General features: G+C 37.9%; 2 pseudogenes; both read right to left on the bottom strand.

Moving 5' to 3' along the window:
* Window positions 1–35,677: 35,677 nt before the first annotated feature.
* LOC149224071 (pectinesterase-like) lies at window positions 35,678–104,607 on the bottom strand (annotated as a pseudogene).
* Window positions 104,608–131,741: 27,134 nt separating this feature from the next.
* The window catches only part of LOC149224070 (pectinesterase pseudogene), a 6,285-nt pseudogene continuing 4,026 nt past the window's right edge, over window positions 131,742–134,000 (bottom strand).

The raw sequence follows: 134,000 nt of genomic DNA, 5'->3' as shown, positions 1-134,000 counted from the left end.
GTTAACTGGATGATCACCGAGTTTGACTGAAGTCCCACTGCACAATTGGCCTTCCACTAGTTCCTCAAGCAGTTGGAACTAGTTTAATTGAAAACAACTTGAGATATCTAACTTTGATTGCTACAAATTAGAAATCATACATGCTTAACTGAACTCTAACTCCTCCAACTCGAATTTACTGAGTAAACCAGGTGACACAAGCCATGTCACACAAGTTAACTGCATCCAAGCTGTCTGTTGATGTGGAAATTCAAATTTTCTCAGTTTAATCAAGGAAAAATCAAATTGAGAATTTCTTGCTACACCTTTCAAGACTCCCTCTCTGCAAGAAAGGGATTATCAACCACCCCTATCCTACACCTACGAAATTTGAACTTCCCTCTTGACAAATCTTTTGTCAAAATGTCAACATGTTATTCCTTTATTAGAATGGAGTGTAGCAACATCATCTGCCTCTAGACACAGTCTCATAAATGGTGATATTGGATATCTATATTCTTGGATCGATAGTGAAATATAGGAATCTCAAATAGATTGGTGCAACTCTGATTATCGCAATTGGATCCATCATCTGATCAAATAGTCCAACAAGTATCTTTCTCATCCATATCGCCTCACATGTTTCTTGACTTGCAGCCATGTATTATGCTTCTGTCTAGCTGAGAACCATAGATCTTTGCTTCCTGTCGTATCAAGAAACAACTACAGACCCAACACTAAAAATTACACTTGATGTACTCTTTTGTTCTAATGGACTTCGTGTCCAATCTACATCCGTGAAGCCGCACAACTTCACTCCCTTTGCTCGTCTGTACCATAGTCCAAACTAGGTAGTGCCTGTGAGGTACTGTAAAACATGCTTAGTTCCCTTCCAAAATAGTTTGGTTGACCTAACCATAGCTTGGTTGAGCTCGTTGACTGCACATCACATATCTGGTCATATGTTCACAAGATACATGAGTGGACCCACTAGCTATCGATAAATGGTAGCATCCACTTCACCTGAAGTGGCATCCTCCTTTCTCTAGTTGTTCGTTAGAGGTGTTTCCATGGGTTTACAACTCTCCATGTAGAATCTGTGCAGTATCTCATTTTCATACTTGCCTTGAGAGACAAATAATTCCCCATCAGCTTGTCATACTTCCAACCTGATAAATTAGTGCATGAGACCCATGTCCTTCATTTCAAATTCCCTTGCAAGGTCCTCCTTGTAAGATATGGTCAATGGCTCATCACTACTTAAAATAAAATTATCAACATATAAGACAATTATAAGAAATTTGCCTTCTATCCATATGTGATGAGGTTCACATCTGCTTCACTTATGGTGAAGACCAAACCGGTGAGATAACTATCGATCTTGGTGTACCAAGCACAAGGTGCTTATTTGAGATTGTACAACGCTCACTTGAGTTTGCACACATGAGACTCTTGATCAAATGTCTCAAAACCTTTTTGCTACTCTATGTACACCTCCTCCTTAATAACCCCATTCAGAAATGTTGTTTTTACACCCATATGGTGGATATTCCACCCCATCTACGTAGCCAGACCAATAATTGATTTAATGGACCGGATGTGGGGACCCGATGATTTATGAACGCGGGTTCATTCTTTTTGAAGTCAGGCCATGCTTTTGACTGTGTGTTTTCCCGTGTATTCCTGTGTATTTCCAATAAAGTGTTGTGGTCCCGATTTATAAAGAAAAATCGACTAAGTCGTATGGTCTTGGTTTTTAAAGGCTAAGGCCACGAATAATTCTTCTGATAAGTTTGTGGGCCAAAACCCACAGGTCTCAGGGTTGAATATTGATATGAAAGGGGTTTTGGCCTTACCCCAAAATCATTTTTCATCATTTGGAGACAGTTTTTGGAGACAGTGGGTTCCGGCTGAGGGAAGGACACTGGAGGAAACCACTGTGCATTTTTGAATGGTAAGGGAGGTTGGGATTTCTGCGCATTGCACAGTTCGAACAAGCAACGGAAAAGCTTGAGGGTTACATATGTGAAGTACGTAGTTCAGGAAAGTTGGATGAGGCTAGGTTGCTAAGGAAACTCTGAAATTTAGCTAAGTGTGGGATTAGTGGAACTTATGTGAATAGTGATAAAACTTCACTACGATCACACACTTGAAAACTTATCGATACAACATAGACCATCCAGAACATATAACACATACTTCACTTAATGCAAGAACCTTTGTGGCAGCTTACGGCAAGTGCGGCTTCGATTATAGACTTCGGGAGGATAAAGGTGAAACTTGTGTAAGAGTGTGTAAAATGAGTGTTAAACATGTATCATTCTCATAAATATTTCCCCTTGAAGCAAAACAAACCTCCCTTTGCATGACAAGCAATTACGCCCATGCCCAAAGATGACACATTCTATGTAAAGATAAAAGCATAAACGACTCTTAAGATCGAAAAGGGGAGCTTGAGATCATCAACTTACCAATAAGTGACTAAGGAACGATTGATCACAATATCCATAGTAGGCTCTGAAATTTAAGTGCAGGCCAAAATTTTGGAGGGTGTTGCAGCCTCTACAACAGAGCCTTCACCTTCTTGTTAGCTTCGTTTTCAACTAGTTTCTTGAATTCTACGAACTCAGAGAATGTCTCATCTTTATTCCACGTGAAGAAGATCCAACACTTCGGTGAGAAGTCATCAATAAAAGTGACAAAATATTTGTCTTTGACAGTGTAGGTTGTCAAGAAAGGTCCATAAACATCATAGTGGATCCTTTCTAGGACTGCATGTGCTTTGTTGTCCTGATCATGGAATGTGGATTTTATGTACTTTTGTAATGTACATCCTTTGCATATATCCTATTGCTTAAGTGCTCCTTTAGAGAGGCGAGTGGTTATTTGTTTTATAATATTCGAGGTACCATGATACAAATGACCAAGTATTTTGTGCCAAAGTTCATCGACATCGCGACCTTCACTTTCTCCGCCTTAGTGCTTAATGTAGCACATTCTTCCACATCTAGCTTATACAGGTTCTTCACACGAACCCCGATTTGCTTCACCTGTGCCGTGGCTATGTGTCTCAGGAATGCTTTTCCTTTGTTGAATATCACTTCACAACCATGGTAAACCAACCACTTAGTGAATGCTAGTAGACAGACCGCTAATCCTTTACCTTTACCTTTTTTTACTATCGCGTCATATTGAAATTTTGAAGACAAAATATTTCTTTTCTCTTAAAAAATTGTCTTAAAGTCCCCCCCCGTGTAGTTGGGCCAAATGCAACAATAGACAAGTTGTCTCTAATCGTATCAGCATATATGAAAGGGACATAAGAGGAATTGATGTCCGAGAAATCTTGTCAGTAAAACTTGTCGCATTCTTCTTAGTCGACTACCCCCACAAAACAAAGGGCCCAACAAATTGTTGTCTTTATATAAGATAACGTGAATGGTAAGTAAAATAACAACCTCGGTATAGGCGCAAGACAATATCTGTCTACAAGCTGGCCGAATTAGGGCGCACTGTCACAATCAATTTTTCAGTTGTAATTAGATAATATCATCTTAAATTGATATGTTTGTGTCTTAATTGTTAATTGTATTAAACATAGGTTTTTTTATTTTCTAAGTAGTACTGATCTATTAATATAATAGAAAAAAATTTACAGAGAAACCTAATCTCAGAGATGTTAAGCATCAGTCATCATCACAAAATGCAACTGTTGGTATTGGACTACCCCAACAGAGGGGAAACCAGTCCAAGAAGCTTTGAAGACTGCCCCTGTTATGGGGGAAACCAGCCATTGAACCAGAATAACTATTTCAAAGTAGACCTTGGTTTTCCAAAATGAACAAAGAGGAATGCAATCCTGAACCAAAAAGATAGGGACATAACCAAGTAAAAGTATGCCATTTCCACCTAGCAGAGAGGCAACCAGAGAATTCAAGACACTTGGCGTGAAGACGGAACACATCCAGACCACAAAACCATGAATCATAGAAACATATCCACCTGGAAGTCGGACACCTTTGCGAGAGACCAAAAACCACAAAAAGTGAGACGAATCCACCTGGGAGCTGGAGACCTTTGCATGCGGCCAAATGTTAGGTTGGTGGTTCCTCCAGAGCTGGCTCTTCCTCAATCCGGTAGGCAAACTGATATCAATCGTCATCCTCTTCAGACGCACCGCGACCTTGAACAGTTGGAGAATATACAGTGCCTTCAGCATCCATCTATCGCTTACCAGCGTCCCCAGCTTTCTCTTTGTGATGCAGAGCCTTACTGCTTGTTGTTGATCCCGTGACTACCTGTCTCTTCCCTGTTCTGCTTGTTCCCACGACTGGACAGAGTAGCTTGCGTCGCAGACTCTTCCTTGAAAGAAATTGTGATGGTAGCAGTGATTGTAGGCCTGTTTAGTGAACTGTAGAAATGAAATTGTGTGCTGTGAGGGCCAAAAAGAGGAGGGAGTGGGAGATCCACAGTGTGGACAACATTGTCCCTCCAACCTCTCCCACTTCTGGTATTCGGGTAGCTATGAGTGGGGTTAATGAGCGAGTTGGGAAATTCAGTAGTTGAGTCCGGGGAGTCAGAGGTGGAACTGGTAGAAGCTCACGAGCGGTTAAAACCTCCATGCAAACCTCCACGCCTACTACGCATGCGGTGCCTGAGGCGAGCCATGGCTGAATTGACAGTGGAAGAATTGGAATGAAGGCGACGATGAGCGGGAGCAGGGGTGGGCGAACCACAATCAAGAAGACAATGACAGGGATGCGAAAAATGAAAACCATTACCAAAATTCTGACAAGGGAGAATTAGGTAGCGACTTCCTGTAGCAGTTCTGAAACACGGTTCAGCCACTTGTGGAGGACAAACGCCATGGAGAAGGGGAGGAGTAACAAAGCGGTTTGCAGGGGCCATGGTGTTGAAGGAGGTGAGCTCATCACAGCTTTCGGAGTCAATAAATGTCACCTGCAAGGTGTTTTTAGTCCATCTGCGGTGAGCTCTCAGGACGAAGCACTTAACCAAATGGCTTCTCAACCCGCCAGCGATCTGTCTTGTCATTTAAATTCCATTGTTGACACCCGCATTCGGGTGCGTTTCCTCTGCATTTTCCCTTTCCTTTTTCACTAGATCATTGAAATCCTGCAATTGATGAGTATTGGCTATAGTGCTAAGAGCTCCTACATGAAGAGTCTTACCACTTTCAACGCTAATGTTTGCTAGGAGGTCTGCTACTTTGTTACCATTCCGACGAGTGTGCCTGATGGTAACTGCTCTATGAATGAGTAGCCACTGTTCAATATGTTCCAGCCTTTACGCCAATCTCCAACTGCTACCCACTTTATGTGCTGGAGTTCCCTGTAAGATCTGGTTGATCATGTTAATTAATATCTGAGAGTCCCCTTCAATTATGAGTGGGAAGAATCTATTGTTCTGAGCCAAGAGAAGTCCTTGCCAAATTCCTTCTAATTCGGCTGAGTTGTTTGTATCCCAACCTATTGACCCCATGAATGTTTGGAGAACATTGCCCTTGTGATTTCTAAATATTCCCCCAAATCCTGCTTTACCTGGATTTCCCTTTGATGCTCCATCAAAGTTGAGCAGTACCATGTGTGGTGGGCGTGGAGTCCATTTGTCAGGTATATCTCCAGAGGGAGGGATTTTCCATAGGTGTACCTACTCATGGTTCCACTGAAGGTTCCAGTTCAGCCATATATTTTGTTCCTGTGGTGTGGATGGGAAATCATCATCAAGCCACGTTTGGAGCATCAAGGTTTCTCGTATGTTTTGACATATATTGATCCATAAAACTTCTACGGGAGAGGAATGGTCTTTGAAGATGCGGCTATTTCTCTCTTTCCAGATTGTCCACATGAGGAAACCTGGTATTAGCTTCCATAAGGTGTTTAAGATTTTGCTTTTATAAGGTGAGGTGCCCAAGAACGAATAGTGCTGGTTAAATCCTCCTTATTTCGTACATCTCTTTGACATCTGAAGCTAACCTTCTCCCAAAGTCGGGTTGCTAACAGACATGAGTTTAGGAGATGTTCCTTAGTTCCTTCTGCATGTTTACAATTTGGGCAGATGGAAGGTCTATGAAAACTCCATTTCCTTAGATTATCCCAAGTAAGGATTCTATTTTGGTACAACAACCAGAGAAAGGTGGAGATTTTTGGCCAAATCAAGTGGTTCCCAAACTTTGTGCCAGAGGCTATCCTTGACAGTATGGTCCCTTAGTATTATATGATATGCTTCTCGGGAAGTGAAGGTACCTCTCGTTTCATAACCCCATCTGGTGATGTCTTTCTTATCTGATTGGCGAATTTTCCTGTTTGAGAGTTCCGTATCCAAGCTATCTTTGATGGATTGCATGGCTTGCCCAAGAATGAGGTTCGAGCATAACCATTGCTTATAACCTTGGTTGTGAACTTCCTCCCAAAGTTGATTTACTTTGATCGTCGATTGCTCTACCCAATCCTGAAGCTGGTGGGGCGTGAGTAGGTCCTTCAATTTTAGTCTTTGCTGCTAGGAGTCCTCCCAAAACCTTGCATTATCTCCATTCCTGATTTCCCAAAAACTGTGTTGTTGGATTAGATCTTTATGTTGTTTAGCAGCATTCCAAATTAGAGAGCTTTTGCCAACTTCTTTGAGCCGAATTAAATCATCCACTGGTCTATTATGAGCATACTTAGTTGTCCAGAGGATTTCCTAAGGAGTATATGGGTTCGAGAGTCATCTCCACCAGATGCGCGCTCCCATGACCTTTCTGTTGTGCTGAGGATCCCGTAATCCAGTGCCTCCAGAGGATTTTAGGTAACAAACTGTTTCCCACTTTACCAGAGCCCATTTTCTTTTTTGTTTCGTATTCCCCCATAAAAAATCTCGTTGAAGATTTTTGATTGCTTTAAGAACCCATTTGGGTGCTGCCAGGACCATGAAGAGTTAGAGCGGCATAGATTGTAGCACTGCCTTGATTAGAACTAGGCAACTCGCCATATTGAGAGCTCTGAAGGTCCATGAAGAGATACGGGCTTCCAGTTTTTCTAGGAGAATTTTATAGGATGAGTGCTTTAAGGCAGAGGATGTCATTGGAGCTCCTAGGTATTTGGAGCGCAGAGATGCAATCGAGAAGCCCAAAATTCTTGCCATGGAGGCTTGAGTGATGGGAGGTGTGTGAAAGAAGAAGACTTGAGATTTTGATTTGTTAATGCAGGCGCCAGAGGCATCTGAAAAGTAAGAGAAAATTGATTTCAGCTTACGGGCTTCCTAGACCGAAGGATGACCAAATAACATATTGTCATCCACAAATTGCTGGTGGGTGAAAGCAGGGGTATTCTGGAAAGAAAGGCCATGTAATTGCTAGTTTTGAAGGGCATCTTTGATGTAACATCCAAGACCTTCCACCATAATAACAAATAGAAATGGTGACAGAGGGTCCCCTTGTCAGATACCTCTAGACGGGTGGAAGGGGGTGGAGGGGGTCCCGTTGACAAGAATTGAGAAAAAGGTAGAAGTGATAAGACTCATAATCCATCTTACCCAAGGGGGAGTAAAGCCAAAGGCTAGCAGTATTTTTTGAATATATTTCCAGCTTAAAGTATCGAAAGCTTTTGAGAGGTCGATTTTAGGAGCATACCTGCCTTTTTGGTTTGCTTTAGGGAGTGAATGATTTCATGAGTGAGAATTATGCCATTGGTGATCTGCCTTCCTTCCATGTAACTTGATTGCTCCGGTGATATAAGAAGAGGAAGCAGGGGCTTGAGGCATGTGGCGATCACTTTGGAGACAATTTTATACAATACATTGCATAGTGCAATAGGTCGGAATTTGTTGGAGTCTGGCTGTTCTCCTCCTTAGGGATGAGGGCGATGAAGGTGGCATTCAAGGATGGAAGCATCCATCTGTTAACTCTAGACTCCTCGACTACTTGCAAGACTTCCTCCTTGATTAGATCCCAGAAGTTGTGAAAGAAGTCCGAAGTGAAGAAGTCTAGTCCGGGTGCTTTCCCAACTTTGAGCTGTCGCATAGTTGTCTCCACTTCCTGTAAAGAAATAGGCCTAAGGAGTATTTGATTGTGTTCCTCAGTTACGATCTTAGGAATAATCTTGATGATCTTCTCTATAGCTGGTAGCCGATCAGTCTCCGTTTCCTGATGCACCCTCCGGAAGTGGGTGAGGAGTTCTTGTTCTATATCTTCATGCTTCTCTAGATGTTCCCCTTGTCGATTTTGGAGGAGAGTAATGTTGTTATGCATTCTCCGTTGGATAGTGGTATGGTGGAAGAACTTTGTATTGTGTTCGCCCTCTTTAAGCCATCGGATCCTCGATTTTTGTCTCCAAAGAATCTCTGCCTGTCTTGCTCTTTCTGAGATTTGCATTTGTAGTTTACGTTCCTGTTCTGCTATGGTTTCAGATCTGCCTTCAGCTATGATTCTCTGCGATAATTTTTGCATCTCTTATTCAAGAGTGTTTTGCGCCTAAAAGATATTGCCGAAGGTAAAGCGATTCCACTGTTTTATTTTTTCCTTGATATGTTTTAGCTTTTGTTGGAGCTTGTACATTTTTGCGCCTTCTAGTGGTGTGAAATTTCTCCATGTCTCTGTTATCAGGTTATGAAAATCGGGGTGATTCAGCCAAAAGGCTTCAAAGGGAAAGGGCCTGCGAACATTGTTTCGCGGTCTTTGCCAGTGAAGCCTAATAGGCCAATGGTCCGAGCCAGAGAGTGGAAATATAGAGGCCAAGAGATCCCCGCCAAGATGTATTGCCTTATCAGAGATCAGGAATCTGTCTAACCGAGATGCAATTTGGTGGGCATCTGCATGCTTGTTGTTCCAAGTATAAACACCATTATTGAATTCCATATCTATAAGCCTGTTGTTATGAATGTATTTTTTGAAGTACGTGCTTTCAAAATCCAGCTTGATCCGTCCTCCTCTTTTTTCCTCCAATATTGTAATCATGTTGAAGTCCCCTCCTGTGATCCAAAGTGGGTGGGATCTTTTTGAGTTGATCTGAGTTAGGGTGTTCAATGTGTCTACTTTGTTTGTTGCCTCCTGGGGGAAGTAGACATTAGTTAAGTGTCCATGAACATTTGTCCCTGTTAAATGAAACTTAGCCTGAATAAAGTGCTTACTAGCATGTATGTTGGTAAGTGTTATAGCTTTATCATCCCAAACGATGGCTAGCCCTCCTGAGGCTCCCATGGCTTCCACCGCCACTTCTTTGCTTCCTAGCCATGCTTTAGCAAGGATCTGATCCAACGTTGTGGAATTACACTTAGTCTCCTGCAAGAAGAGAATTTGAGGATTTTCCTGTTGTAGCATGTTCCTTATTAATCGTCCCTTCCCCGGGCTGTTGAGCCCTCTGATGTTCCATGAGATGAGCTTCATGATTCACGATTGGGAAGGGGATTGTCTATAATTCTTATTCTTAGAGTTTGATCCTACCTAACTGTTGTGGCTAGCAACAAACCCCCCCCCCCCCCCCCCCCCTTTTTCATTTAAGTGTTGTCCAAAATACTAAATGAATGGGGACCCTTAGTTAAAGTTTAGGAAAAGCAAGAGTTTCCTTTCTTCAAAATAAGGTTACCATCGTAAACTTAGGAAGATCTTTTGAATATTTTAAAACCTAATTCTATGATAAGGGAAAAATCTTTGAAGCCGCGTTGCAAAAAAGAGGATAGGAAGTGCCTCCATTTCGCTATAATATCGGTATGTACAAGACCCTCATGCTAAGCAATATATCGCATCGCAATAAAGTAACACTCATAACAGAAAAACTTCAAGATTTACCGATCTGCGATAACGCCGATCGCAAGATCGCATATCGCAGAAAATGAGCTGACAAGATTTGGCAAACATAAAACTTCTGCGATCTGCGATGTTGCGATCGCTGCGATGTTATATTCGCAGTGTTTGCGCGATCTGCGATGGTGCGATTTGCGATGGCGCGATCTGCGATGTTACGTAAGCAAATCGTGAAATCACTTCATTACGAATCCTTCGGGCACGCTATTCAGGAAAAGCCACTTACCATAATCTGACTCAAGATCATGCGCTTTTAATGATAGTAAAGGGATTAGTTGTCAGCTATTAAATGAAATGTAGATGCGTGCTTTTGTAAATAATTACTTCACGTAAGGTGGCATATTTGATATATCTGCTGCATTTAAAACTCTCCCATCACCTTTCTTGATCAGTCATTTCCATTTCACTGGTGAGCTGTAGGAACGGAGAGTGAAAGACGATACACAACCATACGCACGAAGAAATGGGAAAGAAAAATAGAGCTCAGGGCTCTGAGGCGAAGGAGCAGATGAAGGAAATGGCGCATTTGTATATAGACACAGCCTGTAACAAAGACGTAGGGATATCGATGCGGGAAAGCATGTACACACTGCTTGAAGAGGAGAATCCTAGAATAATGAAGGTTACTGCTGTCGCGGGCTCACAACTCTCTTCCGAAGCATCCTTAGAAGAGCTAGCATGCTCATTTCTTCATCGGATAGCAGCAAGGCCCAAAATTCTACCATATACGGATATGATCAAGTGGATACTTGACAATGCAGACATGAACAACAAACAATTCAAGATTCAAGGACAAGGGCTCATCGGATCATTCGCTGCACAAGATTTAAAGCTTATGTATCATCTTCCTGAACCACAGGTGACTTACAATGCACAATTCGTTAAGAAATTTGTGGCGGAGAACCCAGACCTATCAAAGACAACCAAAGATTGGTCCAGAAAAGAGGAACCGCTCAAGAAAGACAAAAACGGTATGTACAGCACTGGTTCCCTCACCTCTCCGTATTGTTTTGCTGCGGACATGCTTTGTAGATTATTTGGGATGCCAGATATCAATAAGTTTTCGTCTGAATGGTTACCATTAATAGATGCTGCCACAAATGCCGATATTACGGATTGGGCCAAGATCTTTTCTGATAATCTATACACAGCTATTATCAATTACTGGTCTAAGAGATCCTTGTCTCAAAGGATCTATCCTCCTTTTTATCTATCTGCATATGTTATGGATTCTATTTGTTATGTGCCTAAATTTCCCATTATGGGTTGGAAATGGACTACCCAGGACCCATTACCTATCCATGTTTATCATAAGGTACTGTGGGATTCTCAGTTCATCCCACATTTCTACTAGATTTGTCACGGGCTTATCTTACCCTTGTATAGAATGATGTATGATGAAGACCCCCCGAGGTGCTCACCCGAGGCATAGATAGATATCATCCCCATCGCAAGATGGTTCGGGAAAGAATGGTTCACCTATATTAGAGTATTTGGAAGCACCGTCCCTCCGCATGTCCTACCCTTGTATATTCCTGACAGACTGCTGGCTCGAGAAATTGCTTATCAAACCTGTTCAGAAGGCGGCCTAACTAAGGACCTAAAAGACAAAAAGAAGGCCATATGGCCTCAGTTTCCTGTAGCTTGTGGGGCCTTTTCATTGTTCGATGTAGGTCACGCGTTCACCGAAGTGGAGAATGTGACGTGTCTACAATTATTTAAATTCCCAGCAAGGCCATTTGACCCTAATGAAGTTGCTCAAGATTTCACAACGAATGTCAAAATAAAGGTATTCGTTGGAAAGAAGGATTTATTTGATGATTTATTTCAGAATAAATGCGCACTCCAGGAAATTTTGCGGGAAGCTTAGTCAAAATTGTCTCCAGATGACCTCCAAAAATTCATGGTATACAGGGAAAGAAGACTGGCCAGTGTTCCTTTAGAAAAGCTGCGACTACCTGCCAGAGAACCGACTCCAAGCATTAGCCTCAGTGGGAACTCAAGCACTTCCAGATCTAAATCTAACACTGCGCAAGGAGTACCTGAACATTCTAAAGGGTCTAGAAGCGACCAAGGCAAGAACGAAGAAACAGCTAAGGACAGGGCTCAGTCAAGTGCAATGTCGCAAAAACATGTTATCGCCTCCCCGCTAAGAGATGTCCCCCCTCTCGTCATTAAAACGCCACCCGTCACGACAGAGTTAGACAAAGAATGGGAAACCTTCAACGAGCTGATCAATCTTGAAGGGCAAGCCCCAAGAACGCCTGTGAGCAATACACAGGTAGCACAAGAAGTGGTTTCGACCATAGTCAGCAGTGTCACAAAAACGGAGCACATTCCTATCGCTCCACCTTCTGAGCTTCTACTTAATGTAGAAGAAATTCCTCCACTGGACATATTCTATAGTCCCCAACATAAAGCAGTTGTAAGAAGACAGAGAAAGAAAAGAAAACTAGAAAATACACTGTCACAAGATGCTGAACAATTGGACGTCTTATGGAAAGACCCCAACAATAACCCATCTGAAAATCTCACTAAGTTGTCTCAGATCGCAGGAGCATATGCTTCTGCAACTATTGACAAGGCATCGGAAGTTCAGCAACTATTGAAAGAACAAGAAGATCAAATACAGCTACTACAACGACAATTGCAACAAGCCAATGCTAATATTGAAGCTAACAAACAGCTCGAGAAGTTGCAGAAAGACTTTCAGCAGATGCAGATAGGCTATCAAAGAAGTCTAGACGAGAAAGGAAAACAATTACAAATTTTCCAAGAAATGCATAAAGATGAGCCTAAGCTTACAGAATTTATTTCAGAGTCTATTGGCTTAAATGAACAACTACTGCAGCAACAGGAAGAGTTGGGACGTAAGATATCACAGTGGAGTCATTATTGCGAACTAAGCGATAAAATCACCAATCAAGTAGTAGACTTGCAGAGTGACTATTATCAGAGTGACAAACGAGTGACGGAGTACTTGGCTTGGCAGGATGAAGATGAAGGGAAAAGAGCAAGTGCACCCAGAATAAACGAGAATCATAAAGAATTGCTCTTTGATAAATGGGACGATCAAATCAGGCAGGCGGAACAAGTAGCGGAGACAGCGGCCACGCAAGCAAGCATTCTTATCGACTGTGTAAATGAAGATTTGCATAGAGCAAATTTAATCGAAGAGACCACCCCAGGGTATCTACCAAATAAACTACGACTGGAAGCAGAATGGAAGCAGAAGGCACAGGAGAAGGGAAAAGTGATCCAAGCATTAAACAGGTTAAATTGGGAGTGTTACTGGGCATACTTGGTCAAGCCACATAGTCAATGGATGACTGTGAAATGCATCATAAACGCGGCCGAAAAAGTAGTGCCAGCTCTCATAGATTTTGTTTTCGCAGCCCAGCTCAAAGCAGAAGTCAGCCAGCCGACTCTCCTCAAGCCCATGATGAACACTTGCAGCTTTAAAGATCAGATTCAGAAATAGCCTTATTTAGAATGTTGTTTTTTCTTTTAGAATTAGATTAGAAAAAGGACGGTCATTTGAAAACCGCATCCTAAATTTTGTAAATAAACTATTATTAGAATTAGGAAGTAGTATTTTAACCCTTCTCATTGCATTTGGAGAAGGGTCCAGAAATTTATCAAAAACTTGTCCTCAGAACATGCACTTCTGCACCCTCAGAGGAGGTTTTGATGAATGGATGGATCGAGGTTTATTAATGTTTGCATTTGATGTCTGCTACTGATGTTGCACTTTTGTACTCTTAGTAGATGTTAGAACAACTAGAGATAAATCATTTTTGCTTGAAGCTTATGAGTAGGATCAGTCATAAATGGTACTTTTATCTCTTGGCCATTTCTGCTTATATTCTTAAAGCGATATACAGTTTTAGTTGTTTATATGTTATTGCATGAATGTGTGAGTTACCATTTGGCACTTTTGTACGGTGGAGCCATTTATTTATGTCTGATATATGAATAACTTATTATGCGATATGTTGTTCACAACTGTTTTGCCTAACTTTTTATGCAAAGTAGTTCATCTTAATTGATTTTTATTCTTATGATAGATGAATGATCTTTATTACCAGTTATTGTTTGAAATCTTTTTAGATCGCATAATAGAAGAAATACACCCCGGGTTAGCATAGATTAGATGTGCTGTTTTTCATTAGATTACAATAGCATAGATTTAGTTTAAAAGTTTGAATTAGATTAGCTTTAAGTATTCTTAGATCAGCAACATCCAACTCTGCACAAACACATACCCTTAAATTGGGAAACTGGTCCCATTATCCCCAGTCGGACCCGCTATACCAAACGGATAAGGAGCTGCCAACCAAGGTCCGGACCGGGTGGGTATCCCCCTTGTTGTCGACCCGATTTTCGGGGCTTCAACACTAACTTACATTGAGATATATCACCACCTTCCTGGAGAAAAATGCATATGCCATATCTAAATGTTGGTATTTTTGTATTCAAATGCTCCACCTTATTGTGATATCAGAGATATTATTTTATTTCTTCAAAGATTCACTTAGCTCTCTCGAGACACTCATAACTTATGAGTAACAAGTATACTTAACTACCTTCTTAGAGATTAACATACACCAAGTTGCTTGCCTCTTACATCCAATCCTCCAACACTACTAGGAAGAGGCCCCATAGCTAACTTCAAAGGTTACATAAACAAAATTTCAAAAGCTTAAATTATCCCTTAACATCATGATCATTACACTTTTCTTTATGGCCTTAAATGTTAGAAATTCATCTCTTAAGCAACAGGAATACCTCTTTCTTTTCAAGCTTCATTATCATTACAAATATGTTACCTACTAATATATGCCTAATGATTTTTTCTTCATATTTCTTCTTTTAAATCATTTTTTTCTTTATTTCTAGTGTATTTTAATATTCACATTCTCATCTCCATATATTCATTCTTAATAGTTTTTTTAATATTCACATTCTCATCTCTATATATTCATTCTTAATACTTTTTCAAACCAACAGTAGTTCTTATAAATATTAAATATAAAAGTGGTCATTGTATTCAATATAAAGTTTTGTCTTAAAATATTTTTGTCTCAAAATGCTTTTGTTTTAAATATAAAGTTTTGTCTTAAAATAATTTTGTCTTAAAATAATTTTGTCTTAAACTGTTTTTGTCTTAAAATAATTTTGTCTTAAATATAAAGTTTTGTCTTTAAATTTTTGTCTCAAACTACTTTTGTCTTAAATATAAAGTTTTGTCTTAAAATAATTGTCTTAAACTGTTTTTGTCTTAAAATAATTTTGTCTTAAATATAAAGTTTTGTCTTTAAATTTTTGTCTCAAACTACTTTTGTCTTAAATATAAAGTTTTGTCTCAAAATATTTTCGTCTTAAATTATTTTTGTCTTAAATATAAAGTTTTGTCTTAAAATATTTTTGTCTCAAACTACTTTTGTCTTAAAATATTTTTGTCTTAAAATATTTTTGTCTTAAACTATTTTTGTCTTAAATATAACGTTTTGTCTTAAAATATTTTTGTTTCAACCTATTTTTGTCTTAAAGTTTATATTTAAGACAAATCAATTGATATTAATTTTTAATATAAAATAACTAAAATAAAAAAATGATTTTTTGAGACAAAGGATTTTTTTTGTCTCAAAAAAATGTCAAAAAATTGCCCTTGGTGTAGTAGTGAGAGCCGCGGACCATAGTCAAGTTGTGAGGGCGCTATGTGTGGCTCGTTGTGCTAGAGTCAACCTTTGTGAGCCAAATTAAGAGGTGTTGTGTGATTGTGCACTGGTAATTTAATTTTTGTGTGATCGTGAATCTCGAAAAAGGTGACACATTGCTACATGAAAGCTGACTATGCATGCGGAGATGTCACCGTGATGGTGAGGTGAGCTAAGTTTATGGTGTAATTGAAGAGCCGGGTGTTTGTCTTGACATGCCAAGTGTGTCAGAGTAGCGAGCCTGTGAGCTACGAGAATCATGGAGACTAGAGCTTGGATACACGATGGAGCTTGGATTTGTCAAGATGTCAAGGTTTCTGATTAGTCTTTCAGTCGTTTTTGAGGAGTGTTAGCGCTCTGATGACCGAGTCTCGCGTGTTGAGGAGGCAGAATCTTTGCTTGTTGAAGAGAGCATTCATTGTTCTTGAACCTGTAGCACTGTGATATTGTATGTGTGAGCTCCATGGAGGCGTCGGAGAAGTGTTGAGTTGAAGGTGAAGCCGCTAAATTCCATTGCCATTACCGTTTCCATTTGGAGGAGATTGTGTAAACATGGAGTTGTGAAACACAGAGATCCATCTGTGTGCGGAAGTTCATACGCATATTCAAATCAAGGGTTTGAGCAGGGTGTAGGCTCAGTGGTGTAAAGAGTTAAAGGCTTACTATTCAAAGAACTATTGAAGAATCATTTCTTAGCTTTTGAGTTTGAACATAGTTACCGATCAAATGAGAACTATTATCTCAAAACGGGTACTTGAACCCAAAAACCCCAAAAAATATGAAAAAACAACTCAACAATAAAGTGTTGATTCTACATCACCAATTTTTTTTCGAAGTAAATTTCAATCTTTTTTATAAATAATAGTAAAAAACAATAACAACCATTTTGTTTGGTACAAAAAACACCTTGAAATCAAAAAGTGTTGATGCGAGAATAACGTCTTTTTTTCAGAGTATATCTTCAACATTTTTTAATAATGACATTAAAAATAAAATATCATGATTCTGAAAAACTTTAAACTTCTAACGATTTTCAAGCATGACATTAAAGATAAAATATCATGTCTTTGAAAAGCCTTAAAATTCCACCCACTTTTAAGCATGACATTAAATTTAAAATATCACTTATTTGAAAAACTTTAAAATTTCAACAATTTTTAGACATGTTGCTAAGAAAAAATACTTATAACTGTTTTCAACCATAGCAGTAATGATAAAATATCACGAATTAGAAAAACATTAAAATCTTGACAATTTTTCAACCATGGAATTAAAACAAAAAATTATGACTACAAAACAATTTTAAGTTTTCAAAATATTTCAAGGTTATGGAAAAATTTTATGACTAAAAAAACTTTTAAAATGAACACCTGTTTTTTATGAATGTGAAATGTATAACAATTTTAAAATCTTAGCCTAAGACAACTTGATACGTTGCAAAGAAAAACTAAAAATCAACTACCAAATTGACACACAGTGTAAGTGAATTCAACTCATTGTAATGAACAAGTAAAGACTAATCATGAAATTAACGCATTGTGGGTGCATACTCGATTCATTATAACGAAAATTTTAAAATCAATTATCAAATTGCACATAATGGGATCGAGTTGCTAGATACTTAAGAAAACAAAAATTCAAATATTGAAAAAATAAAAACAATAAAAAAAACAAAAAAAAAAATTAAAAAATAATAACACGTAATAAAACATAAAAAAACATAAAAAAACATGACAAAAATATGAAATATAAGAAATATATAGAAATGACAAAAAAAACTATAAAATAAAAAAACTAACCATACCATGTGAAAAAAAAAAAAAAGAGGGAAAAAAAAAGGGGGAAGAAAAATAAAATATAATAATAGTAAAAGAAAATTAAAAATGTAAAAAAACAAATTCCTTGGCCAACCCTAGGTCCAACCCGCTAGGGGTGGCAAGAGGACGATTCAATTCCTGAAAAAAAATAAATCAAATATAAATAAAAATTAAAAAAAAAAAACAAAACAAAATTAACTTATAAAAATGAAAAATGAAATAAAAAATAAATAAACATGAAATAAAAACAAAAATATAAATTAAAAAAAAAAAAAAAATACCTTTTTTTAAATAAAAATAAAAAATAAAAACCTCATTAAAAAAAAAATTATATAATTAGCAAAAAAAACATTAAAATAAAAAAGGTTAAAAAAAATTCAAAACAATTAAAATCAAAATCAAAAAATATTTGAATTATAAAAAAAAAATTACATAATTAAATTATAAAAATTTTAAAATTAAAATTTTAAATTTTAATTTAAAGATTAAGTTCAAAGAATAAGAAAAAGTTTAGGAAGGAATTAGGAAGAAATACCAAGAAAAGAAAAATGAATGTGAGAGATTAGAGACTGAAGTGGTGTCATTGAAAAAGCAGCGAAAGATGGAGAAGCGCATCATGGCCTTGGATGGCTTTCTTGAGATCGATAGATCACCATTGGATAAATCTAGTCTTTGATTTCAAAATCATTAGTCTAGTTTGTATGGAGGGAAAAACAACAAAGAAGAAGAACCCAAGAAACTTGCAACAAACAATACGAGCAGCAAGAGTACAAACCAAGGAAATAAGAAGCAAAACCAACGATAGATCAGGCAGCAGAACCAACAACAACAAAGAATAAAATCCCAAGGAGATCATACATTCAAAAAATATTTTTCTCCAAGAGAATATCATGACAAATTTGTAAAATTCGAAAGGAACTAAAGTCCCTTTGTTCCTTTTGTGCATAAAGTAGAATGTTACAACTATCACAAATTTGGGCATGTTGTTGCTAATTGCCAGAGAAGAATGTATAGATCAAATTAGTCAAGCTTGTAGTAATTTCAGTAGCCAAGGAGATTGGCCAATAGGTATAATCATGGTTTTTATGGTTATTGTTACTCATGTCACCTGTTTGGACATAAGGAAATAGATTGCAAGTCCAATCGGTGGAGGAGGAGAACATTTAATGCAAGGTATAGACCTGACATGAGTAGCAAGAGATTTGATCTTCTTGCTTCATATCTTAGCCATGTGGAGTGCTACACATGTCATAACTTTGGCCATATGGCAAGAGATTGTTTGTTACCCCGTTATCCCAAACAAAATCAACAAAAGAAACAAAAAAAAGAGGACCTAGTAGTAAACCAATGAAGGAAGCAAATAAGCAGTCAAAGACTATATGGAGAAAGAAGGAGCAACAAATCTTCAAGTAGTGAAGAACATCCCCTCCTGTAGTCCATGATTATTTCTTTTATGCTTATATAGGACTCGAGAGTTTATGAAAGGTTCATAACGTTGCGAGGGGGTGTATGCCAATTATAAAAACAATTATGATGAGTACAGTGTCAACCTGCATATTGGAGGTATATTGAGCTTAGGGGGAGCAATCCATGTTATGGGATTTACTTGAGTTATTTGAGATTTATCTCATGTTTGTCACTCAGTTATTTGTAGTTTCCTCACATATACTTTTTGAGTGAAAGAAGTACATTTTTCAGCCATATATATGTTTTTAGTCTCTAGTGATAGTTGGTTGAAAAGTTGTATAACCATGCATGTAATAAGATACTTGGTACAGGATGCATAGAGATAACTTGAGGCATGGACCAAACATGTATGAGTTGTTACTTATTGTTTCATGATTATGTATCGGTTGAGAGTCTAGTCAATACTATGTTGAGTCAACATGGTGCTAAGCATGTTATGGAGGAGCCTTATGGAGTCATTTTTCAGCCATATGTATGGGATAATGATGATGCAATAATCATAATGTATCATATTTTTGATTCAGTGGTCCATAGGAGATGATCATAACAACAATGAAATTCATTGAAACTCTATGTAATATGCTCATGGAGCTAAGTATATGAATTATACTATCTTTTGGTCTTGTAGTCATGGGTCATAAGGTCATGTAATATTCACGTATGAGGTTTTTATGTCACTGCTACAACCATGCATTTATCAATGTATATGTCACTTGAGTCATGGTCATGTGGAGTCTTAGTCCATATGGTGCTTCTATTTGTTAAAGGGAAGCATTGCTTGCAGCGAAAGCGATTCACTACAGGATGGATTGATGTTGGAGAGGGCATGTGTTTAGGGAGAGAATTTATTTTCTCTTGTTTATTTTAGACATCCATTATTGGCATTATGGTCCGCTTGGAGGAATTCATGATGTGCCTCATATTATGGTTTTATTGTTTGGTTTTGACCTCATGGTATGAGTAGAGAGGTTGATGATGCTCCTATGCAGAGAGTGTTGGTTGGTGACTTATGTGAAAATTGTTGCATATACTTGATGCTGCTCATAGTTGCTATTATGTGATGTTCATTGAGGATGCTTGTGGTTATCTTATGTTTACATATTGTTACTTGCTACTAGAAGTTATTGGTTGGTATTCTCCTCTAGATGATAATTGGTTCATTATGTTGCTTGTTGTTGATATGGAGAGTATCATTATTGATTGATATACATAATTTTTCATCCATGTAAAGATGTATTTCTCTAGTGTTCGTGCTTCAATTCTTGCTACCTTATTAGATGGATTTAACCCTTTTACATTGATCTCAAAGGGGAAGTGATAGAGGATGATGGGCTATAGAGTTTGTGTGGTTTCTGTCAATGCCAAAGGGGGGTATTTTTGGCATTATGGTGTGCATGGTTCCAACTAGCTGATGTTGGCATTGGTTCATGACGGTAGCTATCCCATGTTGCCATTGATGTCAACCCTATGTAGTCTAGTTGATATGTTGATGGCATTCCTTGTAGCATGGTTGCATCTAGTTGCGTTGGCATTGAGTTGGTTATGTTGGCATTGATGTCAACCCTTCATGTCAGTCTTTGATGATGTAGCTTGATGGTAGTATGGTGTTGCGTTGTGTTGCCTTTTGTTGGCTTGATGATGATGTTGTAGAAGTATTACCATGGTACATGTATTCTTGGTATTGGCATTACCATGGTATTGGTACATGTGTGGAGGTTGGCACATGATATTACCTTGGTGCAAATAGTCTTGGTATTGACATAACCATGGTATTGTTTCAGAAATTACCATGGTACAAGAGTCATTGGTATTGACATAATCATGGCATTTTCCCGTTGTATTGGTTTGGAGGATACCATGGTATAGGTGTCCTTGGTATTGACATAACCGAGGCATTTTCCCGTGGTATGGTTTTAGATATTACCATGGTACATGAGTCCTTGGTATTGACATAACCATGGTATTGGTTTGGAGATTACCATGGTACGTGTGTCCTTCGTATTAACATAACCAAGGTATTTTCCCGTGGTATTAGTTTGGAGATTACCATGGTAGAGGTTTCCTTGGTATTGGCATAACCATGGTATTTTCCTTTTGCATTCACTTGGAGATATGTTGAGAATATTTTGGCTTTTACTTATGTGAAAAAAAGAAGTGTTGTTGGTTGCTTTGATGGTGTGTGTATGTGATGAAGAGAAGGTAACATAGTGTGAGTATGCTTCAGAATTAGTTGTGAGAAAAATTGCTTCAATGAGTGAGTGTAAATGGAAGTGAATGAAGCAGATTGTTGAAGAAATACATCAATATTCAGATCAGATTTGAGGTTGATGTAGCAGAGATTATTTTTATAGTTTTTGCATGCTGCTAGAGTATATTTTTTGGTGGCTCTCACATTTGTTTTGCAGGCATTGTTAGTGCATTTGGCACATAGCCATTGTGTTGTATGTTCCCAATTGTAGTATGCAACAATTATATTTTGGTGCGAGCATTTGATATTATGGTTGAATATGAGTTTTATTTCAGTTGCTATTGACAATATTATTCAAATTTGATACATACATTGTGGCCATTATTTTGCTTGTGTGGACAACATATGTTTGGGGTATTTTTATTTGATTGATGAGATTGCCTTACTGCTAGAGATCGTATTACAAAGCTAAATCAAGTTGAGAAAAAAGTCTTGGGATCTAGTTTGAAAATAGATGAAAATATTTATGCATAGAGTAGAGGGGCAGTGACTTCATGGGTATAGTGCAGTGATTACAAAGTTTAAGGGAAATGAATAATTTCTCAATCGAATGATAGTTAGATAGTCCAATTGGAGTTGGGGGAGGATCGATTAATTATGGTCACTTTCAGTGAATGGTAGTCTATAGATCCACGGAGAACATAGTCTTCTGAGTTGATGAGAAGAATCGAGTCGCGAGGTTGATCGAAGTCAGCTGATTGTATATGAGGTCAAGTCTCCTCACTGATGGGAGTCAATCATCTATGTAAAAGACATATTTTGCTTAATAGAAGAATCAAAGAAGTGCAACAATAGAAAGCATGGTTTTCTTCTTCGTGAAAGCTTTTCCACCAGATATCTTGTCTCTTGTGTGGATGGTTTTTGTGGCAATGCTTGATGGGTTTGTTGTGTATTGTTGTTATCATGGTTTTTGATTTAGTTGCTTATATTTTTATATTCATGTGATGATATACTATGTTGCTGGTTATATGCATGATTTAGTAAAAGTTTAAATTAGTAAAATTGTTAAGAAGATCACACTATTAATACACAACCCCGATGCTCAAAGGTTTCCAACATTTAAAAAACAAAACAAGTAACAAGATTATTAACTATAAATATTCACCCCAATTTACTATGGAGATTCATAATTTGTAAATAGTCTTTGTTATAATATCATCAGTCAATAACATGATTCATCAATACCACATGCCAAAAAACCATGACTTATTTGGCGCTTCATATAATTTTCTATATTTTAAATTTGAATTTTATTTTATAACATTTTTATTTAAATTTAAAATTAAAAAGATAATAATTAAATTTAACATAAATCTCAATTCTTTATCTTTACCATTACTAAAAATATTTCTTATATATTCTTTAAAATTTAAATCCCTTCTACTCATTTATTAAGTATTAATAGTTAAATTAATAAACATACCTAAATCTATATATTAATAATCTTAATATATTCATATAAACAACTCTCATGATTGGAAAACGATGTTTAAATTTGAAAAGTTAGTTGGTTATATAATTATTTAAGACAATTGTTACCCTTTTTTGTTTGGTAGGTAATGTGAGTCCTGAATTCATTGACACGCCTAACACATGGCTTGAGTAACCGCGACCCAAGGGCATCTAAGTCATCAAAATCACATGAGGATTGCACTCTTCTTGGGCCACATTAGGAGTGCCTTAATAGAACACCATATTTCCGTCTATTTTATGTCCTATAAGAAGAGTTCTGGTTACCCTATTATCTTAAATTAGGGGTTAAAAAGTAATGATTTTTTATTTATTTATTAATATCAATTATTTAAAATTTGTATTTTAATAATGACATTTATTTAGTTTTTAAAATTAGTGACTTAAAAATTCACACACACATCTAAGTTTTATAGATATGTGTGTATCTAATTTCTCATATATAGTCAATTTCAAATAGGATTACAAAAAATAAGAGAAACCAACAATCTTGGTGGATGATACTCCAAAATAAATATTGCATGCAATACTCACAATTATAAAACACTTAAATGATGCTTTAAAATATGTATAGAATTACTATATTGCTAAGACTTTAAGATATGCGCAAATGTGTTAAAAAAAAATCATCTTTGTCTCCACTAATTTATTTTAGACATCCATTATTGGCATTATGGTCTGCTTGGAGGAATTCATGATGTGCCTCATGTTATGTTTTTATTGTTTGGTTTTGACCTCATGGTATGAGTAGAGAGGTTGATGATGCCCCTATGCGGAGAGTGTTGGTTGGTGACTTATGTGCATATTGTTGCATATACTTGATGCTGCTCATAGTTGCTATTACGTGATGTTCATTGAGGATGCCTGTGGTTATCTTATGTTTACATATTGTTACTTGCTACTAGAAGTTATTGGTTGGTATTCTCCTCTATATGATAACTAGTTCATTATATTGCTTGTTGTTGATATGGAGAGTATCATTATTGATTGATATACATAATTTTTCATCCATGTATAGATATATTTCTCTAGTTTTTGTGCTTCAATTCTTGCTACTTATTAGATGGATTTAACCCTTTTCCATTGATGTCAAAGGGGGAGCGATAGAGGATGATGGGCTAGAGAGTTTGTGTGGTTTCCGTCAATGCCAAATGGGGGTATTTTTGACATTATGGTGTGCATGGTTCCAACTAGCTGATGTTGGCATTGGTTCATGATGGTAGCTAGCCCATGTTGCCATTCATGTCAACCCTATGTAGTCTAGTTGATATGTTGATGGCATTTCTTGTAGCATGGTTGCATCTAGTTGCGTTGGCATTGAGTTGGTTATGTTGGCATTGATGTCAACCCTTCATGTCAATCTTTGATGATGTAGCTTGATGGTAGTATGGTGTTGCGTTGTGTTGCCTTTTGTTGGCTTGATGATGATGTTGTAAAAGTATTACCATGGTACATGTATTCTTGGTATTGGCATTACCATGGTATTGGTACATGTGTGGAGGTTCGAACATGATATTACCTTGGTGCAGATAGTCTTGGTATTGACATAACCATGGTATTGTTTTGGAGATTACCATGGTACAAGAGTCCTGGGTATAGACATAACCATGGCATTTTCCCGTTGTATTGATTTGGAGGATACCATGGTACAGGTGTCCTTGGTATTAACATAACCAAGCATTTTCTTGTGGTATGGTTTTAGATATTACCATGGTGCATGAGTCCTTGGTATTGACATAACCATGGTATTTTCCCATGGTATTGGTTTGGAGATTACCATGGTACATGTGTCCTTGGTATTAACATAACCAAGGTATTTTCCTGTGGTATTGGTTTGGAGATTACCATGGTACAAGTTTCCTTGGTATTGGCACAACCATGGTATTTTCCTATGGTATTCACTTGGAGATATGTTGAGAATATTTTGGCTTTTACTTATGTGAAAAAGAGAATAGTGTTGTTGGTTGCTTTGATGGTGTGTGTATGTGACGAAGAGAAGGCAACATAGTGTGAGTATGCTTCAGAATTAGTTCTGAGAAAAATTGCTTCAGTGAGTGAGTGTAAATGGAAGTGAATGAAGCAGATTGTTGAAGCAATACATCAATATTCAGATCAGATTTGAGGTTGATGCAGCAGAGATTGTTTTTATAATTTTTGCATGCTGCTGGAGTATATTTTTGGTAACTCTCACATTTGTTTTTGCAGGTGTTGTTAGTGCATTTGGCACATAGCCATTGTGTTGTATGTTCCTATGCAACAATAACATTTTGGTGTGAAGCTTTGATATTATGGTTGAATATGAGTTGTATTTCAGTTGCTATTGACATTATTATTCAGATTTGATACATACATTGTGGCCATTATTTTTCTTGTGTGGACAACATATGTTTGGGGTATTTTTATTTGATTGATGAGATTGCCTTAATGCTAGAGATCGTATTACAGAGCTGAATCGAGTTGAGAAAAAAGTATTGGGATCTAATTTGAAAATAGATGAAAATATTTATGCATAGAGTAGAGGGGTAGTGACTTCATGGATATGGAGCAGTGATCACAAAGTTTAATGGAAATGAATAATTTCTCAATCCAATGGTAGTTAGATATTCCAATTGGAGTTGGGGGAGGATCGATTAATTATGGTTGCTTTCAGCGAATGGTAGTCTATAGATCCATGGAGAACATAGTCTTCTAAGTTTATGAGAAGAATCGAGTTGCCAGGTTGATCGGAGTTAGCTGATTGTATATGAGGTTGAGTCTCCTCACTGATGGGAGTCAATCATCTATGTAAAAGACATATTTTGCTTAATAGAAGAATCACTGAAGTGCAACAATAGAAAGCATGGTTTTCTTCTTCGTGAAAGGTTTTCCACCAGATATCTTGTCTCTTGTGTGGATGGTTTTTGTGGCAATGCTTGATAAGTTTGTTGTGTATTGTTGTTATCATGGTTTTTGATTTAGTTGCTTATATTTTTATATTCATGTGATGATATACTACGTTGCTGGTTATATGCATGATTTAGTAAGTGAAGTTTAAATTAGTAAAATTGTTAAGAAGATCGCACTATTGATACACACCCCGGGTGCTCAAAGGTTTCCAACATTTAAAAAACAAAACAAATAACAAGATTATTAACTATAAATATTCACCCCAATTTACTATGGAGATTCATAATTTGTAAATAGTCTTTGTTATAATATCATCGGTCAATAACATGATTCATCAATACCACATGCCAAAAAACCATGACTTATTTGGCGCTTAATATAATTTTCTATATTTTAAATTTAAATTTTATTTTATCACTTTTTTATTTAAATTTAAAATCTAAAAGATAATAATTAAATTTAACATAAATCTCAATTCTTTATCTTTACCATTACTAAAAGTATTTCTTATATATTCTTTAAAATTTAAATCCCTTCTACTCATTTATTAAATATTAATAGTTAAATTAATAAACATACCTAAATCTATATATTAATAATCTTAATATATTCATATAAACAACTCTCATGATTGGAAAACGATGTTTAAATTTGAAAAGTTGGTTGGTTACATAATTATTTAAGACAATTGTTACCCTTTTTTGTTTGGTAGGTAATGTGAGTCCTAAATTCAGTGACACGCCTAACACATGGCTTGAGTAACCACGACCCGAGGGCATCTAAGTCATCAAAATCACGTGAGGATTGCACTCTTCTTGGGCCACATTAGGAGTGCCTTAATAGAACACCATATTTCCGTCTATTTTATGTCCTATAAGAAGAGTTCTGGTTACCCTATTATCTTAGATTAGGGGTTAAAAAGTAATGATTTTTTATTTATTTATTAATATCAATTATTTAAAATTTGTATTTTAATAATGACATTTATTTAGTTTTTAAAATTAGTGACTTAAAAATTCACACAAACATCTAAGTTTTATAGATATGTGTGTATCTAATTTCCCATATATAGTCAATTTCAAATAGGATTACAAAAAATAAGAGAAACCAACAATCTTGGTGGATGATACTCCAAAATAAATATTGCATGATGCAATACTCACAATTATAAAACACTTAAATGATGCTTTAAAATATGTATAGAATTACTATATTGCTAAGACTTTAAGATATGCGCAAATGTGTTAAAAAAATTCATCTTTGTCTCCACTAACATCATGCAATCCTTCACTATGCACACATAAAGCTAGTTCCTAAGGGTAATTCCTAAATCCTGAAGCTTAAAATATGTTAAGACTAGTGTAGCATGCCCATAGCCATGAGCCATTTTACGCTATAGAAAACCCCGACCTATGGATATAGAGTAATCAAATTGAAAGATTTTTTTTGTTGTTAAATACAAATAGTGCAACTAATTTGTCTTGTCTACTTGGTTGAAATGGTGATTTTATATTTGATTTTGATAGTCTTAAGTAAAAAATTTAGTGTTTTTATAATGTTAATAGATCAAAGTTTTATAAAATGGATTCACTTATTAGCATGATTAGAAAATGAATTTATTCAAATTTCAAATATGTGGCTACCATAGTTGTGATGCATTCATACTTAAATTTGAAAGAAATTGAATATGAGCCTTAGTATCAATAGCTTTTTTTCTCGATTTATGGCTTTTCTCAAAGTCTTTCAAGTTTATTTTCATGGTTCTGCATCACCTATTATTATCAACGCCTTTTCCTATAAATAAAATAAAATAAAATAAAATAAAATAAAAAAAAAAAAAACCTTTTTCCCTCTTTTCTCTTTCTTGTCATGAATGAAAATATGGATAATAATAAGTTAATATCATCACTTTCAATTCCAATAAAAAGGGGAAACAAACTCTAAAATCATAAGAGATGATTTCCCAAATTTAAAGAAATTTGCTTTCACTTTCTCATACTTTATTTAATCCATAAGCTTTATGGATCCTATTAAGAACATGATACCTAAATAATTCTAAATATGATATATTTGTTTATAGTAATCATACTTGTGAAGTGTTTGCAATATACGTGCAAGTATGAAGAGGGAAATTAATAGTTGGTCACCCTCATATTGTTCAAAACTAAACTATAACTCCAATTTTAGTTATAAAAGAAAAACATTGAGATGTAAAGTTAACATACTCTAACTACATGAAAAAGAAAAAGAAAAGTAACACACAAAGAATATCTGAAACAATTGTAATTGAAAAGTCAATCATTATAGTTTTGCAGTAACACATAAAATGTTCTTGGTAGCAATCTAAAATTGTGAAATATTAGTTTATACATGGCACTATGACAAGTTACAAAGGATATAGGAAATATAAACACCATAACCTTGTATTACTAAAATGTGCCCTTCATCATCTGAGAAAAACAGTAAAAAGATCTAATACGGAAACGTTAACTTTGTATTTCAACCAATCTTACTTCATTTATACATAGGAAGATAAGAAAGGAAAACAAAGTAATCTATATTATGTGAATATCTACAATATATTGTGTAAACAAAGTAAACTATATTATGAGAATATCTACAATATATTGTGTAGTGTAGTTTCTCTTTTCTCTCTATAGAGGTCAATGTTTCTACTTGTAAGTGTTCCTAATGTTATTTCAAATAAATTTATTAACTATAGTGTATTTGGGAATTAAAGATCTTCCATATACTTCTAACACTAAATGTTGGAATATTTTCAAAATTAGTTCCAAGTATCTATCCTACAGAGTAGGAAACATCTTTTAACTCATACAACATAATTGGATGTTATTCAAAAATAAGACTGCATGTTGAAATAATTCATCCTAAGTTGTATGGATTCCATAAAAATAAGACGGGTCACAATTTTGTAACGACACATCTATAACAAGTGAACTTTTCAATATTACGATATTACGTAATATTTAATTCAACATAATTTTACACTGTAACATGATATTGAATTCAAAATCTTAACATTGAAATATCATAAAATGTTGATCTCAACCTCTTCACATAATAGTGTTACATAACATTAAATTCCACCTTCAAATACCACTCTGTGACATAATATTGAAATCAATCTCTTGATGTGACAATGCTACATAATGTTGACTATAGTAATTTCGAATGGAAACTTACATGAAAGCCATCTCTAGCAATGGATCATAATATTAATGCACATTCTAATAAAACTACAGGGTTCACATTCAACCCGTGCTTCATTCGTTGGGTCAACTGATAAGTTGATCCTAGAACTGTTCATTAATAATTTGAAGTCAAACTATCTAGAAGCATATTAATAAAAACAATTTTGAGCCACACCCTTCATATCATAGGGCACCATATCCCTCCACATCAAAGGGAAATAAATTACATTCTTTCATGAGCCTTAATAAGTGGTTAAAATCACAAATATTATTAGTCCTTCACTAACATAAACAACCAAATTTCTTTTAGAAATTTCATCATCCTTGCAATTATAGTACCTTTCACATTTAAATATCTAACCAATGAAAGAGAGATCAAGAAGACATGCAATTATTCGCTGAGATGTAATTCAATAATTTTCTTTTTGTTTGGTAGGTTATGTGATCACTAGCACAACTAACTTTTCGCTTGAGTAATCATGACCGAGTGTCATCTAATATGTCAAAATAACTTAGGTATTATACTCGGCCTGAGCTACACCATCCCTTAGCATGGCTGGATTTTTTCCCACAATATTTCGAACCAGTGACCTTTTCACCACAAACTGTCTTAACAAAACACCCCGCCATTGTCTACTCTACATCCCATTAGCCATTCCCTAATATTAATATGTGTAATAAAATGTGATATTTACATGAATATAATTTTCATCAACAACATGACAACTATAGTTTAACTTACTCTTCCTCACGACTCCTACTTAATTTTGTAACTACTTCATATTTTGGTGGCTTAGGTTGAAACAAAGCCAACAAGGAAGCCTCTTCTTAATTTTTATCTACTTCTTTATAATTTGGTAGGCTAGATTCATAAAGAATCATTAACAAATTTACTTTCCCATCCACTTGAACAAATTAAGTTAATTTAAATTTTAAATTACTTTTAATCAATATTTTTAATAATGATGAAATATATCCCCTAAAACCTATTGATTAACTCAGTACATCTAAAATAGAATGTGGAATTTTTAATAAAATATTTAGTGATTGAATCTAGGGTTTGATCGACATCTCATTCCATAGCACTTGATCAGGCTTCAATGGTGCCCCCATGGGGCTAGGGGGGATCTTCCAAGATGGTATTAGTAGATTTCCAATCGCAACAACAACCATATAAATTTGCTAACTCGATAGCCACCCAATCTGCTAATGCTTCGCTCATTGCAGGTTCAAGCGAGCAGTAGTGATCTAGTACACCCACATATTAGGTAGCCAAATCAGAGCAAACAACAATCCCTTTCCTCCCGTAAATCCAAGAGACCCCTCCTAAAAAATAGGGCTCTACAGTAGAACGTATGAAGGACCAGAAAATCATTTGCGAATTCATAGGGCCTTGGCCTTCAGAATGACTCCTTATCAACTTTCTACAAAACTTTGGGTAATCAAGGGAGAAGCAAAATTAAAATTGGGATCTAGAGGATTTTTCGATGTGATCTTCAATAAAATTGAAGATTGGGATCATATTCTTTAGTGGGTCTTTACTTCATGAACTTAGGGGGCCTTTCAATGAAACCCTGGGTTCCAAGATTTAACCTAGAAGATGAATATTTCTCATTCCTCCTCATTTGGATCAAATTATAATCCTTGCCTCATGAATATTGGGATCCAAAAACCCTTTCTCACAGTGGTAACAAAATAAGGATATCTTTTATGCTATCAGATATAAAAAAAACAGGTAGATATACTTCGTATTCGAGATTATGTGTGTATATGGATCTCACAAAACCCCAACCTGCAAACGTACACTTGATTTGTGAAGAAATTGTTTGGGAGAAGCAAAAAAATTATGAATATATCCCCTTTAGGTGTCATCACAATCATTCATATGGCCACCTCTTTAGAGACTACACAGCCAAACCACTTCATCTAGCCGAGTGAGGGAATCCATCAACAAACTAGCCCTCTCTAGGAGAATGCTTCACCATAGTGTCATGAAGAAGAAAACTGCCTTGAAGGTGAGGAGAGAACCTTGCTCTGTGGGGAAATTAAGGAACAAATAGGTACATAGTTCTCCAATATTCAGAAGAGGAAAATCAACCGAGGCAGGAAGCACCACCAATAGAAAATGCTCTCGAAGAACCCTCCGAGGGCGATCCGACCAGCACACAACCAGATTTAGCCCAACCATCTCATGAATTGGTGCTTGCAAACAAGACTTCCAATCAAGATCTCCCATCCCCCATGGAGCAAGAATATCTATAAGATATTGAATTCCAAGATATGGATCTACAATAGATTGCAAAAGAATGAGAAAACAAGGATCTTGCGCCCATTCCTAAAGATCAAATTCAAATAATTGTAAGAGAATATCTTTTCCATCAAGACGTTCTCCTCCGTTGAGGAAATGCATCAAGTACCATACCTTCTCCATCCACTTATATTTCTTCACAAGGAATTAAAAAAAATGTCCCCCAAGACTATCCCATCTTAGACAAAGAGCCTAAGAAAAAAGGTAAAAAGAACAGCAACAACCTTCTTTAATATTTAGGCGAATTCCTAGTTAATTCGGGAAGAGTTTCTGCCATTACCTCGCTATTCCCTCTCTTCTCCAAATATCAATGATCAAAGTCATTTCTTGGAATGTTAGGGGTTTGAACAAAAAATCCAAATGCCAAATCCTGAACAACCAGACATCTTGTTGCTCCAAGAGATGAAATGTTCTCACCATAACCTCAATCAAATGATTAATACATTTTGGAAAAAATGTGATCTGATCACCCACTATGCAACAAGTGCTTCTGGTGGTCTAGCAATACTTTGGAATTCATCCACTGTCACTCTCAAGCACTCATTTTCTCTACACAAAATTCTAACAACATGCTTTCAACCCATAGTCTCCTTACAATTTGGCTTCATTTCCAATGTTTATGGTCCCACCATCTCTCAGGATTAAAGATTCTTCATATCAAATCTCTCCATTGTTTCTCGTCTTATCCATCCTGAGAAATGGATCCTGGTGGGGATTTTAATTTGATTAGATCATTGCATGAAAAAAAGGGAGGTGTTCGAAGGTTTGACGAGGAATATTTAATCTTCAACTCCTTCATAGATAAATGTAAGATGATAGATATTTAGACCTCCACTGGAATCTATACATGGAACAATAAAAGATGGGGATTACATCAAGTGAATTCAAGTCTAGATCTGTTTGTATTCTCTAAATCTATTCTCCTAACAAGTATCAGCTTCGAATCTTCAATTCTCCCAAGCTATGGATCTCATCACTAGTCGATTGAACTGCAGCTTCAATGGTATTCTTCGCCATGTAAAATACCTATCTGCTTTGAGGAATTATGGTTGCTCCATCCAAAATTCCTTTTTAAGACGGAAACCTGGTGGAAAGAATCTGCCATTATCCCTGGGCACATATTGTATCAATTTTATCAATGATTAAAATCCATTAATAAAAATGAAAAGGGTGGAACATTGAAGAATTTGGAAACATCTTTCAAGAAAATCTCAACTTAGAGGAAGAAATGAAAATGATTAAACAAACCATAATCACAGAGGTTGGAACAAAAGAATTAAAGGAAGTTGAAGGGGGCCTGTGACATCAATTAAAAGAAATATTGGCTCAAGAGGAGACCTACACAAGAAAAAATACATGGTAAAATTTATTAAAGAAGGAGATCACAACACAAAGTTATTCCATAAATCCATGCTTAACTACAGGAAACAAAATCAAATCAACCTCCTTTGCAAGAATCACAATTAGTATGTGGAGGACCATGAAGATATTTCATAAGTCCTTTCTCAACACATTAGCACTCTCCTTATAGAGCCAAGCCCTTATAGGAGGAACAATATTCAAATGATTACTAAACATATCACAAAGTTTCTCTCAATGGTCAAGGAAACAACCTACCGAGAGGTGGAAGAAGTGGTGATGAGTATTCCAAGTGAGAAGGTGACAGGTCATGATGGCTTTATAGAAAATATCCTCCACACCTATTGGGCCATTCTCGGAAGATATGATTCGCAAGTGATTGAAGCTCTCGATGCTCTACCTCCCTTCTCTCTGCCTTTGACGCAGCTTTATCTCTTTATTTCCCAAATCCACTAAAGGCTTTCCTCCTTCTGACTTTCATCCTATAGCACTCTACAATGTCATCTATAAAATAATTTCAAAAACCATTACAAATAGACTTAAAATGCTTCTCCCCACTCTCATCTTCCCTACGAAAATTAGATACATAGAAGGAAGACAAATTCTTGACAGTATAATCCTCGTTCAAGATCATATCCACTCACTTCATTCCTTCAACCAACTTGGTATGATATTAAAACTTGATATGTCAAAATCCTTTGACAAAGTTAGTTGGTAGTTCATTTATCATATTCTGAAGGCCTACAGATTTCAAGAGAAATGGTTACCTTAGGTGATGACTCTCATCTCGAAAGAATTTTTTTCAATCTTAATCAATCGCTTTCCCTTGCCTACCTTTTCCCCTTCCAGGGGCATCTAGCAAGGAGAACCAATCTATCCTTATACCTTCTTGCTTGTTTCTAAAAGTCTAAGCCAATCCATTAAGCATGCGCTTCTCTGTCAATGCCTTTGAGGTCTCCCCGTTAGCTCTTCCCAACATTGTTCAGCACACCAACAATGTGTGGATGACATCCTCCTTATTGCGTATCCTTTTATCCAGGAGGCATGGGAATTCAAAAGAAACATTAGATACCTTTTTTGTATCCTCAAGCATAGATATAAATAAAGGCAAGTCTCAATTTTTCTTCTTTAATACTCCACATGCCATTCAACTTCATATCACTCATTTTATGGGTTTCAAGAAGAGCTTCCTTTCCTGAAAATACTTAAGGCCCACTCTCACTGCCAATCCTCTCTGCATATCGGTATGAGAAGAGATACTTATTAAATTTGAGACAAAACTCTCAAGTTGTGCCCTCATGGCCTTGAATTTTGTTGAACGGTTTATTCTTCTAAAATTGATCATGCAATCTATGCCCACCTATAGTCTCTCAGCATTTGTTGCTCCAAAATCCATTATTAACAAAGCTTCACAGCATGAAACACTGCTTCCTATAGGGGGCACCCATCTGGAGAAAAAATGGGCCTTAGTCACTTGGGACAAGTTGTTCCTTCCCAAAGTTGTAGGGGGTCTAGCATTACGCGATCCAAGGGCCTTAAGCCAACCACTAAGTGCAAAAACATGGTCGAATTGGTTAAAGAACTCCTTAGTACTATGGTGCAAAATATAGACTAATAAATATGTTTAGGGCCTCCTCTCTTCTCAACTCGTTCGAATTTCATAAGGCTCTCAGATATGGAATGCAACTTGGAATAACAAATCTCTAATTCAAGACCATTTCTTCTAGGAAGTGCGTAATGGAATGAAAACCTTATTCTGGGATGATTCCGAGAATCAATGGCCTAAAATCTCCTCTTTTCCCAACTCTCTCCTAATATGAGATAGTCCCCATCAAGGAGGCCTTTCACTGGTGACTCATTATTGGGATTCATATTCCCCCAACTCTCATTGGTGCTCTTAGAAGATCCAATTCCCAAACTATGCAAGAACTCATTGTAATGATAAAGACCTTTTTTAATAGGTACTAACCACTTAAAATATCGTAGTGAAAATGGATGATGGAATTCTATGATGTGGGTATGGTCCGTCAGGGGTTTTCAATCTAAAAGAGGTCTGCCTAATCTTAACACAAGCACAACTGTAGGAACTTAATCCTACTTGGAATCCAACTTATGGTCTGGTTTCCGTTCGGGCAAAATAGTAGCACACGACAACCTCTTACGTATTGCCTTCTTTGAATAATAAGTAACCGAAAAAAAAAAAAAAAAAAACAAAACAAAACAAAACAAACAATATTTTTTAATAAATATAAAAAAATGATTATTTTTATAATTATTGTAAAATTTTAACTTATACATTTGACAATTTTCTTTTGAAAATACAAAATATATTTATGTATAAAAATGTATGTAATATCTTTATTTCAACATTTACAAAAAAGGATTGTGATATCAAAAAGTGAGAAAATTTTCATATTTTATGTTATTATTAACCAATGATATAAATTATATTACTAGTAAATATTAATATACATTAAAAAAAAATTACATCATACATCTCAAATTACCAAAATTATAAAAATTATAAAAAAATAACTAAATTATAAATAAACTATGACTTTATTATTATTATTAATCATGAAAATATTTAATATCTGAGTTAAATAGATATACAATTGAAAAAACATGTAAAGCGATTCTTAACTATGGAGATTTAAATCCACTTTTTCATGGAGATTCATGTAATAGGATTCGTTATAATACCAAAAAATCAAAACTTATTCCATACTCAGATTATTTTATATAGATTTTATTTTTATTTAATTTTATAATACTTTTTTAATTAAATAGAAAAACAAAAAAAATAACTACTTTTAAAATAATTTTCAACATTTTATCTATAACTATAACTAAAAATATTCCATAAATATTTTATATAAATTAAATCTTTACCATCTATCTATTTATTAGATATTGATAATTAAATTAAGATTATAAAAACCTTATTTAAAAATAAACATTTCTAATGATATAATTCTAAATTTTGATCAGTTAGTTGTATTTATTTGAAATGGCAAGCAAATGATTTAATGATTTAATTGGATAAAAGTAATAAATAAGTTCTCCATTTCATATTTTATAAAGATAATTAATATAATAATAAAAAAATGAATCACACGACATCCTTAACCCATCATTCAATTAAATTTAAATTAATAGAAATAAAAATGAAGCGAATAGATTATAACTGACATTTAATTATTGCTATAATGGAATCCTTCGCATAATTCTGGAGAAAGTAACACATAAAATGGCATAGAAAGTTATGTGTGCTACACTATTTTCTTTACTACTTTTCCACGGGCGGAATTATTATGCACGTCCTATAGCATACAGACTAGAACATTGGACATAGAAAGGGTCACTTAATCATAGCATTTAAATGAATATCAGATATCTGGTTTTGTAATATTCATCATATCAATCCAAGGGTAAAGGGAATTCTTGCAGTAGGAATCCAGAAATTACCAAAAATGAATTGGCCAACTATGAATCTAGCCGCTTCAGTGGTGCTTTTGATAACATGAAATCCATGCCAATGGACACGTCTTGATGTTACTGCACCGACGCCTTTTTTCATATACTTGCCATAGTACAATGTTTGAAGCGCAAAGCTTCCTTGCCATTCATACCAACCGGCGGGATCGATCAAATCGTCCAGAATAGATTGCATGACACTGTGCGAGAGTATTACTTCCACGGTCTTCCGGGGTATGTTTGGATGGACTTTTTAACAGCTTGCAGATCGGGAGTTGGGCTTACCCTGCAATTATGAATGGAAATTCCGGTGTTTTGATTGGGATCAGTTCTTCCTTGAGCTGTAATTGTGTTCTTTCGTTGTCTCATAGTGTAAGGACTTGCAGTCCTTGAACGAGTTTCGGCTTGAAGTCCGAGCTCGACCTAGGCGTGTGAAGGTGTTATGGTGTAATACAAGTGCATGGAAGGTTGGGCGAGTTATTTATATGTGAGTGGGAGCATGGAGGAGCACCCACACGCCGACCAACAAACGAAGTAAGGCCGACCTTCCTTGGGAGCGTTTGGAGGATGGCCGACTTGAGTTTGGAGAAGAATTGCGATGGCGTTGAGGGTGTTGGCAGGTCGGTTACGCAGCCACGACCTCGCCGTGCCACTCATATATATTGGCATTGCGTTGGAGTCATTTGGCACCATCGCTCAAGGATCATCGCTCAACATGTGAAGAAGAAGTGTGCATATCTAAGGGGTGGACGCAGCAAGAGGTGAAGGCGCAGAACTTGGGTGATGCGCCCGTTCTTGGGCAAGGCCGCACGGAGGTAGCACACGACTTGGATTTGGGCGAGGGCGCGGGCAGAGGTCGCCCGCCAGTTGGAGAAGGGCGTGCACGGATGTGGCGCCCGGGTTGTGCGAAGGAGTGCCCAACGGTGAAACGAAGGCGTGGGCGCTCGGTTTGTGCGACGACTTGGCACGGGTTCTTGGGTGACTCGGGTGAGCGCCCGCCCATTGTGCAAGTGTGCACAGTGTGACTTTTGGTGAAGTGTTGAGATTGTGAACGGAGGTGCGACTCGTGCAGAGGCGCCCGTGTGTGGCGACTTGGTTACGACGAGGTGCACCCAAGTTGGGCAAACAACACAATCGTGCGGCAAGGTGAACAAAGGGTTAGTGAGTCGTGTAGCGACTATGCAGAGGCGCCGACGAGCTAGGCAACTGAGTTTTGCCGAAGGTTGTAAATTTGGCTAACTATGAAACTTGGTGTTTCCCAAGTATACTTGTAAAGCTTTGTAACATTGAAGATTATATAATATATTATCGGGCAGACTCATTGTTCAGGGAGTTGCCCCTCCCTTTATACTGTGCAATTGTGTTCTTCATGTATAATTGTTGTTGTTAATGAATGTGTATGGGTGTTCATTGGTATAAAGGAAAAATTAATAATACTTGGCTTCAAAACACAAACTAAGTAGGATAAGTGGTTGGGCGTAGTCCACAAACATAAGTATTGGTGAAAAGAAAGTGTTTGGTGGTGCTGCACCTCACCTAGAGCGATTGAAAGACTACCGCAAGCTTGGGGGTGTGACAGAGGTCGGTTGGAGCTAGTGAGTAGGGTTGCTTGTGACGAAGTGCAGGTGTGGATACACTTGGAAATTGAAGATAGTGAAGCAGGTACTTGCAGGTGAAGGAAGCTGTTCCACATACAAGTGGAACAAGGGCTAGTTCAGGTTGCAGGCATCTTGTTGAAGCTATTGGATGGTCGAAACTAGATTGCAAAGAAGAAGGAAGTTGTTAGAAATGGTAGCTGAATCTCAGGCTGGGTCTAGTCACGGTGCGAACGATGCTACTATGGCATTCATTGAAAAAGTGTTGGAGAAGATGGAGGACTTGGAAGCTTTCTGGACTAAGAAGATGGACTTGATCGAGAGAGATCAAGAGGCCAATTCAAAGATGAAGTAAGAGCTCAAGGAACTCCGAACTCAACACGAGTACACTGATCTTATGTGTACACAACGTGAAGTAAGGCTCAAGGAGGTTGAAGAGGCAAGAGACCAAGGTCTTGCAGAGATCGTGGGCTTGCGAAAATCTCTTGATGAAGCCAGAGATGAGATCGCGGTGTTGAAGAAGGTCGTGAGGCATAACTCCAGTGGAGGAGTGCCTCGTGTGAAAGTCAAAGAACTGGAATCTTACGATGGTACAAGGAGTGCAAAGACTCTTGGTAACTTTCTATGGGACATGGAGCAATAATTGGAACGCTTGGGTCTATCCGATGATGAGACGAAGGTTAAGGTAGCTGCTCAGCTCTTGACAAAGGATGCTAAGATGTGGTGGCAAAAGAGGATAAATCAGATTGCCAATGGCAGTGCCGGTGACATTACTTCGTGGGATGAGATGAAGAAAGCTTTGTGTTATAGGGAAAAGTGTCTATGCAGAACTGCTGATCCCACTAAGGTGTGGTAGCTACCTTAGAAACAAACAAAGTAAAACTACTTTCGTTTTCCTTTATGAAATATAGATGAGAGAAGAATAAAGGAGACCAACCTCTGTCTTGCGCTTAGTTCCTTGCTCGATTCCTCTCTCTTCTGATAGTCTTTTGCTACTTGCTTCCTTGTACACCCAGCTTCACAGAGTACCTGTAGAATCAAAGCAGCATAACACTATACAAGAACATGGATCTATTATCATAAACAATCTAGGATCATATGTAAATTGACCATACAAATGCATGAAACATAAATGACACAAGAGTATGGAGGAAAACTTGAATAGCTTTATTGATAATCAAGAAAGAGCCAAGAGAGTTACAATCAGTTATTCTGACCCAGCATCATCCTCTCAGCAAGTAAGCTCTTCTTCACCTCATGCAAAGCTTAGATCACCCAACACTATGATGTTGCCTCAAGAAACCAACAACAATTCCTTACAAGATGCAAAATTCCAGCCTCTGGATCTCTGGGATGAGGGATCCATATATAGATATCTGTAAGGGAGATGAGTCAGCTTGTGATTTGATTAGTGTCTTCCCTCTAATAGTTCTTGCTTCCACTTGGAGATTGATGATCTCTTACTCATCCTTGGTCGAATTCAGAGAGGCAAGTGTCACAGGAGAAGTTTCTGGAAGATTCCATGCCTCTCCACCTTGCGGATTGGCACTGCCATTTGTCACTTCTCGCCCATCGCACCCCATAGAAGGGATTTTTGAAATGCAACGCACCCACTGAGTGTACTTAGGTGAGATGCAACGCACTTTGCCTATGGAGCAGGTGAAATGATCCTGTTTTGACCAGTTCTATGTGGTTTTTCATGGAGAACTTCTGAGAGAAGCTGTAATCAGTTGACCTTGTTCTTTTAGGGGTTGGAACAACACTTTTAAGGACTTAGGAGCCCTTGGTTTATGGACATTTTATGCTTGGGGTTGCAGTGCCCAAAAATGTCTATAACAGTTGCCCCCTAAAGCATGAGGTCGTTAATCTTTTTGATGTCGGGTGAAATGCTTTATCATGAGGATCCGAAGTTCTTTCAAGATGGAAGGATAGTTGTAATAAGATACAATACAATACATTATCTTCATAATATTTTCATGATCTAGCTGAGGCAAGCATTCCCATGCTCAGCTTTATAAATTCATTTTCATGTACATAGGACAGACAATCGTCTGAGTGTAGACTGATGATTCTGATAGAGCCATCATCCCTTTGATTGGATGATAATCTGTGCAGCAATGATGTACATTTGATGTCTTTATTTTCCTGAATATATATCGCAGCCCGGATGGATGAAACTAGATCTGGGGTCTTCAATCTCGTTTGATCTTCACTCAAAGTACAAGTCGATCAATGTGAGAGATGTTCTGGATTCAAACATGGAAAGACATCGCCTGATTACTAGCCAATGATGTAAGTTGTTAACAGGCGCGAGAGGAATCACCGATAATGATAATGACCCTCAAGGTACTGCAGTACAATTCACGTGGTGTGAATAAAGGACTTGGCGTCGAACACCACGCAAAATCTTTCGGTCGAAGGCCATTGATGTAAACCTGTCGTCGGAAGTGAGAAACTTTCCATTGAGGCATGCAAGCTTCAAAGTACTGAAATGGGTGTTCCTAGATCGACTTCTTGGATAATGAGCTGATGTCGATAAGAAGCGATCCGTCATAGGAGGGACTTAATGAATCCCACATCAATGACATGGAATGGAGAAAATGATTTTAATGGAGGTGAAAACGATCTGGTGATATAAGGTTCAGGGTGGCGGTCATGAAAGAATGGAGCGTAAATGTATTGCAGCGGGTGAGACACAGGTGAATTCTCTGAGTGACTTCTCTTGAACATATCGGCGACACTGACATGATGGATTGGTAGCATTAACCCCAAATGTGGATGGTGTTATGGGACCATGGTGATGTGACCGGTGAATGAAACAACCCAACCTGACTTGGATGCGGAGTGAAAGTGTCATGTTCAAGAGCGACTTGCTACCAATAAAGTTTCTTCAAGTTTTCTTCCCAATTTTTCCCCAGTCATTGCTGACCAGTACCTCTTTATTTTTTTCAAACTTGAGGAGGATAACATATGATTGTTCTATAATTTGCCCTTCGGGCAAACCCATCGCTATGTTTTAACGAGCCTAGCGATAGTGAAACTCGTTCTTGTCTGCTATGGACAAGTTTGTCGCTATTAGGTTTTAACGAGTTTAACGACAAAGATAACTCGGTCCTTTTCAATTTTAGAGAGTCTGAAAAGGGATGTAAAGGAATCTCCAAAAATCCTTTTTCGTCATCTAATCCCTTAAGTCCAAAAAAGTATAAAACAAAACAGAAGGGATGAATTTTCGATACTTTTAACGAGCCGAACAAAATAAGCGCTCGATCTTTTTGTGTAATAATCCCTCAGTTCCAAAAATATTAAAATCTAAAGGAGGGATAGCACTTCCGATCCCTTTAACGAGCTGGAGAGGCCAATGGCTCAGCAATATTTTCATATTTTACGAGTCAGTTGAAAAGAGCTTCAAGGAGACTCGTCTTTGAGGAACGAGTGATAAAATTGGGTAGCAGCTGATTCCAGGTAAGGTTTGGAATTTTCCAATCACGGCAGTGTTACAAGGATGGCTAATAGGATCACTCTTCGCAGCTGTTCCTCAAAAGGGATAAACAATCAAATGGAGGTGAATGATCGGCCAATACAGAGTGTAGGTGATGATGGGAACATGACCAAGGCTTTAAAGGCTAAAGTACTACATTCACGATGATTATTTACCGAGAATTGGTTCATTTTTTATTGAGCTTAAACGCTGGGGGAAACATTTGCTCATGACTTATGTTTATTTTTTAACGAGCTTGAACTATGTGCTAAAACTGCTCGAATAATCTAGTCGTATAATAAGGATGTCTCATATATAAAAATGGCAATTTTTCAAATCTTTGCCCCACATCCTTTCTTTATGCAAGTTAGGAAACGACCAATCCTACGAGTTTAAAGGGTTAGAGGACCTACAAATTTAAAAAATAAATGGTCGCTCTTCGCTTGCACGCCAAAAGGTTTGCATGCCCCCAGGTATAAAATAGAGTTTCAAGGTCACCTCTCAATCTACTGACAAAACATTTGTTTCATCGGGAAAGGCTTACCACTTTCAGGTTACCAAAGATTGTTTTATCTGCACCGCAAAAAAAACACTTCTTCGACGATGTCTACCGAAATAGACAAAGGCGAGTGGCGCAGACGCCTCTACTCACATAACTTTGACAAGGGAATCTTATTCCAGTCTAACCCCCTTTTCCAATCACGGACGGGAGTGTCAGACTAGTCATATATCTCTCGTGGAAACCTACCCCATACATGAAGTTTTCCTGCCGAAGCAGACCAGGATGCATGCCCCTTGGGTTTCAGTCATGTCCCCTGAATCACTCGCGCTCATCAAGTGGACAGACTGGGGATTAATGAGACATTCCTTGCGTAAAAAGACCATTCAGGGATGGTATATGACTATTTGCCATGTGTGAACCGGGAAATGAAAGCTGGTCTACGAGCTTGACCACTCTTCCTTCGTGTGGAAAACACATTACTCTAAAGAGTGAGGAGACAATTGCTCCCATGCAATAAATATAGTCTCGTCCAAGGAGTAGATTATAATCCAGGGGTCCTTGGACTACCATTACGTTCATTTGAACGGTTTTCCCTCTCAACGTTATCGGCACACTGGGAAGGATCTCTAACGGTCGACTGGTTCCTTTGTCAAAGCCTGTTAGATTTCTCATCTCAGGCAAAAGCAATGGCGAACCAAGCGCTTTCCAAGCAGTCAAGGAAAGGATACTCACAGAATCCCCTTCATCTATGATGGTACCAGCCATAACCATTCTATATATTTGAACAATGATTCGGAATGGTATACTGGCCGGTAAACGGGGTCTGCCTAGTTGATTCTAGTCGAAGGAAACAACTAGGTTGCTTAGAGGTGGGACCGAATAGACGGCCGGGTACGACTCTGACGAACTTCCTTCCTGCGGTAAAGGAATGGGTAAACTGCCCCCATGTTCATTGGAGTCTGTGTTTACGAAAAGAATTTGGCGTGTCATCCTTGTTCTCTTCGGTGACTGTATCATCTGAAGATGGAACCTCTGAAGGCAAGACCGGGTCAACTGCCGCCTCGACCTTTTGACTTTCGTCTAGTATGGGTTCAGATGGTCTATCTTCAATGATAGATGTTTCGGCTGACCACCTGGGCGGGTCAGCCGGATTTTCAACTAGCGATGGACTCAGCAAGAGTTTCTTATATCCAGGAGGAATTCGTAACGGTGAAACCGGACGATCGTCCAAAACTCTTTTAGCCTCTTCTAAGAAGGGACAACAGTGGATGGCATGATCGCCTTCACACAGTTTACAAGGAAATTTGCACTTTCCTTTTTGTCTAGGGGCTTCACTTTCACTAGTTGACGGTGTGTTTTCAACATGATCATCAGAGGTTGACGACACCGGGTTGTGCAAACGAGGAGACCAGTCCCTTAAGATCCAAGGGATGCATGGACAATCTCTATGATAGTGGTCTCCTTTGCAAATGACACATGGCGATTTAGGCCTGGTCGGTGCAGTGTGTGGATTTTCGCTAGATGACGCTTGGTTGCCCCCTTTCGCCTTTGGCTCCTTCTTCTTCTTCTCTTTCTTCTTCTTTTCCTTCTTCTTCTCAGATACTTGATTTTTGGCTTTATCAGCCCTATCAAGTGAAGAGGAAGGAGGAGAGGAAGAATTGGACGAAGTAGAGGGTTGGGGGGTAACTCTGGAATTGTCTAGTTGCTGACTTGATTGTTCAGGAATCACGGTGCTCTGAACGACGAAGGTTGAGAAAAGCCATACGGGCAAGCCAATCGTTAATCCTGGAAGTGACAATGTGGCCATGTGGGGTGCACCAACATCTCCCCAAGAGGAGAAGGGACTAGGATTCCCTCCAAGGGGAACTCCTTGGTTGGTGGACTCCATTCTCTCAACCCAAGACCAACGTAGGAAAGGTGACGATTATTCCGTTTAAAATAAATTTTAGACACTTTGACACAACTTGTTTTTTCAATTTTAAAGAGTCAAGAAAAAACAAAAGATGACTCTAGTCGCCTTTGATTTTTAATGAGCCTGAAGTGACAAGTGCTCAGATGGACCTTTTCCATTAAGGAGTCTGAAAAGGAACGAAAGGGACTACTCTGGAAATCTAGGCAGAGGGATTACCAAACCAATCGCAAAACTGCAGAATACTTTTTACGGTACGACAGTCAATCTTCCCGAATGTTGTGTTCAGTGCATTGCGATCGATAGGGCGGCAGACACGGCTTCCTATGGATAAAGGATTAAGCCTATTGTGGTCTCCCAAAATATACTCAACGGTACGTGGGAGCACAAGTCCGTACTGGCACTTATCGTCTCAAAGTGGAGGAATCACCCAACCAACAGTGAGAACAACAGTTACCAGGCTTTACGACACCGGAATACATCTCTAGCCTAGACTTCTAGATGTTGTGCGCTAGGTTCCAAAGCGTTGTTAGATTGATTAAATTTATTTTATAGTTGATCTTGCTTAAGAAATTTTCCTTTTAGGTTCACCGCGTGATGTAGATGTACAATTCCTAAAATGAAATCTAAGATGATAAACAGTCTTTTATCTTCTTTGTGCAATGAAAATCCTAGCTACTAAAGAAAGAAAGACAGAATTCTTTCAACAAAGAGCAAAGAGCACACACTATATGCACTGTCCTAAATCAAACCAATCAAACAGTCTAAATGCAAATGCACATGCATGTATTTTTTTCAACCTTCTTAATATGTGAATGATAAAAAGAAAGCTAATGCGCAAATCTGAATTACTTTTCAAGCGACAATTACTAACAAGTTTCTTTTCAAATTCAAAATGAAGACAATGACAACACTTTGCGATTTGGAAATGAAGACTTGCTTTCGACACTAGAAAAACTACTAATTCAGATCAAATACAACAGTAACAGGGTAATCGACTATCAAGAGCAATCAGACTCTCTTCTATGACTGAAAACGACACTTGTGACACTTTCAAATCAAGAAACGACAGTACAATTACGTTACTTTTTTGCAAAGGAGAACTGAAAATGACTCAACAAATACACAAAAACATTTACAGTTCTTTGCACAATGGAGGCGGAATAACAGCAAGGAAAGGGGTTTCAAACAGAGGTATACTGACTACAGGCAGCAAAATTCTTGAATAGATCTGAAAAGAGTGAACAGAAACCAACATTCAGGAACAATGCCTAGTCTGATCAGCGCACCTGTAACACAGTGAATTTGAAATGCAGCGCACCTACTACACTCGGGAAGTGCGCTGAATTTCAGATTCACAAAACAGAGACTGCGTTGGGCCAGGGACGAGACTTTGCTTGGGTTCCGGGTCACAGTTTGCAGTTCAGTTCAGGGATTTTGGCCGAGCAAGTGGTAATCAGTAAATCAACAACAGGGGTAGATCTAAGGAGGTTACTAGAGCCACCACAAGGGCAATTAGAGAGTTTGTAAATCAGTTGTTTAATTCATAAACAAAACCCGGAGATTGACTGAAGCGGAATTTATCTACTATGCAAATGCAGTTCGAAAGCTACCTGGCTCAACTTCAGGCTCCGTCTGTAAGTTTATAAAATAAACAAATGTAGATAAACAAACAACCTAGTCGCTCCCCAGTGGAGTCGCCATTTTGTTACAGGGAAAAGTGTCTATGCAGAACTGTGAATCCCACTAAGATGTGGTAGCTACCTTAGAAACAAACAATGTAAAACTACTTTCGTTTTCCTTTATGAAAGATAGATGAGAGAAGAATAAAGGAGACCAATCTCTGTCTTGCGCTTGGTTCCTTGCTCGATTCCTCTCTCTTCTGATAGTCTTTTGCTACTTGCTTCCTTGTACACCCAGCTTCACAGAGTACCTGTAGAATCAAAGTAGCATAACACTATACAAGAACATGGATCTATTATCATAAAAAATCTAGGATCAGATGTAAATTGACCATACAAATGCATGAAACATAAATGACACAAGAGTATGGAGGAAAACTTGAATAGCTTTATTGATAATCAAGAAAGAGCCAAGAGAGTTACAACCAGTTGTTCTGACCCAGCATCATCCTCTCAGCAAGTAAGCCCTTCTTCACCTCATGCAAAGCTTAGATCACCCAACACTATGATGTTGCCTCAAGAAACCAACAACAATTCCTTACAAGATGCAAAATTCCAGCCTCTGGATCTCTGGGATGAGGGATCCATTATAGATACCTGTAAGGGAGATGAGTCAGCTTGTGATTTGATTAGTGTCTTCCCTCTGATAGTTCTTGCTTCCACTTGGAGATTGATGATCTCTTACTCATCCTTGGTCGAATTCAGAATGGCAAGTGTCACGAGAGAAGTTTCTGGAAGATTCCATACTTCTCCACCTTGCGGATTGACACTGCCATTTGTCTCTTCTCGCCCATCGCACCCCATAGAAGGGCTTTTTAAAATGCAATGCACCCACTGAGTGTACTTAGGTGAGATGCAACGCACTTTGCCTATGGAGCAGGTGAAATGATCCTGTTTTGACCAGTTTTGAGTGGTTTTTCATGGAGAACTTCTGGGAGAAGCTGTAATCAGTTGACCTTGTTCTTTTAGGGGTTGGAACAACACTTTTAGGGACTTAGGAGCCCTTGGTTTATGTACATTTTATGCTTGGGGTTGCAGTGCCCAAAAATGTCTATAACACTTTGCAGACCCATTTCAGTCCTCAGGATGAAACGTGAGAAGCAAGGATGAAAATTAAGTTCATAAAGGAGACCGGGAACCTTCAGACATATCAGCGGGAGTTTGCAAATGCGGTTATGGAACTTCCTGACATGGCGAAAGAGACAAGGTGTTCAATTTCATTATTGGGTTGAAGCCTTGGGCACGCAATGAAGTGAAGAGGCAGAGGATTAGAACACTTGAGGAAGCTTTTGCTGCTGTGGACAGGTTGGTGGAGCATTATCATGAGACTTCTGATGACAGGAAGAAGAAGTCCGATAAGTCGAAAGATAAGAAGAAGGATGATGCTTTGAAATCGGATGATAATTTGAAGACGAAGAAAGCCTTGAAGTGTTGGATATGTGCTGGACCACATATGGTGAAGAATTGTCCTTCTAGACCGAAAGTGGCTGCGATTGCATAGTCTAATACGAAGAATGAAGAAGCTTATATGGGGATGATGCAGATACTTGGTGCTGTTGCTGCTACATAGGTGGTCTCTCGGAGGGATCCTGAGAGGAACAGGTTGGAGTATGTTTGGATGAAGGTTGGAGGTGATGATATACTCATTATGGTGGATAGTGGGGCCTCTCACAACTTCATGGGAGAAGATACTACGAGAAGGATTGGGCTGAAGTTTGTACCGACGAAGGCACAAATGAAGACAGTCAATTCTCCTCCTGATAGTATTCTTGGTGTAGCTGAAAAGGTGGACACAACAAGAGGTGAATGGACAGGGAAGGTCGACTTCACTATAGTGCGGATTGATGACTACGAAGCTGTGCTCGGAATGGAATTCTTGAAACAATTCAATGCTATGATTGTTCCACATTTGAAGAGGCTGTACATTTACGATGGAAGGGAAGATGTACCCATTGGTGTACCAACCATTGGAGTGACAAAGCCTGATTGTAAGTTGGCAGTAATGCAAATGGAGGATGAAATGTGCATGGAAGACATGACTAAGCAGTTGTCTATGGTTGAGACAAAGCTTACCGAGCAGGCATTGGTCATCAGGACACTTTCGGATAGTATCTTGGATTTGTCAAGAAGGCCAGAAGTGGTTGAGGATGATGATGATGATGATGAGGCTTATGTGAGGCCAAATGTCTGGGAGGAGGATCAGGTCACTTATCTACAGAGGATGGAGATAGAAGATCCTGACAGATGGATTGAGATGATTAATGAGGGTGAGCCTTCAGGCTCTACTCCCTCCACATATTCTTAGATGACAAAGAAGATCAGGCTCATTGTTAACTACTCATGGCAGTGAGTCCTTAAAACAGGTTGAGTAGGTATGATAGATGGTGCAGGGATGGCTTGGCATCAAGCATCATGACATGTTGCAGATAGGATGGAGTTTCCATGGACCTGAGCATGGGTGAGATTCTTGGTGAGTCCGAGATGTGGTAGAATCCGAGATAGACTATTGAAGGCATAAGGATGTTCACTCTCATGGCTTGAGCGTGACAGTTGGATTAGCTACCCAACTAGTTCAAACATGGGGTCTGGAAGTGCACAGAGAAATTTTGGCATCAGGCAGGCGAGGAGGACAATTCACAAGATGAGGACGACACATGATGGAGATGGGATTTCTACATATGTTGCAGGGATGTTTGTAGTATGTGGAGGAGTTGACATCATGGCCGAAGGATGAGACAGATATTGATGATGATCTTGGTGGATGACTACCAGGATGGTATGTTGTCGAGGATGACAATGACTTTAGGTGGAGGAGGATGTAAGGACCTGCAGTCCTTGAACACGTTCTGGCTTGAAGTGCGAGCTCGACCTAGGTGTGCAAAGGTGTTATGGCATAATACAAGTGCGTGGAAGGTTGGGCGAGTTATTTATATGTGCGTGGGACCGTGGAGGAACACCCACGGGCCGACCAACAAATGAGGTAAGGCTGACCTTACTTGGGAGCATTTGGAGGATGGCTGACTTGAGTTTGGAGAAGAATTGCGATGGCGTTGAGGGAGTGGGCAGGTCGACTGGGCAGCCACGACCTCGCCTTGCCACTCATATATATTGGCATTGCGTTGGAGTCATTTGGCACCATCGCTCAAGGATCATTGCTCAACATGTGCAGAAGAAGTGTGCATATCTAAGGGGTGGACGCGGTAAGAGGTGAAGGCACAGAACTTGGGTGATACGCCCGTTCTTGGGCAAGGCTGCACGGAGGTAGCACACGACTTAGATTTCGGTGAGGGCGTAGGTAGAGGTCGCTCGCCGGTTGGAGAAGGGCGTGCACGGGTGTGGTGCCCAGGTTGTGCGAAGGAGCACCCGACGGTGAAACGAAGGCGTGGGCACCCAGTTTGTGCGACGACTTGCCACGAGTTCTTGGGTGACTTGGGTGAGCACCCGCCTGTCGTGCAAATGTGCACGATGTGAATTTTTGTGAAGTGTTGAGATTATGAACGGAGGTGCGACTCATGCAAATGCGCCCGTGTGTGGCGACTTGGTTACGATGAGGTGCACCCAAGTTGGGCAAACAACACGATTGTGCGACGAGGTGAACGAAGGGTTGGTGAGTCGTGCGGCGATCGCGCAGAGGCGCCGACGAGCTAGGCAACCGACTTTTGCCGAAGGTTGTAAATTTGGCTAAGTATGAAACTTGGTGTTTCCCAAGTATGCTTGTAAAGCTTTGTAACATTGAAGATTGTATAATATATTATCGGGCAGACTGATTGTTTAGGGAGTTGCCGCTCCCTTTATACTGTGCAATTGTGTTCTTCATGTATAATTGCTGATGTTAATGAATGTGTATGGGTGTTCATTGGTATAAAGAAAAAATTAATAATACTTGGTTGTGAAACACAAACTAAGTAGGATAAGTGGTTAGGCGTAGTCTACGAACATAATTATTGGTGAAAAGAAAGTGTTCGGTGGTGCCGCACCTTGCCTAGAGCGGTTGAAAGACTACCGCAAGCTTGGGGGCGTGACACATAGGCCTTCTAACCAAGATATTGCTACTTTGGATTACCACGGCTGCGTTGCCAAAGATAAAATCAACCGTTCCATAGATGTGTACTTCTCTGTAAAATTGGTGAAGGGAGTAGACATATAAAGTGTCATGGTATCCTTTTATGCTACAACGATATACCACCGAGAAGTCGGTGCCTACTCGAAGTGCTACGGCCTGGTGATTTTGAGGTGCAGCGGTGTTCTCAAACGTCATGTCTCTCGTAATGAACCCTCTTCCAGAAACAGCTATCGCACAAAAGACAATTTGTCGTTTAATATGGGAAAGCCAAGAACCGTTAATACATTTGAGAAGTTATACATTAGATCCTGATTCAGAAACAACTATCGCACAAAGGCTAAATACATTTGACAAGTTATACATTAGAACCTCATTTAGAAACAATTATTGCACACAGGCAGTTTGTCATTGCACACAGAACAAACAAAACAACCAGAACAAACACTACCTAAATTTATGAATTTATTAATTGTTTAGATTCTAAGTAAAATTAACGACATCAAATCTTTTTTAAAATGCAATTATATAAATTAAAGAGAAATCGTGTGTGTTATTACACTGATATTATATCATGTTTAATATGCAAATTTTATAACGGTACTTAATTGATATATTTGGATTAATATCATCTTTTACATCACAATTTAAAGGTTTAAAAGATAAAATATAAAGTAATTAATATTTGATATTTTGTGTATGGATGTAAATATGCTAATGTTCGAATATAATTATAAAAACCAACTTTAAATTCTTACCCAAAGTGGCAGACTTGAACGTAGTTGAACCATCTAGAACATTCTTGCTTCCGATGAGGATGGTTCGGTCCTTGCCATCGCCAATTAACATCAAATTGGTTTTCGTCTTCAATATGTCGACATTCTCCTAGTAAACTCCGGCTTTGACTTGGATGATATGTCTCCTCTTCGACTTGGAAGGGGCCGCGTTTACTACTTCGGTGATAGTAAGGTAATTGCCAGAACCATCTTTGGTACCAACGACGTGCGCTTGTCTAGAGGATTGTAAGTGCCTGTTTCATTCATCATATCACTGTCTAGACTCATGGACAATTCGTAAGCATGTTGTGCCTGTTCCATGCTCTCGGTCAAGGCTAAACTTATCAAAATATCGGGTGATGCTGTCTCGAAGCCACGATATGATGCCAAAGACGACACACATCGGTGGGGAAATCTTGTCTGGCTACAGACCGACTTTACTAAATTAGACAACACTTTCCTACCTTGGGAGTCGTTGTGGACTCCACTGGAAGTAACCGGAGTTCCCATTGACACACCAACGATGTCAAGGAGCAGCATAATTGAAGTCACCGCAGCAAGGATGGACCATTTTTCCGAGTTTTGAGCCTTCCAATTTAAGTTTGGCTGCATGCATTAAATGATTGAAAATGTTCCAATGGTATACACACTTTAAGTTTGGCTGCATGCATTAAATGATTGAAAATGTTCCAATGGTATTTAATATTAGATAATGACACACTTTTGTTGGTCAAGTGTGGCATGAAATAGAAAGCTGAAACGAGAAATATAATATAGGAGGATGAAAAAAGCGATGTGAGTGGACATTTCATTAGAAGATTTCTTTTTAATTTTTTTATTTATTATATTATCAATTATAGTTTTCCGAATTATAAATATTAGGGAAAAAGTGTTTATATTTAAAAATATTTAATTCTTAGCCAAAAATAAATTTACCATAATTACATTATATGGTTTGTTTTAATCACAATCATTATATAATATTTTTCAATAATATATGTTTACATATATATATTATATTATTGCAGTTCTTTTTTCTTACCGTTATGATTATTTTATTCATATACTTTACTTTATTTTAAATTTCATTTTAATTAATTTTATTTTGTTATTTTACAATTTTAATATAATTTTTTTTATTTGCATATTATTTTATTTGAATTTTTGGTGTGAAAGAGATTGTAATCTTATATTATTTAAATTTTTTGACAAAGTCAAATTAGATATTAAAAAATAATAATAATTAAAAATTAGGTTTACACGTTGAAAGATTTGATCCCTCTAAATGTTTAATAGATTTGGAGTTAGGATGGATCTAAGCCAGTTTATCTTCATTTACATTTTGTTTTAGATATAATTTTTTATTTTAGAATATAATAATATTGGCCTTGTCACATAACTCAAGCAAAAACACAACTATGAAAAGAAAATTGGAACTCAACTATAGCTTAAATTTTTTTAATAACACAAATAATTATAAATTTTCATTTATAATTTACAACTAACTTAATAATAATTTTTCATAAACAATAACAATAATTTTTTTTATTAAATATAAAAAATACACATAATATTTTTAATAAAAAATAAAAAATTTAAAACCTCTTTTCTTAAAATCAAATTTTAAATTATTTTATACTATATTATTGAAAGTTAATTATCATTTAATTAGAATTAATATTAGTAGATTAATATTTTTGTGTTATATTCATTATATAATATATATAAACTAAGAAAAATAAAATAAAAATTAAATCCTCTTTTCTTAAAATCAAATTTTAAATTTTTTTACACTATACCATTAAAAATAATTAGTTATCGTTTAATTAAAATTAATATTAATATTTTAATATTTTGTGTTATATTCATTATATAATATATATAAACTAAGAAAACTAACCTAAATTGCCTCCCCGCTCTCCGAAAGGCTGTTTTCAAAGATTTAGCTGAATCGAGTAAGTATATTCGCGCGTCGTTTTCAGAAAGGTCATTAATCATTTCCGGTACAAGATCTCTGATATATGGACAATTCTCAAAGAAATGTACGAGATCATGAACAACAGTTGAACTTTGTACCTCAGGAAGAAGATTCTCTCCATCAAGATGGAGGAGAATGAGTCTGTTTCTTCATTCATATCCCGGATAAAGGAGATTAAAGGTAAACTAACTGAGATCGGTCAAAGTGTGGTGAATGATGATCTGGTGATGATTACCATGAACGACATGACGGATGATTATCAAATGTTTATAATGGGATTGAATGCAAGAGAAAAACCTCCACGCTTTGAAGAGCTTACCAGGATCTTGCTACAAGAAGAAGAAAGGAGGTTGTCCCTCAAACCTCAAAATCCAGATCTTGCATTGATGACCAAGTTCAAGTCGAAAGGGAAACTAGTGGTTGATTAGAGGAAAGAAAACGCATCACGAAAAAGGACACCAAAAGGTATGACCTCGGATAAGCATGACTCTGCTCCTAAATGTTTTTATTGTGGTAAGATAGACCATATTGCTAAATTTTGTCATAAGAAAAAGGCAGATGGGGAGAGGTACAAGCAGAGAAGACATGTAGGTCATATGGCTTATGCAAATCAAAACCAGGGTGTCATATTATTTATGGTTGAAACTGCACTAGCCACTAAGGAGGATGAATCATATATTTGGTTCGTAGATTCTAGAGCCTCCTCACATATGATAGGTAAAAAGAAATGGTTTAGAAATTTTAGAGAATCCAACACCGGAGTAAAAGTATACCTTGGAGATAATAGAGGGTACGAGATCAAGGGACATGGAGATGTCCTTGTCACTCTACCTGATGGAAACATCAAGAATATATCTGATGCGTGGTATGTCCTTGGTATTAAGAAGAACCTGATTTCTATATCAAAGATTACAGATCAGGATCTCAAGGTAGAATTTTTTAAATATTATTGTATCATTAAAGACTTGTTGGACCAGATGAAGCCTATTGCTATAGGTGTTCATATAGGAGGACTCTACAAACTGGATGTGAAGAGTACACCACAAGCATTGATGTCATCGGATAAGTCTGCTGAAAACTTGTGGCATCAACGACTTGGGCACATCAATTTCAATGATCTTCTTCTGTTGCAGAACAAAGGTATGGTGAATGGTCTTCCTGTTTTGAAAAAGTTGCATATTGATTGTGAAGCATGTGCATTCGGTAAACAGCATAGAGATGAATTTCCTGTTGTTAAAGATAAGAAACAGAGGGATACACTCGAACTTGTACACACTGATTTATGTGGGCCTATGCAGACAAGATTGTTAGGTGGGGCCTACTATTTTCTAATCTTTGTTGATGATTATACAAAATTCACATGGGTGTATTTTCTTAGACTGAAGAGTCATGTCTTTGAGTGTTTCAAGCAGTTCAGGAACATGATCGAAAAACAGAAAAGAAAGTTCATTAGGTTTCTTCGATCAAATCAAGGCGGAGAATTCGAGAAAGGGGATTTCATCAAATACTACAAAGAGCATGGGATAAAGCAGAAATTTACAACACCTTACACTCCTCAGCAAAATGGAGTAGCTAAGAGGAAAAACAGAACATTGGTGGAGTGTGCTCATAGTATGTTGAAAGGTAAGAATCTAACTAATGGTTTTTAGGCAGAAGCTGTCAATACTGTAGTGTACTTGAAGAATAGGAGTCTCACTAAAAGTCCTGATTATAAAACTCCTTTTGAAGCATTGTTTGGCTTCAAGCATACAGTAAGTCATCTTAGAGTATTTGGTTGTAAAGATTTTGCGCATGTTCCCAAAGAAAACAGGAAGAAGTTAGATTCAAAGGCCATTAAATGTACCTTCATTGGATACTGTAGTGAGTATAAGGCTTACAAATTGTTTGATCCTTCTACTCACAAGGTGTTTGTTAGTAGAGACGTAGTATTCCATGAACAAGTTGATGATGGAAATCTTGTTCAAGATAATGAAGTATGGCATGTACCATTACTTTCAGATGAGGATGTTGAAACAGGGATCGAATACAACAACAAAAGCAACAACATCAAGATAAAGAGGAGGAAATTGAGTTGAGTCCACAAAGAGAAGAACAAAGCAAAATAGTTGACGCCCCACCACTCAAGATATCTAGCAGGCCGAAATAGTTACCAGCTTGGTATAGGGATTGTACACTCATGTTGGGCAGCGGATCCCCTGCGTAACGGTTTTGGCGCTTGAAGCCCACATTTTTGGGTCTTGTACTGCAAAAGCTCCACAAAGTGCACAGATCACGAATTGTAATGGGTCAAGTCCAAGGGTAGTCCGCCCAAAAATATTATAAGTTAATCCAGAATGTGTCGGCCTACCCATGGTCCGTGGACCATGGGAATGTATAAATAAAAGAAAGGCTCCAAGTTTAGGGTAGCATTTTAGTAATAGAAGTAATATGGGTGTCTGAACGTGATAGTAGATCTGAGTCTGTGAAGTACAAGTTTGGGTTGTAATAGGAGATAGAGGCTCAGTAGCTGTGTGCGCGGAGGCCTGGTTAGTGTTTGCAATTGTGTGCGCGAACCTCTGGAGCTGTGTGCGCAGGGCAGGAAGTTGATTGTAACAGGATAAACAGCATTAATAAAGTTAAGTTGATTCTGAAATATCGTGTATCTGTTCTCGATTTTGGTTTATGCATCTGTTCCATGATTTATGATTACACGCATATCTATTTATGTTGAATAATAACTGGAAGTGTTATAACTTCGTAATTGACCAAAGATCTATAATAATAAGCACAGAAAATGGTAAACTACATTCATGCTTAACTAAGGTAGTTGCCCTGAGAAGACAACTGCGCAGAAGCGACACAACGCGTAGGATTGCTCCGCACAAATCCAGACCACATCAAGACATCCCTAGGGTGCGGAAACCTAGTTCTAGCACCATCCCATACTACCTCGAGTGAGACTTCAGTCCGCGCTCCACGGACTATTGCCGAAAGGGCCGGTAGTGTTGGGATTTGTTTGGCTAAACATTTCTGATCCTGGGTCAGGCCCCATTAAGCCAACAGCTCATGAATGGTATGTTAAACATTGCAAAACCTTCTGATTTTCATGAAGCTAGTAAGATTTCTGAATGGAAGGAAGCAATGAAGGAGGAATATGAATCTATTATTAAGAATAATACTTGGGATCTAGTAAATCTTCCTCATCGTAGACAACCCATAGGTTACAGATGGTTATTTAAGTTGAAATTTAAAGCAAATGGGTCTATTGATAAGTATAAAGCAAGGTTGGCTACAAAGGGGTATTCCTAGAAAGAAGGTATTGACTTTGAGGAAACATTTGCCCCTATTGCAAAATTAAATACTATTAGAGTGATTATTGCTTTAGCCACTAGGTATCATTGGAAAATACATCAATTAGATGTTAAATCCGCTTTCTTAAATGGTGATTTAAAAGAAGAAGTATACTTAGTGCAGCCCAAAGGGTTTGTTAAGAAGGGAGAAGATAATTTAGTCTATAGACTAAAGAAATGTTTATATGGTTTAAAACAGGCTCCTATATCCTGGTACGAAAAAATTGATTCATTTTTCCTCATGGATGGTTATAAACGGAGTAAAAATGATCCTAATTTGTATACTATGTTTAATGATGAAGGGAAGATAGTGTTGATTTCTTTATATGTAGATGATTTGATCATGACAAGAAGTGCAGACAATCTCATTGAAGAAATCAAGCAACAATTATCACAGAAATTTGAGATGAAGGACATTGGAGAAATGCATTATTGTTTGGGTCTAGAAGTTTGGAGAGATTCAAGTCAAACTTTCCACTCCCAGGGTAAGTATGCTAAGAGTTTGCTAACTAAATTCAAAATGGATGAGTGCAAGGCTGCATTTGTGCCTTTACAATAGAACAACAAACTTCATGTGAATGATGGTTCAAAATATGCAGATGCAACATTGTACAGATAGTTGTTGGTAGTCTTATCTATTTGACTACAACAAGACCAGATCTCGCTTATGCAATGAGTGTTTTGAGTCAGTTCATGACTCAACCTCATGAGAACCATTGGCTTGTAGTGAAAGGAGTACTGAGTGAAAGGAGTACTGAGGCTTCGTCGTGGGCTGATTCTAATCATTATGCGGTATGAGATTGCATCGCATCGCAATCGGGTATGAGTCGGGGGTCAATTCTTCTGTACTTGTACACCTTTGATATGAGATTTACAGGGGCCAATGGAAACCTGCAACTTGGCGCCTCTTGGTTCGCTAGGACCTTTGCCATGTCATCCAGTCAACCCTAAAATTTGACTTGCTCTAACTTCTGCATATGAGCTCTGATTTGAGTGTCATTCACACCGTTGCATTCAGAATGACGAGATATTTGATATGAAACTAAGTTTATCAAGATTCTAAAATTGTTATTTTTTGGCAAATTTTGAGCTCCTGATCACTCTTTCCCATTGAAAAAATTTTGGTCTCCAAAAGATTAAATAATATGCAACTGCTCTATACTTTGTCTGCACCCTAATTTTCCTACAGGTAATCCATCCTTCTCCTTCACCTTTTTTCTTCAGAGCCATAAGCGATGAGCTGACACCTATTCATGTCACTATGGCGATCTATAACAACATCCTTCCCAAGAAGAATTCCAAGAAGATGATCACCTTGGAATTGCTTATCTCCAAAATCATTATCAAGCATAAGATGATAAAAGACTTTGCCAAATGAACCCAAACAAGCTTCACATAGTGAATACTTGTATAACTTGAGTGTTACACACATTTGGAACATACTAAATGTGCTGCAACTACTCATACAACAATTTTAAAATGCTTTTTTTTTATACAAAATAGAATAAACTTGACTCCCAAATTTTCCATTCAAATTGACTATCAACAAGCCAAACTAGCATTGTAATTGCTTAAAGAAATCATTGTTTCATATAAGTGATTTATTTATGAACATCACTTTTATAGATTACCCAACTATGGGGATATGCAACTAGTGCAAAACAGAAACTTATAGACTTCGGCTGGACAAATAGTCCATCCATTTCTTACCCAACTAGGTAAATGAACCCTCTATTTGAACTTTCTCTTCTTCTGAAGCTACTTCAGGGATGATTGCATCTTGTGCCACTTTTTCTTTTGTTTCTTCCTCTTCTGGTGCTTGCATGATTTGGTTGCCCTTACCAAGATGAAGTTGTGGAAACAATTTCCAACACTTCTTGACCTAATTCCCACTCATATTGCAATGAGTACATAAGTTGTTTTGAGGTCCTCTTGGCTCAATTGCCTTTATCCTTGGATGATATTTTCTCCTTTCAGTCTCAAATCCAATAGACATAAACATATTCCTGATGATTTCTCTCCTTTTATCGCACTTACTTACACAATGGTTAGATGAAGGACAAAAGGTGCATGGAAATATTTTCCTCAACATGTTATTCAAATCTGCATGTTGTTTTCCGTCATGAACAACATTCTAATTAATAGAAAGGTTATGCCTATGTTTGTTGTCCTTTGGCTTACGCTTCTTGCATGACAAAATTGCGTGGCAAGTAGAACTTGGCTTTCCTTCTTCTTTAGATTTTACATCTCACTTTGGAGACATTTTTAACTTTGAGTCCTCCTTACACTTGAGGAACCAAGCGGGAACCATTTCTGGATGCAACTCCCAACATCTTGCCTCCTCGTCTCCTCCCTTATGGAAAAAGGAACACGATATCCATGAACTGTTGCTAGAAACCACTCTTGTTTTGAAACATAGCCTAATCCTTCATATTTAGGTCTCTCCTTGGCTACAATTGGATTTTTAATGCCTTGCTGGTTTATGCCAAGGCCTCCTCACTTGTAACCCATCTTGGTCAAGAGCTTGTATCCAATGCCTTTACTGTGCTTTTCAAAGGCTACAAATGAATTTACCTCAATACTTTCACATAAGGAAGAAGCATGTAAATTCTTACCATTTGCTTCATCTTTTAACTGACACACGAAGATGTTTTCAAATTCCATTTTGATTCGATATGTGTCCACTTGGACTCTTCGGCTCTCTTCTTTCAGTTCCTCGGATTTGGGTGTTAATAGAAACTCATCTTCCACATCATGTGCACAAAAGGTACAAACTTGTCCATGTACCTTCTCATAGGTACTTTCTACACTAGCATCTTGCATAATAACTGTAGAAAAACATGAATATTGTGGAGAAGATGTTGGTTTATCACCATCCTTCTTACCTTCTTCCCTTGGATAACATTCTCCTCTTGGAGGTCTAGAGCTTTCACCTTGAAATTTGGTATTCCTCTCTTCATAGAGGACTTTGACCATTTCTACCATGTCTAAGAAAGCCTTTCTAAAAGCCTTCATATCCTCTAACATTCTTGTAGGCTCTCCTCCTTGGGACGTGTTTTTCTTGACGCTTCTATTGTAATTTGAGGTAGAACTTGGTGGTAGAGATTGTAACAATCTTTCTCTTCTTTCCAAAACCTTCTTGTAAATGAGATTCAAAACACATTCACTTACAAAAAACAGTCAATTCCTCCTTGCAGAAATCAAACCATACCTCTCATACCAACTTGATCTGAATTGGAGCAGGTTAGTAATGTTGTGCTAACTCCCCTCATCAGAATGTAAAAATGTGTTTGAGGTTTGACTCCAAAATAGCAAGTAACAACATGAATTTTATGTGTTTTTACTTAAGTTAGTTTCATGAAGAAAACTTAAAACATGAAACCAAAACACTAAATGGAAGCATGCATCAAAAAAATAATACATCATCCATTGATAAAGGAGTTCACCCCTCCTGGGCTACATCTCCTTGGATCAGCTCTAAAGGCATGACCCCTTCTCATTATGCTCAAAATAATTCAATGGTAAAAAGTACATAAATGTGCTGACAAAAAGAGTGGCTAGTTTCCCCTTCAAGGAAACATTCTTCTATAAAGAATTATCACTCTAAACATATGAAAACCTACAGTTAGTCATGAAACAATCAACAAGCTTAGGGCTCTCAAATCAAGGCCCCATACTCCAACTACCAAAAGAATAAACAAGTACAAAAATCCACTTGAAGTACTTAAACAAGTCTCTTTCTCCCTACACATATAAAGAAAAGAATAAATAAAGCTACAAAACTGTTGTAATGGTTGTTGAAGAAAGAACATGGAGGCTGGAAGACCCTTGTAAGGTCATCTCCATCTTCAAAATCCTGCATAAACTAAATCAACACTCTGGTTGACCAGGGCACCCATAGGCTTCACGTTACAAAAATCCTATCCAGAAGTGCTCTTTTGATACTGAAACCTGTTCCAATGGGTTCAGAATGCCTAAAAATGGCAATCTAGCCTCTTTTGCAAGTCCTTTACTCTGCGAAAGCAGTGAACCCATGGGGGTTATAAAATACAATGTATAACAATATCAGGTCTAAAAGTCCCCCCATCACAAATCGTAATCATTTTCTGAATAGGCTTTTTGTAAAGTGAAGCCTATGGGTTCCCTGGTCAACCAGAGTGTTGATTCAGTTTATGCAGGAGTTTGATGATGGAGATGACCTTGCAGGGGTCTTCTAGCCTCCATGTGCTTTCTGCACTAGCCATTGCAGTAGTGCTGTAGCTTTATTTCTTCTTTGCTCTATAAGAAAGAGAGTTGTTTAAGTACTTCAAGTGGATTGTTGAAATTTTTTATGCTCTTGGTAGTTGGAGTATGGGGTATTTATTTGAGATCTGTTAGCTTGCTGACTATTTCATGACTAACTGTAGGTTTTCATATGTTTAAAGTGAGAATTCTTTATAGAAGAATGCTTCCTTGAAGGGGAAACTAGCCACTCTTTTTGTCAGCACATTTATGTAAGTCTCTTTACCATTAAATAATTTTGAGCATAATATGAAGGGGTCATGCCTTTAGAGCTGATCCAAGAAGATGTAGCCCAAGAGGAGTGAACTCTTTTATCAATGGCTAGTGTATTATTGTTTTGATGCATGCTTCCATGTAGTTTTTGGTTTCATGTTTTAAATTTTCTTCATGAAACTAACTTAAGTAAAAACACATAAAATTCATTTTGTTACTTGATATTTTGGAGTCAAACCTCAAGCACATTTTTATATTATGAAGAGGGGAATTAGCACAACATTACTAATATGCTCCAATTCAAATCAAGTGGTCTGGCAGTTAAGGCTACGGTTCCACAGCCCTATCAGATATTTCAATCTCAATCGACACTTGAACCTTTGGCATATGAACCCATCTTGCGTTGTGCGATAACACAGACCGACTGGGATTATAAATCTCAATTCATAACACATCGCATCTGACAGTCCTGTCGCAATCTGCACATTCTCTTGGCAGATATCAAAGTCCATACTCTGCGATAGCATCAGACCTGTCAGGGTTATAAAATACAACATATAACAATACCAGGCCTAAAAGGCCCCCCATCGCAAATCGCACTTGGCTATCGGTGGAGAGATGGACGTCAACACTCCTTCAAAAATTAGATCGTCGATCTAGCGGACCTGGCGAGTAATAAATTAAAACTCTAAAAACATATCATGTCTGGGACTTATCGTAATCGGAATTCATTGGATTTTACTATTGGCGATAACTATTGGAACCATATCTCAAATCGCAATCTTTCTCTGATTGCAATATGCGATAAATCACATTGTAGCTGGGCTTTGTCGATGGCCAATTTTAATCATTACGCGATATGCGATTGCGATCGCATCGCATCGCAACCTGCTCTGCACCGAGGGATGATTCTTTAGTACTTTTCCACCTCTTATATGTGATTTTTTGGGGCCAATGGAAACCTGCCACTTGGTGCCTCCTAATTTGTCGGGGCATTTGCCATGTCATCCAATTAACCCTAAACTTTGACTTCCTCTAACTTCTGCATACGAGCTTGGATTGGAGTGCCATTCGCACCATTGGATTCAGGATGACAAGATATTCAATATGAATCTAAGCTTACCAAGAGTCTAATACTTTGAATTTTTGGCAATTTTTGAGCTCCTGCTCAGCTGTGTATTTGAAACGTTTGAAGACAACACTGCTTGATTAGTTTTTTGAAGCTGACTATCAGCTCTATAGACTTGAGAGAGTTGAGAGTTGATCTGTGACCAGGAGACTGAAAATAAGGAACCACGATGACACTGCTTAGGTTGTCCCTTCGATGTCTTGTTTTTGGAGATTTGTGGGTAGAACAAATGTACGATTATGGGAGGTCTGTCCCTATTTGTAAATGTTGGTGTGAAGACTGGTGTCAAGCGTACTGAGGAGTCATCTGTGGCCTGGATGTTGAGAATGGTGTGTGGATTGGAGAGCCATTCTTATTCATTGATTAAAGAAGCACATTTGACATGTCCGTGAGAAGACGACAGTCTACTGAGGAAAGCTAAGGGAGAGCTGCTCAACGGTGAGAGGATACCTATGTTTTCTATGTGTTGTTTTTATGTGAATTAAGGGATCTAATCATGGCTTTAGTTGTTGTTGCGATCCGCATTGGTGTGGCCGCGTTGTGCTACCATAAAGTGGCCCTTTGAAGTTTCCCGCTGTTGTGTGGAGTTGATGTCAAAGTGGAGTTGAAGCTTGAGAACGTTGTGCCGAGCTTGAAGGTATGTGTGAATTTTCACCTTTGGTGAAGTCTGCATCTTTGATCGTTGTTGATAGCACACTCGGTTATCCGTAAAGAGGAGTCTACATCGCGATTTGAAGCTTGACCGAAGGAGCGCACCATCTCTGTTAGGTGGAGCCATATTGAGTGCTCTCGGGCTACCGAATAAGAGATCTCATTCAAGAAAAGGTTGCATCATTATACTTTAGCAAAAAGGCAAAAACGAAAGCCCTGTTATCAAATTTTTTATGTACTGTTGTATGCCTTAGCTGAGACTAAGAACAAGAGGCATGTTAAAGTTTAGGTCATGATTAAGGGGAGGTGTTAGAGTTTTAATCATGACATCGTCCATGACTGTTCATGTGACGAAAAACCCTGTTCATATGACGACAAGTTTAGTATTAGTCGGTTAGGTAATTAATATCCCGTGGAGATCATAGTTCATTCTATGGCTCATGGATGTATAAATAAGGGTGATCACGTTGTGAGGCTTCAAGTTCTAATACAAATTAATAAGTAGACTTCATTGATATCTAAAATTGAAATTTCATTATTTTTGTTGCGTTATGTCTCATCCAAGCAATAACTATACATAAAATAATAGGTAGAATTCACATGTATAAATTAATAAGTAGACTTTAGGATTTAATGTAACATACTTTTGTGTTTTATTAACATCAAATAATTCATAGTCAAATCACTTTCCTTGAAAGAAATATGTTGACTATTTTGAACCAATGAGAAATGTGTAGACTTGTGTTGGTTTCTTCAAGGATTAGGTAACTTGTTTCTAGTAAGGGTGTGTTGTTTGATTCTAAGGGATTTGGATTCCATGTTCCTAGAATAAATCATATGTACCAAATCTAGAGCGTAGTATGCCCTAGTTTAATGAATTTTCCTTTTAAACTTTCTAAATATTTTTGTGGAATTGGGAAATTCAATCAGAAGGGTGTTGTTTTTTTAGTTGGGTGTGTTTTAAACTTTATGTTTTAAATATTTCGGTAGAATTGGAAAATTTTATTTAAAATGGTTAAAAATATTTTTCTAAAAGATTATTATTGGATATCTTAGGATTATAGATTTCAAGAATATTCTGAATCGGAAATACAACAGTGAGGTTGGTAAGATTTTGGGATATCCCAAGAATTTATAATCTCATGCCTAGAAATTACAGGTTCAAATCTAGAGAGTGGTAAAATAAGTATACTTTGTGAATTTTAATAGCCAAATCCGTGTATAGAGTCCCATAGGATATCATACACTATTTTGGTGTCTCGCTAACATCTATGTCTTATATTCAAATGTAAATATTTTGGAAAACAATTTTTGAAAAGATTGTGATTTCTTATTATCAGTCCTTGCCAAGACGGGACTCTAGTAATAGATTTTTCCAGTTGATAACACAATGTAAATTATAATGTTTAATTTTAAAAAATAAATATTTAATTTTCAATATATTAAAAAAATCAAACATTTAATTATACCATACCTTAAAGGTCTTATTGCAACCTTTGCACAATATAATGCCATGTGGATCACTGCCTCAGATATTTTATTTTATAATTTATGGATATAGTTGCAATATTCATGCATGGTTTTTAGATACTTGTGTAGTTGTTTTTTATTCTTAAAGCTTGGTGGGAAAACCATCCAAAAATAAATTCCTTGAAAAGAGTTTATTTACCATCCATTACTTCCCACAATAATTTAACTAAGTCTTTGTATAAAAATATTGATAAGTATAAGATGTAAATAAATATATTTACGAGTTATTTGCCATCATTATTTATGTTTTCCACACTCACATAGGAGTAAAATTGTAAAAGTGTAGATTTACTAATGATTACTATCCACCAAACATTTTTTCTCAAATCATAATTTCTAAATTGAGTGGGAGGGAGTAATTTGCCAAGAAATACTTGTTTAAAATGAGCTTTTAAATGGGAAAATAATTCAACATTGTGAAAATATTTAAACCCCTTAAATTTGGCAAACTACATAACTCAGACTTATTATTCCAACAAATTCCTATTAACCAAACAAAATATTTAAAAATTGAATTTATGAACAAAGAAACCACATGATATTAGTAAAACCTAACGTTATTCTCGATCGTAAAAGGAGTATAAAAACTAAAGAAAGGATTTTTGTAACCCATGGAAAGCCCAACACATCATTTTAATTTTTAATAATTAATTTACTAAGGCACATCATTAGTGTAAGGTCCACATTTCATCCTTATTCGAGAATGATTTCAACTTTCATAATATGTTGTTATTACTATCTTTGCACACCACACATCTTCCTTCACTTCCATACAACTATTTATGTACAACTAGCCATTTCGGTATTCATTTGTTATTAATCGCTAACCGTTTTGCCTCTCGTTCATGATTATTAGTTGTTTTAATTAAGATGCTTAATATGAAGTGTGAAGCATCTACACCTCTTTGAATCTCCACAAAATGAGTCATCCTTTGAATTGTTTTCCTCCACATTTTTCATATGATTTCACACTAAAAACTCTGCACCTAGATATATATATGTTTTTTGGAACAACTATAGGAGTGAAAACTTTTTTTTGACCTCGACAAAGAAGAACACATGAGATGATACTCATTTTCTCCATTGTCATACACAGATTCTCCGACCGCAAGTTTTTGCTTTCTGAATCCACTAAAATTTGATAAGCAGAGGATTAATGCCTCAAGAAGGAGTCGATGACTTTCAATGATATTTCTTTGCATATCATAGCGCCATGGAAATGTTCTCCATCAGGCCATCTCACAATTCTAATTTGTTAGGTCCCTATAATACTAGTGTATTCCCTCATTGTTATTATGAGTGTATCACCCTTATTATTATTGTTGCGCCCATGTAGTCCCCATATTGCTATTATTGTGCCCCATAGAAACCCACTGTTGTTGTCGTTGTGCCCTTACATTATTATTGTTATGTCGAATCTGACTATATTGTGACCCCTTAGACTCTTATATATAGAAAGGAGGTTTTGTCTTTTTAATCATCCAAGAATTTTTCATTTATGTAATCTGAAGGAGGTTCCCCCCTTGAAGATGATAATTTTTAAGCTATTGATCTATCTATTTGTGAGTTGGTTGCATAACATTTGGTATTAGAACTTTGGATTCTTGGGTTTCACTTCTTCAAGCATGTCATCTTGGAATTTTCTCTATAAATTTTCTCTATGAGGCTTCAGAAGCTAAACATTTTACCACGTGGAGCCGAAATCTCAGAGAACTTCGTGCAAACATTTCAGAGTTTTTTCCCTATATTTTCGGAGATATTCTGTGAGGAAATTTGGGTTGTTGTGGGCTCCATAATTCTGTCTCAAACAGGTGAGTTGGGGAAATTGTCATAACTTTTGTTTTAGGCATCGGATTTAAATTCTATAATAAGTGTTTGAAAGTGCACATACTGTTATTTTATGTGTAGCAATTTTAGGGAAAAGGTTGAAACAGTGACATGTGACATACCGTACAACTTCGCTCGACTAAACTAGTAAATAATCAGGTCATCGTGGGAGATTTGGCATAACTCTTTCTTGAAGAATCCAATCTCAATCAAACTTGTGGGGTTGGAAAGAGGACTTAGAGAGCTACCACATGAAGAAATTTTAGAACTTGGAGATCTGAAATGACATATTTACAATCATTTCAATATCAAGCTCCTAAAAGAAAGAAAAATATGTGCTTTTGTTTTTTAAATTGCATTACTTTTGTTTGAAAAATCAGTTTGAAGTGATTCAAAGGGCATAATGAAGCATAGATATCATTGTTTGATTTAAAAATGACTTGAATAAGGAAAATGAAAAAACCTAATAAGCAACCATAAATCTCTACTATTATGCATGAATAAGAGGAAGAAATGCAACATGATATATCGAAATTACGAGACCAAGTGCAACAAATTTCGCTCTCACAAATAGTAACCAAAAATGAAATGGAAGTTAAGATGTATGGTTTGAAGAATAGTTTAAAATCAGACATGGAAGGTTTGAAGGATGACATATAAGAAAAAATGAAAGGTAACATGGAAGATTTGAGGAATGAGACCCCCATGCTCAGTTCTCTTGTTAAGACCTATAGATTTCATATTTGTGATATGTTTGACGAAATGAATTTCATGGCTAATAGGTGTCCAGTCTAGTCCTTGTTTCTGGGCAGTGACTTGGGCTTTGGGCCTGAAAAAGTGGCACAATTCCAAGAGTCACAGGCACAACACTGGAAAAAAAATCGTCGGAAACACCCTTGTTGTCGGCCGGATAAGTCGTTTTTGCGGACAAGACCGACCTCCCTAGTAGCTAATGATATATAGCGACAAGCAAACCAAACAAATTCTATCTTTCTCTAAATATGCAATTTATAAGTAAAGGCAAACAAGTGTTTTAGGCCTACCTTGGGTCCAGTGCAATTTTGTGGAAGCCACACTCCGTTGATCCAAATGAGCTTCCTTGTAAAGAATCTGCAAACACAAACAAGCACACACATTAAATAGCACCTGAAAAGCCAATATAATAAAGCATATTTATCATGATGATCAAAGAATTCATGAAACAAACTATATAAGACAATTTGTTGAGAAAAATGAATCTGATTGTATTAACTTTAACCAAAGAAGAACTTTACAACCTTGGTGCCTTGATGTTGTACAAGTTCCTCCCAGGGTCCAGCAAGAATCTCCTCTACTTTGACAAGTTTCACTCTCTTCCCAATGAAGCCAAAAGGTATGTAATCTCTCCTCTCAAGCTTAACTAGGAAGTCTCAATTCCAACAACATTTACCCTAAAAAATGTTCAACTTCTAATCTCTCTAGCAACCAGCCCAATGCCTTAATTTATAGTGCAATGGAGGGAAGTTACTAGGTTCACCTTCAAAGTGATAAAGCCCTCCTTCAAAGGGATAAGCTCCTCTCATCAAGGGATTAGCTCCTTTAGTTTTGGGATGCATGAACCACCTAGGAGCGAACCATCCACGTCAAGATTCCTTCTAGAATCATCCAGAATTAACCACAAGTGAGTTTTTAAGAATAAACTTGTGCCTTTTTGACTTTCACAGGGGTCGGCACCCACTCCTTTAGAGATAGAGCGGGCAGGTCCATAGATAACATGAACAAGGTGTGCGGGACCGCAGGTAACAGTAAGAGAAAGTGTGGAACCAGAGCTTTATTGATTTTCAAAGTCTTTCTCTCATTTTCAAAGCTTGACATGAAGAGCTGAGGTTTGAGACTTACTAAGGAGGACAGTATGAATGATGATAGACCCATACTGACTGCAAATAGTCATGGTGGCAATATTTTGTGTAACAGATTGCCCCCTAAAGTGCGAAGTCTGTAGTAGATGAGGATTTCATTTATAATCTAAGAAGAGTGAAATACTTTATCATTTCGAGGATCATCTTGTGGAGAGCCCGGTTGGAACCTGTAAAAACATTCAATACAAATATATATATGAGATCATATCATCGCTGAGGTAGGCATTCACATACTCAGATCAAAACTGACTAGAAAACTAACTACTGCTCTGATATAGGAATGATCTTGTAATACATCACAAGTATAGACACATGTAGACACAATATGGATGCAGCCATCTGCTTATGAATGGTCTACTATATAATGAATACAAAATTCCTCACAGCCTGGATCGGGAAACTAGATCCAGGGTCTTGATTTCTACTTCCCGAAATAGTATGATTCTATCCATGTGAATGAATGTGTCGAAGTCGAACATGGTAGAAACCACTTGATTACCAGTCAATGATGTAAACTGTTAACAAGTGTGAGAGAAACCACCAGTAATGTCAATGGCTCTCAAAGTACTCAGTACAATCCATGAGATGTGAATAGATGTGTTGATGTCGAACATGTCACGGAATCCTTTGATCGAAGGTCAATGATGCAACCTATCGTCGAAGGTGAGAAACCTACCATTGAAGCATGCAGATCCCAAGGTACTGACGATTTATAGATCATCTTTCTAGATAATGAGCTGAAGTCGATAGAAAGCGATCCGTCGTAGGCAAGCCCACAACACGAAATCATAGATCAAGTTTGAAGAAATATAGTTGCAAGGACTGACTCAGGGATGGTCAAGATGGATGACAGATATTTTGCAGATGAACGGTTTATTTGCACTGACCTCTTGAACACATAACGACACAGCAGATTGTTTGATGACAATTGACCCAAAGTTAATACCCAGAAACTGGCTGAAGACTTTCAATATGGTTTGATCAACTGTTAGGCAAAGGATTTCCCAACCCAGGTGAATAAAAGGTGTCATGTTCAAGAGTGGTTAAATGTTTTTCTGAGACATAAAGTATGACAAACAAGTTCATTTTTCTCTCTTTTCCCCCACCATTTCTGGCAAGTACCTCTTTATTTTTAACGAGCTTGAGGAGGATAACATTTGCTTGATTATAAGCTCATCCTTCGGATGAGTCCAACTTAGTTTAAATTCGAACCCTAGGAAGGAGTGTTCCGTTCCTGTTTGTAATTGAACAGGTCCTTTACTGTTAAATTTTAGTGAGTCCAGTATAGGAGAAACTCAACGTTTTTCAGTTTTAGAGAGTCTAAAAAATTTAAGAAAACTCCATGGTTGTCCTTTTTCGTAAATTTGTGTCTCCCAAGCCCGAAAAAGTATAAAATAATACTTGAGAGAACCGCTTGATCATTACGACCAAGGAGTAATTTTCATAATTAGTGCCTCTGATCCGAAAAAGTAAAAAAGTGACCAATGACACGTCGTTTTATAACCAATATCGAATTTGAAATGACAAAAATCCGGCAATCTTTTCATGTTTTTACGGTCAGAAAAGGGCTGTAAGTGGACCGTCCTTTTAGTTCCATTTTAACGAGCTTAAAAAGAAAAACTCGGCAATCTTTTCATATTTTAGGAGTTAGAAAAGAGCTTAAAGGTGACTCTAATGTTTTTTGTCAAAAATGACCAATTTTGCCTGAAAAATCCGTTATCCTGCACAAAAACTCAAACATTACTCATACCTGTTTAAAATGGATAAAAACGCTTCAAAAGTTACCTCTTTAAAGTGAAAAATAAACAAATTAAAAACTAATTTATTCAAAAAAACTTATAAAAAGGGCTTTTGTAAGTTCATTTTTACCGTTTGACTTCAGAGTGATAAAAGAGAGCTTTTGGTCAGAAACTTCCCGTGAAGATTGCAGAAAATCCGTCTGTTGGAATCGAATGCCATATCCTCTAGGTAATCCACATCATCATACTCTTTCATTTCATTTGTTTGAAAATTGTTTTTAGGGCTTTATTTTGTTTTTCTAGGAAATTTCTAGGTTAAAAACCCGCGCGCGGGGGTCCGCAGGCATAGCATAGGAAACCTGCAGACCCTGACTTTTTAGTAAAAGGAAAAAAGTTAGGGGTCCGCACCTGCCGTAAATGCAAAGTGCGGACCCATGCACTGTCTCTAACAGAGAGGGTGCAGTCCCCGCAACAAAGGTTTTTAAACCTAAATTTTTCAAACTCCACCTAAAAATTTCGATTTTAAATATTCTAATCCGCCTTTTAATTGAATGTAGGGTATACATCATGCTTGATTGGCGGGAACAGGAGCACAAGGATGTAGATCTCGCCGCGATTAATCATCAACCTTCAATAGATGCATTGAAGGCATGCGGTTTATACAAATTCTGGGCCATACCTGGCATGAGGACCCAGGTGGACTTTTTGCAGTGGCTGGTAGACAAGTGGAATATACAGGACCAGTGCTTCTTTATTGGTGGCCACTAGCTCGAAATGGAGCCGAAAGACATTTACTTTTTGACTAGTTTGCCTAAGAGAGGTGAACATTTGACTTTATTCGGGACTAGGCCAGGTGGCCAGTCTATCAATAGCCTCCGTCTAGAGTTTTGTAACGACCAAACTAGAGACAAAGGGATAGAAATCAAAACCATAGCCTGTCCTGAGCTCAAAGTGATTGCGTTTACTGTTACCAGGCTCTGCAGAAGTGCAACACTACATGTAGCCACTGGATCCTAAATGAGGATGGCAGTAGACTGCTTTTGAGGCACCATCTTCAACTGGTGCGAGGCTGTGTTGGCTAATATAAAAGGCCAACTGACTAGAGCAAAGAACGGACAACTGAAGACGTTTGGATATGGTGCTTTAGTTGTGAGCTTTGGTTTGGAGAGGGTCCCAATGTTGGTCCCACAGCATCTTATCGTTGGAGCTGAACTTCCCCGAGAGCCCAAACTGATGCATTGGGTTGCAGTTATGGCCCGTCATCCTGAGGAGGGAACAGAAGTTGTTCGATTCACTCCTGAGTACTTTCATTGTTTGGAGAACCAGGTATTTGTCATTCAGGATTTTCCTTATGCTAGGGTAGATTATCGTGGTGACCCAGACATGGCACTTCCACCAGGAGAGCAATGGGATGACTCAGGTAAAATCATTTTCAACATTTTCTAATTTTATTTTATTTTTTGTTTTTATTTTGTCCCAAAATTGATAGTAAAAGTTTCAAATGCAGATGTAGGTCCATGGCGACCAACCACTCTCTGGCCCTATGAGAGGAAATAGCCAGCTGCAGCAGCATCAGCCCCATAGGACGAATCTACAGAGACCTTGGCCGAATTGGAGAGTCATCTAGAGCGTTTGACAGCAGACATTCCAGAGACCAGCATAGATGACATTCCTCTTAGGCTACAACGCTATGTGATTGGGGTCCTAGGACCTTTCAGGAGGTTCCTTTGTAGGGTGGCCCATACAGTGGTTTCTTATCGTGATCATCACCAGTGATAGAATGATCGCCTGTTGTAGACTCATATGAAATTTTTTGCTTTTTGTACTATCATTTTTGCCGATCATAAAGTGTTTTTCAACCTATGATCGAAGACGATGTATATTTGACACACCTCTATGCTATACTATATCACTATTACCGGCTTATCTTGTAAAACATGTTATGGAATGTTTTTAAATTTACTTGTATGATTATTCTAAATGTCTACTTAACATTCGAGAAGCAATTACATCTGCTAATGTATTTAAATATCTTGGAATATGCTGATATTCAATATAGTCAAATTCACGTTCCAAGAGACGAACTCTCAAAAATAATCTCAATAACACTGGATTTCTAATGGCATATTCTCTATTGAGCTGTAATACAACGAGTTCAGAATCTAACCTCACTATCAAACTTCGAATCCCAAATGAGATAGATTCAGATAATAACTCAATCACTGCACTATACTCGGCAATGTTGTTTGTTGTTTGACCGAGGCTTACCCCATGCATAGATACCAACTCATCAGAGGGTGAATAGATAACCCAAGATGTGGAAGAAATGTTCCATGTATTACGACAAACACCATCAGCAAAACCAATGTATGTTTGGAGAGGCGTCGATATTTGCAATATCAAGAGTAAAATCAAGATAAGCAAGAATAATGACAAAAAACACTTTCTAAGCTAAGCACACTTTTTAATCTAAAACACACCAGCTAGAAAGAAAACTAACCTAACTAAAAATATCCACACCCAGATTTAAGCATAATACCTCTTCAGGTAAAGACCATTTCTGGGTTTACCTAAAGAGACCCCGTCAAAGTCTACCAATTCATAGGCCCCTTTTGCCAGCTTTCGCTTAACAACGTAAGGACCATGCCACATGGGTACGAATTTCCCAGTGCCTAATTTATCATTTGCTTGATCGTACAATAAGACTAGGTCTCCTTCCAAAAATTTACGAGGGGTAACATTTCGATCATACTGAGCTTTAATACGTTTGGCATGAGTTTCGATTGCTAATGCAGCATCTAGTCGATTCTCATCTAGCTGAGCCAAGTACAACAAATGTTTTTCCTCTTCGGAAGTGGCTGGAAGTAATTCTATGGCCATTTGCAATGACGGGATTTTGCATTCAATGGGTAACACAACTTCCAAACCATAAACTAGTTGGAAAGGAGTGAAATCGGTTGATGTTTTTACTGAGGTTCGATATGCCCAAAGTGCTAAAAATAGCATGTTATGCCAATTCGACCTATGAATCCCAATGATTCGTCGGATCATGATGACTAGAACTTTGTTGATGGCTTCAACTAGACCATTAGCCTGTGGATAATATGGAGTTGAACTATTGTGACGCAAGCCAAGTTGGTCTGTAAGTTCAGTCATCATAATTCGAAAATGACGCCCATGATCAGTCATAATCGCTTGTGGAACACCAAACTTAGAAATTATATGATTGAACACGAAAATCGCAACAGTTTTGCCGTCTGCCTCAAATGTAGGCATCGCCTCGGCCCACTTGGTAAAATAATCTACCGCAAGGATGATATACGCATGCCCCTCGGCCGTGTGAGGGTTACATGTAATAAAATCGATACCCCATTTTGCAAAAGGACTGACGAAAATTATAGGGTGGAGAGGATTAGGTGTAGTGCGCATCTTTCGATCAAAAATTTGGCAGTTGTGGCATTTTCGGACCGCGTTAATACAATCTTTAAACAAAGATGGCCAGAAATAGCTAGCATGCAATATCTTTTGGGTTGTGGCAAACCCAGAGATATGACCGCCACACGCTCCAGAGTGACAATCATTTAGAACCCTTTCAGCTTCCTCATGAGTTAAACAACATCAGGAAACAGAGTCCGCCCCATGACGATAAAGTGTATCTCCAATAATTTTGAATTGTTGCGACTGGAATCATATTTTTCGACGTTTTGATCTTGAAATTTATAGCCAAAAGGATTGGGTTTGGAGATAAACTATGATATCCCCATACCATGGATCTAAAGTGCTGATTAGAAACAAGGATTCGTCCGCAAAGGGCTCCTCCACCACCGTTTTCGTGTCAGCACGCGGGAAGTCACACATCAACTCCGCAACAACTAAATATTTCTTTGACTCAGACTTTTCAAATTCTAAGTCAAACTCCTGTAGGATCACAATCCATTTGGAGTACTTGCCCCCTAGCAATTGTTTGGTCAAAATATAGATCATAGGGTTGCAATCGGAAATTACTGTAGTTTTGCGTAGTAAAATGTATGATGAAAACGTTGGACAACTTGAACAGTTGCCAATGCCAATTTCTCCACATGTGAATATTTTAGCTCAGTTGGATTTGAAGTTTGACTAAGGTAATATATCACATGTTCACTACCGAATTCATCTTCCTGAACTAACACCATTCCAATGGTGGAATGCGAGGCGGCGAGATATAAGAAGTAGTCCTAGTTGTAGTTGGGAGGATGCAGTAACGGTGCATGGGTCAACGCGTGTTTTAGTGCATCAAATGATTTGTCAGCTATTTCATCCCAAAATAATGGAGTATTCTGTTTCAACAACCGGGTAAAACCCTTTGTGATCTCGGCGTAGTTAGGAATGAATCGACGTAAAAGTTCTGCTTTCCCTTGCAAACTTTGGAGTTGGTGAAGACTCAAAGGAGGAGGCAATTTGACAATAGCTTCAACCTTCGAGGGATCAACGCGAATGCCGGCTTTCGAAACAACAAACCCGAGTAACCGACCCGTTTCTATACAGAAAACACACTTGTGTGGATTCAACCTAATTCGATAATTCCTACACCTCATAAAAATTGCTCGTAAATGGATGAGATGATCAGCTCGATGTAATGAATGAGCAGGTAAATCATCGAGATAGGGTTGCACAATGTGCTTGATATCATGAAACGCGTAAGACATGGCTCTTTGAAAAGTTGCCCCGGCGTTCTTGATCCCAAAAGGTAATTTGCAATAAGCAAATGTCCCCCATGGACAAATGAAAGCCGTTTTTGGTTGATCAGCAGGTAGAATATTTATTTCATTGTATCCGAAAAACCCATCCATGAAGGAGAATATTTCACTGCCGGCACAATCATCAATGATTTGATCGATATAGCGAGTTGGGTAATTGTCTTTTGGACAGGCTTGATTAATATCCCTATAATCGATACATATTCTTATTGTTCCTTGCTTTTTGTTAACCGGAACAATATTCGATACACAATTTGTTAACGGAATTGGATAAATGAAACCTGCTTTCAGTAATTTTTCAACTTCTGCTTTAATGGTAGCAGCTTTTCGCGGGTGGATCTGACGCAAACGTTGCCGGACGGGTTTAGCATCCGGGTAAGTTTTGATTTCATGAACAATAATTTTTGGGTCAATTCCTGGCATTTCCTCATATGACCAGGCAAACATGTCGTAGATTTCTTGAAATAGGGCCTTATATGTTTGAATTTCATTTTCCATACAAGAGGAACCTATATGAATATTTTCAACAATTCCAGGCTTAACCAAAATGTCAATAGGAATATTTCGAGAAATATTTCCCAAATTTAACTCAGAATCAAGATTTTTCATTGGATTCTGAGGTTCCTTGACATAATCAGTCGTAAAAATAGATGAAAAATCATTTTCAAAGTGATCAATCTCAGGTAAAAACGAAGATCTATGATGAAGATCTTCCCATGGTAAATCATCAACACACAGGATTTCACGAATTTGCTCATCGATGTCAACAATGTCGGAAAACGTTGTTGAGTCTGAGTTTGATGTCGAAAGTGATTCTTCATGGACCACATTCATTAAGTCAATTTCGGTTGAAGAAGAGTTGGAAAATGACTGCACGGCCTGATAGGCAATTTCATATGGACTCAAAGGCATAACATCACCAAATGAATCTATCTCAGATTCGGAAGGTACGATCCAAGGATCATCATAAAAAATAGTGTCTGATGAAATCATATGAATGGTTGCAGTAGAAGAAGATGCGTTGATAGGAGGAAAAGGAAAAGTTCCTAGTAAACCAGAATCTTTAACTAATCCTACTCCAACATCCTTATACAGGATAGTTGTTTTGCCGACATGCTGAATACTTTCAGAAGAGGCTGGGTCGGATGAAAAGTAAGTTAGCTATTCTATAGCTACGATCTTTCCATTATGAGGGAAATGTATAAGCCGAAGGACCGATGAAACAACAACTGTCATAGCGTAAGACCAACTACGACCCAAGAGAAGGTTTTAATCTAGAGGGGCATCAACCACCTCCACATCTACATTAACAGTTTTTCCTTCAACTCCTATAGGTAAATCCTGTAGAATGCCAAAAGGATGGAACCCACGGCCATCAAAGGCCTTTAGAATCGTCGGGGATTGATTAAGTGTAGGAGAACCAAGCAATCTCCAACACTGGATCGACATAATACACGTTGAGGCTCCCTCATCAATCACAGTCCTATAACAAGGTTTGCTTTTTACTAACACTGGAATCTGGAAAGCCATTTGATGAGGTAAGCGAGGTGTACTATTTTCTAGATCGAAAATTATAAGGTTCGAGTCCTGAATGTCAATAGCTCCTATAGCCGACAATAGCAATTTACATTGTGCTAGACATGATTGCAGCACCTCCAAAGCCGACATTGTTGAAGGTGAAATAGCCAAATCTTCAACAATGTTATAGTTCTGAGCCGCTCTCGCATGTGGATTGAAAGCTGACTTTCGAAGTATACCCTTGGCGGGCGGTTTGATTACTAAGTCTGGGTTAGGTTTCTCGATCTGTAGTGGATCGGAACCGGGGGTTGAAGTTGATGGATTCGAATTAGAAGATTCTACTTCCTTACCACCAACAGGACTTTTACTTCCATAATCTTGCGATCGAGTCACAATCCTAACATGGGACATCATCATTATGGGTTCTTCGGATGCATTTGAGGAAGAACATATCATCTTACTGTCTTGACTAGGAAAAGGATCCTTCAAAACATTAGGCATTTGCGAACCTTTGACGATTTGCGCAACCTCAGCGCGATGAGGGCAGTCTCTTGTAAAATGCTCTTCGTCACAAATGAGACAAGGATAACGAGGTTTGCGTTTCTCATCAGTTGATTCAGTTTTTTCTGGTTTCTCTTTCGAATTTTTATCTGTTTTATTTTTCTTCTTCCCTTTCTTTTTACCACCGGATTTTGATTTGGCTGTAGATGACTCTACAACATGAATATCGGCGGAAATTTCCGTGGAAGAATCTCCTGTCGGTGAATTTGGTAAATTTATGATAGGAGAAGAGTTCTTGGAATATTTCTTCTTACTTTTGGTATTAACCGTACCAATCATACCATCAGTGGCATGAGACCCTGAAGGAGCTGCAGTTATTTGATTTTGTTTAGGAAGGTCAGGGATTTTCTTGTGTAACGTACCTGACTGCGTATAAACTAAGTTAAGGTACTAAGCTTCAGCAATTACTTGCTCTTCAGTAACGACTCCTGCCTTAGCTACATCCTCAGTGATTTTCGGTAATAAAGATTTGACAAACCATTCAGCTAAGATCTGATCCGGAATAAAAACTTTCACTAAACGCCATCGACGTCTCCATTCATGAATGTGATCTGAAATGTAAGTGGACATTGACTGTTTTAATGAAGTTAATAATTTTGTGCCATTGTCATATCTGACTGGCAACTGAAAATGAGTTAAAAATGAAGTAGCTAACTGACTAAAGTTATAAAAAGTGGCTCGCGGTAACTCAATGTACCACTTGGCCACAAGACCAATTAGAATGTGTTGGAAAAGCCTTAAACGGATTGAATCATCTGAAATGGAGTTAGACGCACACCAGAGGTGATAAGTCGTCACATGGTTCGACGGTTCCTCTCCTAATTTGCCTTCAAACTTAGGAATATCACTAGGAAACTTATTCGGCATTGGCAGCCAAAACGGAAGATAGTTAATTGGATCATTCGTAAGGCGCAACAAGTCAGGCAAGTCCAAAGTTGCAATGAACAGTAACTGACGATTAGGGTCCGTGAAACCCTGGGTCATGAGACCAGCCCCAGGAGGAGGATATCCAGGATAACTAGGAATTGGAATTGCATTTGGGATATTATATCCTCCCGGAAAACCAGGATTAACTAGACCGTACTGGGGTTGTTGAGGTTGTTGATATGTATATCTAGGGTACGGTTGATATTGATAGACTGGCTTCTGCACAGCAGGACCGAATTGGTACTGTCCCTGGTACGGTTGATAAGTAAACTGAGGCTGACTTGTGACAACTGTACTTGGACTAGGTTGTTCTACAGGCATTTGAACCGAGGTGTGAATTGTGGATCCAGACTGAGGTAAAGATGCTTGAGGAGTTGATAAAGGAACAGTAGAAACCGGAGCTGTCGATACTCCAGAAGTAGGTGGGGTAGATTGAACGGATGTTGCAGCAGTTGCAACAATCGTTTGAGGTGGAGTACGAGGCGTGCTAGGCCCAGGCTGAGATACAGAAGGTGCAGAAGTTTGAATAGTAGACTGGACAGGTTGCTGGGTTGAACCAGAAACCAAAGGTTGTCCAGATTGAGATGACAACTGCACATTCGGTTGCAAGATCTATTGAGATTGAGATGGATCCCACACTAAGTTCATTCCAGGGTACGGACCCATAGCAGGTTGAGAATATTGAGGACCATAACCGGGTTGAGGGTAGGGTTGATAATTCAAAGGTACATTTCCAGCTCCTTGGACAAATGATTGACCGGAAGGTGGTTGGAAACCTTGGGTTGGGTACTGACCTTGAGGTTGATAACCTTGAGGCACGTACTGATACTGGGGTTGACCTTGAGGTACATATTGATATTGGGGTTGACCTTGAGGTACATACTAAGTTTGGGGTTGACCTTGAGGAATGTACTGTCCCGTAGGTATGTACTGTCCTTGAGGTTTCCCCCCAGGCGGTAATTGGGTACCTTGAGGTTGCCCCCCAGGCGATAACTGGCCACCTTGAAGTTGCAGATTAGGAATAGTACCTGACATCATAAGAATATCTTCTACACTCAATGGCTTAGTTCCGTTATTACCAGTTAATAACCCTTATTCAATAGGTTGAGGAGATGCTCTCGAAAAAGTACCAGTAAGTGACTGATACCCAGAGGGAACAGAAGGACCGCCATATAAAAAGGTTTCTGGAGATTGAGAAAACATGGACGACTGTCTTGACATATTTAACGGAGGATAATAACCCCTAGGTGTTGGGTGAAAAGGAATGCGAGCTGGTGAAAAAATTACTCCCGGGTTTTCCAAAAAATTGGTCAATGAAAGATACCAAGCGTCCCTCTTAGGTGGACTGTAAAAGATCGATTCACGCTCCCTAAGTTCTATAGCTGGTTGATTTTCAGGGATAGGGATACCTTCTTCTAGAGTAACAAGTTCTTCAATAGCTATAAGTCCAGAAGGAAGATTTTGGGTAATTACTCTTTCTACCCTCGGTGAACCAAGACCACTAGAAGTTGGAGAGGCAAATCCTTATGTTGGAGTAGCAGCAGGTTCAGTTTCAGGTTCAGATATTTCAGGTTCCTCAGCTAAATCACTAGTAGATGAAAAACTACCAGTAACTTTGGAAAATGAAATAGATTGTGGATTATAATCTGCTACTAGAGCTTGATAATCATGATGTACAACCAATGAAGACTCTCCTTCTTCAGGTGACCCAACTCTACTGTCACTAGTAGTTACAAGGGCTCGAAGCCCTTCGAGTTGGCTCGGTGAAAACTCAGGAGGTTGGCCCCGAAGTCTACGGGACTTCCTCGGTAATTCAGCCATGATTAAATATTTTAACCACTTCACACGCAAACAAAGAAAAATCTCAATGAAAACCACCTAAAGTCTCTAAAGAACCAAACAATATTGAATCACATGCCTAAAGAATCTAGGAGATCAAACCACACACAAACAATAACTTTCCATACCGAAAACACTATTTGGTGATGAAATCCAACGTCGCAGAATTCAATACAGAAATGGCGGTTGGAACAGTTACCCCGACAACCTGCTTAATGAATAGACTGGCACAAGTTTCTCCACTGAACCGTCTCGAGTGAAGAGAACCCCCCAGAAAATCCAAGTGAGTCTAGCCAACGTCTTCTCCAGACACAGTGAGATCTTCCCTCCACCATCACCTTAGGAAAGAATCCTATATAATATGGTCACTATGGTTACCAATGGAAACAAATATACCTGGGGGAACAGTCTATGATCTGATACACACGCAAGGGCAGAGTAGCAAGCTCAATCCCTTTGAAGGCTCCTTGACATAGTCCAAGGTTTACCAACAAGTGACCCCAGGCTCCTCGACAATGGTTAATCCGAGGTTTACCATTTTTAATATGTGTATATCTAGTATCCTTCCCAATGAGGAAGGATTGATTACCCCACTGGTTCGGACATGATATCATGCTTAACTCCTATAAGAGGAGCTTCCCAGAGCATAGATTTAACAATTGGAATTTATCTCCTACCGCACGATATAGCTACTTGTTTTTTTTTACTATCTTGGAGAGTTAATTACTCCCTACTCCAAGATACTAGCCTAAGCTATGTTGGTGGTAAAGAGCCCTAGAAATAAAAATATTACTAGATAGATTTTACTTTAAGCGTTATTTTTTATTGGTTTTTTCTTAAGTCAAAAGGTGTGGAGATGAAACTTATGGTGTGAAGACTCGACTCCAAATCACTAAAAAATGCACTTAAGATGAAAAACAATCCTTTTTCTTCAATGAATTCCTAGCTAGAGAAAGAGTTGAGAATGCAAATGCTTGTAAAAACAAATCTTTCCTTAACAATCAAATCAAAAGAAGAGCTTTTTGTCTTTTCCAATACACTAAAAAATGAGACAACTAGTTATGTTCACGAAAATGTCCATTTTCTTTCAAACACTCAAATACTACAAAACAAACTTTTTCAAAAGATTTATTTTAATTTTTATTTTTATAAAACACTCAAAACTATGGAAAAATCTAATCTTGAGATCTATAAATTCTAAAAAACTATTTGAAGTAAAAGCTTACAAGATTTCTTTTCAAGGATGTTTTACTTAGTTATAAGCAAACTAAGGACCAATTTGTCCAGAATCACAAATCAGTCAAAAAACAACCAATTTTTGTTTTCTTTTCTAAAAATGAAATCCAAAACTTTCAACACAAGTCCTTTCGAAGTTTCGCAAAGAGAAAAATAAGATGGATTCCTCAACAAAGGCAGATTTTGCAAATGGTCAGACTCATAAGAAGGCCAAAAAAAACCAAGGTGATCTGAGGTTTCTAAGGCTTCTAAGCTCTGAGTTACTACAAGACCAAAATGAAAATCAAGCCCGGCAACCAAAACTTCTAGGAATTTCACCTAAAACCCTAATGCCAATGGAATTAACCTAAGAAAAGTTCCTGACAAGTCACGTGTAGATCTGGGCAGAGGCTAAAAACACATTAACAAATCCTAAGCTGATTGAAAGAGAAAATCTTAAGTTTTTCAAAATTTTGACAGGGTCCGCAGGCCCTCGGTTCACCCAGGTGTGGTACCGCTCTGTGTGTAAAGAAAAAGTGCGGGTATGTCCGCACTATGTTACAAGTAGAGGGTGCGGTCCTCTCCCAAAAGTATGAAAAACAAAAAATAATTCAAGATCTACTAAACCTACCGAATCCCACACACATCAAGCCAAAAATAGAAACCAAGACACAGTTTCTCAAGTCAAAGTAAAAGCAAAGGAAAAATAAAAAACTCAAGTCCCCAGTGGAGTCGCCATTTTGTCAGTCGGATAAGTCGTTCTTGCGAACAAGACCGACCTCCCTAGTATCTAATGATATCTAGCGACAAGCAAACCAAAAAAATTATTTCTCTAAATATGCAATTTATAAGTAAAGGCAAACAAGTGTTTTAGGCCTACCTTGGGTCCAGTGCAAGTTTGTGGAAGCCACGCTCCGTTGATCCAAATGAGCTCCCTTGTAAAGAATCTGTAAACACAAACAAGCACACACATTAAATAGCACCTGAAAAGCCAATATAATAAAGCATATTTATCATGATGATCAAGGAATTCATGAAACAAACAATATAAGACAATTTGTTGAGAAAAATGAATCTGATTGTATTAACTTTAATCAAAGAAGAACTTTACAACCTTGGTTCCTTGATGCTGTACAAGCTCCTCCCAAGGTCCAGCAAGAATCTCCTCTACTTTGACAAGTTTCATTCTCTTCCCAATGAAGCCAAAAGGTATGTAATCTCTCCTCTCAAGCTTAAATAGGAAGTCTCAATTCCAACAGCATTTACCCTAAAAAATGTTCAGCTTCTAACCTCTCTAGCAACCAGCCCAATGCCTTAATTTATAGTAAAATGGAGGGAAGTTACTAGGTCCACCTTCAAAGCGATAAAGCCCTCCTTCAAAGGGATAAGCTCCTCTCATCAAGGGATTAGCTCCTTTAGTTTTGGGATGCATGAACCACCTAGGAGCGAACCATCCACATCAAGATTCTTTCTAGAATCATCCAGAATTAACCACAAGTGAGTTTTTAAGAATAAACTTGCGTCTTTTTGACTTTCACACGGGTCCGCACGCACTCCTTTAGAGACAGAGCGCGCAGGTCCGCAGGTAACATGAACAAGGGGTGCGGGACTGCAGGTAACAGTAAGAGAAAGTGCGGAATCAGAGCTTTATTGATTTTCAAAGTCTTTCTCTCATTTTCAAAGATTGACATGAAGAGCTGAGGTTTCAGACTTGCTAAGGAGGACAGTATGAATGATGATAGACCCATACTGACTGTAAATAGTCATGGTAACAATGTTTTGTGTAACACTTGCCCTTGCTATGGAATATTCTAGAGCCTCTGAGATGTACCCTTGACCATATTAAGGGAGCGTCTAGGGGTTTGATGCACTAAAAATTCAGTTGGTCTCAGGGGCTGGTTACCTGAGTGGTTGGGATGGCTCCCAAGAGTTCTATTGCTGATGTGGAAGGTTTGTGTGATGTTTTTCGTTGATTCTACTTTCTTAACTAACACATAGGGATTTGAATCATATCATAGTAACTTCTTGTCACATGTTTACACTAGCTGGTCGGTTACTTGGGTGGGTATGGGAGGATGGCATTACATGCACATTTTGTACTATTATCTCAAATAGAGCCCAAAAGCTTGAATGACACTACATAAGATAAATTTTGGGTCGTAGCAATGAATAAAGAATTATATCAAATTGAGAAGAACAATACTTGGGAGCTTGTGCCAAGCCCAAAGGACAAAAACATTATTGGAACCAAGTGAGTGTTCAAGAACAAGATAGATGAAGAAGGTAAAGTTGTAAGGAGCAAAGAAATACTTGTGTGCAAATGGTATATATAGGTAGAAGGTATTGATTTTTATGAAAATTTTGTACCTGTAGCTAAATTAGATGCTACAAGAATGTTTTTAGCCTTTGCATGCTGCAATAAAATTAGTGTTTATCAAATGGATGTAAAATCATGTTTCTTGAATGGTGATCTAGAAGAGGAAGTTTATATAGAGTAGCTTGAAGGTTTCTTATTGGGTGATGATGAGAACCTAGTGTGCAGGTTGAGAAAGGCTCTTTATGGCTTGAAACAAGCTCCAAGAGAATGGTATGCAAAGCCAGAATTGAAGTTTGCTTCAAAGATTATTCTTCAGTAGTGCTTCATATTTGTGAGCAAATATTGAAGATTCGTTTGAAGAATGTGTGTGGAGAGAATTGTTCTCTCATTTGGAGTGTGAAATTATGTTGCATGAGTGTGCTCATTTGTTTCTATTCTTATTTATGCAATTGTATTTTTTAGTTTTGAATCATATTTTCTTGTAGGAGACTTTTTTTACCTTGAGTGGGGGCTTCAAGCTAAGTGCATGTTGATTGTCTATTGTAGGAGTGGGTGCTGTAAGTTGGTTGTGGCTAGAATTTATCATTTCAGTCAATGGGTGGGTTCTCCATTGCTACTGGTGGCTAGCTGATGAAATGTAAATGAGAATATTTTGAAGAAGTAGATAATAAGAAGAAACAACAAACAATTTGGTGGATTTTTTCCCTAGAGGGGGGTTTTTCCACCTAAAATACAAGTTTCTATATGTGATGTTTTCTTTTGTTTTTCATGTGCATGTTATTGTTAAATTTGTTGAAGTGAATTTTTGAATAAGTTTTTAATTGATTTTTTTAATAATATTCTCATAATACTGACTCATCCCCCTCCCCCTCTCAGTATTACTTTTATCTAACATAAATAATTGTACATCATGAATTACTACCATAGATAATGGAATAATGAGTTTAATTTCCTCATGATCAATGAAAATTATACTAGAAGTGAATATAATCATTCCTTGTACCTCAACAATTTGAATTTTATACTCATTATCCTGGTGTTAAATGATGACATTATGTATGTTGCAAGCAAAATAATGGATGAGATCAATATTTTAGAGCCTTTGATGGATAGGACCTTTGATATCAAGGATATAGGAGCAACAAAAAAAATCTTGTGCATTAATATACACAAAAACAAAAGAAATGGTAAGCTCAAGTTTTCAAAAGGGAAGTATATTGAGAAAATACTTGTAAAATTTGTGATAAATAACGTGAAACCTATGAATATCAATTTTTCATCCCATTTTAATTTTTCTTCATGTTTATGTTGTATTAGTGTTGAAGAAAAGGATTATATGTGTAGAAATTTTGAATAATTTGACACATATTCACAGAGATTATCCTGATCATACAATTATAAGCGGAACATGTATAATACATAATCTCCTCTACGTTGATCATCAATTTACAGAAGCAGAAACATTCACAGGCACACATAGAAGCATCAATCAAACTCATTAACACAGTATGTATCCCGGGGAAAACATCTCGCTAAAAACCCCACACTATCTGTATATTATATTGATTGAATCATGTAACATTACAAAGTACAATGCTTATCACAAGAAATCCAGTACCAGCTCCACCTGTTACACACAATACAGCTCAGATCTGATCTCCAAATCTATTCCACTACTTGCCTGCCTCTTCAGCTCAATACCTGCTCAAGAACTGATGAGAATGGCTTCCCAAACTCGTATTTCACCTCAAAATAATCACTCACACTTTGTTGGACGTGAGCAAAGGCTACAATACTGGGCAAATACGTGAGAAAACTCATTGGCATACTCAATCCCTTGATTTTGCAAGATCTGGTGCACAACTATAGTCACAACTGATAGCAATCTGATTCTCTACCACTTGTCCCTGTTGAACTGAACATGCACTGACATGCAACTGAGTTAACTGATGTATTCTATAGTTGCATTATGAGTTAATAACTTGTGAATTAATTAATAACTAATTCACCCAACTCATCTCTAGTCTATTGATCAGTTAGACTAAATACAACTAGTTTAACAAAGCTAAACTGAACACAACTCCATCAACTGCACAATCAACTCCACCAAACTCAACTGATTGAGTTCTAACTGAAGTCATGCATGCAACAACTCAACTGACTCATAAGAAAAGCGTATTTCCTTCTGACAGCTGCATGTGCCACCTCTGTAGCTCAAACTGAAGTGCTCCAAGAGAATAAGATCAAGTTTATAGTCCAAATATTATTATGAGACAATAATATTTGACTTTTCTATTTCTGACAACCAGTGTAAAAATAGACTTTGATCACTCACACTGTGACCACTCACACTTTGATCAAAAATAGAAGTCCATCTATTTTTCCCAACTTGACCAATCATCCATAAACAGCAACCTGCAATCCATAGACATGATCCATATGTCTAAAAATAGACATAGTCTAAAAATAGACTTGCGCCAAAAATAGCCTGCGAGCCCACTTAGTGAAGGCGACTCTTTTCACTAAGCTCCATCATCTTGTTGCACTCTCAACAAGCATTTCTTGTTGCACACTTTTCAACACTCCCTCTCAACAAGAAAGGCTTCCTCTCAAACCCGATCCTGTAACTCTAGAATGTTCTCCATGCAACACATCTGGCCGGTCCACTTGCTCTGTCATCAAAGTCTCTGACTGCTATTGGGTCTGTCGACTGAAACTTTGCATCTCTGTGCTGTTCAGTATCTGACTGCTCTAGCCTCTGTCACTTTGATCTCTGACTGCATCCGCGCTACTGCTGGTTCTATCTCCCAGCATTGCATCCGCACTGCACCTCCCAACTAACCTCCCTGTTGGGATAGAAACATCCTCTGATGCTGAAGCTCTACCTGCTGCTGACAAGTGCTCCCTCTCTGACATCTGCGCTACTGCAACATCTCCATGCATCTTGCACCATTGCACACCTCTCTGTGCCACCTAGCACTGTGCAAAACACTTGTGCCTCTCGCATTGCTACAGCCTGCTAGCTATGCGCTGTCCTGGGATTCCCTGCACCGTCGCTCTCTCTGCCGCTCCATCCGCATCTGTCTCTACCCAATCAGTCAGTTCCTGCTACTACACATCGGGGCTCCCGTAGCAAGGTCTCATCCAAGAGGTTGGGTACCTCAAGGATCCTGCCCCTCCTCCTTGGGACAATCAATCCACATCACCCCACCTCCTACCTGGAGGTATGGCTGCATGTGATCCCTCAGCCTACCTGGCTCAAAGTTTCCCCCTACTGGAGGTCTCTGGATGAGTAGATGTCTCTACTCGATCTCCTCTCAGCTTCCCTTGTTGTGGCTGATCCACAACCTCCTGAAGCTGCTGCACCAATCGTGGCTCCTCCACAATCGTCTGAGACTTCTTCTGGCCCTGCATGTTGAGAGGTAATATACGCTCCCTCTCAACCACCAAGTCTCCATCAGTTGCCTCGCTGTTCAAGGCTTTGCATGCAACCTGAACCTCAAGAGCATATAGGTTCTTGACCCGTGAACCAATCTGCTTCACCTGTCTAGTGATGATGTGTCTAAGGAAAACCTTTCCCTTACTAAAGACCACATCATAGCCTCTGTCTTCCAACATCGCGATCGACACAAAGTTTATCTTCAGTCCTGGTACATACTCGACATCAGTCAAGGTAAGGCGAGCTCCATGCTCCCTCTGAAAAATAACCGTGCCTACACCTGAGACACTATACTTCTCATGATTACCCATCCCTATGAGTATCTGGAGATCTTTCTCCTCCAAAGTACTGAACAAACTTTTTTCACTGGTCATGTGGAAAGAAGCTCCACTGTCAAGAAACCAACCACTTCCCACCATGGATGAAACCATGCATGCGAAGAGTGTGAAGTCCAACTCAAATTGTGAAGCAAGTGAGGCTGCCTCACCTTCAGATCCTTCCTCGGATCCCTTCTTGGACTTCTTCTTTGGGCAATTAGTAGCATAATGACCCAACTCATGACAACGAAAGCATCTCACCTTCGCCTTGTCAACCTTCTTCCCATCATTGGAAGAACTGGATTTGGAAAGAGAAACCTTCCCCTTCCCCTCCTTCACCTTACTCGCTAAGGCACAGTTCTCCTCATCATGCATAGATGAAGAACTGTCTCTGGTGCTCCGTCTAATCTCCTCCTGCATCAAATCCGACCATACTCGTTCCCAATTTGGCAGTTTCTCCCTTCCATTCATCGAGTCCTGGTAGCTATGCCAACTCTTAGGAAGGTCAAGGAGTGCTAGACTCACCATCCTCATCCGACAGTCATCCCCACACTTCCCAGCTCATCCCGGCATTGGGTGAACTTCATGAGATACTGGGGCATACTGTCACCATTCTCACACTAAATGTTTCTGAGTTTTGCTCTTGCTTTGGAATTAAATTCGAATTCCACTAGCTCAAAACTCAACCGCTTCCGATCTAGAATTCGTGAGAACAAAGTATTTCTCGTACAGAGATTGACTGTATGGGCTTTTACCGGATATCTCACCTTCCAAAAGAAGGATGAATCCAGAGGCTCCCTGGTCCACTTACAGACTCTTCCTGAAGAAATAAAATGTAAACACTTTCTGAATAATAGATCCGATGATCAATCCTCGCTTGATATCCTGTAAAAATCTCTTCTACAAATCAAGCAGCTTCGATACCATGTAGAAACTTTTTCTGCAAATCATCTAGCTCTGATACCATGCAGAAATTTTAAATAATTTGACACATATTCACAGAGATTATCCTGATCATACAATTATAAGCAGAACATGTATAATACATAATCTCCTCTACGTTGATCATCAATTTACAGAAGCAGAAACATTCACAGGCGCACATAGAAGCATCAATCAAACTCATTAACACAGTATGTATCCCGGGGAAAGCATCTCGCTAAAAACCCCACACTATCTGTATATTATATTGATTGAATCATGTAACATTACAAAGTACAATGCTTATCACAAGCAATCCAGTACCAACTCCACCTGTTACACACAATACAGCTCAGATCTGATCTCCAAATCTATTCCACTGCTTGCCTGCCTCTCTAGCTCAATACCTGCTCAAGAACTGATGAGAATGGCTTCCCAAACTCGTATTTCACCTCAAAATAATCACTCACACTTTGTTGGACGTGAGCAAAGGCTACAATACTGGGCAAATACGTGAGCAAACTCATTGGCATACTCAATCCCTTGATTGTGCAAGATCTGGTGCACAACTATAGTCACAACTGATAGCAATCTGATTCTCTACCACTTGTCCCTGTTGAACTGAACATGCACTGACATGCAACTGAGTTAACTGATGTATTCTATAGTTGCATTATGAGTTAATAACTTGTGAATTAATTAATAACTAATTCACCCAACTCATCTCTAGTCTATTGATCAGTTAGACTAAATACAACTAGTTTAACAAAGCTAAACTGAACACAACTCCATCAACTGCACAATCAACTCCACCAAACTCAACTGGTTGAGTTCTAACTGAAGTCATGCATGCAACAACTCAACTGACTCATAAGAAAAGCGTATTTCCTTCTGACAGCTGCATGTGCCACCTCTGTAGCTCAAACTGAAGTGCTCCAAGAGAATAAGATCAAGTTTATAGTCCAAATATTATTATGAGACAATAATATTTGACTTTTCTATTTTTGACAACCAATCTAAAAATAGACTTTGATCACTCACACTGTGATCACTCACACTTTGATCAAAAATAGAAGTCCATCTATTTTTCCCAACTTGACCAATCATCCATAAACAACAACCTGCAATCCATAGACATGATCCATATGTCTAAAAATAGACATAGTCTAAAAATAGACTTGCGCCAAAAATAGCCTGCGAGCCCACTTAGTGAAGGCGACTCTTTTCACTAAGCTCCATCATCTTGTTGCACTCTCAACAAGCATTTCTTGTTGCACACTTTTCAACAATATGACTTATGTACCATATGAAAATGCCACAGTATGTACTAGAACAAATATTTCACATGTAACAGATGTTGTTAATAGTTGAATGGAAAAACTAGGAAGACACAAGTGATTATTGCATTACCTTTAATGGTAGTATTGATCTATATGTGGTTATGTTTATCCATATTTTATACACGTTTTGGACAAGAGGATATCTACTTCAAGTTACTTAAATTTAAAATATTTAGGAAATAATTTCATTATCCACTACAGAAGAAGAGTATATTGTGGTCTCACATGGTTAAAAAGAGGCAATTTCTTAGAAGCACCTTTTGGCTAAGATTGGAGGAGCACAAAATATTTTAAGTGTGTTTTATGACTGTTAGAGTGTTATTCATTTGACTACAAATTCTTCTTATCTTAGAATGAGTAAGCACATTAATATTAAGTATCATTTTGTAAGATAGGTCATTGATTAAGGTTGATTAAAACTTGAAAAGGACGACATTCAGGAAAAATTTGCAAATATGTTCACAAAGCCAATGTTATTAGATAATTAGTGATGGTGTTTGGATCCTATTGGCTTATTGAAGAGGTGATGAATGGACTTGGGCAAGGTATCAACTAAACTTTTCTTAGGGTGAAGAATGTTAGAATGTGACAACATTTAGTTAAATAAAAATATAAAATGTAAATTTACTTAAGAAAAACAAAATTTAGGACTTGATAGAACTTCCTAAAGATATAAAAGTTGTTGGATCTAAACTGTTACACAAATTGAAAGAAGATGTTGGTACCAATGTTGAAATGTGTAAATATAGAATAATTGCAAAAGGTTACTCTCAGATGGAAGATATTTTTGGCAGTTGTTAAACTTGCATCTATTTTTAATATGTTGGATCTAGTTTTTTGCTTCATTTGGACATAGAGACATTAGATGTTAAAACAAATTTCTTACATGAAAATTTAGATGAAGAGATACATGGAATACCCATAATGTTTTTTGCAACATCAAGAGAATAAGTTAGTTTGTAAGTTGAATAAATCAATGTACATCATCATGTACTTCCATAGAGAATGGCGTAAGAATTTTATTTTTGTAATAGCCCTCATGAAAATTCCATGTAATAAAAGTAAATAAGGGAAAAATAATAACCACCGATGATGGAACACTTATTCCAAGCTGAACATTGGGTAGAATCCTAGTGATGGGGATCACTTGTAATTGTTTATGGCTAAGGAAATTGGCAAACACAATGGCTAAGGCTTTGGAAAAGAAAAATGGCATTTTTGGCACAATTATTTATGAAAATAATGGAAATTAGGAGAAAAGGGAGGTGAAAGGTCACAGGTTGCATGTGAGGAGGAAAATGAAGGAAAATAATGGAAAATGAAGAAAATAGAGGCTCACCCATAAAAACGCTTCTGAGGGTCAGTTGGTAACCTTTTGTTAGTTTAGTTTTGGAGCTTTCTCATTATTATCTATGTTAGGTCCCTATACTACTAGTGTAATCCATTATTGTTATTAGTACAGCCCCCTTATTATATTGTTTTTCCCATGTAGTACCAATATTGTTATTATTGTTCCCCATAGAAGCCCACTATTGTTATTATTGTGCCCTTACATTATTATTGTTATGTCAGCTCTGATTATATTATGACCCCTTAGACTCCTATATATAGAAAGGAGGTCTTGTCATTTGTATCATCCAACAATTGTTCATTTGTGTAAAAGGAGGTTTCCCCCTCGAAGAGGCTGAATTCTAAGGTGTTGATCTATCTTTTCTATCTTTTTGTGAGCTCGTTTCATAACATTTGGTATCAGAGCTTTGGATTCTAGTGTTTCGATGCTCCTAACAGACCATCCTAGAATTTTTGCTATAACTATTTCGCTACGAAGTTTTAGAAGCTAAAAAAAAACCATTTTAGAAGAGATAGGTCTAAACCTCGGGTCCGAATTTCAGATCTTGTCTCGCTATATTTTCGTAGATATGATCTAAGGAAGTTAGGGTTTTTGCAAGCTCCAGAATTTCATCTAAAACAGGCCATCGTGGAAGTTTCGCTATAACTTGTTCGCTACGAAGTTTCAGAAGCTAAAAAAAAACCCATTTGAGAAGAAAGCGGTCTAAACCTTAGGTCTGAATTTCAAATCTTGTCTTGCTATATTTTCAGATATATGATCTGAGGAAGTTAGATTTTTTGCAGACTCCTGAATTACATCTTAAACAGGTGACCTTGGGAAAATTGTCACAACTTTCTTTATGCACAACATACTGAAAGTTCGTAAGAAGTTACAGAAAAAGGATGGACTATAGTTTTCTGTGTATATTTTTTAGATCCGAAGGTCAAAACAGTGAAACGTGGCTCTTCATACAAGTTCACTCTTCTTAAAAGGTATATAATTAGGTCATCTTGGGAGATTGTGCATAACTCTTTCTTGGAAAATCTAATTTCGATCGGACTAGTGGCATTGGAAAGAGGATGCAGAGGGCTACTGCAGGTCGTGATTTCACAACTGGAATATCCAAAATTAAAGAGTTACAGTCGTTTCAAGATCCGGTAAATTGGATACTACAGATGGAGCAATATTTTGATCTACATCAGGTGTAACTATTACAAAAGGTACGTATTGCATCTTCATATTTAGAACCAGATCAATTTTAATGGTATAAAGGGCTTTGTTCTCGTAAACCACTTGTTACCTGGTCAATTTTCATGGAGGAAATGATATCACATTATGAGGATACAAAAAGAAACATCTTCTTTAGCCAATTGATAAATCTCAAACAAAAGTGTTCAATGGCAGAGCACATTGAGGACTTTCAAAAATTGAATATAAGGGAAAATGATATTCCAGAGAAGCATAGGATTGATGTCTCCATAAGGACTTTAAAGGATAACATTCAACATGAGATTTGTCTTTGGGAACTTGATTCATTGGAGAAGGCATTCAGGTTGGCAAGAAAAGTGGAAAGAAAAATTAAGGCAACAAGAAATTCTACCCCTCACAACTATAAAGATGGAAGTGTTGTTTCTCCTAGCGTTCCACAACCTACAAGGTTGACACCACAAAAATTGGAAGAAAAAAGAGAAAAAGGACTTTGTTACAATTGTGATAACAAACACATTAAAGGTCACAAGTGTGCTGAGAAAAAAATATTTTACATTGATTGTGAAGAGGAGGAAGAAAACAATCAAGAAACATCAAAAGAAGAGGATATACACCAGGAACCAATCCCAGAGAAAGAAGAAATGAATCTGACCATATCTTGTAAAGCATTGGCAAGAATTACCACTCCTCAAACTCTCAAGATAGAAGGACATATCAAGAAGAAAAAGGTTCAAGAAGTGAAAGATGACATTGAGAAAGAAGAAATGAATCCAACCATATCTTGTAATGCATTGGCCGGAATTACCACTCAAACCATCAAAATAGAAGGACATATCAAGAAGTGAAAGTTCACATTGAGCATCAAGAAATGAATCCGACCATATCTTGTAATGCATTAGAAGAAATTACCACTCCTCAAACTCTCAAGATAGAAGGACATATCAATAAGAAAACGATTCAAGCAGTGAAAGATCACATCGAGTATCAACAACAAGTTCTCCAACTTTTAAATGATAACGCCACTTTCGTACAGAATAGAATGAAACAACAGGCAGATCAACATCGCAATGAAAGAAGTTTTGATGTAGGTGATTGGGTATTTTTATGGCTACATCTCAAGCAAGCTATTTATGAGAAGGAAATGTTGGCAATACTACATGCACTTAAGAAATGGTGACCTTACCTAATGGGAAGATACTTCAAGGTAAAAATGGATCATGATAGTATTAAATACTTTTTAGAACAAAGATTATCTTTAGAAGAATGGAGAAAATGGATCACAAATATGCTGGGTTATGACTTTGAAATCATCTACAAAAAAGGGAAGAAAAATGTTGTTGTAGATGCACTCTCAAGAAAGGATGAAGATGTGGAAGCATTGTTTTGTGCTATTTCTATTATCCAACCAGATTAGATAAACGAAGCAAGAGATGAATGGAAGAAGGATGAATAAGTGTGGCCAGTTATTCAAAAGTTGTAGAAGGTCCCAATTCAAACAATATTGCTAGAACTTGACGAGGAAGGAAAAATAATATTGGAACCTAGAGCAGTCACAAAAACAAGAACCCGACAACTACGAAATCGATCAATTTTAGAGTATCTCATCAAGTGGAAGAACTTACCCGCTGAAGTTTCCACGTGGGAGGACAATAATTTTATACAAGAGCATCAAGAACTACTCAAGCGTTGAGGACAACACTTTTTGAAGGAGAGGGGCATGTTAGGTCCCTATACTACTAGTGTAACCCATTATTGTTATTAGTACAACCCCCTTATTATATTGTTTTTCCCATGCAGTCCGCATATTGTTATTATTGTGCCCCATAGAAGCCCACTATTGTTATTATTGTGCCCTTACATTATTATTGTTATGTCGGCTCTGATTATACTATGACCCCTTAGACTCCTAAATATTGAAAATAGGTCTTGTCATTTGTATCATCCAACAATTGTTCATTTGTGTAATGTAAAGGAGGTTGCCCCCTCCAAGAGGCTAAATTATAAGGCGTTGATCTATCTTTTCTATCACTTTGTGAGTTGGTTTCATACTTGGATTCGTGAAGAAAGAAGGCAAAGTAAGAGAAGGAATGTGCAAGAAGGCATCATGATCAACAACTAAATTAGATTTTCTTGAAGGTACCAAGTTGCATGTATGTTTCCTTAACTAGTTTTGGCATGCATGGCACATGCATGTGGTTTCTTGGTTGTGATTTGTCATTGGCAAGGGGGATTGCCTGGATTGGTAGTGGATTGCCTAGCCTTGGAATTTAATGGATGGCCATGGTTATTATGGGTTTACTTTCATTGTATGTGTTTTGTTAGTTCTCATGTTTCCTTAGCTTGGGTTAAGTTATTAGTTCTTGGAAGCCCTCATTGGACAAACGCTCTAGAAGCCTTGTAATAGCTTGGGTTGAGTTACTAGTCCTGGAAGCCTTGGTTGGACAAACGATTTGGAAGCCCTTGGTGGGTTGAATTACTAGTCCTCGAAGCCTTGGTTGGTAGCTGTGGGTTGAGTTACTAGTCTTTGAAGCCTTCGTTAGAACAAATGCTCTTGAAGCCCTAGAAGGCTTGGATGGAGACCAGTCTAGTGATGGTTTTTTTATGTCTGGTCATGAGGTTGAATCACTGTTCGATGGGTTGAGGTGGATGGCCTCTGTAAGCCCTGGATGGTTTTTTATTGATGTGCTCTATGGGATCCCATGATCATGCTTGGAATATGGCATGAGAGTGAATGGTTGAAGAGATATTTGGCTTAGCCATTCTACGGTTGGGTAGAAAGTGGAAGTCCCATCCCAAGTTTGGATTTTGCATCATTAAGGAAAAGTTATTTCTCCTTGTATTGCTATGAGAATTTTGATGGATTATATGTGGTCTATATGACAGTACTTTCATGAGTATTTTTTGTTGTTATTATGCTGGTTGTGTATGTGTTTTATGACAGCAGCCATGTGTCGCTCTCATCATGTTTTTACTTGTAAATGAATGATTAATGTATCTATGAAATAATGGATGGAATGGTAGTTGATGAGTTGAGGCATCAATGGTTCTTAACAATTCTTAGCTGAGTATGAGACACCTATGCTCAGAATTGTTAATTACACATGTAGATTACACATTTGCAATATGTTTGATGAAATGCCTATCGTGGCTAGTAGGGGTTCATTCAAGGTCTTAAACAAGTATTTTCTTTAGTACTGTCATTTCCATGTTATTTTACTGATCTGAAGAGATGTTTCAATTCTAGGCTTTGGGCCTAAAAAAGTGGCCCAAATCCTGGAGTCACTACCATAGCACTGACAGTTTTGGTCTCTGGTCATGGGCAACCGAGCTTGTTAGAGCAAATTTAGGTTTTTGGTCGCCCTCATGCCCATAGCATGGAAGTGACTAAGGCTGAAATTGTCCAAAAGTTTAGTGGGACCCCAACATAAGTTTTCTAAAGTATTAGATTGGTTCCCAAGGGTCCTCTAGTTGATGATTAATGTCTATATGGTGTGTTTCTATCGGTCCCACTTCCTTTACATGAATTAGGAGGTCGAATCACATCATAGTGGCCTCTTGGTGCATGTTTACCCCAGCTGGTCGATTGCTTGGGTAGATGTGGGAGGAGGGTGTTCTAGAGTGGTATTAGAGCATGTGTTGGGTCCCTATAATACTAGTGATTACCCCATTACTATTGTAGTTGTACCCCTTATTAATATTGCTATGCCACTATTATCCCCATATTGTTATTACTGTGACCCATAGAATCCCTCTATTGTTACTTTTGTGGCTTATTATTATTATTGTTAGGTCGGCTGGGTTATATTGTGACTCCTTATACTCCTATATATAGAAAGGAGGTTTTGTCATTTGAATCATCCAAGAATTGTTCATTTATGTAATGTAAAGGAGGTTTCCCCCTCGAAGAGGCTGAATTCTAAGGTGTTGATCTATCTTTTCTATCTTTTTCATGAGATGGTTTCATAACATTTGGTATCAAAGCTTTGGATTCTAGGGTTTCACTGCTCCAAACAGGTCATCATGGCATTTTCACTAGAACATTTTTCTACGACGTTTCAGAAGCTAAAAAAAAACCCATTTGAGAAGACATCGCGCTAAATCTCGGGTCCGAATTTCAGAGCTTTTCGTGCTATATTTGTGGAAATATGATCTGAGGAAGTTGGTCTTTTTGCAGACTCCTCAATTACATTCCAAACAGGTGACCTGGTGAAAATCGTCATAACTTTCTCTCTGAGAATCGGACTGAAATTTCGTAAGAAGCTACAGAAAGAGGACAGACTGTAGTTTCTTGTATATATTTTTCAGATCCAAAGGTCGAAACAGGGACTCGTGGTACGTCATACAATTTTGCTATACTGAACTAGTCTATAATCCGGTCACTGTGGGAGATTTCACATAACTCTTCCTTGGAGAATCTAATTGGGATCAGACTGGTGGCATTGGAAAGAGGACACAGAGGGATACTACAGGTCATAATTTTAGAACTGGATGATCAGAAATTACAAAGATACATCAGAAGCAATATCGAGCTCCTACAAAGTGAAAAAAAGGTGTGTAGATTTTTTAAATTTTTTGCTTAAGATTGGTTTGAAAAATTATTTTGAAGGAATTTAAAGGGCATTGTAGAGCATTGTTATCCGTAACTGATGCCCAGAGGAAAGAAAATGCAAACACCTAGTAAGCAACCTGAAAGCAGTAGCATGACTCATGAAGAAGAGGAAGAAATGCTACATGATATATCAAAATTACAAGAATCAGTATCACAAAAGCTAACAGAAGCTAAGATAAATGGAATGGAATCTAAGATAAAGGGCATGGAAGCTAAGATGAATGGCATGGAAGCTAATATGGACAATTGGAAGACAAATTTGAAGATAGACATGGAAGAATTGAAGATAAATATGAATAAGTTGCTACAAGAAATGGTCCCTAATGGTGAAAGGGTAGTAAAGGAAACTCATGATGAGAACAAAAGAAATGTTAATCATGATTCTATAGACCCTAATGTTGGATCGAAGACCCACCATATTCCAAAAATAGATATGAGGAAGTTTGATGGCAAGGATCCCGCAACATGGATATTATAGATTGAGCACTTTTTTGATCTCAATAATGTGTAAAACACACAAAACGTACGTATTACAACTTTATATTTGGAACCAAATCAGTTTGTATGGTATCAATGGTTTTGCTCTCGTAAGCAAATTATAACTTGGGCAATTTTTATGGAATAATTGACAGCACATTATGAGGATACAAAAAGCAACACTTTTTTTAGCCAATTGATAAGTCTCAAACAAAAGGGTTCAATAATGGAGCACATTGAGGAGTTCCAAAAATTAAACATAAGGGTAAAAAATATTCCAGAGGAGCATAGGATTGATGTGTTCATAGGGACTTTAAAGGATAATATCCAACATGATGTTCACCTTTGGGAACCTGATTCATTAGAGAAGGCATTCAGGTTAGCAAGAAAAATGGAAAGCAAAATTATGGCAACCAGGAAGCACACCACTCACAACTATAAAGATGGAAGTGTTGTTTCCCCTAGTCTTCCACAACCTAGAAGGTTGATAGCAAAAAAATTGGAAGAAAAAAGAGCAAAATGGCTTTTTTATAGTTGTGATAGCAAATACACTAAAGGTCATAAGTGTGCTGAGAAGAAATTATTCTACATAGATTGTGAAGATGAAGAAGAAAAGGAGAAGGAAAGGTCAAAAGAAGAGGATATACTCCAAGAACAAAGCCTAGATAAATAAGAAATTAATCCGACCATATCTTGTAATGCATTGGCGGGAATTAACACTCTTCAAACCATCAAGATAGAAGGACAAATAGAGAAGAAAAAGGTAATAGTGTTGATTGATTCAGGAAGTACCCACAATTTTATTCATTGTAAGGTAGCAAAATAATTGAATTGCTTCTTATATCCAGCACCAGAGTGTCAAGTGATGGTTGCAAATGGAGGAACAATAAATTTCTCGGGAAAGTGCCATTCAAGCTATCCATGGGAGAATATGTATTGACTAGCCCAATGATTTCCATTCCAATGGGAGGTGATGATGTTGTACTAGGAGTCCAATGGCTACAATCCTTGGGTACAATAGCTTTTAATTTTCAAGAACTTTTCATGAAATTTTCTGTGGAAAGAAAGGAAGTTGAATTAAGGGGTATTTCAGGGAAACCGGGAAAGATAATCAGCTCTAATGGTATGACAAAGCTTATAGAAAAGGAACAAAGAGGTGTAATTGCACAATTATGTTCGCTAGATGTTTCCACATTGGAATCATCTATTTCTCCAGATCTCCAAAAAGTCTTGGACAATCATTCCAAGTTATTTGAGACTCCCAAAGGTCTCCCACCTATTCGTGATCATGATCATGCTATTCATCTGATTCCAGGAAGTGTTTCTCCAAACATCAGGCCGTACAGATATCCCTATGCCCAAAAGAGTGAAATTGAACGTATGGTTGTAGAAATTCTAGAGGCTGGTATAATTCAACCGAGTCAAAGTTCTTTCTCTGCTCCAGTAGTATTGGTGCATAAGAAGGATGGATCATGGCGCATGTGTCTGGATTATAGGGAGCTCAACAAGCTCACTATTAAAGATAAGTTTCCCATTCCTGTCATTGATGAATTACTGGATGAATTGCATGGATCAATTTACTTCACCAAGTTGGATCTTCGTTCAGGATATCATCAAATCAAAATGAATACTGAAGACATTCCAAAAACAACATTTAGAACTCATGAGGGTCATTATGAATTTTTGGTCATGCCTTTTGGCCTTACCAATGCACCTTCAACATTTCAACATTTGATGAATTCAATTTTCAAACCATTCCTTAGAAAATTTGTGTTAGTATTTTTTGATGATATATTAATCTACAGCAAGTCTTGGAAGGATCATGTTGAACATGTTGACAGGGTTCTACAACTATTGGAGGAGAAACAATTATATGCGAAAAGATCAAAATGTTTCTTTGGAGTACAAGAGGTGGAATATCTGGGTCATATTGTATCTCATGAAGGAGTTAAGGTAGACCCTAGCAAAATTAAAGCCATTAAGGAATGGAAAATTCCCACATCCATAAAGCATCTGCGAGGATTTCTCGGGTTGACAGGGTATTATCGCAAGTTTGTTAAGAATTATGGAAGAATAGCAGCACCTCTAACAACATTATTGAAGAAATATGAATTTCATGGACTCCAGAAGCAACAAAGGAATTCGAGCATATTAAAGAGGCAATGTGCCAAGCACCGGTCTTAGCTACACCGAACTTCACAAAAACCTTTATTGTGGAATGTGATGCTTCAGGAAATGGAATTGGTGTTGTTTTAATTCAAGATGAAAGACCCATTGCTTTTGAAAGTCGTCCAATCAAGGGAAATTGTTTACACAAAGCTATTTATGAGAAGGAAATGTTGGCAATACTCCATGCACTTAAGAAATGGTGAACCTACCTAATGGGAAGTCACTTCAAGGTAAAAACGGATCATGATAGCCTTAAAAACTTTTTAGAACAAAGATTATCCTTTGAAGAGCAACAAAAGTGGGTCACAAAGATGTTGGGTTATGACTTTGAAATCATCTACAAAAAGGGGAAGCAAAATGTGGTGGCAGATGCACTCTCAAGAAAGGATGAGGATGTGGAAGCATTGTTGTGCGCAATTTCTATTATCCAACCAGATTGGATAAACAAAGCGAGGGAGGAATGGAAGAATGACGAAGAAGTGTGGGCACTTATTCGAAAGTTACAACAAGATTCCAGTATGTCTGATACATTTAGCTGGAAAAATGATTCGTTATGGTTCGCTTATACCTCTAAGAATTCCCAACTAAAACAAAATATTTTTATGGAATTGCACACTTCTCCCTTAGGAGGGCACTCAGGATTTTTAAAAACTTACCACAGGGTTAAGAAGGAATTTTTTTGGGATGGCCTTAAATCAGATATTCAAAAGTTTGTGGCAGAATGTTTGGTTTGCCAACAAAATAAAGTTGAAACAATTAAGACATCGGGTCTATTACAACGTTTATCCATTCCAAGCCAACGTTGGGAGGAGGTTTCAATGGATTTTATCACAGGTTTACCCAAGTCTGAGGGAAAGAGTGTCATCATGGTGGTAGTTGACAGACTTACCAAGTATGCACATTTTTGTGCATTATCACATCCATTTAAAGCCAATACAGTTTCTACTACATTTATGGAAACAATTCAAAAGCTACATGGAAACCCAAAGATTATTGTAAGTGACAGAGATCCCATTTTCACTGGAAATTTTTGGACAAAATTATTTTCTTGTCTTGGTACTCAGCTAGCTCATAGCTCATCTTATCATCCTCAATCTGATGGGCAAACTGAGATAGTAAACAAATATTTGGAAGGATATCTTCGTTGCTTTGTATCTGATAAACAGACACAATGGGTCAAATGGTTGCCTCTGGTTGAATGGTGGTATAACACTTCCTTTCATACAACAACAAAAATGACCCCATTTATGGCACTTTATGGGTATCAGCCACCATCCATCACATCATATTTAAGAGAAAATTCTAAGGTTCAAGCAATGGAACATCACATCGAACATCAACAACAAGTCCTCCAACTCTTAAAGGATAACCTCGTGTTGGCATAAAATAGAATGAAACAACAGGCAGATCAACATCGTAGCGAAAGAAGTTTTGATGTAGGTGATTGGGTATTCCTACGGTTACAACCATATAAGCAAATGTCCCTCAAGCAAGCTAAAACAATGTAAACTTTGAAACGGGAACTATAAACTCAAAACAGGAACTCTGGCAAAAAAACCCCAAAAAAACATCAAAAACAGTGCTAAAAACGAAAAGTGTGTATATTGGAACGATGTTTTTATTTTTTAGGCGTCAATTTTAAACATGTTTTAAAAGTCGCAGTGATTACAAAATTTACTATGAAATTTTCATGCAAAATATAGCTTCAAAATGAAAGTGATGATACTAGAACAATGATTTTTTTTTAGGGTCAATTCTCAAAAATTTAAAAAAATGCTAATAAAACCAAATTTTTATGTGTCAAACAAAGTTGTTTATGAGGGAAAAAACACATTAATGTTTTTAGTAGAACATCATTTTTCTTTCCTAGGTATAAATTTAACATGTTTTCAACCATAACATGCTACATACAAAAATAATTGAAATTTTTTCAACTATAAAATTAAAAAACCATGACATTATGAACAAATTACATCACTAAATGAATTCAAAAGTCATTATTTGTATATTGAATAAAACATACATTATATCTCTAATTTAATATTACATTGAAGATATTTTAAACAATAAAATTTATCATAATTAAGACATATAATCCAACAACATAAAATGCCTCATAACTTCCCATTTAACACCATATGGAAAACATTAATTTTATTTGAAGATACGATGCATACATCAGTTATATAAACTGTCTTAAACAATTATTCAAAATCACTCATATTTTCTTTCACACCATCAGAATTCACATCTTCAGATGAGTGACTGGATGCTGACGAAGATGTTCCATATTCTTCTCTTTCATCAACTAGTGCCCCATCTGAGTCCACATGCATGCCCAACATTTCAGGGTTCAAAATTCTTCTAGATCTACGACTGGTTTCAGCTGACTCCCATGTCAACACCATTCCTTATGATAACAACCTTTTCAGAATCTCTATCGTCTTGAAGCGAAGAGTTCCTCTCTTTGTTAAATTGAAGTCATAAAAAAGTATGTCAACATCCTCCAATTTTAATATGTCTGTGCGGCGGTGATTTATATTTGTACCCTTTCTTTTTCTTTTTCCGCCATTTTTTTTGTCAACTACCATCTCTGTCTTATACACACCATTGAATGGGTGTGTATTTGTGGCATACCAATGTACTTCAACACTTGTAACATCCTCATTTTCTGTAAAGACCTTTATAACTTTAGCAACCCAAAATGGATAGCCATTGGGATCTCCATCTGCTAGCACTGCAATCATGCAACCCTCCTTAATATCTCGTACTGAACCCCTATAAAGGTCTTCCATGGCTTCACGTTGTGCATGAGATCTTCTCGAACCAATATACATCTCTCTTTCTGCTGCCTGTGAAGAATTAATAATACCTTGAGATTGTTGTTGTTCAACAATGTTTACTTCCTCATGTTCATTTGACACATTTTGTGGCCAAATAAATGGATTTTTCAAAGGTATATCTTCATTTGTTGTTGTCGAAATGATATCACTTTGATTATTGAAAAATGACTCCCACCAAACTGAATCAGCAATGTCAAAGTACTCATATGTATATCTAATACATTTTTTAATTTCTTCTAGGCAATAAGAATAATTTATATCTCTGTTATGTCTGCGTGCATTCTGAACTTCACCAACTAATTGTAATAACAATATTTTTGATGCAAATATTGGATGATCTGGAATGAACTTCAAAAATTTCAAACCTGATGACGGTGCCCATTCGGTAGTAGTTGAATACTTCTTGCCCCATATTAGTGTTTTCCCATCAAATTTTTTGATACGAAATTGATGTTGGAAGCTAATGTCATTAAGTTGTTCAATGCATTTCCCCTCACCATATGATCCCAGAATAAATCTTCGATGTCAACAGTTTCTTCCAACACATAAAAAGTAGGCTCTGGCATGTATAATTTCTTAATACATTCAATTAGTGATGGCAAGCTCCCAACTTCCTTCCTCCTCAATGTGACTGAAAAACGACTGAACATCTGATCAATATTGTCATGAGTGTGCCCAACAAGAAGGAAACCAACCTTTACCTTCTGAAAAATTCTCAATTCAACAAGCATGTTTAGATATCCAAAAACAACCTTATTTTTGTTTTCACGGCAAGTGTTGTCCAATTGTAGATACAAAACTTTAGGAAGATTACTAGACCAATGAGAAATCACAACATGAATTATGGTTATGGTCAGATTTGCATCATTATGAATATTTGGAGCTGTGAAGTACACCCTTGGCAACATTTTCCAATTGAAGACCATACAACCGACCAAGTGAAATTGAATAAAATTTTCCTCCTGTAAATTTTTGGGTGTGCGAACAAAATGTGGTAAAAGTGTTTTCTTCTGGTCCATACCATCAATTATCAAACCCAAATATTTATTCGGATTATCATAACACTTCTTTCAATTCTTATACAACTTCTTCCTTTCATTTGTTTGTTGTTCGCGATGCTCCTGAAGTTTTTTGACAATTAAATCTACACAACATAAAAGAAATTCATTAAGAAATATGTTTTCATAGTTGATGACTATACAATTTTAAAAGTTAAAGTTATGAATGCTTACCTCTTTCTGAGCCTTCACATTTGTCCCTTTTTTATTTAAGAGAAGCACATGTACTGCAAATCCCCATCCTTGTCTTCTTAGGAATACGGACATTGTTGAATTATTTCTTCCATACCCTCACAAAATATTGATATGTAATAAACTGGCCATGTCCCTCAGCACCTTCTACATATTCTTTGTAGAAGTTGTAGATTTCTCGTCTTGAAAAATTATCTGGAATATGTATTGTCTCTCTATTTGGCATACACTCTCCATGCTTTGAAAACAAATCTTTCATCCATGACATTGCAGTATTTGATAATGGCCCAAACTGTCTTTTATGACATACTTTTGAATAAAATGTGGGATCCTTTTCCAAATTTTCTTGAATTCTCGAGAGACGAAAATTCCCAATCGAATGAAACATTTTGAAACCTTTTCTACAGATAAAAAAAGTCCCAATATGATAATCATAACCTGACAATGTAGATTGCATGCACCCAACTAAATATGAATTTTGCATGCTTTTATTCATTGAAAAATATATCTTCCTACTTTCTAATGCAAATTTGAAATCCATATGTTTCAAGCAATCTTTTTGGCAACATTCACTTGAAATGAGAGCACTGATAGAACTTCTTCTCGTTAGATATTCTGCTCTACCCCTTGTATAACTAGAACAACTTGCATTGATACGAAAAGGTCTGCTCCTACTCCTCGATACAATATTTCTTAGCAACATCTCCATCATTGGATCATCATTTGTATAAGGCTTTTCATCATCATTAAGAGGAATGTTATCCACACTATGATCAGCTCTGCTTTTCAAATATTGACTTGGAGGATATTCTTCATCTTCCGCTTCTTCAGTGCTACTATCGTAGTCCTTAGAATTCAGACTGAATGGAAAATCTGACTCGATGTTTAATGGATATTCTTCCTCATATGCATTGTCAGTGCTACTCTCATAGTCCATAGAATTAGGACTACGTTGAAAATGTGACTGTTTACTTATTGAAGATGCTACATCCCATCCTTTGTCACTGCTACCTTTATACTCATTAGAATTAGGACTAAGTGCATCATCCTGTCCTTCATCACTGCTACTCTCATAGTCCTTAGAATTAGGACTAAGAGGACACAGTGACACTCCATTCTTTTGAAATTCATCATCACGCTCTTCATAACTATTTCTCTCATAGTCTGCAGAATTAGGACTAAGTGGACACTGTGGCACTCCAATCTTTTGAAATTCATCATCCCACTCTTCATCACTGCTGCTCTCATAGTCCTTAGAACTAGGACTAACTAGACACCATGACACTCCATACTTTTGAAAATCAACATCATGCTTTTCGTCACTACTGCTCTCATAGTCCTTAGAATTAGGACTAAGTGGACACTTTGACACTCCATACTTTTGAAAATCAACATCATGCTTTTCATCACTACTGCTCTCATAGTCCTTAGAATTAGGACTAAGTGGACACTTTGACACTCCATTCTTGTGAAATTCGTTGTCACGCTCTTCATCACTGTTGCTCTCATAGTCCTCAGAATTAGGACTAAGTGGACACCGTGACACTCCATTCTTTTGAAATTTTCCATCATGCTCTTCAAAACTGCTACTCTCATAGTACTTAGAATTAGGACTAAGTGGACACCGTGACACTCCATTCTTTTGAACTTCACCATCATGCTCTTCAAAACCACTGCTCTCATAGTCCTCAGAATTAGGACTAAGTGGACACCGTGACACTCCATTCTTTTGAGCTTCACCATCATGCTCTTCAAAACTGTTGCTCTCATAGTCCTCAGAATTAGGACTAAGTGGACATCGTGGCACTCTGTTCTTTTGAACTTCACCATCATGCTCTTCATCACTGCGGCTTTCATAGTCCTTAGAAGTAGGACTAAGTGGAATCTGTGACTCTTTATTTATTTGAAATTCTCCATCCCCTCTTTCATCAGTGCTGCTCTCATAGTCCTTAGAATCAGGACTAAGTGGAAGAATTGACTTTCTATTCATAGTCGAAAAATTCCCGCTATATTCATCAATATGAATAGAGTTGTTACGCGATGAAGAAGTTGATGGTGTGTAAATCGAAACTTCACTTTCAGAACAATCCAACCCTTTCAAATAGAAGATGTTGAATGATACAAATGGAGAGTCTCCTAAAGATATTATATAGCTTAAAGAATAAAATTTTCCCTCCAAAAAGTCTGTTAAATTTATTTACCTTCATTATTTTGTTCTACAATTTATTGAAAAATGTAAACTAATTTTTTTTATGAAATAAAACATTAAAATTAAAATTGCACACTACAACTTCTACATTAATTATTTTAATAGTTAAACTATATAATATTCGCTTTACAATTCTACAATATTCGCTTTATAATATTTTAAAACAAATTATCCCACATTCAACCCATTGTAAAACAAATCTATAATATTCGCTTTATAATATCTTAAAACAAATTATCCCATATTAACCGTACAGTAAAACATCTCTGTAATTTCACTTATATATTAAAATTTCATTATCACTATTACTCACATCACATCCAGGCTTTCTGAAAATCGTTGAAAGACTCGTGAATTTGTGGAGCAGCTAAATCGCTATCAACAACATATTCAACGGAGAATTTTCGCAATTGAAAGGTAAGTTAAATTTTTTTCCTTGAAAACTTTTGTATTAAATTAGTTTAATGAAAAAGATTTTTTTTTTTAAATTAATAATTTTCCTGAGCCAAAATAACAATTACATCCACTGTGAGCATGGTGGGCCCGATCAAACTCAATCGCTTAATACCCATGCGTGGACCGCCGTGGTGTCGCAGGGTGAGAGGGGAGGTCAGGCGGGGTGTGAGGGCATGGGGGAGCGGTAGGGGGTGTGGGGGCGGCCCAGTGGCTCGCCCGCTTGTCATGGGGTTGGGCCCCTGCCCCCTTAACCCCCTTAATGCCACCCTCATCCCTTACCATCAGCCCCCCAGAGCCCTCAGCTTCCCTGGCCAGCTCCCTTGCCCATCCCTCCCTCACACCCCTCTCTCACCTCCCCGCACCACACTAGGCGCCCTCACCCCTCCCTCAGCCCCACCGGCACTCTACCCATCCCACCCCCACGACCGCCTAACCACAACCCCCGGCCCCCACCTCAACCCCCAAGGGCGCCCCGCAGCACCCCACGTACCCGACCCCCGAGTGCGCCCGACACTCCCCTCCCCCTTTTGCCCGAGCGCCCCTTGCCCCTCCACAACACACCTCCCCCCGGGCGTGCCGCGCCCCGCTCCACCGGCCCGCCCTCCCCATCGCCCGCCCCCCCTCCCCCCCGGGGCGCGCCCCTCTCCACCCCTCCCCCCGCCCGGGCGCGGCACCCCGCCCCCACCCTACCCTACCCCCCGCCCCCACTCCTACCTCCCCCTCCCTGGCACCCCGCGCCCTAACCCCCGAGCGCCCCCACCCCGCGCCCCCACCCTACCCTACCCTACCATACCCCCCGCCCCAACCCCCTCGGGCCGCCCCTCCCTCCCCCTCCCTGGCGCCCGCCCCCCAAACCCTCGGGCGCCGCCCGCCCCAAACCCCCTCTGCCTTGGCACCCCCCGCCGCAACCCCCCTCCCCCCGGGTGCACCCTGCCCACCCTCCCTCGGCCCCACCACCCGTGCCGCCTGGCAGGCGGTAGGGCGATTCCCGGAATCGCCCTGTCGCCTGCCGAGCGGGGGCACGGGCAGCCCGGGTGTGCGGCCTCGGCAAGCGCCACCTAGGCTGCCCGCCCCCTCGCCCGGCAGGTGGCAAGGTGATTCTTGGAATCGCCCTGCCGCCTGCTGGGCGGGGGCACGGGCGACCCGGGTGGCGGGGCCGAGGGAGGGTGCGCGGGGCATGCCCGGGGGCAAGGGGGTTGGGCAGGGGGGTGCTCGGGTGGAGAGGGGTTGGAGTGGGGGGCGCCCGTGGGGGAGGGGGCGCGGGCGCTAAGGAGGGGGAGGGGTGTGCGGCCTGGGGGGAAGGGGGTTGGGTCGGGGGGTGCCCGGGTCGAGGGGGGTTGGGGCGGGGGGCACCCCGCGGGGTGGGGAGGGGGGGGCTGTCGCCCGAGGGGGAAGGGGAAGGGGGGTTGCCCGGTGGGGTTGGGGTGGCGGGCGGAGGGAGGGTGGGGTGGGGAGCGCCTGGGCGGGGGGAGGTGGGGGGCGGCCCTGCAGGGTTGGGGCGGGGGGCGGAGGAAGGGTGGGGGGTGAGCGCCCAGGGGGAGGTGGGGGGCATGCGCTGGGGAGGCGAGGGCGGCTCGGTGGAGTTGGGAGGGCGCCCGGGCAGGGGTTGGGGAAGCGGGTGGGGCACGGCTAGTGGGAGGGCGTGCCTGGGGGGGTTGGGAGGGGGCGCCCGCCCGGGGGTTGGGAGGGTTTGGGCGTACGGGGTGGTAGGGCGCCCAGGCAAGGGGTGGGTGAGGGCAAGGGCGCGGGGGTTGGGAGGGCGCCCGCCTGGGGGTGGTGGTGGGTGGAGGTGCACTGGTGGGGGTTGGGGTGGAGAGAGGGTTGGGTGGGTTGGGGCGAGGGGGTCGGTTGGGGCGCCCGCCCGGGGTGAGGGGGTGGGTTTGTGGAAAGGTTGGGGCACGGAGGGTGGAAGGGCGCCCGGGCGGGGGGTGCGAGGCATGGGCACCCGTGGGGGCGGGGGGGTTGGGTTGGGGCACCCAGGGGAGTGGTTGGTGCGGTCAAGCGCCTGGGCGAGGGGTTGAGAGGGCACGCCCAGGGGGCAGCAGGGGGGTTGGGGCGCGAGGGAGGGGGGCCGCTGGTGGGTGGCTTGGGTGGTTGGGGGAGGGCGCTCCAGAGGGGGGACACGGTGGGTGGGTGGAGTGGAGTTTGGCAAGCGCCTAGAGGGGTTGGGTGGAGAGGAGGAGGGCGCTCGTGGGTGGAGTGGAGTGTGGCAAGCGCCCGGGGGGTTGGGCGGAGAGAGGGAGGGCGCTCGTGGGTGAGGGGGAATGGCGGTGGGGGCGCCCGGGGCAGGCAGATGGTGTAGAGCGTCGGTGGGTGTGGTGGGGCACCATTACATATATATATTTTTTGTACTTATTAAAAAAATAGACATTTCATATAATATATATATAGTTAATTTTCGAATGTTTTATTCGTGATTTAATTTGTTTACACTAGAATGTTAATGCATGCCCTTTTAGAATGTGAGGGGCAGTGGGTGGGGTGATTGTTGATCATACAAATAAAAAATTTATGATTTATTTTCGTTGTTAATTTAAGTTAATATGTTTTTATTATTAACTGATTTATGTGTTTCTATTTTTCAGGAAAATGGCATCAAAGAAAATTTCAGTGAATCTTTCTGGACCAAAGACTCTTAAAGGTGCATCTAAAAGAAACATTGGTGAACGAACTCCACCTCAGCTCATGACTACAAATCTTTCAGCTCATGACTACAAATCTTTCAAGTGCCTCAAGTGATAAGAAGATGATTTCAGACTGGAAGAATTTGAAAGAGGTGAAATTTCCATCAAGAATCTGGTATGTGAAGGAAAGAGAAAGCAAAAATGTGAATATATATCTATATATCGATATACCGAATGATAATGGAATTTTTGAGGTGATGGGAAGAGTCGTAGATATGTGTTCGGTACCGGACACTGAAGTTGTTTACATACTTACAAAAGCTCCCAAGTCACATGAAAGGGTTAAATACCAACTATCATATTCATTGTATGACACGAGAGAGGTATCTACAAAGTTGTGTAATCAAATCGTAAATGAGATGACACAAAACATCGTAAGTATTGTTATTTATATTTGTATTTTGCGTTCTTGAAAGTGTCTCGCTATATTTTTTAACTTTGTTTTTTATTGACATATGATATTTTGTTTGGCAGAATTTCGTTGAAAGTTGTTCAATTAGGTTGGAAGGCATTCATTTCATAGAGCATGATATCATGAAAGTTGTCAGCAGTTTTTACTCGGTGTCAGAAGAAGATATGGAAAATAAGCAAAATGTAGTAATTGATAATGCTACAAAGCTACATCCAAAGAATAAAAAAAAAAGGCCTCTGGTGGATAAATCTAGCAAGGGTAAACAAGTTACTTTTGAGAATGATGAAGTTGAAATTGACAATGAAGCATATGTTGCCATTACTGAAGATGACATTGGAACTGAGAAGAGCCATAAAAAACCAAAAGTAACAATGCGCAAGAATAACTCTGTTGGGAATGTTATGACCAAGAAAGGTAAAGTTGAATATTTTGAAGAAGTCATTACCAACGGTCAAGAACCTAGTGAAACTTCAAAAGAAAGCAAAGAAAACATTACACTAGGAGCTAATTTAGAGAATGGAATTATCAAAACAAAACAAAATGTCATTCGAGAGAATTTGACAAAGAGAAACTTAATTGATGGTGGTCGCACATTTCAGCTTAATGTCAGGCAAACCTATAAAGCAAGTGAATGACAATGTCAATATCAAGTTAGAAAGCCACATCATCTGCATGTTCACAACTTGAAGACATTGATGAGGTACAATCCATATGCTCATGTGGTTAGTTATGTGCTTCTTGTTAATCCACTTCAAGTTCCCAACAAAGAAGCATTTGATAAGTCAAAATGTTTTGAATACAATTATTATGTGCTTGGGGGGAACCATTCTGTAGAAGCTCAAAGATAATTGATGGAGGAATATCCTAATAACCCACGTTTTGAAACAATGAAATCTATCATTTACGCTGGTTTATCAGATACAGAAGAAAAGTTAGTGGCATGGGATCATAATTCAAATAATGAATATAAGATGTGTTTTGAATACAATTATTATGTGCTTGGGGGGAATCAGTTTGTAGAAGCTCAAAGATAATTGATGGAGGAATATCCTAATAACCCACGTTTTGAAACAATGAAATGTATCATTTACGTTGGTTTATCAGATACAGAAGCAAATTTAGTGGCATGGGATCATAATTCAAATAATGAATATAGGATGTTTATGACTTTCATCCAAAGGGTTAGAATTATTCATAGTGAATTTAAAAAAAAATGTGGTGGGGATAGGATAAATGTTACTGCAAATTTTCGAAAGGAATGTTGTATGGAAATAGGATATCAAATTGAAGAGAAAAAAAATTCAAAAGGTGGAAAAGGAAACAAACATAGTTATTTATTCAGAGGTGTTGATAACATTTTCCAATTGGCATTTAGAACTGGAGATGTTTGGAGGTTGATTGATGAGATTTTTAGCATGTGGGAAGACATTGCCATTAAAAACCAGAAGGTCAAAAAGTCTAAGCCATTGATATGTGGCAACAGTAAATTAGCTTCTGAAATGAAGCATCTTCCAGACAATATGACTATCACACCTTGGAGGGCGATGCAAGGAGTGAAAGATGAAAAAATTGTCAAAACAATATTATCTCGTGTGAGGTCAGGGGAATTATCATTAGAGGAAATGTCTGAAAAATTTCAAAAGTAAGTTTGTTGAAATATTTTTATTTATTTCTAGATTATAATTATATTTTAAATAAAACATGTTGTTCTTGGTAGTATTTGTTATACATATCATTATATTAATTTTTTGTTACTTTATCTATGCAGTCACAAAGTTTATATGAAAATTCAAGAACAAATGGTTAGATTGTGAATGAAGATAGTTGGGATGATGTTGTACGCAACTATCCAGATTCAAGTTCTATATCAACATTAAAAGCTTTTTAACTTGCATTTAAAAAGGTATCTTGATTTATACATTCATTTTTATTCACCTGTGTACTATTTTTAATTTATAACTTACACATATATTTGTTTATTTTATAAAAGATGAGGAAGGATGATAATGGAGCGCTAGATAGTTTCAAAACCTTTATTTAAAAAATAAAGATCGAAAGACTGAGGAAGCAACGTATTAAGAATTTTCAACTTGATCCAACTCTTAATCATTTCATTTGGAATGGGCTAGACACTTTTCAATATCAAGTAATACAAGGCGACTATGAAGACATTGCTAAACTCACACCTAAAAGGGATTATGCCCTAGTCATTGCAGATATTCCCCATGGTTTCAATATTCCAAACATTGACTATGATAGTGACCCTTATATTTATCAAGCTCTTATTAAATTGGTTGCGGGATTTGTAGAAGTCACGTCATCACCATTATGGAGATTTGTGACATTTCATTCAGACATACAATTGGAAATGATATTGTCAAGCTTCAAGGGGAAAACAAATTCAAGGATGCAGCTTACCTGGTAACACGTTTAAAATGTATATTTGATTAATGTTGAAAAATTTATTTATGTACAAGTCAATTGAACTTTTACTATTTCATGTTATAGGAAAAAGTCAAATCTTCTTAACAATGAAGATCAACAATTTATAAATGATTGTGAGTTCATTCATATTGATAGTTGGGCAAAAGATGATAGCCATATGTCTATGATTTTTAATCGGGTAGACAGAAAGAGTCATAGCCAAATATTGACTTATGATGCTGTTGTGAGAAAACTAACATATGAAGACAAAGAAGAAAAAGGATAGATAGTTAACATTTATCAAAAACCACAATTATTGATTAACTATCTTATAGACATTTGTTCAAATGAAGGAGATTGGGTTCTGGATTTATTTTCTGGCTCAAGTAAGTTTTATTATATGGAATTGAATTTCAATATGTTATTTTTTTAATTAATATGTCATTTTACTAATTTAGTTCATTATTTCTTTTGTGCTTGATAATTAGGTACAACACTAGCATGTTGCCTTCAAAAAGGAAGAAATTGCATTGCAATTGAAAAAGATCTAGTACAGTGCAATTTCATTCAGCAAAGAATTAATGCTCTTCAATTTCTTCCAGATGCAATGCAAGAAATTGGGTTGAATAAAGGGGACTTTAGTGAATCACGTGTGGCAAAAAAGGCAAAGGAACCCCAACCACCATTACATGGAATGTTTGGAAATACATACATTGGGAGATTTGTAGACATTAAAGACCCATTAGAAGAGGAAAATGATCAAAAGGAAACATAAAATATTGTGGAAGAAGACAATGATGAAACTCTAGAGGACAAAGAGTTTGGATTACGTGACATTGTTGATTAAATTTAAGTTATGCTTGTAAATCAAGCTTTGCAATGTTTTGACTCTGACATTTTATGAGAAGAATAAACACTCAATTAGGGTTGTTATATGTTCAATATTTGCAATATGTGATTTTTGCATTGATTTTTAAGTTAATCATAATTTTTTGAAAAAAAAGTGCTTATTATTATTTTTTTGACATGAAATTCATAAAAAAAAGTTATTGTTTAACCATTTTTAGTTAAAATTATCGTATAAAAATTGTGATTTTGACATATCAATTCTAGCAAAAAATTATCAAAATGCGTAGTTTTTTAGTTATATTTATGTTAAAAATGGTTATTTTTATGTCCATTGTTAAAAAATATTGTTTTTTAGAAACAATTATTTCATGTGGATTGAAAAATTAATTAAGGATGTATAAATATGTAGAATATCGAAAATTCTAAATATCGACCTTCTAATTTAAAAATGCAAAACAATAAAAACCTCACGAAAAAATAAATTAAAATTAAAATAAAAAACAAGAAAATGTGAAGAAAACGACCACTTCAAAAATTATCAAATTTACAAAATAATTATTTACATTTTATACATTAAAAAATTTAAAGCCAAAAAACAGGGCTTTTAAAAAAAGGGTGTGATGCAGAATACTCACTTTTTTAAATCAGCATGAAAATCACTACCATTCTAAAACATGATGTACATAAAAAAAATTAAAGTGCCAAAAACTATGCTATAAAAAAAGCATGTGCGTTCTGCATCACCCCTTTTCAAAATCAGGTCACTTTTTTGCTATCTCTACGAAACGGGTAACAGTATCAGTTCCCATTTGAAAGTTTACATTGTTCTAAGAAGGATAATAAATTATCACCAAAGTATTATGGTCCATACAAGGTGTTGCAAAAGATTGGTACTATGGCATACAAATTGGAGCTTCCTGCAGCTTCTCGATTGCACCTAGTTTTCCATGTTTCATGTTTAAGGAAGGTTATAAGCAACAAGCTCCCAGTTCAAACAATATTGCCAGAACTTGACAAGGAAGGAAAAATTATATTGGAACCGGAAGCAATCACAGAAACAAGAACTCAATAGCTACGAAATCGATCAATTTCGGAGTATCTTATCAAGTGGAAGAACTTATCTGCTAAAGATTCCACATGGGAGGATGAGAATTTTATACAGAAGCATTCAAAACTTCTCAAGCGTTGAGGACAACACTTTTTTAAATGAGAGAGGCATTTTGGGTCCCTATAATACTAGTGATTACCCCATTACTATTGTAGTTGTACCCCTTATTAATATTGTTGTGCCCCTATTATCCCCATATTGTTATTACTGTGGCCCATAGAATCCCTCTATTGTTATTTTTGTGGCTTTATATTATTATTGTTAGGTCGGCAGGGTTATATTGTGACTCCTTATACTCCTATATATAGAAAGGAGGTTTTGTCATTTGAATCATCCAAGAATTGTTCATTTATGTAATGTAAAGGAGGTTGCCCCCTCGAAGAGGTTGAATTCTAAGGTGTTGATCTATCTTTTCTATCTTTTTCTTGAGCTAGTTTCATAACAGCATGGTTCACCCCTTGGACTGAATGAGCTATGTGTTGGTCATGTATGCATGTCAGGTTGATGTGTGTCTCTCACACTTTCATTCCATGTGCTTGTTGCATTTGACTGATGTTGTTCATGCTTGTAGTGATGTCGTCATGTGAAACTTGTGGTTATTCTGGTGGAATGCAATGTGAGTGTATGATTGGTTACATGTTGATTTATCTTGCTTACATGTATTGTTGTAGTATGCTTGGTTACATTCTTTCTTGATTGGTTACATTCTTGTGTGCTTGGTTGCATGTACCATTCTTGTAGGTTTGATTTCAAGTATTGTTCATCCATGCTTGATCATACATTTTTATGCATATGTGTGGATGGTTATTCATCACTTATGCATGTTCATGGTTGCATTTGGTCAAGTGTATAGTGACGTAATGATGTTTGTTTTCATGCATGAGGTCGTGGCGTGTGTTGTTATTGAGGTCATGCATTGATGACTGGACCCTAACTAGAATGATAGTTGCATGGTCATATGCTTATGTTTAATGTTTCTATATGCTATCATGATTATGTTATACATGTATCATGTTGATTTGATGATCTTGCAGACAAGGTATCGTCCCCAAGCTATACTAAGCTACGTTGGTTTATTGTAATTTGGTTTAGCTGTAATGATACACCTTGTAATAAGAAATATAAAATGACTAGCAAGATGGTTGACTACAAAGACTCTCCCTATGAACCCAAAGAGTAGTATGGTGTTGGGAACTCTTCTGATTTCATAATTACAATGAGAATATTAAAGGAAGAAATAAGGAGTTGTAAGGCAACTAATGATAGAATCATGCAGGCGCATGAGAAACAAGCAGAGGTAAATGAAGTAATACTTTAGAGTTTCTCAGATTTGTAGCGACAGGGACCACATCAGATCAACTGTGAGGAGTATAGAACTAATGGGGTAAATGGAATTTGGTCGCATGGTGGTCACATATCAGATAGAGATGACACAATTAGAGACATAATATTGTTGGACACTCCGAATAGGGGAGGTGATAGGCATAGGTATTATTCTAGTTTTGATTCAGATAGGCATCACGATTGTCATTGTTATCATCCTTACAGGAGGAGTGATAGGGGATATTTACCAGATGATTTTAATAAAGCAAAGCCGCCAACATTTTATGGATATATGAAGAAACCATAGGATTCAGAGGCATGTTTGCTTGGCATGAGAAAATTCTTCAAGTTGCATGACTATTCAGAGAACATGAAGGCTAGAGTGGCTACCTTCAGTCTCAAAGGTAAAACACACATTTGGTGGCATGATGTGAAGAATGTCAGAAGTATTCATGAGGAGGATTTGACTTGGAGTGAGTTTGAGAGGCTATTCGAGAAGAATTACTTGTCAGGGAGATACTTTGATAACAAAGCAAAAGAATTTTATGAACTAAAGATGGGTTCCATGACAGATGATGAGTACACTAACAAGTTCTTGGAGTTGTTGAGGTATGTCCCTTATCTTGTAGAGGAAAAGGCCAAGATTCAGAGGTTCATTAGTGAATTATGGGTTGCATCTAAAGATAGAATTGAGTTCGACGATCCTAGATCATTTTAGGAGGCCATTCGGAAGCTAAGGAATTTCTATGAAAAATTGAAGCGCAGAACCAAGACTAATCCAGGCTGGAGAGGTAATGCAAAGAACAAAGGAAAATGGGATAAAACAAGAGAAAGGTCATAGGATACAGGTAATAAGGAGAATGGTGCACCACCTAAGAGGTTCAATGCACCAGACAGAGTATAGGGACACTGATCTGAGGAACATAATAAGGAGCTCGTGCGATGTCCAACTTGTGGAGGAGATCATAACATGAGAGATTGTCCACTATACTAGAGTGGTAGGCTTATGATATACAATGCGCAGGAGGCACAAATTGTTGGAGATGTTGGTTAGAGTATTCCATGTATCTATGCAACATTGGATAACAAACAGGTAGAGCATCAGGCATTAATCATTGAAATGGATGGTAAGATTTGTGATCAAGTTATTTCTATTTTGATTGACCCAAGATCTAATTATAGCTATATTAGTCTTGATTTGGTGGATAAGTTTGGTTTGAGTAGGGAATTGCATGAAGAGTCTTGGTTAGTATAGTTGGCTACGTGTACAAAGAAATGAGTTCATCATTGGTTATGAGCTTGTGCATTTGATTTGAATGGTATGCCTACCACAACACATTTGAATGTATTACCTTGGGTTCATACAACATGATGTTGGGCATGGATTGGTTGTATCTTCATAGAACCAGGTTAGAATGCTATGATAAATCCATTGAGTGTGTTGATGAAAATGGAGAACTAAGAGTCTTGAAGGGTAAGAATAAATCTACATTAGCTAGGATGGTGACAACTATGCAAGCAAAGCATAGTCACAGGAAAGGGTGTAAGTTATTTGCAGTGCACATTTCTAGTGGTGAGGGTAAGGAAGTTGAGGATATAGATGTGTTGAGTAGATACCTAGTTTTACACTAGTTCAAGGATGTATTTCCTGAGGACATTATAGAGTTACCACCTCACAGGGAGGTATAATTTTCTATTGAGTTAGTTTCAGGGGCAGCTCGAGCATGAAAAGCACCTTATAGGATGAGCACAACTAAGTTGGTTGAGTTGAAATTGCAGCTAAAAGAAATCTTGGACAAGGGATACATTAGGCCAAGTCTATCACCATGGGGCGCACCAGTATTGTTCATAAAGAAGAAATATGGGACACTCAGATTATGCATTGATTACATCAGTTGAACGAAGTGACTATCAAGAACAGGTACCATTTGTTGAGGATTGATGACGTGTTCGATCAGCTTAAGGGAGAAATAGTGTTCTTGAAGATCGACTTAATATCTGGATATCGTCAGGTACGCATCAAAGAGGAGGACATTTACAAGACCGCATTCAGGACTAGGTATGGGACTTATGAGTTTGTTGTTGTTCCATTTGGGTTAAATAATGCTCGAACTACATTCATGTGCTTGATGAATAGTGTGTTGCGTCCATATTTGGATAAGTTTGTTAATGTGTTCATTGATTATATAGTGGTATATTCTAAAAGCAAGGAAGAACACGCTAAGCATTTAGCAATAGTGTTGAGGTTGTTGAGAGATCATTAGTTGAATTCTAAGCCCATAAAGTGTAGCGTTTTTCAGACTGAGGTACACTACTTGGGGTATGTTGTCTCCAAGGAGGAAATTACAGTAGATCCAGAGAAGATAAGGGCCATCATGGAGTGGGTAGCCCCTAAGAATGTGGATGAGATGAGATATTTCATGGGTTTGACAACCTATTATAGGAGGTTCATTAGGAACTTCTTGCAAATTACTTATGCTATCACATCATTACAAAGGAAAGGTAACAAGTTTGAATGGACTGAGGAGTGTGAGGCTAGCTTTGAGAAACTCAAGTAGTTGTTGACACATACACCAGTGCTATAGATCGTATATCCGAACAAATAATTTATAGTATGCACAAATTCTTTTGAGAGAGGACTTGGTGGATTCCTTATGCAGGATGGACAGGTGGTATGCTATGAGACCTAGAAACTAAACAATCACAAACATAACTACCCCACACATGATTTGGAGTTAGCACCGATCATACATGCATTGAAGACATGGAGACATTATCTTCCTAGCAGAAGGTTTGTACTTATGAGTGATCACATTGGGTTGAGGTATTTGTTTGACCAACCAAATAGGAACACCAAGAAGGCTATATGGTTGGCCATGCTCAACGATTTCCATTTCGAGATTAGGTACATCAAAGGTAAAGAGAATAGGGTGGAAGATGCTCTCAGCAGAGGTAAATCACTCAACACCTATGAACTCGTATGGGATAGACTTATAGGATAGGATCTTTCAGGTAGGTCAGCAGGATGTCAGGTATACGAAGATTGTGAACATGTTGCAACACGATTCTAGTACAGGTAGTGGGACAGGTACACGTGTCAATACAGGTACAGGTATAGGTACATGTGCAGGTGCACAGGGTATTGGTTTTTGTCTTACAACAGATGGGATGGTCAGGTTTCGAGACGTGATATATGTACTGATAACAGTGAGCTGAAGAAGGTGATCTTGAGGGAGTTTCATGCAAAACCTTATTCAAGTCACCTAGGTTATCAAAACACATTAACCGCACTGAAGAGATTTTACTATTAGTCGATCTGAATTGAGATGTAGCAGACTTCGTGGCTAAATGTTTTGATTGTCAGTGAGTGAAAGCAAAATGTAAACATCCAGGTGGACTACTACAGCGGATTGTGATTCCAGAGTGGAAATGGGAAGTTATTTCCATGGACTTCATCACAGGGTTCTCGAAGAATGTGAGACAACATGATTTCAATATGGTTATTGTGGACAGGTTGATGAAGGTTGCACATTTCATTGTACTGAAGTATATATTTTCAGCTAGCGATGTTGCACTAATATTCATCCAAGATGTGGTCAGATTGCATGTTGTTCTGAAGAATATTGTGTCAGATAGGGATGCGAAGTTCACTTCCAAGTTTTGGAAGGAGTTATTTGCAGGTTTGGGCACAGAGTTTGCCTTCAATATGGCTTATCATCCGCAGACAGATGGATGGATAGAGAGGCTCAACAGGATATTGGAGGACATGTTGAGGATGTATGTGATGCATCAACAACAAAAGTGGGAAGCGTACATTCCATTGGTAGAGTTCACATACAACAATGGGTATCAATAATCTTTGAGAATGAGTCCTTTTGAGGCATTATATGGGTGAAGTTGCAACACTCCCATTAGTTGGAGTCATCAAGTTAATAGGGTATTGATTGGACTAGATATGTTGGAGGACATGGAACAGGAAATGCAGGTGATCAAGAAGAATTTAAAGAAAACATAGGATAGGAAAAAAATCTATGCAGATCAAAGAAGGTTGTTCAAGGAGTTCTAGGTTGGGGAACATGTGTACTTGTGCATCAAACCGAAGAAGAGATCCTTACAGTTTAGATCATGTTTGAAGCTGACACCGCGATTTTATGGACCCTTCAGTATCATTGAGAGGTTTGGGACAGTATCCTATCAACCTACACTGCCTCCAACAGTGAAAGTCCATGATGTTTTCCATGTATCATTTCTTAAGAAGTATGTTAAGGATGTTGGTCATGTGATTGATTGGTTTGTATTGCAGAGGGAACCAAATGGAGAATTCCAACTAGAGCCTCAATGTATATTACAGAAAAATGTGCTCATGCTTCGAAACTGAGCAATCGAGCAAGTTAAGGTGCAGTAGAAGAACTTTGGTTCCAATGAAGCTACATGTGAGATGGTGAATCAGATGCAGGTCATGTATCCTTCCTTGTTTTTCAGTTGAGGCAAAGCAATTTTGGCTTGGTGTTTTGGTATATGCTTTGGTATATGTTTTGATATATGTTTTGATGATGTTTGTTTATGTACATATATATATGGATGTAAATACCGCCACGAGATGTTTTATAAAGCTCCACTATTCAGTATGTTATTATGATGTCATGTTATTATGTTGGGTTTCTTTCAACGGGGTGATCATTGTAAACATTGCATTGAGCTAAGTTATAAAGCTCCATTAGAAATATATTTTGCTTACAACAGTTTTGTGGTTATAGGTGTTGTTAAACATCGAGGATGGTGTTCGCTCAAGGGGGAGGTTTTTGTAGAACCCTAGTGAAAATTCCATGTAATAAAAGTACATAAAGGCAAAATAATAACCACGGATGATGGGACACTTATTCCAAGCTAAATGTTGGGCAGAATCCTAGTGATGGGGATCATGTTTGATTGTTTATGGCTAAGGAAATTGGCAAAGGCAATGGGTAAGGTTTTGTAAAGGAAAAATGGAAATTTTGGCATAATTATTTATGAAAATAATGGAAATTAGGAGAAAAGGGAGGTGAAAGGTCACAAGTTTCTTGGGAGTAGGAAAATGAAGGAAAGTAATGGCAAATGAAGAAAATAGAGGCCTCACTCATTAAAAGGTTTATGAGGATCAGTTGGTAGCCTTTTGTCATTTCATTTTTGGAGCTCTCTCATTATTCTCTCTCTCTCATACACTTTGAGACTTAGAGTTTTCTTGGAGCACTCTTGGATGGTGTGGCATACTTGGATTCTTACAACAAGAAGGAAAAGGAAGAGCAGGAAAGCACAAGAAGGCGTCAGGATCAACAGCTAAATCAAATTTGATTGCAGGTACTGAGTTGCATGCATGTTTCCTTCGCTAGTTTTGGCATGCATGGCACATGGATGTGGTTTCTTGGTTGTGATCTATCATTAACATGGAGGATTGCCTAGATTGACAGTGGATTTCCTAGCCTTGCCATTTCCTGGATAGCCATGGTGATTGTGGGTTTAATTTCATTGTTTGTTTTTGGTTGTTTCTCATGTTTCCTTAGCTTGGGTTGAGTTATTAGTTCTTGGAAGCCCTGGTTGGACAAACGATTTAGAAGCCTTGTAACAACTTGGGTTGAGTTACTAGTCCTGGAAGACTTGGTTGGAAAAATGCTTTGGAAGCCCTTGGTGGGTTGATTTACTAGCCCTGGAAGCCTTGGTTGGACAAACACTCTGGAAACCTGGTAGCAACTATGGGTTGAGTTAGTAGTTCTAAAAGCCTTGGTTTGAACAAACGCTCTCGAAGCCATGGAAGGCTTCGATGGAGACCAATCTGATGATGGTTTTGGGATTTCCGACCATGAGATGGAATCATTGTTTGATGGGTTGAGGTGGATGGCCTCTGGAAGCCCTAGATGGTTCTTTAATGATGTGTTCTATGAGATCCCACATTCATGCTTAGAATATGGCATGGGGGTGAAAGGCTGAAGAGATATTTGGTTCAACCATTCTACGGTTGGGTGGAACGTGGAAGTCCCATCCCAGGTTTTGATTTTGCATCATTAATGAAAGGTGTTTTCTCCTTGTATTTATTTGAGAATTTTGATGGATTATATGTGGTCTATATGACTGTACTTCCATGATTATTTTTTTCTACTATTATGTTGGTTATGTATGTGTTTTATGACAACAACCATGTGTGGCTCTCATCATGTTTTTACTTGTAATTGAATAGTCAATGTATGTATGACCTAATGGATGGAATAGTAGTTAATGCGTTGAGGAATTAATGGTTTTTAACGATTCTCAGCTAAGTATGAGACCCCTATGCTCAGAACTGTTAATTACACATGTAGATTACATAATTGCAATATGTTTAACGAAATTCCTATTGTGGCTAATAGGGGTCCAATGAAGGTCTTGAATAACAATTTTCTTTAGTACTGTCATTTCCATGTTATTTTACTGATATGAGGAGATGGTTCAATTCTAGGCAGTGACCTAGGCTCTAGGCTTGAAAAAGTAGCCCAAATCTTGATGTCGCTGGCATAACAATGACATTTTTTGTCTCTGGTCACTGACAGGCAAGCCTATGAGAGTGAATTTGGGTTTCTAAAGTATTGGACTAGTTCATGACTATCTTGTAGTCAATGTTAATGTTTGTATGGTGTGTTTACATCGGTTCCACTCCTTAACATGACTTAGAAGGTCAAATCATATCATAGTGGCCTCTCGTCGCATGCTTACCCTAACTGGTCGGTTGCTTAGGTATATGTGGGAGGAGGGTGTTAGAATTTCTTCATGATCACTCAAAATTATACTAGAAGTGAATACGACCTTTTTGTTTACCTCAACAATTTGAATGGTATTTTCATTATCTTGGTGTTACATGATGACACCATGCATGTTTCAAGAAAAATAATTGATGAGATTAGCATGTTGGAGCCTTTCATGGCTAATACATTTGATATCAAGGATCTAGGAGTAGAAACACAAACATTATGCATTAATATACACAAAAACAGAAAAAATGGTAACCTCAAGTTTTCCAAAAAAAAAAAGTATATTGAGAAAATAGTTGTAAAATTTGGGATAAATAATATGAAACCTATGTATATCTATTTTGCATCCCATTTTAATATTTTTTCATGCTTATGTCCAAGTATTGTGGAATAAAGTGATCATATGTCTCATGTACCATATGCCAGACCATAGGAAGGTTGTTGTATGCCATGGTATGTACTAGAAAAAATATTTCACATGAAACAAGTATTGGTGATAGGTGCATGGAAAAACTAGGAAGAGATATTGGAATGCAATGAAACGGTTATTTTGGTATCTGAGAGACACAATTGATTATTGTATCACTTTTTATGATATTAGTGATTCTATATGTGGTTATGTTTATTTGTATTTTATATGAGACTTGGACAAGAGGAGATCTACATTGAGTTAATTAGATTTCAAAGTTTTAGGAAATAATTTATTTATCCACTATAAGATAAGAGTATATTACTATCGCACATGCTTAAAAATAGGAAATTTGGTTGAACTTCGTTTTTGCTAAGCTTGGAAGAGCACAAATAGTGTAAATGCATTTTTTGATTGTTAGATTGCTATTCATTTCACTAGAAATCCTACTTATCTTAGCATTAGAAAGCACAATGATATTAAGTATCATTTGTAAGACAAGTGTTGGAAATAATACTGAGAGGGGGGGTGAATCAGTATTATCAGATCAATCAATCTTTTTCAATGCTCAAAAACATATACGCTACTTCAATTAAGTGAACCCGCGTGTACACGCTACTGTGTCTAATGAAACTCGCGTATATCCAGAGATCTTATAATTCAGTTAGCTTAATCTTCAGTAAATGCATCAGATCATTATTAAGCATATTAACAGTAAACAGGTGCAGTATAACAGAACAGATCATCACACAAAAGCCACACACATGAACACAAAGATATAAGGTGGAAACCCAATGTGGGTGAAAACCACCTGCTGCAAGTCATCTCAATCTTCTTCTTAATAAGAAAATCCTTTTACAATATTTGTACTGGTGCAGTCTTATACCAGTACGGGAGCTACAACCCCCTTTGCTCTTGTACTAGCCGATCCATTTACTAGTACGCAGGCTACTACCTGCTACAATGCTCCAAAGATCTCCTTTAGCTTTTGTACTAGCTTAGATACTAGTACGTAGGTGCTTGCCTACAATCTTCTCACCTCCAGGTACCACGTTTCATCAATTTTCATACTGGATACACTGAAGCACAACCCATAATCTGAAAGGCCACGTTTCATCCAATTTTCATACTGGACCCATAACTATCATTGAAGATAAAAACAATCATCAAACTCTGAATCACTGAAACCCTGTTAACAACAGTCACCAGAACACAGAGCAGACACAGAACTCTGTAATAACCATCAGATCCATCTGCAACTTCAAATATTAAGATTTACAATGTATACGCTACTTTGATGAATCAAACCCGCGTGTATACGCGCTTTTTTCAAAGCCAACCCGCGTACAGATCTAAAAATAATTTCTCATAACTTGCAGCTGTACCAGACATCAGTCATACTCATAACACTTATAGAACAATACATGCGTCAGTATGTAGATCTAGAATAAGCATCATAAAGATAGTTCATTTCAAACCATTTGATCCCGATCTCTCCTTAGATCTTGCTCTCCATCAACCTATGAGATCTCTCCTTAGCTCAGATCAAGCAATGCATCATCAACCCATAACCCTGCATACTGGATCTAATGCTTCATCAGATATTCAAGACATTTCAGATGCACTTGCCTAATGATTTCCTTCTCCTTATATAGCCTTAGGCCTTGTTCAATACCAAGAGCCAAAACCATAGAAATCCAATACCATCAACTTCAAAACTAGGGATCGACATGCCCGTCGAGACACAATGGTCCGAAACCATAGGCACAACTTCCAAGGACTAACCGCCATGGACCAAAGGTACTTTTCCACATACACGCGCTTTATATGAAGCCAACCTGCGTGTACACGCGACTTGGGCTTAACAAACCTGCGTGTATGAACTTTCTCTTCTTCTTATAGTCTGATCATCAATTCCTTGCTGCTGACCTTCTATACTATGATTTGTCATCAGTGAGGTTTGCCATCAAGGACAATACTTATCTCATAATGCCAACAATCTCCCCCTTTGGACTTGATGGCAACAACACCAAATCACTCTCCCCCTTTGACATCAAGGGCAAAGGGTGGACCAAGAAATTCTCTTCCTTTGCTGAATCATTCCACTGTCCATACTCCCCCTGAGTACCTGCTGAAATCTCTGAATAGTCTCCCCCTTTGTATATGCCAAGGTGTACCAATCTGTCCATGCTCCCCCTGAGTACATGCTGAATCTCTGTTCTTGCTGAAGTGTGCTGATCATGCTCTCCCTGACTGTAAGCAAGGTCTACAAAAGATGTTCTTCAAGAAGAACATGACTCTATACATCATAAAGGACCTTCCTATCACTTAGGACTCATACATACATCCATCTCTCAACTAAGTGAGGATATACAAAAATTGACTCATCCACCCAACCAAGTGGGAATACATCAAAATTTTACATATGACAACCAATCATATTGCATCAATCATCCCAGGCATAGTGGGGAAACCAAAATAGGCCGTTACATGACCTTGACACCATAAAAGAGATATCACAAATGACATAGCGACAATAGATCTAGACCAAGACTTATGAAAGTCACAAATAACTGATATCGCCAGCATCTTGTCAATCAGCATTCAGATCAGCAACCAAGAGATCCTTTTGTTCTTCCTCTAACTTTGATTCACCTGAAATCAACAACAACTTGTGAACTAGATCCAAAGGCTTCTAAGATAATGCCAACAATGCATCATTGGAAGATTATCTGCTCCCCCTGAACCTGTGCCAGATGATCTCTGTCAGACCTATATCAGACTTTCTGCAACCAACATCTGTCCCTGCTGATTTCCTTCAAATCTCCATATACGCGTCTGTATACACATAAACAAGCGTATATACGCAGATATCCCTTACGCAATACGCGTACACCATATACGCGACTAACCCCTTGTAAAACGACGTATGCACGCGGATATCCTTTAAACAACACGCGTACACAAATTTCCATATCAGCAACCTGTAAATGTCCTGTAGAGAATAGGTCATCAACCTATAACAAGGTATGTCTGTATCAATTCATCCCTTTGAACAGAATTCAGAGTCATTCACATTGTATCATGTGTGAAACCACCATAGCCATTTCATCAAGCTCTACATGATCCAAGTATCATTACTTGGGGACATCTGCATCAATTAACATATGTAAGTATAAACCTATCATCATATAGATAAGAACTCATCACCATGTCTCCAATAAAGCAACTTTGAGTAGTCATCCATGTATCAGCATTATGTATCTTCAGCTCAAGCTTATTTGACAAAACTTCTTGATATCATCAACAGCAACAATCCTTATCCACAAGAGTGCCTGCATCATAACTGTATGATTTTTATGCATATGACAACAGCAGTATATGAGTGACCCATCATCAAGTGAGGAAGATGTATATTCAAGCTTTGTACTTCTCCTTGTCCTTATGAAGATCACCATGTAAGCACCATATATGCATCATCAAAGAGTCATCCATAAATCTGATCTGAACATCAACTATGTAACCCCAAGAATCATATGAGATTTTATCATAGACAACTCACAAACACATCATAGCAAGATATATCATTTAGCCATATAAGAATCATCACCAAGGATTATTAACCATAATGCCAACAATGAATTACTAAAGGCATATGCTCCCCCTCAACCAGTGCCATCTGTTAGATCTGATCATGTATATATCAGCAATAAGCATCAAAACATCATCATCCTCAAGTTAGGATCAAAAGCACTTCTAGACATCATACAAGTAACAAAACATTTCCACACATCCTCAGCAGACTGTAACCAATAGAGCAAATAATAGACTGAATCATATCAGATCCTTTTTCTGATCCTGTCCCCACTGCTTTTCCTCAGACTGACATATACGCGACTTTGCAGTGTCTAACTCGCGTATATACGCGACTTCCCTTTAAGGAACTTGCGTATGAGATTCAGAACACTGAAGTTTTACACTTTCAGCTCCCCCTGAGTCTGATATGTCTGTGCTGTGTTGTGTCTCAGTACATTGTGCTGACTGTACTTCCTTCTTCCTCCATATCTTCAAGTGTGATGAGGTTTTCTCCTTTTGGTGTGATGTCCATCCTTTGTTCCTGCATTCCTTTGCTATATGTCCAAGCTTGTTACATGCATAACATCTAACATGTTTCATGTTCCTCCTGTAGCAATCAGCAGCTTTGTGACCAAACGTATTGCAAGCAAAACAATATCCATTAAAGTACCTTGAATGTGATGATCTTTCTACATGATGGTCTTGAACCCTTCTTCTTCCACATCTAGCTGCAACATGTCCAAGATTATGACATACATAACATTCAACATTATTCATAGGAGGAGTAAAAGATTTTCTTTGAGGAGTCTCTTTCCTTGATTGTTGATGGGGTTGACCTTTCATCTCCTTGTTGATCATTTTAAATTTCTCTTTAGAGTTCCTTGCCTCACCTTGTGAGCTAGATTCACCTTCAACAGATTCATGAAAACCAAGACCAGTCTTGATAGCAGGAGACCTTTGACTACTAAGAATATCATCCAAGGCTTTAGTACTATCTTGAAATCTCAAAAGTTTATCCTTTTCTTCTAATTTACTTTTCAAGATATTTACCTCAACTTGAAGTTGTTCCTCCTTTTCTAGACATTGCTTCTTCATGTCTTCTCCATCTTTCCTTCCTTCTTCCAACTGATGCCTTAGTTTGAGAATCTCCTTTTCTTGTTCTTCATTCAGATCTTGCTGCATTTGACGAACTCGGAAGGCACATTCTAGTTGAGATTTTAAGCTGGTGACTTCGTTTTCTTGTTTTGCAATAGCTTGGAGTAGATCTGTATTCTGCTTCTTTGATTCTTCAAGATCTCCTTTTAGTGAGGGGATTGTAGCTTCAAGATTTTCATAGTAGCTGGATCTATCTTTGAGTTTCTTGATGGTTGTGCTTCTTTCGTTGATTTCTTTTCTTAATGATGTCACTTCATGCTGCAATTTTTGACATTGGTCTTCCTTGTCCTTGAGTAGCTTTCTTACCTTGTTTCCTTCTTCTATTTGGGCCTTTAGTTTGGTAACTTCTTCTTTGAAAGCACATTCCCTTTTGTTCAATAGATCTTGTTGATCTTTAACTTTGTCTGCAAGCCTTCTAAACATTGCCTCTATTTGACACTTTTCTTGCTCACCCATAAAAGCATGTTCAGTAGTTTCACTATCACTTCCATCACTTTCACAAGGAAATATAGCAGGAACATCAGAGGATAACACATTCATACCTGATAACGATTCTGAATCTAATTCTGAATCTGATTCTGAATCTGAAGAACTTCTTATACCTAATCCCCAATCGACTCTCCCACTGTCATAGATCTTCTGAGATGTCTTCTTCTTCTTATGAGCTTTCTTCTTAAGCTTCTTTCCCATTGTTGCACGGATCTCCTTCAAGCGATCAAGCTTCTACCAAAGGACCTGCTCTGATACCAATTGTTGGAAATAATACTGAGAGGGGGGGGTGAATCAGTATTATCAGATCAATCAATCTTTTTCAATGCTCAAAAACATATACGCTACTTCAATTAAGTGAACCCGCGTGTACACGCTACTGTGTCTAATGAAACTCGCGTATATCCAGAGATCTTATAATTCAGTTAGCTTAATCTTCAGTAAATGCATCAGATCATTATTAAGCATATTAACAGTAAACAGGTGCAGTATAACAGAACAGATCATCACACAAAAGCCACACACATGAACACAAAGATATAAGGTGGAAACCCAATGTGGGTGAAAACCACCTGCTGCAAGTCATCTCAATCTTCTTCTTAATAAGAAAATCCTTTTACAATATTTGTACTGGTGCAGTCTTATACCAGTACGGGAGCTACAACCCCCTTTGCTCTTGTACTAGCCGATCCATTTACTAGTACGCAGGCTACTACCTGCTACAATGCTCCAAAGATCTCCTTTAGCTTTTGTACTAGCTTAGATACTAGTACGTAGGTGCTTGCCTACAATCTTCTCACCTCCAGGTACCACGTTTCATCAATTTTCATACTGGATACACTGAAGCACAACCCATAATCTGAAAGGCCACGTTTCATCCAATTTTCATACTGGACCCATAACTATCATTGAAGATAAAAACAATCATCAAACTCTGAATCACTGAAACCCTGTTAACAACAGTCACCAGAACACAGAGCAGACACAGAACTCTGTAATAACCATCAGATCCATCTGCAACTTCAAATATTAAGATTTACAATGTATACGCTACTTCGATGAATCAAACCCGCGTGTATACGCGCTTTTTTCAAAGCCAACCCGCGTACAGATCTAAAAATAATTTCTCATAACTTGCAGCTGTACCAGACATCAGTCATACTCATAACACTTATAGAACAATACATGCGTCAGTATGTAGATCTAGAATAAGCATCATAAAGATAGTTCATTTCAAACCATTTGATCCCGATCTCTCCTTAGATCTTGCTCTCCATCAACCTATGAGATCTCTCCTTAGCTCAGATCAAGCAATGCATCATCAACCCATAACCCTGCATACTGGATCTAATGCTTCATCAGATATTCAAGACATTTCAGATGCACTTGCCTAATGATTTCCTTCTCCTTATATAGCCTTAGGCCTTGTTCAATACCAAGAGCCAAAACCATAGAAATCAAATACCATCAACTTCAAAACTAGGGATCGACACGCCCGTCGAGACACAATGGTCCGAAACCATAGGCACAACTTCCAAGGACTAACCGCCATGGACCAAAGGTACTTTTCCACATACACGCGCTTTATATGAAGCCAACCTGCGTGTACACGCGACTTGGGCTTAACAAACCCGAGTGTATGAACTTTCTCTTCTTCTTATAGTCTGATCATCAATTCCTTGCTGCTGACCTTCTGTACTATGATTTGTCATCAGTGAGGTTTGCCATCAAGGACAATACTTATCTCATAATGGCAACAACAAGTCATTGACTAAGGTTGAGTAGATCTAAAAAGGTTGACACTCAAGAAAAAATTACAAATAAGTTTATGAAACCAATGTTATTAGAGAATTCTTTATGGTGTTTGGGTTCTCTTTGCTTATAGAAGAGATGACGAATGGGCTCGAGAAAGGTATCAAATAAATTCTCTTAGGGTGAAGCTTGGTAGAATGTGACAACAATTAGTTAAATAAAAATATAAAAAATTAAATTTAATTAAGAAAAACAAACATAGGACCTGGTAGAACATCCTGAGGGAAGAAAGCTTGTTAGATATAAATGGTTGTACAAATTGGAAAAATATTTTGATATCAACGTTGAAAGGTATAAATCTATAATACTTTTGAAAGGTTACTCTCGGATGGAAGATGGACGATACCTTTGTTGTAGCCTCAAGCATAAATATAAATAAAGGCAAGTCTCAAATTTTCTTCTTTAATGCACCACATGGCATTCAACTTCATATCTCTTTTTTTATGGGTTTCAAGAAGAGATTCCTTTCCTCAAAATATTTAAGCCCCCCTCTCACTGCCAATCCTCTCTACATATCGGTATGAGAAGAGCTACTTCTTAAATTTGAGACAAAACTGTCAAGTTGTACCTTTAGGGCCTTGAATTTTGTGGAACGGTTTATTCTTCTAAAATTGATCATGCAATCTATGCCCACAAACATTCTCTCAACCTTAGTTGCTCCAAGATTGATTATTAACAAGATTTGTAGACTACAACACTCCTTCCTATAAGGGGATGCCCATCTGGAGAAAAAATGGGCCTTAGTCACTTGGGACAAGTTGTTCCTTCCCAAAGTTGCAGAGGGTCTAGCATTACATAGTGCAAGTCCCTTGAGCCAACCTCTAAGTGCAAAAATATGGTGGAACTGGTTAAATAACCCCTCAGTAATATGGTGCAAAATATGGACTAATAAATATGTTCAAGTACTGCTATCTTCTCAACTTGTTCGAATTTGAGAAGGCTCACGCGAATCTCAGATATGGACTACAACTTGGAATAACAAATCTCTAATCCAAGACCATTTTTTCTAGGAAGCGCGTAATGGAATGAAAACCTTATTCTGGGATGATTCCGAGAATCAATGGCCTAAAATCTCCTCTTTTCCCAACTCCTCTCCTAATATGAGATAGTCCCCATCAAGGAAGCCTTTCATTGGTGACTCATTATTGGGATTCATATTCCCCCAAATCTCATTGGTGCTCTTAGAAGATCCAATTCCCAACCTATGTAAGAACTCATTGTAATGATAAATACCTTCTTTAATAGGCACTGACCACTTAAAATATTGTAGTGAAAATGGATGATGTCATTCTATGATGTGGGTATGATCCATCAGGGGTTTTCAATCTGAAAGAGGTCTGCCTAATCTTAACACAAGCACAACTAGAGGCACTTAATCCTACATGGAAGAATCTTTGGAGACTCAAGCATTGGCCCAAGATTACCTTTTTCCTATGGCTACTCTTAAGAAACAAAACTCTAACCTAGGATAAACTTCGAAGATGTGGCTTTCTAGGTCCCTCAATTTGCAAGTTTGTTAAGCTTAGGAAGAGGATCTGAATCACATTTTCCTTTCCTTCTCTTTCTCCTCAGTGCTATGGGATCAATTGTTAAGCACATTATGAATATCTATTCGTATAGCCCAACCCATCTCGACCTCATTAGAGAACTCGAGATGCTCACCCTTCTCAACTCCCATCCTCAATAGAGCTTGGTTGTTAATTCCAAGATTCATAACCTAGAACATTTGGAAGGAGAGGAATGATCATATCTTCAAAAGTGTCTCCTCCTTAGCGAAGGATGTCTAACATTTCATCCTCTTGCAGCTCCAGCAGACAATCGCCTCTATGAAATAGGCCTCTCAAGATTGTGATTGTTCCCTAGCAAAACAAATTATCATGACCCTTCTTGGGATCAGATCTCAATCTTGCATCTCCGTAAGTTCCTTTTGCACTCCTAAGCTTATTAATCCTTTGATCAAGTCTCCCCCCTATAGGCTTCATAAATCTTAATTTTTATGGAGCATATTGTGACAATCCAGGTCCAGCTAGTTATGGCAGAGTCTTCAAGAACAACTTAGGACCAATCCTCAATATTTATGCAAGTAAGCTTGACACCACCACCGACAATGAAGCAAAACTATGGGGGCTTAAAAAAGGTTTGATTATTGCTTTGAAGAAAAATTATCATCAGCTCCTAATAGAAGGAGATTCTTTGCTCATCATTTCCATTTTGAAAAACCTCCAATGTGGCTCGCCTCTCTCCAAAATCTTAGGATTTTTGCTCATTTAATTTCATATCACTAAAGTTGCCTCACTTATTACGTGAGTCCGTGCTCCTTTTCTCTCACATGTTCGTCGTTTAGGAAACGAGTTAGCATATCATCTTTTTAATCATGTTGTTGATTCAGATGGCCCTTCACTTGATCCTCAGTGTTCCCAAGCTCTTCTAGATTAGTTGAAAAACTCTTTTATCACCATTTCTCTGCAATAATTCTCCCACATAGCGAGTGATGATTCTATTAATATGTCATTACCATGATGGGATAATCTGGAATCATAGGACATCTATCTTGCTAAACATTTTCATTTGAGCTAGTGTACAAGTTTTCAAATTCTCGTTTGACACGAGCATTTACAGACTGAAGGTGGTTGTACTATTCGCCTTGCAAAATATTGATGGTAGTGAATTATGATTCACAATGCCTTCTTGCATGGATGAAAGTGCTCAACATCACTCGGCGGTGGAGCTCTCTCTTAGATGTGTTTGTGTTTGTAGGAAGAAGTATTGTCAATCTTTCTTTGTGTCTACACATGTAGTTATGAGGTAACCATGTTAATAATTTACATTGCTGATATGCACCCCAGTGTCAGTCCAACTATGGGTATCTATTGATTCCCTTGGGCTTGGAAAATTTAGGTTACGTTGAATTTTTCTTTGGGCCTTCTATCTCCCCCACAATTCACTTGGTTTCTTTTTGGCTCACCTTATGCTAATAATCCATCTAACAAATTGCTTCTCCTACAAAATCTCAATTCATAAACTGCTTTGATGGGTCCTCTTCCCATTTGTACCTTCGTTTGTAGCTTTGGCCCAAGCTTCATTGACCCAAGGAATAACTATAAGGTGTTCCATAACCCTGGGATAATAGCATTTTAAGGGTCTATCGTCCTGCTCCATAATCAGTTAGTTATTCTACTCAGGCTTCAGAGAAATGGGAGTAACACAGGCAATGGAAACGAGCACATAATTCTACCTTTATTTTTTCTTGGTGAAAATTCAGAGTCTCACTGGGCTGGGTGGCAGTTCGTGGTCTTTTGTAGGTGACTTGTAGTGGCTCCTAACTCCAATGTTCATGGCTCATGGTTCGTGGTACCCAATCTCGTGGCTCGTGTTTTCGCTCATGGTTTAATTGTTGGTGCGTGAGTTGGTCTTCACAGGTTGCTCAACATGCATGGTTCCACATATATTGAGGCATCTTGGCCTGGCCTTATTCATGAAAATCCTTTCAACCTACTTGTGCTCTTGCAATGTCCCTCTTTTACATTATGAATATTCTTTGTTATCTTAGATTTTGTTTTAAAAAGCAAGGCCTATGTGTCTGCTGCTGCCTCTCAACATCTTCTGTAAACATGTGGAATGTTTTCATACTGTCAAATGTCTTATTTAAGTAGGGACAATGTAACCTCAAGATATTAAACTTATGCTATTTGTCTGGTTTCCCTTCGGGCAGAATAGTAGCACACACGACAACCTCTTATGTATTGCCTTCTTTGAATAATAAGTAACCGAACAATAACTAAATTATAATAAATTATGACTTTATTATTATTATTATCGTGAAAATATTTAATATCTCATTTAAATAGATATACATTTAAAAAAACATGTAACACGATTCTTAACTATGGAGATTTAAATCCACTTTATCATGGAGATTCATGTAATAAGCTTTGTTATAATACCAAAAAATAAAACTTATTCCATACTCAGATTATTTTATATAGATTTTATTTTTATTTAATTTTATAATACTTTTTTAATTATATAGGAAAACAAAAAATAACTACCTTTAAAATAATTTTCAGCTTTTTATCTATAACATCTAAAAATATTCCATAAATATTTTATATAAGTTAAATCCTTACCATCTATTTATTACTTATTGATAATTAAATTAAAATTATAAAAACTTTATTTAAAAATAAAAATTTCTATTAATATAATTCTAAATTTTCATGGGTTGCTTGTATTTATTTGAAACGACAAGGAAATGATTTAATTCGATAAAAGTAATACATAAGTTCTCCATTTCATATTTTATAAAGATAATTAATATAATAATAATAAAAATGAATTATACGACATCCTTAACACATCATTCAATTATATTTAAATATAAAAATGAAGCGAATAGATTATAACTGACATTTAATTATTGTCATAGTGGAATCCTCCGCATCATTCTGAGAAAGTAACACATAAAATGGCATAGAAAGTTATGTGTACTACACTAATTTCTTTACTACAATGTCATAATGAAATCCTCCGCATCATTCTGAGAAAGTAACACATAAAATGGCATAGAAAGTTATGTGTACTACACTAATTTCTTTACTACTTTTCCACGGGCAGAATTATTATGCACGTCCTATAGCATACATGAGCAATGCAATGGGTGTACAGACTGGAACATTGGGCATAGAAAGGGTCGCTTAATGATAGCATTTAAATGAATATCAGATACCTGGTTTTGTGATATTCATCATATCAATCCAAGGGTAAAGGGAATTCTTGCAGCAGGAATCCACAAATTACCAAAAATGAATTTGCCAACTGTGAATCTAGCCGCTGCAGTAGCGCTTTTGATAACATGAAATCCATGCCAACGGACACGTCTTGATGTTACTGCACCGACGCCTCTGTTCATATACTCGCCATAGTACAATGTTTGAAGCGCAAAGCTTCCTTTCCATTCGGACCAACCGGCGGGATCGATCAAATCGTCCAGAATGGATTGCATGAACACTGTGCGAGAGTATTGCTTCCACGGTCTTCCTAGGTACGTTTGGATGGACTTTTTAACAACTTGCAGATCGGGAGCTGGGCTTACCCTACAATTATGAATGGAAATCCCGGTGTTTTGATTGGGATCAGTTCTTCCTTGAGCTGTAATTGTGTTCTTTTGTTGTCTCATAGGCCTTCTAACCAAGATATTGCTATTTTGGATTACCACGGCTGCGTTGCCAAAGATAAAATCAACCGTTCCATAGATATCTACTTCTCTGTAAAATTGGTGAAGGGAGTAAACATATAAAGTGTCCTGGTATTGTCACATACCCCGGTAACCTCGCAGGTAAAAGTAGGAAGTTAGAATTTTTAATACAAATTACCCGCTAGTAATTTATCAAATTCATAACTCCACAATCATCATTAACCATTAGACATAGTATTCATTAGTACATCAAGTAAATTGCCATCAAAGACAGTAAGTTTCATAACCAATGCATAACCTTTAATCTTCACTGTAATAACATAAACTGTCTCGTCAATCCATGCATCCATTTCTTGATATCCTTAACCATGTTAGATAATCATGTACTAAGACATTATGGTTGTCACATCAAATAAAGAACTATCATCATCAAGGACCCATCATTACCAACGGACACATAAGGCAATCACATCAATCACACCATTGAACACGGATATACCCTGGAAACCCCGTAGGGTGAAAACCAGCAAACATTTAATCTTATTATTAAACGCTCGTGAGGGTACTCAATGGCTTATAAGGGATTCCATCCCTTAACCATTGTTATTAAAATCATTACAATGAATTATCATTAAGCTATCACATAACTAGCTATATGCTAATACAGTTTTCATGTAATCTTTTATTTACATACCGCCACATGCAATAATCCTTGTGGCATAAATTGTTCTAGCAATGGACAGTACTGCAGCTTGGACTTATCTGCATGGACGAATAATCCTTATCTCGTCAATGTTAAACATCACTTTCCTTGGGCACCAACCGCCATCGTTTCCTGTCAATGCTGTTGACAACAAGCTTGGCAACAATATTAGATACATTATCAATAATTCATTAAACAACCTTTAAAAAGGATCTTTTATCTTCTACTCATCTGCATGAGCAAGCATAACATACTAACTCACTAGTACCTCTATTCAAGTAACTTCTTGTTCTACTTTACACAAAGCTTATTCACACTAGTGCATATCTCTCTCTAAGAGATCTAACCATTAGTTTACAAGGCCATGTTTTTTCCTAAAACATATAACACAATGGTCCAGGTTTATCATAGTTTTGCTAACATACAAAGAACACATCTCCCTAACATGATGACTGTTCTTTGAGCCATTATCTTATCCTAATATCCCTTCTTTAATATATGCAGTGGACATAGTCTTTTAAAGATACAAGCATGGACTCATTGAGTACTTCTTTAACCAAGAAAAGAGATAAATTAATCAATCTTTTACCCTATTCATTACCACATGCATTAACCTATTCTCTTCACAAGAGAACATATAAAATCAATCATTCTTCTAATGCATGTACTAAAATTCTCTCTATAAGAATGCCGTTACTTATCTTTAGATCTGGGCGTGAGTATTTAGAACTGTTGAATTTGGCACTAAATGTTTCCTCTGCTTCATTTTTCCCTTTTCAATTGCGCGCCGTCTCATCACCTCGATTCTGTTGTGGTCAAACACTGATTTTCCTCTAGAAACTCGAGGTCCAGTTCATTGACAGGAGCATGATCAGGGATGTCTCCTGAATGTCTAGCTCGCATCTGTTTCACCCGTTGTCTGTGATATTCCAAATATTCATGTTTTTTCCTTCTTGCGGTCTCATGGGCGTCTGTTCCACCTTTCACAACCCTTTTTGCAGTCCCCTCGGCGTCTGCCACACCTTTGACAGCCGGGCGTCCAGGAGGAAGTCCAGATGAACGGTCCTCGACCCCTGAAGTCCACTCTGTTCTTGGAGCCATGCCGT

Source organism: Pinus tabuliformis, chromosome Q (genome assembly GCF_031772625.1).
Source record: "Pinus tabuliformis cultivar Carrire ecotype Pingquan chromosome Q, CPIR1, whole genome shotgun sequence".
In the NCBI taxonomy this organism is placed as follows: Eukaryota; Viridiplantae; Streptophyta; class Pinopsida; order Pinales; family Pinaceae; genus Pinus; species Pinus tabuliformis.
Note: the sequence above shows the minus strand (reverse complement) of the source record. Positions and strands in the feature narration are given on the sequence as shown.